Source organism: Panicum virgatum, chromosome 3K, assembly GCF_016808335.1.
Source record: "Panicum virgatum strain AP13 chromosome 3K, P.virgatum_v5, whole genome shotgun sequence".
Taxonomy (NCBI): domain Eukaryota; kingdom Viridiplantae; phylum Streptophyta; class Magnoliopsida; order Poales; family Poaceae; genus Panicum; species Panicum virgatum.
In genome coordinates this window covers 44,382,249-44,523,953 of record NC_053138.1, presented here as the reverse complement: position 1 = coordinate 44,523,953, position 141,705 = coordinate 44,382,249, and the positions used below count along the sequence as shown (strand labels likewise).

The 141,705-nt window shown below is 46.2% G+C and overlaps 7 protein-coding genes and 3 long non-coding RNA genes across 16 annotated transcripts; 6 read left to right on the top strand and 4 right to left on the bottom strand.

Annotated features, from left to right (window-relative positions):
* The first annotated feature begins 10,406 nt into the window (after nt 1-10,406).
* LOC120699285 (ribulose bisphosphate carboxylase small chain A, chloroplastic-like) lies at nt 10,407-11,489 on the top strand. Its single transcript, XM_039983240.1, has 2 exons — nt 10,407-10,729; nt 10,869-11,489. The coding sequence occupies exons 1-2, from the start codon at nt 10,583-10,585 to the stop codon at nt 11,223-11,225; spliced, it is 504 nt and encodes a 167-aa protein (XP_039839174.1). The 5' UTR covers nt 10,407-10,582; the 3' UTR covers nt 11,226-11,489.
* An 11,230-nt stretch (nt 11,490-22,719) lies between these two features.
* On the top strand, nt 22,720-24,042 carry LOC120701489. The gene is made up of 2 exons (XR_005686125.1): nt 22,720-23,056; nt 23,172-24,042. It is a non-coding gene; the product is annotated as an uncharacterized LOC120701489 (long non-coding RNA).
* A 150-nt stretch (nt 24,043-24,192) lies between these two features.
* On the top strand, nt 24,193-25,850 carry LOC120701488. 2 transcript variants are annotated; one of them, XR_005686124.1, is made up of 5 exons: nt 24,193-24,441; nt 24,534-24,593; nt 24,922-24,972; nt 25,063-25,321; nt 25,420-25,850. It is a non-coding gene; the product is annotated as an uncharacterized LOC120701488 (long non-coding RNA). The 2 variants fall into 2 exon arrangements; XR_005686123.1 differs by having other exon boundaries at nt 24,922-25,321.
* Nucleotides 25,851-33,335: 7,485 nt separating this feature from the next.
* LOC120699283 (telomerase reverse transcriptase-like) lies at nt 33,336-55,444 on the top strand. 2 transcript variants are annotated; one of them, XM_039983238.1, is made up of 12 exons: nt 33,336-33,671; nt 33,825-33,905; nt 34,742-34,807; nt 34,891-35,070; nt 40,909-41,472; nt 42,204-42,330; nt 43,398-43,527; nt 44,246-44,345; nt 50,896-51,978; nt 53,239-53,741; nt 54,563-54,829; nt 54,974-55,444. In XM_039983238.1, the coding sequence occupies exons 1-12, from the start codon at nt 33,351-33,353 to the stop codon at nt 55,245-55,247; spliced, it is 3,696 nt and encodes a 1,231-aa protein (XP_039839172.1). In that variant the 5' UTR covers nt 33,336-33,350; the 3' UTR covers nt 55,248-55,444. The 2 variants fall into 2 exon arrangements, 1 of the variants encoding a protein (XP_039839172.1); XR_005685356.1 differs by lacking the exons at nt 54,563-54,829; nt 54,974-55,444 and adding an exon at nt 52,887-53,079 and having other exon boundaries at nt 53,239-53,384.
* Nucleotides 55,445-56,351: 907 nt separating this feature from the next.
* Nucleotides 56,352-71,042, bottom strand: LOC120699284 (chloroplast sensor kinase, chloroplastic-like). Its single transcript, XM_039983239.1, has 10 exons — nt 70,496-71,042; nt 69,993-70,163; nt 68,334-68,648; nt 67,422-67,487; nt 67,273-67,341; nt 67,079-67,171; nt 66,319-66,524; nt 63,629-63,902; nt 57,400-57,668; nt 56,352-57,279 (listed from the first exon to the last, which is right to left on the bottom strand). The coding sequence occupies exons 1-9, from the start codon at nt 70,919-70,921 to the stop codon at nt 57,420-57,422; spliced, it is 1,869 nt and encodes a 622-aa protein (XP_039839173.1). The 5' UTR covers nt 70,922-71,042; the 3' UTR covers nt 56,352-57,279; nt 57,400-57,419.
* A 14,496-nt stretch (nt 71,043-85,538) lies between these two features.
* On the top strand, nt 85,539-86,259 carry LOC120701487. The gene is made up of 3 exons (XM_039985509.1): nt 85,539-85,726; nt 85,801-86,022; nt 86,127-86,259. Exons 1-3 carry the CDS (start codon nt 85,577-85,579, stop codon nt 86,205-86,207), a joined length of 453 nt encoding a protein of 150 aa, XP_039841443.1. The 5' UTR covers nt 85,539-85,576; the 3' UTR covers nt 86,208-86,259.
* A 2,378-nt stretch (nt 86,260-88,637) lies between these two features.
* Nucleotides 88,638-89,578, bottom strand: LOC120701486. The gene is made up of 3 exons (XM_039985508.1): nt 89,488-89,578; nt 89,020-89,400; nt 88,638-88,898 (listed from the first exon to the last, which is right to left on the bottom strand). The coding sequence occupies exons 1-3, from the start codon at nt 89,542-89,544 to the stop codon at nt 88,854-88,856; spliced, it is 483 nt and encodes a 160-aa protein (XP_039841442.1). The 5' UTR covers nt 89,545-89,578; the 3' UTR covers nt 88,638-88,853.
* A 95-nt stretch (nt 89,579-89,673) lies between these two features.
* Nucleotides 89,674-90,981, bottom strand: LOC120701485 (serine/threonine-protein phosphatase 7 long form homolog). Its single transcript, XM_039985507.1, has 4 exons — nt 90,543-90,981; nt 90,327-90,461; nt 90,045-90,253; nt 89,674-89,971 (listed from the first exon to the last, which is right to left on the bottom strand). The coding sequence occupies exons 1-4, from the start codon at nt 90,966-90,968 to the stop codon at nt 89,773-89,775; spliced, it is 969 nt and encodes a 322-aa protein (XP_039841441.1). The 5' UTR covers nt 90,969-90,981; the 3' UTR covers nt 89,674-89,772.
* Nucleotides 90,982-95,118: 4,137 nt separating this feature from the next.
* Nucleotides 95,119-96,128, top strand: LOC120701483. Its single transcript, XR_005686122.1, has 2 exons — nt 95,119-95,748; nt 95,855-96,128. It is a non-coding gene; the product is annotated as an uncharacterized LOC120701483 (long non-coding RNA).
* A 3,280-nt stretch (nt 96,129-99,408) lies between these two features.
* Nucleotides 99,409-135,681, bottom strand: LOC120699282 (helicase and polymerase-containing protein TEBICHI-like). Of its 5 annotated transcripts, none has more exons than XM_039983233.1 (29): nt 135,524-135,681; nt 135,127-135,440; nt 134,881-135,034; nt 134,722-134,790; nt 133,767-134,636; nt 133,300-133,364; nt 133,051-133,156; nt 132,781-132,981; nt 131,320-131,517; nt 123,914-124,075; nt 123,586-123,825; nt 123,023-123,235; nt 122,530-122,880; nt 121,969-122,121; nt 121,197-121,406; nt 115,152-115,370; nt 114,947-115,064; nt 113,728-114,707; nt 113,345-113,542; nt 112,744-113,003; nt 103,138-103,327; nt 102,937-103,050; nt 102,463-102,815; nt 100,935-101,043; nt 100,719-100,859; nt 100,516-100,612; nt 100,242-100,427; nt 99,985-100,159; nt 99,409-99,878 (listed from the first exon to the last, which is right to left on the bottom strand). In XM_039983233.1, exons 1-27 carry the CDS (start codon nt 135,557-135,559, stop codon nt 100,354-100,356), a joined length of 6,195 nt encoding a protein of 2,064 aa, XP_039839167.1. In that variant the 5' UTR covers nt 135,560-135,681; the 3' UTR covers nt 99,409-99,878; nt 99,985-100,159; nt 100,242-100,353. The 5 variants fall into 5 exon arrangements, with proteins under 5 accessions (XP_039839167.1, XP_039839168.1, XP_039839169.1 ...); XM_039983234.1 differs by having other exon boundaries at nt 99,409-99,875; XM_039983235.1 differs by having other exon boundaries at nt 100,287-100,427.
* Nucleotides 135,682-141,705: the final 6,024 nt, after the last annotated feature.

Sequence of the window (141,705 nt, the reverse complement as noted above, 5' to 3'; positions counted from 1 at the left end):
GCTACTGTGTTGAGGAAGAAGAAAGGCAGAAAGCTGAAAGGATGAAGGATGTTGTCAACATGGTCAGCGAGCGCTTTGGGCGTGTTAGCGACAGCAACACTCCCAAGCATCAGGCTGAGTCTGGCAGCAGCAGGCAGCATAAGAAGAAGTTTAATGGCCATAAGGGCAAGGCTGTGCAGCATAAGAAGACTTCTGAGAAGAAGCTGTGCAAGTTCTGCAAGTCACCTAACCATAAGCAGAAAGAGTGCCATGGTTTTAAGGACTGGCTGAAAAGCAAAGGCCCAATTATTGATTATGTATCTTTTGTTGATGAATCATTCTTAGTGAATTTTTCTCCTAATACTTGGTGGATTGACTCAGGTGCCACTGTGCACATTTCCAATTCATTACAGGTATTCAGTTCGATCCGAACTATAAGAGAGGGGGAGCGAAGCCTAAGAGTGGCTGATGGCAATGAGGTCAAGGTTGAAGGCATTGAGAGCTTCATCTTGGAGCTACCGAGCGGCTTCAACCTTCATTTAAATGATGTTCTTTATGTTCCCAGTTTGAAGAGAAACCTTATTTCTGTTTCACGTTTAGATAAGTCGGGATATATTTGTGAGTTTGGCAACTCTAAGTGCAACATTAAGTTTCATAATATAAGTGTTGGCCTTGGTCATTTGCAAGGCGATCTTTATTTGCTCTCTCTTGATGATTATTCTGTGATGAATGTGAATGATGTAACTCAAAAGCACAAGCGTGATGATGAGACTTCTTCGAAATTGTGGCAGTATCGCTTAGGCCACATTTCGAGGGGGGAGAATTTAGCATCTCATTAGAGAAGAGATACTCCATTCATTACCTTATGCTTCAGCTGTCAGAAGACTGATGTATGCACAAGTCTGTACACAACCTGACTTGGCATTTGCTACCGGAATGTTTGGAAGATATCAGAAAATCCCGGAAAGGTCCACTGGGTAGGTGTCAAAAAGGCATTACGTTACTGCCAAGGCACCAAAGACTTCATGCTCACATATAGAAGATCAGATAACCTTGAAGTTGTGGGTTATACTGATGCTGACTTTGCGGGCTGTGTGGATAGTAGAAAATCTACATCAGGATATATCTACACGTTAGCTAGTGGAGCAATATCATGGAAAACCTCTAAGCAAAGTTTGGTTGCAACGTCGACGATGCAAGCTGAATTTGTGGCATGCTATGAAGCAACAGGACAGGCTATGTGGCTTAAGAATTTTATTTCGGGCCTTAAGGTTATTGACAGCATTACGGAACCTATAACATTATACTGCGATAATCAGTCTGCAGTATTCTTTTTGAGTAACAATAAGTGAAGTGGCGCTTCCAAACACATTGACCTTAAGTATCGTGTTGTGAAAGAAAGATGCTAGGATCGAACCATTAAGATTGAGCACATAAGAACTAATGCTATGTTAGCGGATCCGCTCACTAAAGGCTTACCACCAAACGTGTTTAAGCAGCACGTTACTAATATGGGTTTAGTGGATAGTCTTTAGGTCCTAGTGGGCCATTATGAGCTCCCAACTAATGAATAAGTGTTCTACCGAGGTGTTTCAGTGAGGCTGTGGGTAATGGGTCCCCGTAGTGCATCAAGCTGCTGATGACGCATTGGTCCGGTACTTACTATTATACCGAGGATGAACTTTAAGTGTGATGCAAACATTTAGCTTAACCATTCGATCAATTGGGAGAATGTTGGAAATAAATTTCTATAAGATAATATGTGATCTTCACTGTTAAGGAAAGCATTTAAACCACCTAAACATGATTAAGGAAACTTAATGAAAAATACTAATGGGTTGTGATCAGCAGGCCCATTAGGCCTGTTTCCAGAGGCTGGCCCCCAGCCCCACAGTGCCTATAAATATGAGGTCGTGGATAGCATCCTTAATCACGTCATAAGCTAAACTCTAGCCACGAGAGTCTGATCGCTAAGGGCACTAGAGGGGTTCGGAAGGCCAATCCCTCAAGGGCAATGACGTTGGCGTCCGGAAGGCTGCCGCTCCCCTGCTCGTGCATCTTCATCAACAAGAACGCCTACTTCCTCTACGGCTCGGGCGTCATCAACTAAGGAGGCACTAATGGCTGCTTCAACTTCTAACGCTGGTATAACGTCTACTATTTTCTGCATTAAATTGATCTGTCATGAACTAGGTTGTATAAAGATCTTGGGTTATTAGCCTCTAATGTTAAATTTGGCTAAATCTAACAAAAAAAGCCTCGAATCCCAAACATTAGATTCATCAACATTAAACACATTGTTAACAATTAAGGCTGGACGAAAAACTCGTGGCTCGCTAGCACACTCGGCTCGGCTCGTTTGAAAATATTATCAAGACAAGCCAAGATTTTAACTCGATATTTTAACGAGCCAGCTCATGAGCAGCTCGCGAGCTGAAATGAGCCAAGGCTAGAGCCAAAGCCCAAAAGCAGCCTAATAAGCAACAATCAGCTAAAACCCTACCTCAACTCTGTTAGTCAGGCGCCACTGATCCCCGAACTCCCGATCCGCACCCCTCCCTTCCGATTTCTCCATCGCCGAGTCGCCTCTGGCCACTAGCCTCCTGATTCCCCCTTCTCACTCCCATTTTCCTCATCGGCTGCCACGCACCTGGCTGTTGGCCGTGCTGTGCTCGGCCCCCGGTCCTTGGCCGCTACTTGCCTGTGCCACACAGCTACTAGGGCACTCGGGTCCTGTGACACCCCGGCCCAGGGCTTAATAGGATTAATAGGATACTCATACCAATAAGTTGCAACTTCTTTTCCGGAAGCCAGTCTCCAAAGAACTCTGAGGTTAAGCGTGCTTGGCCTGGAGCAATTTGGGGATGGGTGACCGACTGGGAAGTTATTCCCTAGTGCGCACGAGTGAGGACAAAGTGTGCGGAAAAGACTGGTGTTGGTCTGTGAGGACAGTCTATGTTCTAGAAAGCAGCCAGATGTAAGCAGGCCCGGCCTCGGCGAGGCGGGACGTTATAGTCCTCGCTCCCCATCAGCTACGCACGGGCCGCAGGTCGCTTGCCTTCCACTAGGGCCGCACGGGCTGCCTGGGCGCCTGCCCCTTGTCGGCGCTGCACAATCACCTACTGACCTGCTCTCCCCAGCCAACTGACCTACCAATGCTGTGGTTCCTGCTGCGTGTCTCGGCGCCGCCTGCTCCGCACTCCTGCTTTCGGTGGCCATGGTTTGTTGTTAAGTGTTTGAGCCAGCTCACAAGGTAAATGAGCCAGCTCGAGTCCGCAAACGAGCCGAGCTTGACTTCTAGCACATAGTGAAAACGAGCCAAGCCAGCTCGTTATGTTATCGAGCTAGCTTGAGCTGAGCTGAGTCGAGCCGAGCTGGCTTGATATCTAGCCATATTAACAATATTATTATTACATTTATCTCATAAAGATAAGCAGAATAAGCCCACGTTATCATAACCTTTACCGACGAAGGATTCATACTTAGAAAGTACAAATTTATTGGATTCAAAGACTAATTTAAAACTATCTCTATAGAGTAGGGAGCCACTGACTAAGTTCTTCTTGATGATGGGAGCATGTTGAACATTCTTCAGTCACACAGTCTTTCCCGAAGTAAGCTTCAGATTGATCGTACCGTCATCAAGTCCACATGCATGTAATATCCGTTCTCCATTCACAGGTAGTCCCTCTGATCTGATAAGATGAAAACAAATAAATGCTAGCACACTCATAAATATTACACCTACATCAACCCACTATTAGTGCCTACCAACATCACCACTGACTGACCAGCGATGGCGCCCGTAGACGCCAAGGGGGTGGCAGGTATTTCATGAACCACGAATAAATCCGCAAGCGCACGAAATACTACTGTAGCATTTTACCCAGGAATATACCGGTGTATCATTTATATTTCCGCAGGGAAGGCGGCGAATTGAAGTACATAGGTGTTGTTGCCATTGAGATACATGGCTTCTTCTTGGGTTTCCAGGCAATTATCACCCAAATGTTCAATGTTCCCATAGACCTCGCACGTCATGCGAGCTTCCAAGGCTTGAAGTGTCTGTGTCTGAATCCTGTCTAGGGAATAATCCTCAAACTTCTTGAGGAGGAGATAGATTTTCATGGCGAGCATGTCAGTCTCATTGACAGAGTGCATGCCTAGCTGATGTGGCTAAAGATGATCATCGCTCCAACCGTGGTTGGACACCATCTTCTCAATTAATGTTGTAGCTCGTTCAATGGTCAGTGAAAAGAAAGGTCCACCCGCAACGGCATCCACATGATCACGGGATGATTGAGTCAACCCGTTGTAGAAGTTCTGGAGAATAAGCCAATTGTCCATCCCATGGTGCGGACACCCAAGGATGTACTCCTAAAGTCTCTCCCAAACTTCAGGAATTGACTCATTCGATGCCGGCTGGAAGCTCGAAATTCCTCCACGAAGAGCATTGGTCTTGCCCGTCGGAAAAAACTTCGCGAGGAACACCTTGACACATTTGTCCCAAGTGTCCACAACGATCTTGTTAGCATAGAACCACTGCTTCGCTCTCCCTAGAAGAGAGAACGGAAACAGACAGAGCTGGATCGCATCCTGAGATACTCCCATGATAACAAAAGTACTGCAGAGCTCCAAGAGCTGTTGGAGATGAGCATTGGCATCCTCATTGGCCTTGCCACATAAAGGGCTGGCCTGCACCATCTTGATAAGACCCGTCTTGATCTCAAAATAATCTCCTCTGGTGTTGACCTCAGTCCGGTGGGAACCTGGTTAGCAGATGGAGCGGAGTAATCACAGAGTGTCTTCTGGGCCATAGCTTGAGAAGCTGATGACGGTGCTTGAATGACTGGTTCGGCTGCCGAGAGTAAGATTGAGGAGGTACGACACGAGGACGAACTCTTCTCAAAAGTGACTTTGGATTAGGCATGAAATTTTGCGGTAAGTCGAAACTGGTCATACACTACCATGTTTTCATATCAACAAAAGACAAAACAAAGCCAAGTTAGCCTGTTTAGCAAGCGAATACCAATTTCGATTTTGTTCATAACATTTGCCTATGTAATTTCAATCTATGCCTTCCCCGACAACGATGCTAAAAATGCTCGTTGGTGCCTACCAACGTCACCACTGAGCGAGCAGCGATGACGCCCGCAGACGCCAAGGGGGTGGCAGGTATTTCGTGAACCACGAATAAATATGCAAGCGCATGGAATACCGCTGTAGCATTTTACCCTAGAGTATACCGGGGTGTCATTTATAATTCCGCAGGGAAGGCGGCAAATGGAAGTACATAGGCTAGTTAATGAACTTATCTAGATTGGATATTCAATTGCATAAACAGGGATAAGATAGATAATATGGTAGGAGGTAGTGTGACACACACAAACTACCCTCAGAGATAAATAAACAAAATATGCTATAGACAGGGAGAAAGGCAGAAGTTCGAGCTTGAGTCAGATTTGCTAGACTAGCTATATCTATGCTATCTTATGGTTAGATCGCCAAATATTAAACAAGTACAATAGGGAGACTGCTCCTATAGCTGACAGGAGAAGCCTGTTCACCTATGCGGCTTTATGTACCTCCTACCCCCCCAATCCGAATGTGGAGGATTACTAAGTCTCGAACAGGGTTATCACCACCTGCCGGCTACCTCTCAATCTATGGAAAAGGGTGACATCCAGCAACACTTATCTAGCCTAGACTCCATGTCTACATTAGTAAGTGATACTCTAGCATCCCGCACGGTGCCCCCACCCTCCAGATGGATAGACATCACACCATAGCAAACATACGAAATACTGGAGCAATTGACAGAGTTCTAAGGCCAATATGTTAACCATTGCAACCACAGGGCGATCATGTAAATCGAATGATAACGCAACCAGATCACGAAGCATATATCCGGTAACTTAGAACATACTTCAAGCAGATATCGGTAACCATAGTCTAATTCAATTACAAATAACCGAGAATTACAAGAGAGGACTAGAGATGAACCCATACCATAACTCTCGAGCAACTCCAGGGACTCGATGGCTCCAAGACTTCTCCTAAACTCCACTAAACCTGTAGACTAAGCAAGAAAGCTCTTGAGGTAAGTGAGAGGTGTGGTATGTGTATGTTCTATTCTCATCCTCTCCCCTCATATTTATAGGAGAGAGCCACAGCCAGCAGGGGTGTCTTCTGCAGCTATTCCTCCAAGAACCGATGTCTAGGACCAATGAGAGGCTGCCACGTCGAAGAAGTAAGGCGGTGGGGCCCATGGGCTGGTCGGCTGACCAGGGTGGTCAGTCGGCCACCCCATGGCACCAACCGCCCCCAACCTTCTTCTGGTGGGCTTGTTTGGGGCTCCTCTTATCCAAATGCTGAGGTATGGCTAGTCCTAAATTGGTCTGGCTTGGTTCCTGGGCTACACTTGGTCGAATTAAGCCTGAATCTGCGCTTTGATATTTTCTTTGATTTTCTGTCGGGCCAAAGTGTGCTTGCGACCTGCATATTAGCTCAAAAATACATCTTGCATTTTTCTAAAGGTGAAGTGTGGTTTAGGGGGTTTATTTGAATAAAGATGCGTGTAGAAAATGCAAACTGTCACTATTTTCTGATCAAGTTAACGCCTAGAAATGATCGTTAGTGAGCGTCAACAATCGGTCGGACCGGTCCACTCCGGGCTTCGTCGATGTTGATTGTTTTGACGATCATTCGTGCATTCGAGTGTGTTAGGTGCGATTATGTGTCAACATACTTTTTGGCAACTCCGCTGGAGAACATGTAACATCTTACGGAATGTTAAATTCTTCAAAAATATGGATTTTCAAAAAAAAAATTGTGTGGAAGTGCAAATAGCTAGGATCACATAAGGACTAATGCTATCTTTCCCAAATTCTTAGAATTTAAAAACCTAAATTAAATGCAAGGACCTAAATTTTAGTGTGAAACATTTGGTTTTATTTGGAGTTTATTTGCCCTACCTTGTTTCAAAATTGTTTGAATGGTTTTTGTTGAATTGAATGGTATTTAATTTGAATAGGCCATTCAAATTAAAATATAAAAGCTAACCAAACCTCTAACTCATCCCGGGCCCAAACCTCCTAACCCTACTGGCCCAGAACCCCTAACCGTGGCCCAACCCACGAGCTCAGACGTGCTGCACGGCCCAGCCGGCTCGCTACCGCCACCTCCCCTTCCCTTTTTTTGAAAGGGTCACTGACAGGCGGGCCTCGCCTGTCAGCTTTCCCTTCCTCCTCTCTCCGCCTCTCTCTGCTTTTCCCCGCCTCACCGCTCCTCTCTGCGACAGCACGAAGAGCACGTCTTCTGCTGGCCATGCCTGCCCCGCTGACGCCACCACCTAGCACCGTGGTCGGCCACAACCCCCGCAACGCACGCGCGAAACACCCCGCACCCAAAACCCTGGCCCGCGGAGCTCCTCGATGCATGCCACATGCCCCTGCTTCATGGTCGTCCCATCACCGACCGCCACTACCTCGACGTCCGAGCCCATTGCACCCCCAGAACCCAGCGCCTCGCCCATAAAACGCCCACAACCGTAGCCTCGCAAGCCTAGAGCCAGCAGGGGTCCTTTTTCCCTTCCGCTACCACCAAGAGGACAAGAAAGAAAGGAAGGAGAGGAGGAGGAGAAGGAGGAGTGGAGGAGGAGCTGCCGCCAGAGGACGACACCGAGCTGACTCTCGTACCTCTACACCGCCGTCACCGCATAGAGCCCGTTGTCCACGAGCCCGATGGGTGAGCGCCACCAAGTGACCTCGCCGCCTCCCTCCGCTGCCGGCGATGCCTCTGGCCGCCGATGAGCCCACCGTAGGAAGCCCTAGGACCTTTCCTTCCCTTTTGTGTGCACCTATAGGAGCCGACGTTGCCTAGCCGCCGTGAACCGAAGCCTGCCATTGCCTCCCCTTGCACCGTCGTGCCAAGCCCACTTGGCCAGACCACGCCACGGCCCAGGGAGCCTGGTGCCCGCGCGTGTGCATGCGCAACCCACGCCAAGATGTCGCCTTTGCGTGTTGTGGTGAGTCACCACCGGAGCCCGCCGCCGCAGCCCTGTCACAGCCGCCAATGCCTTCCGCCGTCGCCGTGGCCACGCCATGCGCATGCCATGCATGGATGTGTGCCATGGCAATCAAGGCGGGTCATCTTCCCACCTTGCTGCCCACCATTTGCCTCTGCTGCCTTGCAGAGGAGAGCTGTGTTGCCGCCGGCCCACCATGGCCTCGCCATGGTCACGCCGGCGGGCACCACACGAACGTCGGCCAAAGGCCGTGCCTTGGCCCTTCTCGTGTCATGTGTGCTCGCCAGCGCCCCAAGGCCGGGCCTTTGCCCGCTTGGACGTCGGAGCCAAGCTACCGCTGCCGTAGGACGCCGCCGCCGCCGTGACGTTGCCTCGCCCACACCGCGCCGTCGTGTTCGCGGCGTGGCGCGCCCACTGGGGCATTTCAACGAGCACTTTGCACGCAAGCTAGACACACAGGCTTGACTGCACACACGCACACACAAGCACAAATCAGCACCGGATCTGAGCCGAGTCACATTAGATCCCGTGGAGACCAACAAGTGGGGCCAAGTTGTCTGTCGGAGAAGGAAAAAGAAAAGAGAAGAATAGAAGATGGGTCGAGTTGGCCCAAGCGGCCCAAGATCAGAGAAGACCCGGTTCGTCTTTGAGCCCGCTAACCCTTTTTCTTTTTCTTTTTGCCACACCGTACTAACACGTGGGTCCACCTATCGGTGATACCTAGAGACTGACCTATGGACCCTTTGACCCTTGACTGTTGACCCGTTAACCGATCAACGTTGACGTCTGCATGGGTCATGCTAACGTTAGCACTGGCCGACCCCCTGGATGATGTCATGCTAATGTCAACATGCCACGTGGCACGTCCAAAGGCCGCCTCGTGTCATTGACTTGATTTTTCATTTTCCAAAATTCTTTTATTAATTTTAGAAATGCTTTAAACCACTTATTTTGGAGCCCTCACAAAGGCTTCTTAGTGAATCCGTGCCACTCACCTCGGAAGTGTTGGGCCTTGCGAACCTAGGCATCAAGGAAATATACTTGTGGGTAAAGTGTACAACCTCTGTAGCGTGTAAAACTAATATATTGATTGTGCTCACGGTCAAAAGCAACCTGGACCCTCACATGACTTTTCAATTGAATCTGTGATATAATTCAATTATTTAATGTTCCAAGCTTTGTTTATTACTCAGTTGTCTCTTTATTTCAAAAATGTGGGAAATATTTATTCATGGCTCAGTAAATAAGTTTTTAATGTTTAGTTGTTTGTTAAAATGATTACCGTAAACTCTTTATTCAGCCAACCTTTATTATCCATGTTTAAACCTTGCATGCATATCATTTATTTCTTAATATACTTGCTGAGTACCAGCCATAAGTGTACTCACACTTGCTAAATCAACGCTACTCAAAAGAAAAAGTTACTATGAAGTTATGTGAAGATGTTGTTGAGTTTTAGGTGTACGCAACCCCGAATTGATTGTCTGTGAAGTGTGAAGTCTTTTAAAAGCTGCATATCTCTGATTGACTTTTAGTCGTTTTTTTGTGACACTGTTGTAGTGTTGATCATTATTTCATTATGATGTCGCTATATGTATGGTACTTGATTCTAACATGATATGTATAAAATTTAATCCTAGCATACATATAGTTATGCATTCGGTTTTATTTTAAAAACTCTGTGTGACATATTTTCATGCATACAGCATCCCTGGTTGTGTGTGGCTGCATAGGCCGGAGGCATTTTTTTTTTCTAAAAAAAATGCATACAACATCCAGGTCTAATTATCTCCCGTAATAATTCAGCTGCCTTATCTTGTGTCAATAGCCTCCACCAATCTTCTTTTGTTGTACTTTCAGCTTTTGAGAATGTATCCTGGGGTCTTTATTTTGACCCGATCAGTGTACACTGTTCTTGGTATATAGCATATAAGAAGTACTTATCGAAAAAAGTCTAACTATATGAGACCTACTGGATTGCCTCCAAAGTTGAAGACGACGTTTGAACGCTGCAAAACTTAGGGTGCAAGCACCATTGACAATTCAAATATGAGATTTACTTATAAGAAAGACTGTTCATTGTTGACAATGCATAAGGTCCCGAAGGAAGTGGCGGGGTACTGATGAGGCATATTATTCCAACCTGTCCCATGTTCTTGCAAAACCCTAAAGGAAAGGAACCCATCACATCAAGGAATCAGCAAATGGGAAAAGGTTGGCGTAGGACCTTCGTATGTGCATTCTTCTCCTTGGATCCATGCATTCACCATTCTAGCATTAATTGTTGTCCTTTCTTGCTGGTACCTTGTGCTTGCATGGCTTTTGCACTTGGAGCTGCTGCAAACAATTAGATACTTTCGCCGCGTACCAGAGCAGCCACCCGTGGCTCTACCGGCGAACGGCAGCCACTCTTTGCACATCCCCGGATCAGCCACCCGCCGCCTTCCAGTTCCCCGCCGGCCTGCCTATTTATGCCCCGCTCCGGACCAGCGCTCAGGGCCTCAAGCCACACTGCTGCTGCGCGCTGCATCCTAGCTCACTAGTACTACTACTACTAGCTAGCTAGTAAATTAAGCCATGGCTCCCACCGTGATGGCCGCCTCGGCCACCTCCGTGGCTCCGTTCCAGGGCCTCAAGTCCACTGCCAGGCTCCCCATCAGCCGCCGCTCCAGCAGCAAGGGCTTCCGCAACGTCAGCAACGGCGGAAGGATCAGGTGCATGCAGGTAATTAACAATCTATATACATAGTAGCTGCAATTGGATTCTTGATCGATGGTGTTCAAAAGTGATGAGCTGATCGACCAACGCAACTCAATAACAAAGTTTTGGAACTGATGGTATGGTAATGGGTGTCGTTGTTCAGGTGTGGCCGACTGAGAACAACAAGAAGTTCGAGACCCTGTCGTACCTGCCGCCGCTCTCCACGGAGGACCTCTTGAAGCAGATCGACTACCTGATCCGGAACAACTGGGTCCCTTGCCTCGAGTTCAGCAAGCTCGGCTTCGTCTTCCGTGAGAACGCCACTTCCCCCGGGTACTACGATGGCCGCTACTGGACCATGTGGAAGCTGCCCATGTTCGGCTGCACCGACGCCACTCAGGTGTACGCCGAGCTCGAGGAGTGTAAGAAGGCCTACCCCGACAACTACATCCGCATCCTCGGATTCGACAACGCCAGGCAGGTGCAGTGCGTCATGTTCATCGCCTACAAGCCCGAGTAGACCGGCGGCGCCTAAGCTTACCGATCGCGCGCGCGGACAGCAGGCCCGGCAGCTCGCTCGTGAGCGGCCGTGAAGTGTCTACTCGGTTTTGGCGAACTTGAAGCTCTATGTCTCGTCTTCCTCCTTTGTTTGTTTCCTTTCTTGATACTCATCATTGTTTGTTTCCTTTCTTGATACGTCATTGTTGACACCAAGTTTGGCTTATTCCAAAATATGGGAAATACTCTAATATACCATATCAAATATACCATATCAAATAAAATATGCTGATGGCTAGATATATTTTATATCCAAATCAAAATACAAAAATTAAAAAAAAACAAATTGATGTAAAACTTTATGATCATCCGGCGGTTGATGTGTGAATACGGGCGATAGATAAAACTATTATAGATGGAAGTGTATCTATATATACTCCACATGCAAATACTGTTCCGTTCGGACGAGTACGCTGCTGACCAGCCGACTACTCTGGCAATACGGAGAATATACAAAGAATAATCTCCCAGTTCATCATTAATTAATAACTAAATAACTAATTAATTGGCTCACGTAATCTACCATATGTCGTGTTGATCAATGTAAAAATAAAAAGAAAGCAAGTAATAATGAGAAGGAAATGAATAATAAACTCGTACTCCCTCCGTCCTGAAACGTAGATGTGCCTTTGTGGTTAATCGAACCACGGGTTAAATTCTCATGTCGAGAGTTTGCTTCTTCTCATCCCCTCTTTATGTTTCCGTATTTATTATTGCAACTTGTGTGCCTTTACTTTCTAGATAGTATATTTTAGATTAAGTTTTGTGCAAACTGGTTGGAGCCATAAACTAAGATTTTAAATTGCCTAATTCACCCCCTCCTCCTCTTAGAGTAGAGCACCTGATCACTTTCACCGCCTCCTATATCTTTATAAACCTCAACCGCTTATTTATTTTAGCTTCATTCCTATTGCAATAGGTTCTTATCGCCTTAAACTATGATGCTATGGTACATATTTTAGCTATATTCCTATTGCAATATATTCCGATCGACCTAAGCTACGAGACAGTAGTGACGTCTATTGTGGTACATATTTTTAAAATTTAATATGAACTTTAATTTAATTAATACATATTTTAATGTATTTTTAGTAAAAGCTAATTATTTTTTTAAAAAAATATGTGTGGTCTATGCTAGTTTGAAATAAAGAACCAATCCAGTCTCTCAGGAAGGAGGGGACAATTGCTTATTCTCGTCGAAGTAAATTGTCCACCAACTAGACCAAGGGAACTAATGGTCTCACTATAGAGAAACATCTATGCTAGATCACCACATGGCTTACTTCTATTTCCAGGATCCCTTGACAGGTTAGAATCTCCATGTAACAACCACTCTACATCATCTGGCATCTGAATGTGTTTCAACCAAAGGGTAAACTTTCTTTTTATCTCAAAAGTGCAGGGGCCATAAACATTTGTAAGAATCCACTCACCATTATTGTGGAGGGACCTGAACTCTACAGAAAGCAAACTCATTTTGGAAGACAAGGTGCCCCTCAGACAAAGGATATTTCCATATTGTGATTAAACTACAAGAGTTACCAACAAAAGGCAGAAATTCAAACTTATCAAATGATGGAGGACAGAAATTTCGTATGAACTAGGCATCTGTTGCCGCAAATTTTGGTGCGATGAATCTTACAGATCGGAGAACGACACGCTAAAGCCTTGGGGTTCTGCTTAACTCCAGTGCATGTCCTGCTCTATAGGTTCACGGCATGCCATTCAATTTGACCTGCAATTGACAAGAAAAAGAAATTTAATAAGGAAACCTATCGACTGGTGTTCTGAATAGTTCCATGAAAGTGATATCGGCCATGTAGTCCGATACACCAGTAGGATCATCGGCTAAAGAGCCGATTCTCATATGACAAAATAAAACCAATTATAAAGAATTTCACCTAGGTTATTAAACTCAATTTACTGTCACCATTAGTCGGATCGGACCTAACCGAGATAGAACTAACAGCCAAGCGGTAAATTAAATATAACTTGCCGATGAATCTAATTATGAAAAGGTTTGTTCTTAACTCATGACCGTGATCAACTGACATAGCTGATTAACAACTCAAGCCATAACAGATCAAACCTAACCAATAAATTTAGCTTGACCATGCCACTCAAAGATCGAATCTAACCGAGACAGTCTGAGATGACAAGACCAAACTAAACGAATCGGCATATGAGACTGAATATGACAAGGTATAGGATTCGATCAATTTAATAAAAAAAAATGAGGATCACTAAACCTATCAGCTATTGAGATTCTACATGGAAAGTGTTAGAGAACAGCCGATAGATCCTTGATGGGGTAAGTTGTGAAATCTAATAAAGAAACATAAAAGATCGGATCTAACCGAGACAATCTTATGCGTAATTAAAAGAAATTGATAACTTGTGAACTCGAATAAATTAAACAAGAGATTGAAACAATGGCAGCCTTGCTTAAGTTATAAGAGATCGGATAACTGGTAAATAAACTAAACAAAATTATAGCAATGCGCCTGCATAACTAAAGCTTAGCAAATCTGATAAAGACAATACCTACGAGCAAACCAGAGGTTGGACCTAACTAATGTAGCCCTGCCCACCGAAGAATATGTTGAGTTCTACTCTACTCCTACTCCTAGGGCTTGGCGTGATGCCGAAAAAGAAGTTGTATTGATGTGATGATTGTTGTTCTTTACAAAAAACCCTAAGGTCTGATATTTATAATATGATACTATATATGACTCCTAACCTCACACGACTTAACAAACTTGACCGAAAAGACATTCCAAAAGTACCGGATTGCTAGATCTTCTGATGATGTCATCCTCTCGTCTGAGTCGTAGCCTGTTGCTGGGCCGCCTTTGACCATCCCGTGACTGCGCCTTGACCGTGTTAACACCAGTTTTGACCAGGCCTCTAAACAATCCTGGGCCAAATGGACCATCGGCCTCTCTAGAAAAATCCTCATCGGCTCAATTTTCCTACCAAAATTATACTTGCAAAATTTTAGCGTCCACAGAATCAAAATGATCTCTTTTGGTTTCCTAAATACAAACAATATAACAAAGTCGCAAAAAAAATACAAACAATATAACAATGAGTTTCCACAATTTTATGCTGATAGAATTTCACTTTTTATCTGAGTTTATGCCCCTGACATTCCAGCATATTACTTTCCAACTTCTGATAGAGGAGATATTATCCATAAAGTAAACAGGAGAAAAACAAAAGAAAGGTGTCATGGTCACCATGAGCACCAAGTACCACACAGAAAAGAGAGTCAGCGTGACAATAACGGATAGATAAATACAAATATTTAAGCAAACGAAAGGGAACTCCAAAATAAAGCTGAACCATCCAGCTGAGACATTCGAGTGGGACACCACAAAAGACCGGGGACCTCCTTCACTTCTTTGACTTCTTCTTGTTTGTATCGGCATCTTTATCGTGGGGCTTTTTCTTAGAAACTGGCTTCTTGCTCCCAGGACCGGTCACCTTCTTTTTCTTGAGTACACAGCTGCATCTGAAAGTTTATGAGGCTCTATCTTGCAGAAGGTTTCACCCAGATTCTTAATCACAGAGGGTGAGATGGCTGTGGGGATAGATTTACATGCAATATAATGCAGTCTTTGTCAACAGAATGGATTTTTGTAATCCTTTACTAGGTCTTTCCTTCTAATGCTCCTTCTAAGTTCAGGATCATCCTCTGTCAGCTTCAGTTTACCAGCTTCTGCAAGGAGAGATTTGGACCAAGGACATGTGTTTGGTGAGATCTTTTTTTTTAGGGACTGGTGAGATCTTAATTGTGTGTGTCTGTATGTGTGCAGGGCCAGCTCTGGGGCCATGCGCAGCAGAGGCGATCGCCGGAGGCCCAAGTAATAATGGGCCCAACAGCTCATATATGAAACATGCCTCCCAGAATGCCAATCGTGGCATCTTTTGCTTTCAGAGCTCGCGGCGGCATCAGAAAAATGGAGGTGACGCACCTTCTGCCTTTGGAGACCGCGGAGTTATAAACTCGTAGGCTTCGTCATCGATTGAACACGAACGGCTAAAACTAAAGTCATGCTTGGTTGGCTAACAAAATGTGGGTATGCCAATCTTTTTCACCAAAATCTTACCAATTTTAGAATAACACTTAGGTGGACTTCCGTTTGAAATCCAACCAAATAAGTGACAAAATTTATAGATTTATCCACGTTTTGGCATACCCGTATTTTCGTAGCTAACCAAGCATGCTCTAAACCAGCAATCAGAGAGAGAACAAGTCGTCGACCGCCAACCGCCGAACATTGCAGTGTTGCGTGCAGCATGAGTACAGATGTCCTTCTGTCCGCGCTCAATCTAATTTGCTTGGGGTACTTGGAGTAGAGGTCCAATTGCCCACCGTATCCCTCGCACCTCCATCTTGAATTCATTAAGTTATTTCATTAATTGTTTGTTTAGCATATGTTAGATCTTCAATTTTAAACTTTAAAACTAATTTTATTTTGTGTCGGTTTTGATTCTAAAACCGACCCTTGTGTAATACTTCTCTTTTCTTCTTAATGAAAAACGTGCTCATTCACGGTCGCAAAAAAAAAACTAATTTTATTTTGCCGCTCTTTTAGTTTATTGGTCTTTTTTACTTCAAAAGTAAAGATATATTATTAGCATTACATCTCTTTCGTCGTGTTATTAAAAATATTTAGACTAAAGGATCTATAATTTTTTGTTCACTCGAGGGCCCTTGAAATCGTAGAGCCGGCCCTGTATGCATGTGTATCAAAACGTACGATGAGGAGCATGCACATGTGAATGCTAGCGTATGCGAAATAAAAAAACAATTTTTCAAAAAACATGTGCAGAAAATCATTGGACTTTGATGGATGCGTCTTCGACATAATTTATGGCGTTCGTTGCAACAGCTTCAGTTTTGCAAACATCTGACAAAAGATTACTAACCGAAAATGTATGTACCGTGGTGGCATCGTTGATGTTGTTGTTCTGTTAGTTGTCGTGCATTCATGACCTGATGCAGCAACCTGCATGCTCGAGATGACATTCTTTCCCTTGAAAATTCTTTTGGAATTTCTACAATGTCCTATAGTACTTTCCCAGATTCTATCTTGTTTTGGCCGAACAGGGGAAAGGTTTTCTGTGTGTCTACTATTCAGGGATAGTGATCCTAATTTAGACCACAAGTGTCCAGTATTAAGGATAGGTTCACAAAACTAGACCACAAGTGTCCCAGCTACAGGATTAGGTTTGGGATCAACTTGCATTATACAGAGCGAGTGACACTACACTTGATGAGTTGACTAAGCATGATAATGACGTAGCTAAGTGTAGTACAGTTATATGAAAGTTTTAGGTGTAGAAATATCGGGATCATAATGGATTGGCTCTGGCATGGTCAGCACTACTAAGCGAACGGTCAGTCCAGCAATATCATGATCAACACGCATGCGAATGAAAATGATAGGAGTGTCTCGGGAAATATTGCAAATAAAGAAAGAAAGTAATTCTATTTCATCAACAATTTTCTATGTCTGAGTTGCATCCCGGATACCATGTGTCAACACCCAATAAATTGCACCTTTTAACGAAACAGAGTATAGTTGCCAGACCAGCTTTTCTCACTACCATTGTAAGTTTCACAGGCCTTTGTTTTCAATTCAATTATAAGCGGACTATCGGCGAAAATAAGCAAAAAGCCCGCCTAAACGGGCTACTTAAATTTCGCTTATGCAGTAGTAAGCCGCTCACCGGAGAAGCTCTCAGGAGCAACATGCATCGTACACAATCCCGCGTACCAGGTAAGTGGATAAATCTTGCAGTCAAGAATATATGTCTTCTCAGCAAATAGCTTTATAGGCTACTTGACGAAGATAGGGTTTGGCTTTACTTTGAAACAAATATTTGGGTGGTAAATCTTTTACACAAGTACAAGGCGACTCTGGAGATTCTTAATACTGGTCTGGTCTTATGAAAGTCAAGAATGAATTTTTAAAAGGGGGGGTCATTTAAAATTTTTAAAAGGGGGTCATTTATATTAAAGTTAAAGGATGGTTGTCAAATCATATTGGCTAAAGTCATGAACAATATCATTTATTATGTAATGAGTTAAATACACCAACGGCCCTCGAACTTGTCCTCAGGTGTCACTTAAGTCCACGAACTTGCAAAATCGAAATCTGGCACCCCGAACTTGTTAAGTTGTGCCGCATAGGTCCATAACCCTTCAAAGGATATGAATATATGCAAAAAAGCTCTTGACTTTTATCATCTTCTATATCTACATCCTTTTCGTCTCTTTCACCTCTCTCTCAATCCCACAGGCGGCGCTTGCCAACGGATTGAGAGAGAGGTGAAAGGGATGGGGAGGATGTAGATATAGAAGATGATAAAATTTAAGGGTTTTTTTCGTATATTCATACCCTTTGAAGGGTTATGGACCTAGATGGCATAACTTAACAAGTTTGGGGTGCCAGATTTCAATTTTGCAAGTTCGTGTACCTAAATGACATCTGAGGACAAGTTCAAGGGCCGCTGGTGTATTTAACTTTTATATAATATTGTTAGAAGGAAACCAGACACAGTGGCTGAAGTCATTGTTGGGATAAATTAATTGTCTGGCAATACATTATAACTCATTTGCTTAGGCTCTGTTTAGTTGGTGAAAAGTTATTGGTTTTGGTACTGTAGCACATTTAATGCTCCATGTATGTGTCTGAACATTCGATGTGATGGGCACCATAGAAAATTTTTTGTGCCTTAATGTTCAACTTTGTCAGGAAAGAGGTGTTTTCACATGGGTCCTACAAAGGAATGGACAATTCTCCGTTCAATCTATGTACAAACAATTAATGATTGTACTTATCCCGGTCCTAGGAAATTGGGTATATGGAATTAAAACTTCCTCTTAAAATAAAAATATTCTTTTGGTATCTTGGAAGAGGGGTTACCTTAACTAATAAAGATAACTTAATCAAAAGAAACTGTCACTACTGGAAAAAGGCCCTTAGGCACCGGTTGAATAGAGCCTTAGATACCGGTTTTTCCAATCGGCACCCCGAAACCGAGACCAAAGGCTCTTGGCTTTAACACCGGGTAACACAACCGGTACCAATGGCATTCATTTTTGTCAAAAATATGCATGCGGTGGTGGCTAGGATTCGAACTTGGGACTTCTTGCGTCATGTGCACATTTCTTACCATCTCACCTACACATCACTTGTGATGGGAAGAGAGACATTTTCCTTTTGAAGTAACCCTTGGATGAGCCTTAGGTACCGGTTGGTAACACCAACCAGTATCTAAGGCTCATCCATATGTACCGGTTGATGGTACCACCCGGTACTAATGTAAAAGTTACCACCCGGTACCTATGGTGAGCCTTAGGTACCGGTTGGTGTTACTAACCGGTACCTAAGGCTCATCCATAGATTCCATCAACCCCAAAAATATCGGTATGAAGATGAACCGGTACCTATGCTAGCATAGGTACCGGTTCATCTTCATACCGGTACTTTTAGGGTGGACCTTTGGCTTGTTTTCTACTAGTGTGTAATGGTAATTCAAAATGTGACTTTTGCAATCATAATGAAACAATACAAACATGTTTTCTTTGACTATCATTTTGCTATATCAGTTTGGCAAATTATAATATTGCTCTACAGATCAAAACACCTAATAGCATTGATCGATATCATATTATGCAGCAACGGCAAAGTGACAAAGATGCTACCACTAAGCGCAAAATCTTAGTGGGCTATATAGCAATGATATTATTTTTAACAAGAAACCTTTAACATCTTTTATGCAGGTAATATTCCGTGGAGCGTACTGGTTCAGATTCTGGAAGCTATTGCAAAAGGAGGTGGAAAGGGACGATATCCAAATAGCCTGCCATGCTGTGGCAGTGGTGGCTATGAAGGTCTACAAAAAGAATGGCCGGTGATTTCTCTTGAGATTATGTGAATGATATGAGTATCATATAATCTAGAGAAATTTACTTTTATAGTTTTCCAAATATGTCATCGACGTGCAATAATCGACAATGACAGTATGCATTGAATGATGCAAAAGGTCAGATTTTTATCCATTTTCTAAAAGGGGTAAACATACACTTTTTTCGCTCCGTGCCCTTCCTCTCGTGCTCGTCCTCCCTCTGATGGTCCAATCCGGGGCTTGTGCCGCCGTCAAGCGTGCCTGCGCGACACCACTTGACTAGGAATGAACCTTGCCATACTTCGTAATTAAAAAAGGTTGTGGAAAATGAATCTGTTTATGTTTTTACCAAGTGGCGATGCAGATTTTATATGCAATGGTCTAATGACCTTGGAAACATATATTCCCGTGATTTACACATAATAGTCGGTTAAGAATGCATGCCTTCAACATGTTTGAACTTTGACCATTAGTATCTCTTTGAATATTTCAAATTAGCCTTTTGAAATAGTATGTTTAGATTGTCTTCATAAGTAGTTTAAAAATAGAGTATATGTTTAGATTCTCTTCATAAGTAGTTTAAACATAGAGTTGAATATTTCAAATTAGCTTTTGAAACAGTATATTTAGATTGTAGTTTAAAAATAGAGTATATTTTTAGATTCTCTTCATAACTAGTTTATAAATTGAATTGTATACATACTATTAATTCATGGTCAGACTAATATATTGGTAATAACTATGTCTTCTCTGAAACAACTGTTGAAACTGTACTACCACCCTCTGTAACGCATGGATCAATGCTCCCTCTGTGCAGTTCTGGTTGAAGTGTTTTCTTGTCCAGACATGTAAAGACAGGGCATAACAGTATAGAGCAAAATTTCTTTGGTGGATTTACTACAATACAAGTACCTAAAAGTTGAGAGGTGGAAGATAATGGGAATAATGGACAATGTTGCAAATCAGAGGTTGATTGTTATTTGGTTACAGCGAGCTAGTAATTCCTGAGAAAAAACTCTTGTAGTGAACAATGTTGTCCTGAGGGAGGGGAGGGCGGCCGTCTATATGTAGCGCGAGCGATTCTGTGGGAACATATCGCAGAAGCCAATTAATGATTCACCAGCTTCACATAACACCTGTCGGCATCAAGTCTGGCCTTCAGCAAGTAGGCCGGGAATGAGTAAATGGAGGCTTGTAAATGCGTAATTGCCAAATGGTTGATTAGCTGTTCAATGGGTCGCCACGTTTTATTTGTTCGAAACAATCAATTTTATTTAAAATTTTGCAAAAAGAAGTTCAGAATGTTAGAAGCATATTATTTTTCTACGAAACATTCAATCTTGTTTCGAACTTTACAAAGAAGTTCTTTAATCTTTTCAGAATGTTCGAAACATTTTATTTTGTTCAAAATATTCAGTTTTGTTTCAAAATTTGCCAAAAAAATCTTTAATCTTTCCGGTGCTCGAACATTCAATTTTGTTCGAACTTTGCTAAAAAGTTCTTTAATCTTTTAAGATTGTTCAAAATATTTATTTTGTTCAAACAATTAAAGTTGTTTGAAATTTTTCAAGGATTTCTTTAATCTCTTAAGATTGTTTGAAACATTTTATTTTGTTCGAAACTATTAGGCAGAAAGAAATGAACGGTGGAGAGACAAAAGGGAAGAACATGGGTAAAGAGTTTGATGGGCCTCGACGGAAATAGACAAGAAATAGGCATGTAGCAGTGGTTACAAGAGTCTCGGTAGCATTTGAGGTTCTGAGTTCGACTCTCTATGGGAGTGAATATTCTGCGATTTAACGGCGCTGTGCATTCAATGATAGACGACATTTTCGTCGACAGCGAGGCGTCTATGGTGACTTCATCGATCTCAAGGATTTGCCAGTTCAATCTTCGAAGATGCTCATAGAGGTAGGGTTTGTGTACGTGTATTCATAGAGTTCATAGAGGTATGAGTGGGCATGCGTTATGAATGTCTGGGTCATACTGTGTAATCTCAAAAATAAAAGTTGTGTGCGATAAATAGAAATCTTGGAACGGAGGGGTGGTAGCCGGTATCAACTATTTGGCCCTTTCATAAAAATGAAGTGAGATAGAAGGTAGATATTTGACTAGCTATTTGTTTGAAAAAGACTATACAGGTAAGTGTAAGGAAGTATATTCTCCCTATAATCTACTAAAAGTAATCAAATCTATTTAATTCTTTATATCACTACAAGAAATATGTTGATATATGACGAATAAATTTTATTATAGATCACTGAAACACCATCATAAATCAGTATTTATGATGATCTTAAATTTCATCATGTATTGAGCATCATAGATTGCAACACATGACGTTTTTAACAAAATCATCACATTTTGCTTAATCCATGACATTTTGAAACTGTCACAAAATATCCCAGGCCCCTGTAGCCCAATCCAAACACATTTTTTAGGGCAAAAATAAGCATCACAAATAGTATAATATTTATCACAATGGCCACATCACATATTAATGACATGGAGGATGACATGGCTGATGAAATGGCGATGACGTGGAAGGCGATGATGATGTGTACATTAACGTGGCTGATGACATGGCAATGATGTGGTAAGTGGTGCTGACGTGACAGGTGACATCAGCACCACATCCTATTTGTGGATGGGCAAAAATCAGATTGGGCCACTAAGTTGGGCCTAATTTCAACCAAATATTAATTATCAGCTAACCAGATTCAGCTTTATACACATCTCATTTACCAAAATAAAAGTCCAGGCCAGAAAATCATAATAAGCAATTCTAGCCAAATTATAACATCAAATGAATAGTTTAGGACTACGGCGCGCATAGGGATGGCAACATGTGCGTACCGATGGGTAGTGACCATCCATACCGGTGCCCGCCAAAACTAAATCTTACCCATCAGGTTATCCGTACCCGCACACGAGTAGAAAAATGCTTCCATATCTATACCCGAGAGGTAACCCGCACCTGTTCAGTATACCTGAAAATTACATACAAATATCATATATTCACGTAAAAAATAATAGAAAGTATACCTAAGAATTACATATAAAATATCGTATATTCACGTCAAACTTCATTGCAATAAACAAATAGAAATACAGCAGGTGGCTCATTAGCTCATCCCAGCAAGCTAATAGAAAGAATGACATTAAAACCTACCCCTGTTTGAGCTGCTCTCCGCGTCCCACGGGAAAAATGGGACGTGTGTCGCGTCTCGGCAAGCTCTGGACATTTTGCAAAAAAGCTTATACTTTTTGAAAATCGCATACGAACCCATCTCGTCCGGTCAGCACAGTAACCGTGTTCGTTAATTTTTCACTCAGGTCCTCTAACTAATGTTTATTTCAATACAAAGAAGAAGAAATTCGACAATCCTGTCATTTTTGCGGAAACCCCCCGCATGGCACTTTTCCATTTGCACCCTCCCGCCGCACCCGAACCCTACCCCCCCTCTCCCTCCCGCACGCCGCCACGCACACTCTCCCTCCCTCTCCTGCTCCCTGACGCCGCCTCTCCTCTCCTCCCCGGCTCCTCGGCACCGCCTCCCCTCGCCTACTCACCTCCTCGCCGCCGCCTTCCTCCCTTTCCTGCTCCCCGCCGTCGCCCTCTCTCTACATCGAACACCACCCGACCGACTCCCCCACCGTGCTCCTCATCCCCATCCGCCACCGCCGCCGCCGCTTGTGCCATGGGGGCCGCTACCTCGCCGCCCTCTTCCTCCTTGCGCTCGCTGGCTTCCTCCTCAGGCCCGCTGACCCGGATGTCAGCCTGGGGCAGGGGCGGCGCAAGGTGGCCGAGCAGCACGGGGCGGGATCAGCTCAGTAGCGGCGGCGCAAAGGGCACAAGAACTCAAACTTGTACATCCACGTGATTGTGGCCCTGTGATCTCTCTGTTTACCCCTTTCTTTTTCTCTCGTCCTGATCTCATTGCTTCTCCAATCTCCTTTTTCTTTCTCTCTCTCTCTTCCTCAGATCCAAGCTGCGGGGTGAGCAAGAATACGAGGGAAGATGATGGTGGCGCGGCCCCTCTCAGCTCTCTCCTCAGATCTGTTAAGGTGGCAAGGAACCACGACAAGCCCACGCTCGAGCAGGCCCAGGTGCTTCCCCATGACAACTCTGCTGCGAGCGGCAGTTTCCTTCCCTCCCACCTTAGACTTGGTGAGATATTCGTCCTGCACTCTGTCACTCTCTCTTATTCCTTTTTAATTCTTTTCATCCTTCCATTTTGTTTAGATTAGATTCGTCCATGTTTCTTTTTTGGATGTAGCGAACCATTCAAATAAGACATGAGATCAGATGACAAAGAGCATAATACAAGTTGCTGCTCCAAGAAGAACAAGGGGAGAGAACACAAATTTCTCTCACGGGTCTTGATTTCACCCATCAATTGCGTCCTGTGAGAGGAATATTGATAACCGAGGCTGCTTGTTTCGATTTCCTCCTCTATGACCTGATCTGATTGCTTGATGATTTAATTTTCAATCTTACAGTTCATACTTCAAAGTTCATGATTTTGGTTAAGCGATTTAATGCCAGGTTTTTGCAATGCTTGAATAGGGTTCCATGTTAGCTACCTTTGTAGGGATAATCCTATAGGTTTAGTTTGTAGAACTTCTACATGTGACCTTTACTTCCATTACGCTCAAGTCACATATTGTAAACCGAAAGCGTAACTGTTTTTTTTTGTCAGGCTCAAAACCATACTAGTAGCCTTTTGTTCCAAACCTCAAAATGTGTTCTTGCTACATGGATTTAAAATGAAGGGAACAACTAGGACATAGAATTCAAATTATCAAATGTTTCTTTGTACAATCAGAGTAATAAAAGTATAAAATTGATCTCATGTTGTCATGAGCTAAGCCAAGATTTCTGTACTTTGTAGAATGAATAAAACACATACTACAGAGGTGAATAATGTTTTCTTTTGTATTTCTATTTCTTCCTCTTGCTTCAAAGCTACGAGTTCCGATTGGGCAGTACATGTTTAACTGTTTTAGCTGTGGGTTCTTATTTCCGCTTTCACTAAATCTTGAATGATTGTGCCTCAAGTATTCAATTTGTTCTGCATGTACATTAGTTAAATTAGCCATACAAGGAAGGTTTGTTATTTTGGGTGCTCCTGCCCTCTCTAAATTCCCCCTGCATATATAGTAGTTGGGTACCCTGGAGCTCCTCAAACTAAGCCCCAAGCATCGCCGCCTGGGATCTCCAGGATCGACACGCGTCCATCCTTACCCAGACCGTACGATCGATACCTGCGTCTTTGTCCATTCCTACTGCTTCGGATTTGAAGTGGCTTGATCTAATATGCGGTTCTCTGGTGTTCTTATGCAGGTGCATAGCTGGCCATGGCGTTCGTGATGTAGCCGTAGTAGCAGCCATCCATACAGGAAGGTGAGTTGTCTGATTTTGGTTGGGATCAGCCTCTTATGTTCCATCTCCTGCAGTGGATATTGATTGACTGCAACTTTTACTCTTTCTTGTGCCAGAAGCTAGGCTCTTGGATTTAGAGCAATATGATTAGGATTGTTTTAGTCTGCTTTTTTTTGGCTAATTATGCTTCTTTAACTTGTCTGGAGTGTGTGTCCTCCTTTTCTGAATTAATAGTTCTGTAGTGATTCTTTTTCCTTTCATAGTGCTGCTTGCTTGATGCATTTTACTCTTGTTTCTTTACATGTGCTAATTGGTTGATTGACTGCAACTTTTACTCTTTCTCATCCAGGCTCCATCCTAGGTTCAGGCTACATATTTATTTAGTCGCTTGCCTAGAAAGGTTGGATCTTAGTTTGCTTCCCACATAATTTGCTCAGTATTTAATACATAGTCCTAGGTTTACTAAAATCTGCATAGTATTTTTCTGCAGATAGTTATGGATGTGAACTTTGCAAAACTTTTGTACAAGATTTGCGGCCCTCTGATGAATCATGAAAATTGTTTATAGGCTTGACACACACTCATGTTTGTGTTTTAATTAATGTGTTGTAAAGTTGGTCGTAAAATATTAATTATTGTGTTCATAGGCTAATTAAAGTTATTTGGGGCAGTACTAATGTGGTTCTGTTTGGCTCAATGTGCGGACTACGCTTCATTTGGATGGGGCGCGTTCTACACATCAACATCAGGTGATACTAATGAAGACAATTGGTTAAAGGTGTTAGTTACAGCTATAAGAGAAATGATATAGTTCCTCTAAAAGATCTCTTTTTCTATTCATTGTCAGAGGTGGTGTTCAGATGAGCAAAATTCATTAGCTGGTATATTGGGCTTCAAGATTAGGTGACTTTTGATTTAACTGTGAGTTTTCCTGTCCATGGATCAGTAGCATGCCAACAAGGTGAAGACCTTTGCCTGACACAAACTACAAATAAGAACGAGCTGATGCTCTACAAGAAAGCAATTGTTGGCTGTACCAACACCAATTTGGATTACTCTTTTAATAATCTTTGAAATTATTGTTAGCTTCAAAATTTTCCACCATGGAAAAATAGCTTGATGGGATACTAATGCAGGGCTATTTGAGTCTTTTGGTGTACTTTATTATTTAGTTGTGTCTACTTGTATGAGTAATTCTTTTTGTAATGTATATGTTTGTGCTATAATCATCCTATTAGACCGCACTACAGAAATGGTCATTGATCTTCCTACACTAAATGGTTATCTCTTGGCAATTAGTAATGAAATCTGCAAGAAGTGGTTGGTCTTGCCAATGTGCAGGAGAGGAGATGAATTGGTTCTTTTAGAGTAGACATTTGGAGTTTAGGTACATGAAATTTGTAATTACATGGTACTTAATGTTAACCTGCTCTGAAATAATTTCTATCTGTTCAACTAAAACCAAATGTTTATGTTATGATAGGGTGCGCGTTAATGTTCTAGTGACATTAAAACACGACCCGTTGCGCGGAGAGCGCGCAACACCTCTCCTTGTGTTTTTGCCTCCCACGTGCAATTCTGCATCTTCTCCCTGCACTTTTGCCTTCCACGTGCCGTAATCGACATCTAGTTTTCCACATGGGCTCTTGGGGATGTCATTTTCAACCTAGCTTTTAAAAAAATATTTTATATCCTTCATACGAGCTCTGTTTTGAATACCGATTACACCATTGTGTTTTACATGATGAGACGGTCAAAACTAGATCTCACTTGTATATATTTTAAAAATGTTTTAAACTGGTAGCAAGTTACTATACGTTATATAAATAAGTTACCACAAAAATAGAAGGTTCATGCACATAAGTTGCCAGATATGTAAGGTAAAAGTTGTCTGAGAAAATATTTATAAATTATCGTATAAACAAAGTTTCCACAAAAGCTTAATATGTTTTAAACATAAGTTGCTATAAACAAAATCTATCATATACATAAGTTGTCACGAACACAAAATATCATACATATAAGTAGTAAAAAAAGAGTAAACATCAAACTCATGAGTTTATATATAAATTGTAATAAGAGTTGTCACATACATAAAACAAAGTTGCCAAAAGATAAAATTTATGATACACATGAGTTGTGAGTTGCCACACATATAAAATATAAGTTACCAGACATATAAGATAGTAGCTGTAAAAATATTTATAAGTTATTAAAAATAACGTTGGCACAAAATTATATTTTGTTAAGAACATAAGTTGTCACAAAAATAGAATCGATCATGTACATAAGTTGTCATAAACATAAAATGTCATATACATGAGTAGTATTCTTTAAACTAAAAAATACACATGAGAAGTAAAAAAAAGTTGTCATGCACACAAATTTATATACAAAATGTATATAAAAAAGATTTTTCGCACATATAAAATAAAAGTTACAAAAAAACATCATCTATTATATGCCACACATACAAGATATAAGTTATTGCAAATGAAATCGATTATACACTCGTACACATGAGTTGCTACAAAAGAATAGTCATGTACACATGAGTTGTTATTCTAAAGTAATATGATATGCACATAAGTTGTTAGAGAAAAGAGAGCAGGTCAGCAAATAAGTTGTTACTAGTGTAAAACATCGTTAAAATATATGCAAATGAGATCTAGTTTTGTTCATCTCGTCCCGTAGAACCCATTGGTGCAGTCAGTTCTCAAAATAGAAGTAATATGAAGTAGTTAAAACATTTTTTGGAATATGTTCATATAAGAAAAAGTTCATTTCTCCTCACGCTTGCTGTGCATGAGTACGAAGGTTGCAGGATCTGTGCACATGCATATAGGGTCGGTGGGCCGTAGGCGCTAAGCGCAAAGCAGAGAAAAATCTAGCACATGGGCTTATTGGGCCGTGGATACAAATAGGCCAGAGATGAGCCGGCGCGCACTCGCGCGTCAGCTCAACATGTCGTGGGTTAGTTTTTTCCTAATAGAAATTGGATTTGGGCCAAATTCATAGACCATACGGGCTAAAATGAGTTAATCACTTAGGCTAGCCTATTTTTTTCGAGTATTTCTTAGGCGGGTATGAGTAGTATACATTCATATCCGTACCTGTCATATCTGATGGGTACAAGATTTTGTTCAATAACATACCAACTAGTAGAAAACTCATTCTATATTCGTCTTCTTGTCGGATAAACACGTCGGGTACTCGGATTTCAGATACCCGTTGCCATCTTGAGGCATGCGTGCAGCTGCAGGTGCTGTGGGGGCGGGAGGCGGGGGGCACACCATCTTTTTTTAAATTACACAATACAACTCAGACACTCACAACGCACGCACACTGACACTCCTATGAACACACGTACGCAAACCCTACCGCTATGAGCATTTTCGAAGACTGGATCGACAAATCCTCGAGATTGACGAAGTCACCACAAGCGCCTCACTGTCGATAGGAACGTCGCCTACCACTTAATGCACAACACCGTTAAATTCCAGAGTATTCGCTCTTATGAGGAGTCGGACCCAGGATCTCAGATGCTACCGAGACTTTTGTAACTACTAGACTAAATGCCCTTTCGCGGGGCACGCTGTCTAGCAAGAAGACAGGCGTGAACACAAGCTGCGCCATGGATACACGGGCCAAGACGAGCAGTAGGCGAGCGCTTTAGAAGTTAGCGTGAGAGATAACTGAAATGGTAGATATCAATAACGAATCAATCTTTTAGTGATATTTTTTAAAATCACAATCTTTTAATGGTATGATCTAATTTTCGAGAATAAAACTCTCCAATGTATAGTCCTGCCTCAAAAAAAATCCATTCTTATCGTTGTTTTTTAAAAAAATATCCATTCTTATTGTTGTAGCAGCGAAGACTCCATGCCCGCGTCGCTCTCCTCCCGGGGGCGACACGGGCGGCACCAAGCCACCAGCGCCGCCGCCTCTCCCCACCTTCGCTCGCGCCTCGCCGCAGCCTGAGCAGGGCTTCGGAAGCCCGCGTCCCTACTAGGACGGCGGCGGCGGGGCTCTTACGTCGCGAGAGGGCGCGGTTTGCGCGGATCTGGGAGGACGCGGGGCGAGTGCTAGCGCCGGTTGCCGGCGCCTGGGACGACGGCGCGTGGTACTGGTGGTCCGCGAAGTGGAGGCGTTAGGTGGGGTCGTGGGCAGCGGCCGCAGACGGTGGCGTGCGGCTACGGCCGCGGGCAGCGCCAGGCCCTTCCTGTGAGGCCACAGATCCGGCACGGCGTCTGCTGGATCCGGTGGCCGCGGGTCCACATCGCGCGCGTGGCGGTGGGGCGTCGGCCTGCGGCGGAGGTGGCGATGGCGCACGGCGGCGGCGGCTCGTGGCGGTACATCTGGTGTCCGGGAGACCGGATCCGGCCCTCCTACGGTCGTGGGATGGCGGGGCGACAGCGGCTTCGGCGGCGCGGTCGCGTGCGGGGTGTCTGCTGCTGGGAGAGAGCTTCGGCAGCGGGCTTGGTGGAGCTGGGACAGTGGCGTTTCTCGGTTGGGGCGGCCGCAGTGATGGTGCCGGCTTGAGGCGACGAACGCGTGCAGTGGGGTGCCGGCACTCCGGGCGAAATCCCTCGCCAGATTCATTCTCGTGAAATGACGGCGGCGCCTCCGGGTGTCGCTCTCCCTGTTGAGGGCGTCATTTTGGAGTTGTAACCCTCCTGCACGAGGTATCTGGGTGAAAACCCGGTCCAACTCCTGAACGAGCGACGGCGGCGCCTCTGGGCGTCGTGACCTCCTTGGAGGCGTCGTCTCTAGAGACACCGTTCGGCGACTTGGCCGGCCTGCTGCTCGCGATTTGTTTCGGCCGGTGGTGACAAATCTGTCGGAGGGCGTGCGGAGAAGGGGGTTGCCTACCTCACGCCAAGACGCCTGCTCTTCTGTTGGTGGCCGGGGGTCATCACTCGGCTATTGTTCGTCTGCTTGCAGCGTTCCGCGGCGCCTGGAGCTGCGTGGCAGTCTCCAGTGCGGTACGGGACAACGTTTGAAGGACGGCGCTAGCGGCAACGACAATTAGTGACGGCTTGGCCTGCAGCGGATCGCGGCGGGGGTTTCAACACGGTTGAACCCTTCCGATTCGGTACAACGTCGGAAGACAGCGCGGGCGACATCTTCGGTCTTCTGGCTCGAGGTCGGTGTCTTCGTGCGAGGGGGAAAGCAACGTGATGATTTCGAACCACGGCGGTGGTCTGGCGGCTTGGTTCAGTTCCCGGCGGGGCGGGGCACCTCTTCTTGCTGCCTCGACGATAATCCCTGAAACGAGTACGGAGCGTGGTGCCGTGTGGCGGGTTGGAAGCCCCCGCACACGAGAGAGGCGTGCTGAGTTGCGGGTTGGAGGTCCCCACGCACGCGAGAGAGGTGTCCAATGGCGGAAGTGGCGAGGCCCCCGCACGTTGGGTTGCTCTGGACTTGGTGTTTTTCATGCCGTCGGGCGGTCGGTTTGGGTGCAGCAGCACTGCGGCGTTGGGTCCTGCACGGCAGCGGCCTCTTGGTGTGGTGGTGTCTACCCCTTCTGCTCCTCTATCAATGCTGGAACACTTCAGATGTTTCAATAGCCACAAGAGTGCGATGGTGGGTGGAAGCTGCGGTTGTGTCTTTTCTCCTCTGTCGTCGTTGTGAATAGAGTTTGACCGTGTTGATGTTCCAATCCAACCGGCCAGTGAGTATAGTTGAGCGGTAATCCGTGTTGACATCCCAATCCAACCGGGCGAGTTTGTTGTTTTCTTTTCTTTTTGTTTCCTGCCTATGGCCTCCCAGGGCCGTAGTCTTGTATTTTTCTGCTATATTAATAGAAACGCACTCGTCGAGTGCCATTTGTTAAAAAAAATTTCTTATCGTTGTCTCTACCGTTTCCTTCCCCCCGATCCGCTCCCTCTCTTCCTCGTTGCTACAATCGTTGGCGACCAACTGAGAACGGAGGTGGGAGGTGGAGTAGCTGCAGTAGCTGCAGAACAACACCGGCTGAGATCCTGTCGCCAAGATCCGTTTGGGGGAAAGGGTCGAACTTGGACACCACTCCGAGCTGTGTAGGAAAGATGTGCGCTACCGCTGCGGAGGCAACAAATGGATCCACAGGACCGGCGACGATGCTCCCCAGGGAGAATGCGCCGCCTAGCACCGCTGAAATATTGGTGGCATCGTGCTTTCCATCATGGAGCTATCTGAGCGCCAAAGCGGTCCACGGTGGCACGCCACATCGTTAGGAGGATAAAATTAACCTATTTAGCATAGTTTAGGGATCAAAGTGGGTGTTTTTAAAGTTCAGAAACGAAATTGAGCTTTAAGCGATAGTTGAGAGACGATTTGGGCTATTTCACCTTTTTTTCGAGCACTACTAGCGCTCGGACATTTGATCATTTTATCGAATGGTGCATCACAACATTGATAAATAACAATTGCAATCACAAGATCAGAAATCAACACTTGGAACATCAAATAAATATATATACAAATAACTTTGATATCCTATTCACGGGTAGAAAATTCCCACAGCAACATTAATATCATATTTATGCAACATCCACTGCACAATATAAAAAAAATAATTGCAACAACTATACTTAACTCTTTCGCAAAAATATAACGATTCTTAACTCTTCAATATGGATCATAAGGTCCGATTTTTTCTACGCACCCACGATCGTTCTAATTCTAGCATTCACTATTTTTTATGCTTTTCCTCTATAGTGTATAGTCGCAGCTTTTACGACTGCGGGTGGTAATGGACCATGACTTTAATAGGCTCTTCACAATTCAAATTAGACCTTATATATTTTAGCTCAAAATTATAATTCCTCCATTTTAAATTATAGGTCATTTGACACCCTAAGTTCGACCACTCGTCATATTCAAAAATTTGTACAAAATATCATTTCTTTTGTTATGGATTGCTTTACCAATACAAGATCCCCAAAATGACTTGAATTTGAGAATGTTTGTGCATTTTTTTGAATAAGATGAATGGTCAAACTTAGGATAAAAAATGTCAAACGAACTATAATTTGAAATGGAGGTAGTACAAGATTAGAGCCCAACCCGACCTTTAGATAATCTAAGACCCTGTTTGGTTAATGTGACTTTTGAATAAGTCCCTATAACTTTAGGGTTAAAGAACCAAACAGAAAGATTTTTTTTAGGCTAAAAGGAGATTAAGGGCTAAAGAATGAGAAATTTCTCTTGAGGACTTTTTAGAACTTTTAACCTACATCTCCCTATGATTCCCCCTACCCCGTGGTCCCCCTCCTCTCACTCTGTTCTGCTACGATCAATTAATAGTGTTTTTCTCTCACACTAAATCAGCACCAGCCACCAACACCAGCCAGACAGCAATACTTTTTTCTCACAACAAATCAGTATCAGCCACCAGCCACAGCCAGCTGAACAGAGTGTCTGTCTTCTCTGTGCATGCATATAGAATAGGGGTAGTAGAATACTTTGTTCATTTTTTATTTAATGACCTTTAATCCTTCTAGTCCATGGAACCAAATAGATACTCCCTTCATACCTAAAATAATTGACATTTTGGACAAGGTTTGAGTCAAACCTTGAGAATATAAATAATGAATAACTCTCAAATTGTTGAGTTTGAAAATGTAAAAATTATATGAATAGATTTATTTTGAAAAATACCTTTATGAAGGTTGTCCTAAACATTAATTATTTTGAGTATGGAGGGAGTAGGAACTAAAAGTTTTAGCATAGAGACTAAAAATAGTGCACATACCTTTTTTAACCAAACAGGACCTTAAGTCAAATTTTAAAATCCTTTAGAGCGTGGTTTATAGATGCACCCGCAGCGGGCTGCAACGCATGCTAATATGCCGCATTATAGTGATGGACTCTACAAACATTTAATGCAATGCAGGAACTCCAATCAATAGTAGCCCGTGCATTTCTCTCCACCGGCTTGAGGCGGGCGCGTCGCCAGGCGCTCGTTTCACTATCTCTTCGTTTCTCTCTATACCATATTACCATGTCACATCTGGCAGGCTCTTAGTCAGTTCCTATACCTACTCTTACCACATTTATTTACTGCTCACCTAAACAAAAAAATACAAATAAATCTGCATTGATAGCGCAGGCCGCAGCACGACCATGGCCATGTTTGGATGACACCGTAAAAAACTTTTCAAAAAAACGAATGCATGTATGGAGTATTAAAAAAATTTTATTTGCAAAACTTTTTCACGGATGCGTGTAATTTTTTGAGACGAATCTAATGAGCCAAGTTTCATCATGATTGGCTACAGTGATGCTACAGTAACTACGCTTACTTATCTGTTGATTGTACGGTCAAATACCTCATTAGCTACAGTAGCTGATATAGTATAATAGTTGTGGAGATGGTTCGGTAATTAAAATTTATTTAATATCTCTAATTAGTGGTTAAAATTATAAAAAAATTTATAAAAACTTTTTCACCCATAACCAAACATGTCCCGCCCATAATGGCCGCCGCCCGCTGCACCAACTCCCGCGCACGCCAAGCGAGCATCCGACTAGTCGTGAGCGGTAGCAGCACCGCCGCACCAGTGCGCCGCCCAGGCAACCAATCCGTGGAAACCAGACGACAAAACCGATTTTTTTTTGTACAAAAAAATTTCACTCCCGGCGCACGCGCCGCTTCACTTCAAAATCCCGCCTTCTGCCACTGCCCACCTTCTCTTTCCTTTCCCCTCCGAGCCCACCGCCCGGCGAATCGCCCCCTCCTCGCGCTCTCCGCCGCGGCGGGCTCCGGCGCTCGCCCCCCCCTCCCCACGAATGGCGCGGCGGCGCCGCCGCGCCAATGCCGGCCGCGCTCCCCCGGAGCTCCGCCTGGCCTACGGCGCGCGGGCGCGCACCCTCGGCCGCGCCGTCCTCTCGCTCCTCCCGCCGCCGCCGCCGCCGGGCGTGCCCTGCCCCGCCTGCCGCGGCGGCGCCGGCTGCCTCGCGTGCCGCCGCTGGGCGCACCTCCTCCGCGCCGACGACCCGGTCGCGTACCGCAGCCTCGTCACCCGCGCCGTCTGCGCGGTCGCGCCAGCCGGGGCCGCGCCCGCGCCACCGCGGTACACGCCGGGGAATGCCGGGCACTCGCAGGCCAAGGTTACGCCCCCACTGCCCTCCTCGGTCGTCGCGTCGTTCTCTTTCCTCGCGTGCGTTGTGCCCGCAGCGCGTGGTTTTCTTGTTATCTTGCTTGTTTCCGCTGCCTGTCTGAGGTTTTGCCGGTTCTTTGCCTGCATGTCGCTCGACGAGCAGCTCGTTCGGGAGACGATCAAGTCCATCATGGCGGACCGGGCATGTACAACGAAGAACGTCCTCTGCACTGGTTGCCGTGAGGTATCAATGGCTTCTAGATTCTATAGAATGGTTCTTGCCGTTCGATTAATATTTTATGACTTCCATAACCTTCTGCATATGTTTAACCCATACACATGCAGTTCTATCTGAGTCGCACTATTTCATAACTTTTTTTGTGTGTGGAATCCCCTATAATGATTATGTGCGGATCGAGTTAATCTTAACTAGTGAACCCAACCCCCCCTCCCCCCCCACCCAAAAAAAATGTTTGTTTCAGGATCACGCAGGTGCATGTTCTTCATTTGCAGTGCCTGATCAAAAGGATGTGTTGCGCTGTGAAATCCAGTTTTTAGAGTTTTAGCCAAATACATTAAGCATCTTAGGAACCACCTTTATATCAATTACCAATTCATAAAAGGGTGCACCAAAGACAACCCATAAATTCTGACAAACCACTATATGCCATAGGTAACTTACTGTTTGTAGGTTGAAAGTTGACGTGGAGTTCAGTATTATCAGATACAAACAAAATAAAAATTTGGCACCGGGACTTCATTTAAGCTTGTCTAATTGGGTTGTGGATATGTTAAGAAAGCCATAATTTATGTTTGATTAGGTTTGTCTTGTTTACATCCGATGATGCAAATGTCAGGAGACATTCTATCATTGTCTAAAAAGAATGCTTCATTAGGCTGCTTGCATGCAAATGGTAATGCTTTAGACAAATATAAACCAGTTCTTTCTTCAGTTAACTGTTATCTCTTAACCTATTCTCTGATTAATCGAATGACATGATTCTTTGACATGCCTATTGTGCTGTCTTTTTCTCTATCTTCATTTCTTCTATTTACAATTGAAATCCTTATTTGTATCAGATTGGCCAGACTGGATGTGTCAGTGAGCTTGTTTCTTCTTCATCTTGGGATATTCTATTGCATAGGGTAAGTAACTCAGTATAAAAGGAAGTCCTTTATGATGAATAAAGTTTTTGATGTATTTTCCTGACATTTATTGCTGTTTTCAGATTGGAGATCTACTCATGTGCTATATTCTCAGGCATTCGTCAATATTTTTGCCTGTCAAGAAGAGTACTTTTTTTCAAGTCACTGGCCTCCCGCTCAATGTTCTTTTGCAAAAGCCAATATCCACGAGTACCATGGGAAAAAATCAACGACCCCAATCCACAGAACAAAGGTGTCCAATGGTAAGAAATTATTGGTTTGTTTGGCACAGCTTTAGCTTTGAGATCCATGCATGGTGATTTAGACACGTGTCTAATACAAAAAGTAATAATTGTTCAACCATGTACCTTCAATATGGCTGTTCCAAGAATCTGGAGCTAGTAATGACCAACTCTAGAAATTCTTGGTGCTGGAGCTGTGCCAAACAAGTCCTGTGTTCATGTATAGTTTGATAATTATTCAATTCACAGCCCTAAAGAAACCTGTTAGAGTATATTAGGGATATCTCTATATTAGGTAGATTAGGATTGTATCCGTATCCTACCAGATCTGTAGGAGAGGCTTCTTGCCCTCCAAGTTATGTACTCCTATATATTCAGCCCCAAGGCTCAGGCTAATATAACCCATCCATTACACCAATTCTATCCTTCTACATGGTATCAGAGTTTAGGGTTTGAGATCCTAGGCAACCTTCCGCTGCCCTAACCCTAGCGCCGCCGGCGCCCCTCCTCTCGCGCCGCCGCCTTCCCCCTGTTTCCCACGGCGCCCCTCCAGGGCGCCCCCTCGCCGGCCTTCTAGCGCGCCCCCGGGGAGGTTGCCCATGACCTCCACCGGGGGCAGCGCCCTCCATCGCGGCGGATCAAGTTAATCCACCGCCTTTAGAATCTCCGGCAGCAGCACATCGTCACGTACCTCGCCATCCGCCGTGGAAACCGTCCTCGGCGACCTCGACCAGCGCTGCCATGGTGGTAGCTGCGGTCAACCGCGGCGCACGCGTCCTTCCCTGCACTGCCGTGGTGGCAGATCGGGCTTCCGCGTGCCCCCTCCACCAGTCGTCGACAGGTCCCGTGGCGGCGCCGACCCTCCATCCCGTCGATCCCGGCGGGGATCCGCCCGCCTCGGCATCCGCGGCCCCTCCGGGCGTGGAGCCACCCGGCACCAACCTGGCGGACTCCGCTTGCGCCCGGCGGGCACCGTGCCGCCCGCCACCGTCGCCGGCCGGGACCCGCGATCCCGGACGCCTCCGCCGCCCCGGTGCAAATCCCCGCCACCCAATCCATCGCCGTCGCTGGGCGCCTACCCATCGAGCCTCTGCCTTCTCTCTTCTGTTTCGGTCCCTCTGTCCGACGGGTGAGAAAAGAAAAGAGATAGGAGGGGTGAGGTGCCTGTGCTACGCGCACCTGGAGGTCCTACACGAGATGCTGCTGCTGATTTTTTTTTAGTAATTTCTCTGAATTTTTACTCGATCACTGATCGAGATTGCGTCGCCCACCGCCCGTCGACTTCGCGCCTCTACCTCGACGACAGCGTCGACTTCACCGGCCTCTTCTTCCTCTCCGACCCTGCGGCATGGCGAGATGGCCGGCACCCTAGGGGGTGCTTGTTTGCGCCACCGCCTACATCGCCGCCTCGTCCGCACGTCGACCTTCGCCGGCTCGTCGTCGCCTTCACTGACTTCGCCCACCGTCGTCTCGCCTCACGCTACTCGGTCTGATCAGCCGATGTGCGTGATCCACCTGGCTTCCGTGACGTCCGTCCTCGTCGAGCGCGCCCTTCACCGAGCACGGAGGGCTGTCGCTGCGTCGCCTCTTCGGGCAGCAGTGGCGTCACCCCCGTGGTCTTCTCCGCCGTTACTTCCTCACCGCCGTCGACCACGTCCCCGACCTCATCGTGGACTCGTCGCTGCGCGCCCCGCGCATGGTCTTCGTCAAGCTGTATGAGTTCTTCGCCGTCTCTTTCAAGCGCCGCCGTCGCGTCAACCGGATCATTCGGCCTTGTGCTGGAAAATCTGGGTTCCCCTCCTCGCTTCGTCTAGCACAACCACGTCGCCAGCGTCGCCATCTCGTCCCCGACTACTTCGTCTACTCCAGCAACAGCAGGCGTTGGCATCTTCTACCTCGCCTTCTTCTGCGCCTGCGACTGCCATGGAGGCCTTCTCTGCTGGTCCCCCTCGGTGACGGCATCTGGTTGTGCATCCTCCCTTGCACGTTCGGTATTGGCAACACCGGTGCGTGCCCATCGTCCCCGATGCGTTCCCGAGCCTGGCAAGCTCGGGCATGTGTCGCCCGATGGCCTGACTGCTTCGACTTCGGCATCGCTCCCTCTACGACTGCCTCGACGCGTCGCCATCTTCGTCTCCGGCGTCTTCTCCATTACGCCACCACCATGGCGCCTCCTCCTGCGCCCGCGGCTTTATGTGCGGCTACCTTGTCTTCGGCAACCTCGACATAGCTACGTCGACCACGGCTACTCTACGTACGACATCATCGACCATGGCTACTCGTCCTCACCTCGGCTACCTCGACATCGGCACAAAGGGCTATCGTCTGCTTGAGCAACCTTGTGGTTTTCCACTCCAGCCACAGCATCTGCGGCGCACTGACCGTTGTGACTGCGGGGGGTTGTCAGTTTATCGACTTCTCTCCAGTCTCACCGTCTGCGACGCTCCCGCTGTGACTGCGGGGGGATGTTAGAGTATATTAGGGATATCTCTATATTAGGTAGATTATGATTGTATCCGTATTCTACCAGATCTGTAGGAGAGGCTTCTTGCCCTCCAAGTCATGTACTACTATATATTCAGCCCCAAGGCTCAGGCTAATATAACCCATCCATTACACCAATTCTATCCTTCTACAAAACCATCCAAATCTTTGTTTCCAAAGCATAAGGATCTTAAGGTGGCAATTAATTTCAGTTAGCTATCAAGCATGCGAATCTTGCCAGTGAGGATTTTAGTTTATGTTAGAGTATATTAGGCAACTCCAGATATGGTTAGTTTAGGATTGATTGTAATTCTGGGATAACCTTCTTTATCTCTAGGAGAGGCTACTTGCCCTCCAAGCCATGTACTCTATATATACCGCCCAAGGGGCTCAAGCAATACATCGACCACATTATACACATCCTATTTTCCTACATGGTGTCAGAGGGTCACGATCCTGTGACCTAACTAGGCTTCCGCTGCCACCGCCGCGCCGCCCCCAGGGAGATTGATCTCCGCCGGGGGCAGCGCCCTCGTAGGATGCCCGGCAGATCTCTCTAATCCGCCGTGCCTGTCGTTGTCCAGCACAGCAAGGGGACCTACCTCGCTGCCAGGATTCGTCGCCGGCGCCGGCGCCGCAAGATCGGGGGCGTCCGACGGCAGTGCGCCGCCCTTTTCCCACAGGTCCAGTACCCATGGTCCTCCTGTTGTCGTTTTTTTTTCGATCTAAGATCGGTTTGCGTCGCCCTGCCGTTCGTCGCCGCATCGTTGTCGACGCTCCCGAGAACGAGGTTGCTAGCTATTGCGCGCCCTCACAGGCTGCAGCATCGACGCTCGTGGTCAAGCCATCATCGCCGGTGTCGCCGCCTTTTCAGGCGGTGACGCCACCCGCTGCCGGTCCTCGTCAAGCTGGTGCCCGATCCGACTCCACGCCTCCTGTCGTTCTCGCGCGGACACCGCCGTCGATGTTGCTGAAGGAAGACCCCCGTGCGCTTTTCAGCTGCCTGGTCTACCATCGCCATCCGCCGCTCACCGTCCTGCTGCTGCCCTCGGCTAGAAGCTGCTAAGCTTGTCTACTCAGGCACCTCGACGACGCTTTGGACCCGCGCCCTCCTCCATGGCTTCGACCACGTCCACCTCGACCTCGGCTACTTCGGCACTAAGTGGCTATCATCTGCATGAGCTGCTCCAGTCGAAGCATTCGCACCGACGTTCCGATTGCGGGGGGATATCTACATTGTTCTCCAGTCTGTCCGTTCGTGTTGCTACCGCTACGACTGCGGGGGGATGTTAGAGTATATTAGGCAATTCCAGATATGGTTAGTTTAGGATTGATTGTAATCCTGGGATAACCTTCCTTATCTCTAGGAGAGGCTACTTGCCCTCCAAGCCATGTACTCTATATATACCGCCCAAGGGGCTCAAGCAATACATCGATCACATTATACACATCCTATTTTCCTACAGTTTATAATGAAGAGCATGCAGGATTTGCTAGGATACAAAAGCGGTTTGTTTATAACGATTAGCATCGTGATATCCTTTTGTTAGATATATAGAGTTGTATATGTGCTTGTATTTGTATTACTTGCACCTCAAGCCTACACGGCCTATATAATGAAAGGTCACCCCTCCTAGGGTGTGTGGTCTTTTCCCAACTCTCTACATGGTATCACGAGTCCGGGACCTCTCCTCGGTCTGACTGCCCCCGCCCCCCCTCTGCTGCCCTAGTGCGCCACCGCCTTCCCTGGCCGCGCGCAACCTCTCCTACTCCAATCACACGCCGCCCACCACACCCACCGTGCGCTGCCCCTTCTTTGGCAGCTGCACGCCATCCCCTCCAACAGCTCCAATATGTCGATGACCTCGGGCGCCATTACCCACAACCAGGATATCTATGGAAGTATGCCTTGTATGTGGGTCTGTAATTCTGTATACAATTTTACCAATTGAAAATTAGAACAGATGTGTACATCTATATAGTTGTAAAATCGTTTTTCATGCATATATACTAGAAAATTTTAAACAATCATAATTTGCCAATTGTATCTAACTATCTATTTATGTAAAAGGGTCAGCTTGTCAATAAGTCAAAGCCTTGTAAGAAGTATTAACCTTTATTATCTGCTTAACCATGCCTTTACTCAGCTACATGCATATATTTAGCCAAAGGGTGCTTAGCTTAGCGGTTAAGACACTCGAGCGGCACTCCACAGGTCCTGAGTTCGAATCCCCGTGGGAGCGAATTTCAGGCTGTGGTTAAAAAAATCCTCTCGCCGGTCCCGTGTGCCAAAGCACTGGTTAAGAGCCGGCCCAGGTCGGCCTGAGGACCGTGTATGGCCCAGGCAATTCCCAGGGGTTACGGTTCCCAGTGTCAGGGCGGGGCTGGGGTTCGGGGATTTTCTCGGTCGGGGAAGCCGATGCTTCTTCTTAACTTAATACCGGTGGGGCGGTCTTTCCCCACCCGGCCGAGTTTTTTTTTACATGCATATATTTAATTGTTCTGCAATAGCTGGAATGGGAAAAGCACAGTTGCAGCACATTATTTGCAAAAGTCAAAGTTGATAAGCTATGCAAATTTGTAAAAGTTAAAATTGATAAGCTAGAGATAGTTTAGATAGAGCCTGTACGACATGATTGAATGCATCATTCCATTTCAGCTATTCTGTCTCTAAATTGCAAAACTGATTTAATTTTTAGCTGATAAGAATCCAGTGTGGACATGTCCGCCATTTATTGTTATAGCTGATCTAATTCACAAGTTAAAGTGGCCCTGAATTAATCACACAACAGCGTATCTTTATAAAATTTGACTTCAGAAAATAATAGTCTGAGCCTTGAGGTATGTTGGTTGATTTTGAAAGATTGATTGGATACTGTAAGGTCCATTATAATATCGGGGCTTTGCTTGTCCTTCACTTCTGCAGCTGGAAATATTAGGCATTGTCAATGGAATTAATTTATAACATTGTTTGATAATGGAGTTGAATGGATATCTCATCCTAGGAATTTGAGCCTTTTGTATCATTTGATTTGCTTTCATGGAATAGAGTTCTTCCATGAGTTAAGGATTTATAGGGGCTCATAATGTAATAATTATTGGTGAATGAGACCTTTCCACGAGCTCTATAAATGTGCATTTTTAGCTACGGCTTTGGAACAAAATTACCTTGTTCACAAGGTGCAAACTGTTGCTAAGCAATATAAATTATACATCTTAGCAATGTTGTAGCACTTCGAAAATAAACCAATCAAGTTTTCTTCTCTCAACAACACCGGCTTTATTGTAGGATTCTAATGTATTCTATGTTTTTCTTGTCGATTCCTTGGAATGCTATTATAACTTTTAGCTGATTTCTTGTATTTGTGGCCTCAGTTAAATCTGTGCCGTAACCCAGACATTGGCTGTGTCAGCAATTCAAACGTTGCACCCGCTTCTCCAGATACTAGTGCATGGAAATTCGATACTCTACAAAGCTCTGGAAGTTATGGTACTGCAAAATTTACAGAGCCCAGTTGTTTAAGTGAAGGATGCAATCGTTCTGAATATCCTCTGACTAATGGATCAATAAAGTGTTCCAATTTAGATAATCAGAATCCTAGGAAAAGGAAAAGGCTGTACAGTTGGCAACGCCACAGCAAACAGAAGCAGATTTGTTCTGAGGACAGGTTGTCAACACGTTGGAGTAAAAGAAACAACAGTGATCTCATGGTCCAAGATGTTTTATTGAAGGACTCGTGTGCTACAGTGTTTGATGAAGTGCACCCTTCGCAATTGACAGTAGATAAAAATTCTTTACCAATGAGCAGCGATGTAAATAGTTCACTTACTAAAGAGCCATGTGGTGCATTGTTCTATGAAAAGCCACCAAGTTCCATGTTTGGTATTAGACCTTCCCAGGGTCACAGTACATCAAGAATCAAATCTACATGCACACAGGTTGGACTTCCCAATTTCTTCCATATGACTGTCAGTAAATTCCCAATCTTGTTATAAATTATTATTTAATCCAATAGTTTTGATCTTTGAGTATTATTTCTGTAACTTTCTGGTTTATGTTTAGACAAATGAGCAGTGACTATGTTTTTAATCAGAAGTAATAGTTTCATGCATATTCAACCATCATCTGGGAGAAAACAAGAGTATGCAAGAAACAGGCCTATGTGTTGTGACTAACACTTCCAAAATGGGTCCCAAAAACATGTCTTTCTTGAATATTTTTCAGTATTAGTCATCCACAAATTGGGAATGTCTTATCCTATTTTTTTCCTTGTTGGATCAGTTTACTTCTACCTTTTACCTGAGGATATGGCAACACATTTTTGGAATCACTACATATTTTTTTCCTGTTCCTCTGTAGAAACTTCCCTAAGAAGAGGGTGGTGGCTATCTTATAATCCAGAAGTAATTGATGAAGCTCATTGTTTTGGTTCTTCAGTAGGCCCTGGCCTGCTGGAAACAAGTCACCATTCAATCTTTTAGTGAATGTGCACAGTACTTCTGTAAATAATTCTTTTCACAATCTATTGCAGTTCCATATCAATTTTTTCAATGCATAGTCTTTACTTTGAGTATTCTGATAACTGAGAGCGCCAGCGATCAAATTATCATTCATAATATCATGATTTAATAAAATGAATTAATGTTTCTGTTATATTTTTGACTTGCAGAGTGGTCCCATCTGCTTTGATTGCTTAATACTGAATTCTTCCAAAAGTGTATCAGTAGATTCTTTGATATCAAGACATGCTGTCTTCTATAACCAAAGGACTTCATATAACACCTTCCATGGCAACCGTATCCTTTTGCTGTTTTCTGTACTGGCTTACATTTCTAGTGTATGTTGTTATTGTCTCTTTGAAGGCAATCGTTTGAATAGCTTTAAATGAAAAAAAAATCCAAGTTACTCCTACAAAACGGCTGGGATGCTGCAAAATCAGGGAAGGAGAATTGTGATATGGTTCCACTGCTTTCTAGGTAACATTCTGTAACACCTAGCCCTTTAGCAGCTCATTAATAGTCGTATTGTTGGGTGTTGGCCCATGTGGCCTAGGTTGTATAGGTGTACAGTGGTTTAATACCAACTTGGAAGTTTAGGTGGTTGAGGGTCAGCTTATAATCCTTTTTCACTCCAAATATAGTATCTCCGAGTTAACCCTTTTACATGATATGAGGACAAAAGTGTAAGCAAGCTGCTATACACGGGTTCGCCCCGAAGGTGGGTTGGGCTGTATAAGCGGATTTTGGATGCAGGTGTTGCACATTCATTAGAGCTGTTGCATTGTCCAGAGATATGGCATTCATAAACTAGATTTTTGTGACCACATAACAATAACTTTGACTAAAACATAGTTTATGACCGTCGTACTGAAACATAACTCAATAAAAAGTATAGCTAAGAATTGCTTTTCCATGATATCTAGAATAGCTTTTCCACCTTAAAAAAAGTTCATCCAACTAATGGATTGAAAGAGTAAATTTTATGTAACTACACTTATATGGTCAAAATCATCATATAACTACACTTTTTGGATCCTTTGTCTCAAAACTACACACTCTACGCATAATATCACAAGTATACACTTTTCGCATCGTAAGTCTTGTGATAATTTTGATCACACAAGTATAATTTCCATAAATTTACTCAATCTTAAAGCGAGTAAAGGGTGTGATTTTGGTCCATCCAATTCACCAATGCTAGCAACGCAGATTTTGGTTTTGTGCAATACCTTTAGGAGCATATAGGCACTAATCATGTATTCATGTTACCATGATATGTTTTTCCACCATTAATTTTGTTTGGCAATCATTGTGTTTATGATTTTCCATACAGCAGGTATCTGAATTTTTCTTAATGCTGTTAGACATATTAAATAAAAAGAAAAGACCAGATGCGTTATCTCTTATAAGACATATATTTGGAATCAAAGGATGCTGTGCAAAGTTCATGAGATGTGACTGCCATGGGTCTACTACAACAAATTCTAATTTCTTGTGAGTCAAGTATTTAACTAAATTAGTAAATTGTATTGCTACTATGGTCTACTAAGTGAAGCAGCTTTTTCAAATTTCACGTAACTTGGGTTTACATGCTTTAGACTGAATGTGAAAGGTACATAGTTCCATAGATGATTACACTCATCACCATATGCAGCTCTATGGATATATAGTGTAGGTTGAGTACTGAAAACAGATGATTGTTGCAAGCTGATGCATGTTTCATCATTTTGTTTGCTATAGTCCCTTTCTGTATTTTTTATCCATGCAAGGCAATTGCCAATACATGTTTTGTTAGACCCCGGGCTGAGCTAGTTAAAACATGATGCAAATCATCTTTGGTCTAACATTTCTGCAATATTTTAAGTTAGCTACCATAGTACCATGGAGATTTTGATCTAGGGCAGCCCAAGCAGCCCGGATCACAGATCTGCCCGGATCATCTTTGATTGCAGCCTTTGGTTGCCAAGGTGCATAATTCAATAACTTTCAAAAAAAGGTGGACAATTCAACAGTTTTTTCTTCTATTTATATCTTCAGCATCAAGTTTTTCTAATTACACATATTTACGTAACTAATAGAAACTATTCATGTTTACATGCTACATATTCATGATTGCTCATCTCTCTTTCTCTCTTAATGGTTCCTTGAGTCTACTATTTTTACTTATTGACTTTGTTTCCGTAAATTGCTAATGGTTTTTGTTGTTAGGCAGGCGTCTTTGGTTACCTGAACTAATGAATAAGCTCATCAGGAATTCTAAACGCTGCCAATATAAGAAACTACTTCTGAAGCATTGTTCTGTCAATTCTAAGGTACATATGAACAGATGGACCTATTTAACTGTTTTCAATAATATAAGAAGCGCCCAGCAGACTAGCAGAGTAGGAGGTGCTGGTTTCCGTGCTGGCCACCTAGGGCAGCAGACACGACGAGGTGAGGGCGCGGCGCGGCAGGGAGGCGGCGTGGAGTGGCCTGAAGGCGACACGGAGCGGCTGGTGGCGGCGCAGCCGTGAAGGCAGCCCGTGCAAGGGTGCAGTGGCGTGCGGACGTAGGGGTGTGTCGGCACTGGCGTTGGTGGCGCGATGGGAAGGTGGGAAGTTAGGGCAGCGGAAGAAGAGGAAACCCTGATCGGGCCTGGAGTCTTGATACCATGTAGAGTAATAGCGAGATTGGGAAAATACCGCACACCCTATTGGGGGGGGGGCTTTCATATATATAGCCGAGACGGCTTGGTGTACAAGTAAGCTGAGTACAATACAAGTTAGGCTATACATATCTCTAATACTCTGCTTCGAGCAGTGGTAGTCGTGCACCTTCCATAGCAGGCCAGCGGTGCACCCACGCTACCTGTTAGAGTATATTAGGCAACTCCGGATATGGTTAGTTTATGATTGATTGTAATCTCGGGATAATCTTCCTTATCTCTAGGAGAGGCTACTTGTCCTCCAAACCATGTACTCTATATATACCGCCCTAGGGGCACAATGCAATACATCGACCGCATTACGCGCATCCTACCTTCCTACATGGCATTAGACGCATAGGTTACGAGATCCTAACCCTAGCCGTGTTGCCGCTTCCGCTGCACCCGCGCGCCCCCGGGGAGATCGAGATTGATCTCCGCCGGGGGCAGCACCCTCCTAGGATGCGCCGCGGATCCCTCTGGTGGTCCGCGACGCCGTCGTCGTCCACAAGCAGCAGGAGGGCTGACCTCTACCATCGCCGTGGCCGCGTCGCTCGTCGGCATCGCCATGGCCCCGCCTTGGGTCGCCGCCGCCTCTGCGTCGTCGTCCCCGGCCCCGCTCACGGCTTCCCCGCCCTTTCAGTGCCTCAGGCTAGCCCCCCTCCCAGCGCCGCCGCACGACAGCGCGCGTGCGCGGCTGCCGAGGGGGAGGAGCCCCTCCCAGTGCCGCCACACGGCCTGCGCACCGTGCGCGTGTGCGGCTGGAGGGGAGGAGCCAAGACCGCGCCGTCGGGCGGACGTGCCGCAGCATCGCCGGTCGACGTCGCTATCGGGCCGCCGCGTCGTGGGCTCCGCCCCACCTCCCTTCCCTCGCCGGCTACCTCCCCTGCGCCATCGGCCGCTGCCCTTCCTCCCCCAGCGCCACCTCTGCTTCTCGAGAAGACGCGGCTGCGGGGGCGGATCTTGGCCTGACGATCGGAGGAGAGCCGCTCCGGTTTTCCAATCTCCTCTGTTTTCTCTGTCCCGTGTTGACCATGCGGGGAAGAGACAAGGAGGAGAGAGGAATTCGCTACGGCACCCGAGATTGTACCCGGAGGTCACTCTGCTGCTGCTGTGTGTTTTTCTTAGGTTTTTCCCGATTCGTTATCGGGTTTGCGTCGCCCTGCCGTTCGTCTTCGATCCATCGTCGACCCTCTCGAAGGACGAGGTTGTTGCTGCGCCCTCCAGGCTGCAGCAACGACGTTCGTGATCAAGCCACCCTACCGGTGTCGTTGCCTTTTTAGGCGGTGGCGCCACTCGTCGCCGGTCTTCGTCAAGCAGGCGCTCGATCCACCTCCGCGCCTCCAGTCGTTCTCGCGCGGACATCGCCGCCGATGTTCCTGAAGGAAGACGTCGTCGCCACCCCTGATCTGAGCGCAACACTTGCTGCAACCTGCGCCGTCGCCACCCCTGTCCTGAGCATGACCTAAGTCGCAAACCGCGCCGTCTACCTTCGTCATCCGCTGCACCGTCTGGCTGCTGTTTTCGGCAAGAAGCTGCTGAGTTTGCGTACTCAAGCACCTCGACGACGCTTCGACCCGCGCCCCCTCCACGGCTTCGACCACGTCCACCTCGACTTCGGCTACTACGATGCTAAAGGGCTTTTATCTGCATGAGTCTCTAGTCAAAGCTTTCGCACCGGCGTTCCGACTGCAGGGGGATGTTAGAGTATATTAGGCAACTCCGGATATGGTTCGTTTATGATTGATTGTAACTCCGGGATAACCTTACTTATCTCTAGGAGAGGCTACTTTCCCTCCAAGCCATGTACTCTATATATACCGCCCTAGGGGCTCAATGCAATACATCGACCGCATTATGCACATCCTACCTTCCTACACTACCGAGCCTCCTTCGGTCCTCCCTTCCATGGCGTTTCTCTCCTGCCTCCCATGCCTCCTAACTCCTAGTTTGGATCTGTTCGACCAAGCACTGGATCCTGGAGGCTCCATGTAGAGTCTAGCGATGGATCCTGGTGGCTTCCAAAGCAGTGAATCCCAACAGCTCCATGGAGAGGCTGTCGATATATTCTAGCGGCTGTTCAAGAGGCGGCCTCGGTTGGGTGGCGGAGTGGTAAGAGGACGCATCAGAAGGGCTGTAGAGTGGCCCTAGCGACCATGTGTTTTGTTTTCTCTTTGCCTCTCTTTTTCTTTATTATGATTGTGTAATCCCACTGTGGTAGTTCGGCCATGACTGAGACCGAACCAACCTACCCAAGACCAAATTTTCTTGGTCTTGGCATTTCTAAGTATTCAGATTCAGTTATTCTCTGGTTTGAATCAATGCACGGTATTCAGATTTAAAATACTGCGACAGCTGGCTTATTCAAAGTTGCGACATGGGGAAATATCGCTTAATGTTGAGAAAATAAATATATCAAACTATTTGTAAATTTTGACTTCTATTGAGTATCAAGGCCGTCAGGTACTGTTGCCCAGATAACTCGCAATCACTTGGTAAAGGCCAGAGGTAACTCGCAATCACTTGGTAAAGGCCAGAGGTCAGCTTGACCTTGGCCGCTTGATTGAATTGGAATTGCAAGAAGTAGAATTCAGTTACAAGAAAGGAGGGGATGCTGTGCTATATAGTCACCAGCTCACCCACTAAAGTGAATAAAGCAAAAAGTAGCCGAGGACCTTCAACTTGGAAGCCAAGGCAAGTCTAATTGCTAAGCTAAATGCATAATTAAGATACAAACACTAGGCTTATATGGCCATCAGGTACAAATAAGAAAGAACATGTTGGTTGCTATAGCATTACATATTAGTTCTACTACAATGTTTGTTTAACAAACCAACACAAATTGTTGAACTTAGTGCGTGCAGTGTTCTGCCTCGAGTAGCTATATCATTTGACAATGTTGGAGTATATTGAGCCCGTGTGTATAGAGGCCCATCTAGAGGCCCATGTATAGGCATTATATATACCCACCCTTCTAGGGTTGGAGGAATACAATAATTATTATCCTCCTACATGGTATCAGGCTAGATTTTTCCTCCCTACCCTGCAGCCGCCGCCGCCGGCCTCCATGGCTAGCCGCCGGCCGCCGGCGCCGCCCCTCCCTTCCCTCTCCTCCTTCCCTCCCCTCTCTTCCTTTCCTTCTGCTCTGACCTGGGCCGCCACATTTGCTCCGAGCGCCGCCTGGACCGCAGCCGCCCCTCCTCTGCTCCTGAGCGTCGGGGGCCCCTGCCTGCCCCTACTACCGCCTCCGCCGCCGCTGGCGTGCGCACGGGGGGCGCGGGGGCGTGGCGGGCGCAGGGCCCCCGGATCCACCCGCCGCCGCCGCCGCCGCCGCTGGCATGCGCGCGGGCGCGGATCCAGCCGCTGCCGCCGCTGGCGTGCGTGCGGGCGCGGCTGGCGCGGGGGTGCGGCCCGGACGCCCAGGAAGCGGGAGGCGCGGCCCCTGTTCCTGCAGCCGCCACCAGCGCGGGGATCTTCGCCCGATCCGGCGCCCAGGGAAGGCAGGGCGCTCCCGACGCGCCTGCCCCCGACGGCGCCCTCCAGCAGCAGGCCGCGGGCGTGGGCCTGGGCGCCGCGGGGGGCCCTCTGTCCCGCACTCCTGGGCCGCCGCGGCCGGAGCTGCTGTCCCTCCGCCACCGCTCCTCACAAGCTGGCGCCCCGCTCGACTTGTTGTGTGTTCCTCGGTTACTCCCCTGACCACAAGGGGTACCGATGCTTTGACCTCACCACTCGCCGCGTCCTGATCTCCCGACACGTCGTCTTCGACGAGTCGGATTTCCCCTACTCCTCCTCTACACCTTCTCCTGACCCCGAGCCGGAGTCTCTGTTTCCGACTGACCCGGTGGTTCAGCCACCGTTACCTGTCTGTCTTTTTCCTGCAGGTTTTCCCGGCACACCGGCACCGTTTCCGGTGATCCCTGCTGCGCCGAGCGCGGCCCCGGAGCTCGCGGTCGTGCCACGCGCGGTCCCCGGACCTCCGGTCGTGCCGCGCGCGGACCCGGTGTCACCCGCTGCGCCACGCGCGGCCCTGGTATCTTCCCCTGCACCTGCGCGGTACGCTCAGCCGGTGCAGGTGTACCGACGCCGCTCGGCGCCGACCCCGACACCGCAGCGGTATGCTGAGCCGGTGCAGGTGTACCGGCGTCGTTCGGCGTCGACACCGGCGCCGCCTCCTGCTCCGGAGGCTCCTGCGACGCCGACACCGGAGCTGTCGCCGCCGCCACCACCTCCGGCCCCCTCTCGAGCCGAGCCGGAGGTGTACCACCCGACGGTCATCCATCGGGATCCTCGGCATATCCATCCCATGGTGACTCGGCGGATGGCGTCCCAAGCCGCAACTCTCCGCCACCGAGGGAGAGCCGCGGGTCTCTCCGGTACCCTCTTCTGTCCGCGACGCCTTGGCGGATCCTCACTGGTGTCGCGCGATGGAAGAGGAGTACACGGCTCTTCTTGCCAACCAGACGTGGGACCTCGTGCCGCGTCTGTCTGGTTGCAATGTGGTGACTGGCAAGTGGATCTGGACGCACAAGCGTCGGGCTGACGGCACACTGGAGTGCTACAAGGCTCGCTGGGTTCTCCGGGGGTTCACTCAGCGGCCTGGTGTGGACTATGATGAGACCTTCAGCCCGGTCGTGAAGCCCGCTACGGTGCGCACGGTCCTCTCGCTTGCGCTCTCGCGCACTTGGCCTGTGCACCAGCTGGACGTGAAGAATGCGTTTCTTCACGGCACCTTGTCAGAGACTGTCTATTGCTCTCAGCCAGTGGGATTTGTGGACTCGAGTCATCCGGATATGGTCTGCCGGCTCAACAAGTCTCTCTATGGACTGAAGCAGGCTCCTCGGGCTTGGTACTTTCGGTTCGCCACGTTCTTGATGACACTGGGATTCACCGAGGCCAAGTCTGACACGTCTCTCTTTATCTACCGCCGTGGGGATGAGACTGTCTATCTGCTGCTATATGTCGACGACATTGTGCTCACAGCTTCCAGTCAGCAGTTGCTTCAGAGTGTCATCTCCTCTCTGCAGCGGGAGTTCGCTATGAAGGATCTCGGTCAGCTCCACCACTTCTTGGGCGTCACTGTTGAGCCTCGCCCGTCTGGTCTTCTCCTTCACCAGCGGCAGTACGCCCTCGATATTCTGGAGCGGGCTGGGATGACTGATTGCAAGCCCTGCTCCACTCCAGTCGACACTCAGGCGAAGCTGTCTGCTGATCTGGGTGCTCCGGTGGATGATCCTACTGCCTACCGGAGTCTGGCCGGCGCTTTGCAGTATCTCACCTTCACCAGGCCGGATCTCACCTACGCTGTTCAGCAGGTCTGTCTCCATATGTATGATCCCCGGGAGTCACACCTTGCTGCGCTGAAGCGTCTCCTCCGGTACGTCTGTGGCACTGTGGACCTCGGCCTGGTACTTCAACGCTCCTCCTCTGCTGAGCTGGTGGTCTACACCGACGCTGACTGGGCTGGCTGCCCGAACACTCGTCGCTCCACTTCCGGCTACGCCGTCTTTCTGGGTGGCAACCTGGTCTCCTGGTTGTCCAAGCGGCAGCCGGTTGTCTCCCGCTCCAGTGCCGAGGCGGAGTACCGTGCTGTCGCTAACGGTGTGGCGGAGGTGTCCTGGCTACGACAGCTCTTGGCGGAGCTCCACAGCCCGCTCGCCAAGAGCACGCTCGTCTACACTTCGTGCGCGACAGAGTCGCAATCGGCGATGTTCGGGTACTCCATGTCCCGACTATCTCCCAGTTTGCTAACATCTTCACCAAGGGGCTGCCCTCGTCGACCTTCTCCGAGTTTCGATCCAGCCTCAACGTAGCCGGTGGCTAGTTGTGGCTGCGGGGGGTATTAGCCCTTTGTACTCTACTTGTACTTTCTTCTTGTCCAGTTTTGAACACCGCTGCGCCGGTTGTTCAAACTGCGAGGGGGTGTTGGCTTTCTTGTTGTCCAATCTTGAACATCGCTGCGCCGGTAGTTCAGACTGCGGGGGGGGGGGGGGGGGGGGGTGTTGGAGTATATTGAGCCCGTGTGTATAGAGGCTCATGTATAGGCATTATATATACCCACCCTTCTAGGGTTGGAGGAATACAACAATTATTATCCTCCTACAGACAATATGACTATAGGTTGGCTAAAATGATAGAATGTATAATGACAAACAAAATAATTGAAGTTATCTTCTTAACAGGTCGCACCTAATGTTCCCAAGAATCATATCAAGGCACAATATTCATATGGAGGAAAATCAGCTTATGATGATCAATCTTATGTTCAATTGGAGGCTTATAGTACACATCAGCAAGTAGTTTCCTTTGTCTGGGCAGTGTTGACACGAATTATACCAGAGCCGCTACTTGGGAACTCTTACAGCAAGAGATTGTTAAGGATAAACATCTGGAAGTTCATAAAGTTACGTAGGTTTGAAACCTTTCACTTGAGCGATTGTATTGGGGAGCTGAAAGTATCACATTATTCTTGGATATCAAATATTGGATTATCTGATTGCTTTTGTTCTGCACTAATCGAGAAAGAAATTGGGTTATCAAATGGATCAGAGGAGCAGAAACGTCAGAATCTTCTACATTGTTGGATCTGTTGGATATTTTCTGATATTGTGATACCATTAGTCCAGGCATACTTTTATGTTACAGAAAGGGAATCAAGGCGATATGATGCTTTCTATTACTTAAAGACAGTTTGGAGACACTTAACAAGCAGTGCTATTGCTTCCCTAAACAGACAAAACCTCAAGGTTCTGCATGGTACTTCCAAGAAAGCAATAAGGAAGTTATGCTGTCCTTCAAGAGTGAGGTTTGTTCCAAAAGCAAAAGATATGAGACCATTAGTAAATCTCAAAGCTCAGTCAAAGAATGGACTCCTCAATAAGTGTCACCTGATTATTAAAAAAGTGAGGGACGAGAATCCTGAGATGTTTGGTTCTTCTGTTTTTGACTACAATAATGTACATCAAAAACTCTACCATTTTCTTTCTTCAGTCAGAAGTCACCTGAAGGAAAAACTCAAGATATATGTTGTTGTTGCTGATGTATCGAAGGCATTTGATTGTATTAATCATGATATGGTACTGAAAGTTGTGGATGATGTACTGAAATGTGATAACTATGTTCTGAGGAAATGTAAGAAAGTAGTTTGCAACAGGTCTAAGAATGCTGTCTACCGCTTTGATTCAAATGTCTCTATCAGCAACAGTAACGATGTCTGTGATTTCTCGGTTCAGTTATCATCAAGCGGTGGTATTTTAGTTGACCAGGTACTATATTATAACTCGTTTCAAATTTCTATACAGGGGTTAAATAACTAGGGAAGATGATTGTTATTTGCTACATATAGCTATTAGTAAAGTTTTATTCAAATCTTTATCGTGGAAACTGCCAAAATGAAATTGAAATATGCACGGCAATGCTATTTATTCTTATCTGAGAAGAATTCCAGAAATAATGGAGGTCACCATCACCAAAGAAGCACAAAGTATTAGAAGTGAAGGGGAGAACATGATACTTTTTGGGCCCTTTGTATAGCTTAGTGATTGGCTAATTGCAACATACTCCCTCTGTACCAAAAAATAAGCCACTCTAGGATTCAAAATGTTTCCCAGAAAACAAGTCATTTTACTCTATTTAGAAAGTGCATGTGCATGTAAGAACCAATTACTGCCAAATATGGGTAGTAATTAGGGGCAAACTTGGTCATTTAACCTTCTTGTTAATCTGTCCTAGAATTTCTAGAATGACTTGTATTTTAGGACCGGGGGGGGAGTAGTCTCTTTGATTGTGTCAAGTGTTTTTTTTTTTGCTATTGAGTTTGTTGAGTTTTTCTAGGTTTGAATCACTCTCAGCTAGATGAGTGAACAATTTCTTACAAATTATAGAAGGCCTTCATGTAAAACATGTTTGTTTGCATTAATTAATTTTGTTCATGTAGACATGACTGGTTCATCTGTTGTCATAAGCAGAGCATCTTCATTCTTGGATTTTGACAATCTACAGTATATAAGGTTCAGTAAGTTAATACACAGCTGAGATGACACGGGTTGCAAACCAAAATAGATTCTTAACTTGCATAGTCAACATTCATGCCATGTAAACATGCAATCTATCTGGTCAGTAAAGTCATTACCATACAACTTTCTGGTTGCTAAAGTAGGTTTCACATTGCTAGACTCGGGAAGCAACTCCAGAACCATTGGGCCAATGAGGATTCTAGTGGCGTGCACCCAGCTATGGCAAAAAGAAGATTTTACGGCTTTACATTAATTTTGGCTGGCCTCAAATAATCCTAATAAAGTCACTCAGAAAAAAACTCCTGATGTAGGAAGTGCCAACGGAATTTTTCCTACGCTTCTTAGTAAAAGGTACTAGAATGACACTACAGTTGACCACATAACAAGTCTACCCTTTCATGCTATAGCTGTATCTTTCCTTGGCAATTTGTTCACTAATTAATGTTGTGTCCTATGATCAACTATCAATCAGCATTATGTCAAAGAACCTTTTCTTTTTCTGAAAATCAGGGGAAAATTAGCAGCATACGGAAGAAAGAGATTCTGCGTCTTCTTTCTGAGCAAGTGAAGTGCAATATTTTTAAGATGGGGAAAAACTTGTACTTACAACAAGTAGGCATTGCGCAAGGAAGCAAGCTATCTCCCAACCTTTGTTCCCTGTACTATGGTCACCTTGAAAATTCTGTGCTATTAAAATTTCTTCATGATTGCAAGATTAATTCAGATGAGGATGTTTTAGCATCTAAAAGTTTATTGATGAGGTTCATTGATGATTTTATATTCATATCGTTCTCCAAGGAAGATGCTCTAAATTTTATCGATAGGATCAGAAGAGGCTTTGTCTACTACAATTGCTACATGAACGAGAGCAAATATGGTTTCAACTTTGAGGTTCCAAATAGTGAGAATTGCTGTAATAGGATCTACAGGGGGGATGATGGATTCTCATTCATACCATGGAGTGGTTTGCTTATAAATTGTGAAACTCTGGAAATTCAAGCTGATTATACAAGGTATGCCTATCGGTTTCTGATTTTCGTTGGTGAACTCAATTTCATTTATAATAATGGAGATGAACTTCACTAGTCCTTCCTTTTTTTTTGTCAAGATACATCATGAATTGAATATAATTACTAGCTATTTTCTCTAATCCATGTGAAAACCAATCTAATCTTAAAACATACTGGTTTTTGCCATATTTCTGTTGAAATCTTGGAATTTTCTATTTGTGATTTTGTTTTCAATTTGTGAACAAAACCACTCCAATATGGATATTGCTCATCATGCACATATGAGCAATATCCTGTCCTGTCCAAGGATATTTCTCATCATTCACATATTGTATATTGAAACTAGTGTGCAAGTTTCTTTTCAAAAAAAAAAAAAATTGTGTGCAAGAAAAAAAAAATCTTTTTTTCTTTTTCTCGAACACGTGGCTCTGCAGCGTATCATTGCATTAAAGAAGTCATGAAAAGAATTCTGTTGGCACTATTTTCACATATTAGTCGTAGTATATTGCAAATACTAGCAGTCTGTTCAGAAAGTTTGTCTGCTCAAATCATAAAACATCACATATTTATCTAAATTGGGCAGTGTTTTCCCCAATGTATTTTGGAAACCGTACAATAGATCTGTGCAGTCCAACCAACGTCAACAGGTTGCTGGTCATTTCTCCTAACCTTTCCTTTGTAACGAAAGACTTTTTTTTTCCATTAGAGCATATTTATTTTTCCTTTCTTGTCAGGCATTTTGTTCTCTTTGACAAAGTATCAGAACCTATTTTTTATCAATCAAATCAAACTGTTTTGAAGTAATGGAGTGCATTTTAAAACAGGTATCTGGGCATCCTTATTTCCTCCACCATTACTGTTAAGATGCAGTCTTCAGCAAAGTACCTTCAGGGCAAGCTATGTCACTACATGCGTCCAAAATGTCACCCCATTTTCTATGACTCCATGATCAACTCACCGGGCACAGTAAGACTGAATATATATCAATCTTTCCTGTTATGCGCAATGAAGTTTCATTGTTATCTTCGGAGCATGGCTGGTGTCAATATTAGCAAACTGGAGCTACTCTATATAATTAAGAGAACTCTCAGGTACCAAATAATCTTGACACCTATAGTAATGTATTAATGTGCCAGTTTTCATATTTTATTAACTGTAAACTAATAAAGTCTCAGTATCAAATTATTGTAAATTGTTAAGTCTTTCCTTGTGATTTCAATTGTTTGGTTAAGCAGATACATGCACAGTCTCATCATTAGGCGGACCCAAGATGTGGAGCCACACTATAATGTGCGTCCAGTTCTGAAGCTTAGGCGAAAAGAAACCATGTGGCTTGGCATATCAGCATTCCTTCGAGCGCTTCAGAGAAAGCAATCACGTTACAAGGATTTGCTGGCATTGTTGAGAGAAGAAATTGGGAGATATGGCCGCCTAGACCGTCACAATGACGGTTTGCGCTATGCTGTGGATGACCTTCACTCATCAATGTTCTGGAAATTTAAATTTTAGAAGGAAACTGAGGGGGCTAGAAGGTTGCCGAAGCTACTTTTTTTTTGGCATAATTTTCAGTGGATAAACAGCACTTGTGGCCAGTTGACAGATGTGTGGTGCCAATCATGATTGTGGTTTTTTTTATTTGCTACTCACTGTTTCGTAATGTACGTTCATGGCGTGGACCAAAGTTCAATCCTTCATCCTTGGGTGTAGGTGCAGGTGGCATCTCTGAAGGGGATACATTCAGATCTTGTCCACTTGATTGTGATATCGTAAGATGTTGGTGATGCTTATTAGACATAGCTAGAAGGATGTCAAAGGCCTGCTTGCGCCAGGGCATAGTTGAACGGACACTACGAATCAGGGTATCAGGATATGGACTCGCTGCTGCCGTCGCTCTCCTAGTTGCTTCCACTCCCGCGACGCAGCCTCTCCCATGAATGTGGCTCTGAAGCGGTTCGATGGTGTGGAGAACCGCTGGCGCTGCCGCCTTTCTGTCCGCTCGGATGGACGCTGGTTTCTCTCCATCGATATCTCCCTCTCAACGAAACGAGGCGCAACCCTCTTATGGCATGGTTGAGAGAAAGTTGGATGTTCACAGACATAGATCTCATATCAACTAATATTCCATTCCCGAGTGACATGCTCTTTTGCTGCCCCTTTGTGAACCAATATATCACCAGACCCTTCATAAAGAATTAGACAATAGTTCTTAGGTGCTAAAGATATATCTTCCTCAACATGATGTTATAACTTTAATTTACCGAGTTCAGTTCAAGATAGACAGGATTGCATATGAGCTGGTCTCTATTTGGGCGTGGGTAGGGCCAGGCTCGAATATGCCCAAGACAGAATAATTAAAATTAATTACTCCATTACTTTACAATTTGTGCCGTAGAGCTCACATCCGGGATTAAAAAACCCTGCGCCTGTCTACCAAAGATCTTGGGGGCTATATGTTGGACGGTCCAGGTAACTTCTATCGGGATACCAAGGAGTACTCGAATATTGTAGTTCCTTAGAGCACCAAAGAATGTCACACTTAGGAGGGATTCTATTGTGGAGAATATCTAATGGCATTTTGTTTGGTGCATGTAACTGAATATAGAATCCACATACTTCAACTAGAACTGGAATTCCTATATATATATATATATATAAAACTAGAACTGGACTCTTATCCCTTTCTTATACTGAACATACAACATTTTCCAATCTGCTCGATCAAAAACTCCCAAACATGTGCGAAAGGTCAATTGGGCAAGCCGCAAGCCTCCCCGCAGGGGGGGTGTAAACATGTCATAGTAGACAAGTTAATGCGACCAGCAAGAGTCCGAAACACGCACACACAAAAGTAGAGAAATCTGGGAAAAAAAAATTACACACTGACCAACATGTACATCTCCCCAAGCAACGGAACATCACCAAGCGATTGCAGTGCAGAAGTTATGCACTCTATGTTCCGACATATTCTCTTGTAAGCATCAGAATGTCGATGAATCATTACTTAGTACCATGTTTCCCAAGCCCTCTTGGCACCGTATGATGTACTTATCAACGTAGTATTGAACTTGTGGGACTTGAAAGACCTTTGCCTGCCCTGAATCTTAGCACAGAATATTCTGTTGAGTCTTTATGCAAAATATCAATTCTCCAACACATATACTCCACCTTGATCATGTCTTCTTTCACACCAGATATTTTGCCAACCTCCTTATTGTACAATATCAGATATACTCCACCTTGTTGGAATATTAAGATCCAAGTTTTGCCCGCCTCATGAACATCGTACTGGATGGTGTGGTGAACTGGTGATGACTTGTTCACATCGAAATATCTCCGGACAGGTACGCGGAAGCGAAATCTTCAAGTCCCCTAAAGTCTTCTATCCACTGGATGGATCTGGCGGTGAAGCAGTGAAGCCTGAGCCACACTCGATAATATCTAAAGTTCACAAACAACGTGGGCTGAGCCACTGTTGACTGTCAACAACATATTCACAGAAGATAAGGCACAATAATACAACACCAGCATCATATCAAGCGACCTGTAATTTTGCAAGTTTGAACATATGAGATGTTATGGCACAATAAGATTTTGGTAGGAAAAATCATAGATTTCAAAACATCAAAACTTCAATGGAAACTGCATGGTCTTCTAAGCATACCTAAGTTCCTGAAATTTAAATTACGCTTCTTCAGTAATATTAGCTACTTCTATCTGAAAAGATGGTAACCATATCTCAATACGACTCCCTCCAGTGCCTATAACTGCATCAGGCCTTCGAGGTGATATCACACGCAAAACACATCCATAATTCTCAAGTATCTCACGCGCAACAGTTAATCCTGCAATGAAGTTCCACGTCATGTTATCTTCAAGCATATCATCCGCAAGAAGGTCTGATCCAAATGGGGCCAGGGAGCGCATCTGAGTCTGCAAGGGACAAATAAAAAGAATTAGGAAAATTAATCAACTTCACCAAGGAACCAGACATACTGTGAAATGTGAAGGTCATTACGTAGTTTGAAATTGAAGCAATACAATTTTCACTGTGATTCACAGTTTAATCAAAGTAGCGTTACCAGTGTCAGGCAAGCATGCATGCGAGAAAGATGCAGAGGAAGCAGAAACAGCATAAGCAGTGATTCCAGCGATAGTACAATGATTAATTATCACACTGAAGCTTTCCTTAACTAAGATATCAAATTGTTGCTTTCCTTTTCTGCAAATATTATGGGGTCCTTACTTACGAGTCAAAGCATGTAAAGGAATTAGAAAGCCTCTCTTATGTATCTATCCTCTAGGGTCATCGCTCACTTGGACAGCAGCACTCTTCCAATTCCATGCGCACCCTCCTATTGTAGTGCTGCACTTCTACAAGTTGTTATATATTTACTTATGTGAACATGATTTCCAACTAATGGACATAGTCGCTGTAACTGTTGTACGTAATTAAATATGACTCAACTCCGTTACGTTTGCACATGAAACTACAGATTTCCACATGCTAAGTTAAAAACAGTACAGATTCACCTAAAATTGAAACCAACACTCCTTTGCTAAGCAAGGAATTTCATATTAGATGGCACACTCTGTATTGATAAATCAAATGACTAACTATGCCACACAACATAAGTCAGCCAGTTGCTAGAAGTTTAGAACATGTTTTTTATAAGTTTAGAACAGGCAGACTAATGCTGTAGTAGTATCGGACTGACAATCAAGCGGGTGAATTGTTTCTTTACGAGTTTTAGGTTTACAAAGGAAAAACAAATTGTACTACTGCTAATTCAACCCTATCAGTTGGTGTATATGTGAGCCCATGTATAGAGGCCCATCTATAGGAATTATATATCCGACCCTTCTAGGGTTTGGAGGAATACAAGCCATTATTCTCTCCTATTCTCTATCTTACATGGTATCAGCCTAGATCATGGCCGCCGCTGCCGCCACCATGGCCGGCCGGCCGCCGGCCTTCTCCTCCTTCCCTCCCCTCCCCTCCTACCTTCCTCTTGCTGGCGCCCCTGGCGCACCACGCGTCCCTGCTTCTGGCGCCCCTGGTGTCGCCGCCGCGCTGGTCGCCCAGGCTGGCCCTGGCGCGGGCGCGGGCGCAGGCTGGGCTGCCGGCGCCGCCGCCGCGGGCCCCCTGCAGGGGCGGCAGCTGCGCCCCCTTAGCCCGCGGGACTGCAGTCCAGCAGCGCCGCCGCGCCCTTCTGCACCAGCGCGCCCACTTCCTCTGGTTAGGGCGTCGCCGCCGCGTGGATCTCCTCTGGTGGACCCGCCCTGGCTGCGCCCCTGGCACCTGCCGTGCCCCTGCCGCTTTGGCCGCCCAGGCCGCCCGCCGCCGCGCCCCCTAGAGCGCCGCCCGTGGCCGCGGCCCTGCCCAGGCAGCCTGGCGCCGAGGCCGGCCGCCGCCACGCCCCCTGCAACGCCCTGGCCCGAGGCTGCCGCCGCTGCCGCCTATGAGCGCGCACAGGAGGTGCTGCGGGACCTCGAGGCCAAGCTCATCCAGGCCGCGCGTACGCACGCCGTGCAGGCCGTCGCGCCTGCCGCGTAGGACGCCGCCGCGCCCACCGCGCGGGCGCAGGCCGTCGCGCCCGCCGCGCATGCCGCGCGGGCCGCCGCCTCCCTCGCCGCCGCGCACACCGTGCAGTCCGCCACCGGCGTCCCCCCTGTTGCCGCCGGCCTCTTTTCTGCAGGCGCGCAGGCCCTGGGCGCGGCCTCCTGCGCCGCCGCCGCGCACCTGTAGCCGCGCCTTCCTTCCCTGGGCGCGTCGCCGCTGCGGGGCGGCCTACTCCCCTCCTACGGGCTGGGCATGCCCCCCGCGGATGCGCCACACGCTGCCGCAACATGGGCCACTGCCATCACCGCCGCGAGCGTCGCGGGCGTGCCGGCACAGGTCGTCCCCGCCGCAGCTCCGCCGGCTCTGGGTGCGCCGGCCATGGGCGCTTCTCCCCTCGCGGCCGCGGCTCCTCCCTGGGCCGAGCGGGGGTGGTGGCGGCCGCCGTGGTCGCCGTCGGCGGAGGGGGCGTGGTCGTCGGACCGCACCTACATCTCCCCATGCTCCTGCCGGTGTGCCCTGGCCATCCTACCGCGACCCATGGTCAGGGCACCTCCCGATGTGGCCGGTTCCGGCCCCAGGGGGTCCTCGTCCTCCGGCCCAGCCAGCGGCCATGTTCGCTGGCACCGCTCCTACGTTCCCACCGCCCTGGATTCCACCGGCACAGGCATTCAGTACCATGGGGTTGACACCGCCAGTCAGCCCCGACTGGATTGCCGACTCGGGCGCCTCGTTCCACACCACATCTCATGCTGGCATCCTTTCTTCCGTCCGACCCCCCCATCCCTCTTGTCCTTCCTCTATCATGGTCGGCAATGGCTCTTGTCTTCCGGTCACCTCTGTGGGTACCGCTTCCGGTCCTTTCCGTCTCCCTAATGTGCTTGTTGCTCCCAACATTGTTCACAATCTTCTTTTCATTCGCCAATTCACCACTGATAATTCCTGTTCTGTCGATTTTGACCCCTCTGGACTTACTGTGAAGGATTTGGCTTCCCACCGTCCTCTTCTCCGATGTGACAGCACGGGGCCCCTTTACACCCTCCGTTTTCCTACTCCCGCATCTCCACCTCCAGCTCCTTCGTCTCCTTTGTCCGCTGCTTTCGCCACGACTCCTTCCACCACCTGGCACCGCCGGCTTGGTCACCCCGGCCTTGACGCTTTGGTTCAGCTTAGTCGTAGTGCACACATTCCTTGCACTAGGGCTCCTGCTGAGCATCTTTGCCACGCGTGCCAGTTGGGTCGCCATGTTCGCCTTCTTTTTTCCTCTTCTTCTTTGCATGCGATGCATGCCTTTGATCTTGTTCACTGTGACCTGTGGACTTCTCCCGTTCTCAACCTTTCTGGCTTTCCTTTGCGCGCCAAGTCTAAGACCTTCCCCACATTCCTCCACTTCTTTGTCTGGGTGTCCACTCAGTTCGGCCTCACAATTAAGGCCGTCCAGTGTGACAACGGGCGTGAGTTCGATAACTCCACCTCCCATTCCTTCTTCCTCTCTCGGGGTGTTCAGCTGCGTATGTCTTATCCGTATACCTCTCCTCAGAACAGCAAGGCTGAGCGGATGATTCGCACGACGAACGACGTCGTGCGCACCCTTCTGATCCAGGCCTCTCTGCCCCCGCGCTTCTGGGCTGAGAGCCTCCACACCGCCACCTACTTGCTCAACCGTCTTCCGACCACTGCTTCTCCTGCTCCCACTCCACACCATGCTCTTTTCGGCACCCCTCCTCGCTACGACCACCTTCAGGCCTTCGGGTGTGCATGTTACCCTAACACCTCCGCCACCGCTTCTCACAAGCTGGCGCCCCACTCAACTCGGTGTGTGTTCCTTGGGTACTCCGCTGACCACAAGGGGTACCGATACTTTGACCTCACCTCTCGCCGCGTCCTGATCTCCCGACACGTCGTCTTTGACGAGTCGGATTTCACCTACTCTACCTCCTCCACACCTTCTCCTGACCCCGAGCCGGAGTTCCTTTTTCCAACTGACCCGGTGGTTCCGCCACCGTTACCTCTCTGTCCTTTCCCTGCAGGTTTTCTCGGCACACCGGCACCGCTTCCGGTGATCCCTGCTGCGCCGAGCGCGGCCCCGGTGCCTTCCCCTGCACCTGCGCGGTATGCTGAGCCGGTGCAGGTGTACCAGTGTCGTTCGGCGCTGACACCGGCGCCGCCGCGGTACGCTCAGCTGGTGCAGGTGTACCGGCGTCGTTCGGCGCCGGCAGCGGCGCCGCCTCCGACTCCGGAGGCTCCTGCGGCGCCTACACCGGAGCCATCGCCGCCGCCGCCCCCGCCGACTCGCTCTCGAGTCGAGCCGGCGGTGTACCACCCGCATGTCATCCATCGGGATCCTCGGCATATCCATCCCATGGTGACTCGGCGGATAGCGTCTCAGGCCGCGACTCTCTCCGCCACCGAGGGCGAGTCGCGGGTCTCTCCGGTACCCTCCTCTATCCGTGACGCCCTGGCGGATCCTCATTGGCGTCGCGCGATGGAAGAGGAGTACGCGGCTCTCCTTGCCAACCAGACATGGGACCTCGTGCCGCGTCCGTCTGGTTGCAATGTGGTCACCGGCAAGTGGATCTGGATGCATAAGCGTCGGGCTGATGGCACACTGGAGCGCTACAAGGCTCGCTGGGTTCTCCGGGGGTTCACCCAGCGGCCTGGTGTGGACTACGATGAGACCTGATGAGACCTTCAGTCCAGTGGTGAAGCCTGCTACTGTGCGCACGGTCCTCTCGCTCACACTCTCTCGCTCCTGGCCTGTGCACCAGCTGGATGTGAAGAATGCCTTTCTTCATGGCACTCCGTCAGAGACAGTGTACTGCTCTCAGCCAGCGGGATTTGTGGACTCGAGTCGTCCGGATATGGTCTGCCGGCTCAACAAGTCCCTCTATGGTCTGAAGCAGGCTCCTCGGGCTTGGTACTCTCGGTTCGCCACGTTCTTGCTGACTTTGGGATTCATCGAGGCCAAAGTTGACACTTCTCTGTTCATCTACCGCCGTGAGGATGAGACTGCCTACCTGCTGCTCTATGTCGATGATATTGTACTCACCGCCTCCAGTCAGCAGTTGCTTGAGCTCGTCATCTCCTCTTTGCAGCAGGAGTTTGCTATAAAGGATCTTGGTCAGCTCCACCACTTCTTGGGCGTTACTGTTGAGACTCGCCCGCCTGGCCTGTTCCTTCACCAGCGGCAGTATGCACTCGACATTCTGGAGCGGGCTGGGATGACTGATTGCAAGTCATGCTCCACTCCTATCGATACTCAGGCGAAGCTGTCTGCTGATCTGGGTGATCCCGTGGCTGATCCTACTGCCTACTGGAGCCTTGTCGGTGCCTTGTAGTACCTGACCTTCACCCGGCCGGATCTCACCTATGCCGTTCAGCAGGTCTGTCTTCACATGCATGATCCCCGAAGTCTCACCTTGCTGCACTGAACCGTCTCCTCCGCTACGTCCGTGGCACCGTTGGCTTCGGCTTGGTTCTTCACCGCTCTCCCACCTCTGAGCTCGTGGTCTACACCGACGCTGACTGGGCTGGCTGCCCGGACACTCGGCGCTCCACTTCCGGCTACGCCGTCTTTTTGGGCGGCAACCTTGTCTCCTTGTCGTCCAAGCGGCAGCCGGTTGTCTCCCGCTCCAGTGCTGAGGCGGAGTACTGGGCTGTCGCTAACGGCGTGGCGGAGGCGTCCTGACTCCGACAGCTCTTGGCGGAGCTCCACAGCCCGCTCGCCAAGAGCACGCTCGTCTACTGCGACAACGTCAGCGCCGTGTACTTCTTCACCAACCCCGTTCAGCATCAGCGGACAAAGCACGTGGAGATTGACCTGCACTTCGTGCGCGACAGGGTCGCCGTCGGCGATGTTCGGATACTCCATGTCCCGACCAACTCCCAGTTTGCCGACATCTTCACCAAGGGACTGCCCTCTTCGACCTTCTCGGAATTTCGCTCCAGTCTCAATGTAGCAGGTGGCTAGTTGTGGCTGCGGGGGGGGGGGGGGGGGGTATTTGCTATTTATACTTTCTTCTTGTCCAGTCTTGAACACCGCTGCGATGGTAGTTCAGACTGCGGGGAGGTGTTGGCTTTCTTATTGTCCAGTCTTGAACACCGCTGCGCCGGTAGTTCAGACTGCGGGGGGGGGGGGGGGGGGGGGGGGGGGGAGGGGGGGAGGTGGTGTTGGTGTATATGTGAGCCCATGTATAGAGGCCCATATATAGGAACTATATATCCCACCCTTCTAGGGTTTTGAGGAATACAAGCCATTATTCTCTCCTATTCTCTATCTTACACTATCAAATCAAACGGTGAAAGTTCATGGAAAATTTGCATCTTCTCTTACCATGTATTGCATGTCAGGCCCATCATCATCAATGACCACGAGAGTACCTCCTGCAGGTGCTTCACCTGCATATATTTGAACTCTTCCACCATGCTGTGTCCGTAGAAGAGCTCCCTCTATCAGATTACTCAAGGCTTGTCTTAAAGCAGATTCCTCAACAGCAACATGAAGTGGATTTGAAATTCCAGTTATATCTAATGTGCGTTGCTGCTTATAAGCAAGTGGTAATGCTCCTGCAACTAAGTCTTTCAGCACATCGCAGAGGTCACATGGTCTGCTTGACAACAAAAAGATAATAATAACTGACACATGATATAACATTGAACTCAGATAAAGCATCTTGGAATTTCAGGTGTCAACAAGCAAATTTTAGGTGCAAACAGAGAGAAAGAGGAAATGTAGAAAATATAATATTAGCCTTACGCCCAAATAAAAGCATTTTATGCAAAGCAACCATGCAGAGGGAAGTGTAATACCATGAAAATTGGTGGGACGATTGCATACTTTTTCAATTTATTTTTCTCCAAACGACAAAGTTGAAGCACACAATTCATTACCCTATCATTTAAGATTCATGAAGGAAAAAATACTAAACCTTAGGTTCCATTTGGAAGAAGAGAACTATCCTGCAAAATTGTAATATAGTGATCCTATAACTGTATGTGTGCGCCAAAGGGCCTCTACCTGAGATGGTTAGAGGAACCCAGCGGCACTCCTCAGGTCCTGGGTTCGACTCCCCGTGGGAGCGAATTTCAGGCTGAGGTTAAAAAAATCCCCTCGCTGGCCCTGTGTGCCAAAGCACTGGTTGTGAGCCGGCCCCAGGTCGGCCTGAGGACCCTTACATGGCCCAGGCAGGTAGTCCCCAGGGGTTACGTCTCCCAGTGTCAGGGCGGGGCCAGGGTTTGGGGATTTTCTCGGTCGGGGAAGCCGAGTCTTCTCTTAGATAATACCGGTGGGGCGGTCTTTCCCCACCCGGCCGAGTTTTTTTTATAACTGTATGTGTGCATGCCCAGGCCCCAATTCCAAATTTACATCAAGTCCATCTGATTCCATACTGCAGCACATTAACCCCACCAAAAAATATACTCAACCATTAACAAGCCTACGCAAACTTCCGAAGCCTAAATTTTTACTCAGCTGTATGTCTTACATCGCCACCTAAAAACTTAGCATGTGCCATGGCCTGATTAGCGGGTCCTATTAGCAGCAACCCGCGTGACTGGGAGGCGAGACATAGAAGGCCCACGACGTGCTCGCCTCCTCCTTCGCCCACCCGCCCGCCCACTGCTGTGCTGCCGGCCTTCAACCCGGTCTTCTTCTTGCCCCCGAGGCCGGCCACCGCCCACCGGGTGTCCAGCCCAGCCGGCCGGCGGCTACCGCGCTGCCTTGTCTCCACCGCCGGCCCGCCACCACCGACAGGCCGCCTCCGCCCCTGACCTCCCCTTCTATAGCCGCTGGCCATGGAAGCCCTAAAACTGCCACCTCGACCACCACCCCGGCCGGCAGCGACCTCGCCGCCGGCCGCTCCCCCCACCTCCCACCCCTCGCCGGTCCCCCCACCGCCCACCTCCCACCCCATCGCGAGGAGGAAGAACAGTACCCGGGCCCACTTGCAAGGAGAGAACGCGGACCTTGTGCGACACCTTCACTCACATCCGCGCGCGTGACTCTGAACATTTGCGCTGCTTAGCTCCTTCCATGCATCTTATCCCTACCTCCTCCAGTCCCACATCTCTAGCTCTCCCAAAGTTTCTTGCCTTTTCAACTATTTAACTCGGTCCATTGTTCTGGAGCTAGTCTGAGCGTTGATCTAACTTTTGGTGATTTCTTTAGGCATCAGTTGGTTACTGGATGTGAATTGGAACCTGTGCCTTCGTTCAAGGCAATGTTTTCTTAATGTCTATTGGTTGGCCTTGATTCAGCAGTGTCTAAGTATGCCATTGATTGTGCTGGAAAGTGATCAGCCAAGAGATCATCAGGAGGGGCTGGGTGGACTCGTATTGCTGACCTGGTAAAAAGAAAATTGCCATTAATGTGGCAGTGGAGAGTTGGGATCTTCGTTTTGCTGGTTGTCTGGTCAACCATGCACAGTGATTACCTCACATTTGTGTGCATAACCACTGACAGCAAATAGTAGCTTATTATTTCGACCTATTTGAACCACTTACAAGTTTGTAAGAAAACATAGTAGTTCCACCGATTACAAATGTAAGTCCATCTAGGTTTATCCTAAGTCAACATTTTTTGAACTTTTAACATCACAACGTCTTATTAGATTGACGACACAAGATTGACACCACTAGATTCATCATAAGAAACACTTTCATGATACATAACTTTTCGCTTTTGAGAAAATAATACATAACTTTTCATTTAAGATAATATATTTTATAGATATTGCTAATCAAATAAAAAAAATTTGGCTTGGGACAAACCTAGATGGACTTGCATTGTCATAGGAGGAAGTAGCATACAAAAAGACCTACATGTACTAACCTCAGTGGCTGTGCAATTTTTTCTAAAATTATAGATTCGATAATGGGAAAGGAGCATGATGCATTGAATGCAGGTTTGTAATCTGCATCGGTCATTACTACCATTTTAATATGAACAATATAATAAAAATGAAAGTTAAAACAGAATCAAAGGCTCAGAAACAACTTGCAGGATACAACGAAAAAAAGTATTACCTAGCATCTTGATGTTCAAGAGGTGCCAACAATAGAGGTGGCATAGGCATCACCATGTCGTCCTCATCAGAATTCAGTGCCAACACTGGATCTACCTCTTGTGAATCATTGCAATGTACTGATCCATAATCTGATAAAGCTCTTGAAGGATGTGGTGACCCCTGAATTTTCTTTGAAGTCTCCTCACTGCTTCTGACTATGTTTGCCTATTCAGATGAAATATGATACTTTAGGTGAGTAGGCGATTTATGAGACAAGGAATCTATGATACTGTAACACCCAAGGAAAATCAAAGAAATATCCTTTGACCGGACGCCTTGAAGAGAGGTCAAAAGTTGACTTTTGACCTTAGTTCGGATTGATGAATAGAAACCATAGACGCGTAGAGCTAGCTGAGGCGAATCCATTTTACTACCCATATGCTTCATTCAAGCATTGCATGAACACATGACAAGTGGATGAAGTTTGGCTCAGTTTGAAAAAAAAATATAAGGTACCTAACCTTTGACTACCGTGTCAAGACAGACTACTGGAGAGATGCTGTCTTTTGATCTGTCCTTAATGTGAGGTGGAGGGAATACGACACAGAAACATCTAGCTCCATTATTGGGGATTCTCTTACATTGTACTTGCCAGTTTGTAGATTAGAATTCCAACTCAAAGGAAAAAGGAGAATTAAAACAAAAGTAAAGAAACAAAGAAAAATACATAAGCAGAACCACAAGATTTTGCTAGTAAAAAAATAAACTTTAGACATCACCTTAGTCAGATACACAGCATCTTGAATTTGTTGCAGAGCATCTTTCAAGTGATCACCTTGGATGAGAATATCTTCAATAATATCATAAGGAATCTATAAAGCAAGAAAATATTAGACTAAGCAGAAAAATACATGTGACGAGCTAAAAATGCCTTTTGTAAGAAGAAACAACTTAAAGAAAATCATTTAGAGACCTCAGTTCTCTTCATATGAACAGATAACATCTTTGCAAGAGCTCGTATATTAGAGAGGGGGCCTCGAATCTGCAAATGATTTTTCTTTCAAGGATAAATATATATATGTAAACTTTTCTATCAATATTTTTTTAGGATATGTAACTTACCTGTTCTACTAAGCCACTCATTCTGATATTGTTTTGCCAGGAAGTTTGTTGAAGCAGATATGCTTTCTGCAGAGGATGGTGAGAATATGTAAGAAAAAAGAATTCTTTTCACACTTGAGGATATGAAGAAAAGCAATCAAGATCTGAAATTGCCATCGATAGCTCAGTTTTATCAATAGCAAATCTGATGAAAACATGATTTACATGAATAGAAAATAGACATCTGATATATGTCCATGATATAAAGAAGGTGATATAAACATGATTTATCAACGTTCAAGCTCCATGATATAAATGGAATTATTCCCAAACTGTCTACTGCAGAGCGCAGCCTCCCTGGATGCAGATCATTGTCCTCTCATCTTGGGGCTGCATGACCATTTGCCAGGGAAGGGAAGGTTCCACTTCGAATCCTTTTGGCCTCAGTTGGATGGATTCCAGGATGTGGTCGCCCAGGCCTGGGGTTCAGTGGAAATACGATTCTGCCCGTTAGAAACTCTGTCACTGAAGTTTAAATCCCTGACCCGAGCACTACAAAGCTGGAGCCAGAAGCGCATTGGACAAATTAGAAGTCAGTTTGCCCTCGCCAAGGAAATCATTCACCAACTCGAAATTGCACAAGACAGCTCTCTGACTGGGAATTATGGTTGCTGCATTCTCTGAAGAAACACTCTCTGGCCCTTAGCTCGCTGCAAAAAACAATCACTCGGACCAGATCGAGGATTGGGTGGCTAAAAGATGGAGATGCTAATACTGCACTCTTTCATATGATTTTGAGAAATATATCTAATCCTATCTCTAACCCTACCCCTAACAGAACTGGACGAATAGGCCCTCAGTCCAGCCGACTGCTCATGATAGTATCACTAGTGGTAATGGTTAAATATTATCTGACAAAAATGAATAAAGTACCTGATCCATAACATAAGCCATTGCCAAAGTTCGAGAAATCATAAGAGCGGTATTCTTCCATTCATTAACAAGCTGACAATAACTATTTGACTGACCACCAGAAGTTTGAACATCCCATGCTTTAAATTTAGTATGTGCAGTTATCTCAGGTGACTTCTCCATGAATGCACTTGATGGTAACTGAATATCAGCAGCATGAGAATTAATGGCACGCCCACCATGTAGTTCTGGAAGCTCTGCAACAAGGAAGCCAACAACAAAGGGATGTTTCACCATTGGAAGAACTATAGCTCCAAATTCTGTTATGACTTCCATCTGCAGTATATGTGTGACACAATTACGATGATAATATGATGAGTAGAAACAAGGGCACCTACTAACAATGGTTTCTATAACTGGATGGGTAAGCAAAACAGCGTCAAGGTAGGTTCATAGGGTCAATTGGTGGCTTAGGGGAATGTGCAGTGTGTCTCATCAAAGCTAGAAAATCTGATTTTTATGAATTAAGAAGGGCAATAATTAATGACCTACTATGGGCGTGTTTGGAGAACTAGCTTTTGGCTATTTGGGCTAGAGCTATTTAGCCCAAGAAAATAGCCCTCCAATAAAATGGCCCTTCACATATTTGGATCCAAAGGCTATTTGGCCTTTAATGCTCTTTCCCAATCATTTGGCTGCCACTTTTTTAGGAGAGAGAGTGAGAGAATCAGTGGTGCCCACCTGAAATAGCCCAAACAATCACCCCTAGGGTGGGATAGTTTTTTGAGGTGCAAGAACTAGCCCTCATGTTTGGGAATTTTGGGCTGTTTTAGGCTAAAAAGGGGTGGGCTAGAAATAATCCCTGGGATCCAAACATGCCTATGAAAGGTATTGATATATTATAGAGGAAAAGCCCCAGAACCCAAGTTTCTATTTTATTCACTTACCGACATTTGTCGCTTTTTGTTTATTGTGCTAAACTCCCAATGAATATTTTTCTCATTTGCTCTTCACCATTGTGAATCTATATCAATAGGTTAAAAACAGATTTCTAAGCATCCGATCTCTGGGCACTCTAAACATAGATCCAAAGCAATGGCTAAGAATTTAATATGGTTGGTGGGGGTTTTACATGAAGATACAAATTTTCAATGAAATAAAATGAGATTGCATAGCTAAATAAAAGGATGATAGTTAAATTGGAAGAAACAAAAAATTGTGCCTACTCTGGAATTGTCCAACAAAAATATGTGCAACTGAACATTACAAATCCGTCTAAACTTAGTTGATAGGGCCGGTTTTAGACCGAACCACACTAAGCCAATACTTGTTGAAATGGAAGGCAGGTAGCAGGTAAAAAATAATATGTAATAATACCATAAGATGTTATGCTACATAAAAATAATACTTAATAATTTCTATATGAACCACCAGCTGAAACAGTGAACTACACTGTTTAACTTTTTACACCTTGGATATAAGAAGCAAACATCAAAGGAGAGCTAGTATAAATGGTTTGTTTGGGGTTTTGGACCCATTGCCTGTCCACTAAAGGGAAACGGCAACATCTCAAACCAGAGCTGTGCTGCTGCGAGTCGCGATTACAAGTAATTGAACCAGCAAACTGGTGATGTAGTTAAAACTATGATACTATTACATGAAAGACAATGGACCAAGTACCTGTTGTTTTACTAGGAAAGCTTCTGCCGCTCTTAGTCCAGCTGATATAGAAAAATTACCAACTAGGACAATGGCATCTCTTTCAGGAGCATTATTAATTCCAGGATATAAAGCAACTCGGCGTAGTTCCAGCTGATCCATAATATAACTGCCAGCAGGTCTCACATATACCTTTATAGTACGTGACACAGATAAATATTAATCATTTTCAGAAAAAGAAATAAACTAGATCAAATATTAATCATGGGTGCTTAAACAAGCTCAGGGATAGCCCGACATAGCCAAAGGTGACATTTTTCAGAATCAACTGGAAATTAACAATTTCAGTTATGGTTTTACCTATTAACCAATCCACAACAATTCAATTAGCAGTCCAAAGTCAAATTTGGCATTCATTACAGGTCGTTCATTAAATAGGCTCCAGTAGTTGGCAGCCAATGTTGTGTAAACTGCACGCATATCTTTTGAATTACGAGTTAAATTGCGCACAAGTCGGGGCTTACAGAGAGTACAGCATCGCGTGACACGACCGCTCGGAACATCTCGAGCTGCTCCGCGCAGAGCCGTCGGAAGTCCGAGCTCGGTGCCGCCACGCCGCCGTCCTCGCCGCGCGGCGCCTCCCCGGACTCCCCAAGCCGCATGCGCCTGAACCGCACGGGCGACGCGTTCGAAGCCCGGCGGATGGCGGCCGCCACTGCCGCCGCCGACGCGGGGCCCAGGTCCTCATCCTCCTCGCCGCACTCCGCCTCCCCTGGCCTTTCTTCCTCCGGGGGTGACGCGACGTGCCGCAGAGGTGAGTGGGCGCAGGCGCGGCGAGCAAGCAGCCCGCGTGGGAGGGCGATGAGGGTCGGGCAGGAAACGAACGGTTTGGGGTGGCGGGAAGCCGGGGGGCACGGGCGGCGAAGGTGGAGTGGGGCGTTAAGGATCATGGTCGGCCGGCCGGCCGGCGGCGGTTTGGAGGGAGCGCCACTGCTGAAGTTTAGCTTCGGCTCACAGCTTGTAGTGTGGCTGACTGGCTGTGGGGAGTCATGTGGTCTTCGCGGACGCACGCCGGCGGGGCATTATCCTTACTTACTGTTAGTGAAGTACTAAAATAAATCATTACGTTGAAACAGAAAGCTTCTTTTGTTAGCCAATTAATTTCTCATACGTGTATTTAATAAAAATAATTGAATTCATGCCATTATAATTTTTCAAATTCAATGATCTACCATTACAATTTACCTACATATTTCAAACCGTGTCATTACAATTTTGCATCTCTTCCAAATATATCACTACATAACTCTTCGATGTGTTTCTTCTAAGAATTTATGCACCAAAATATCCTAGTCTTCTTCCTCCTCTCCTCTCCTCTCCTCTCATCTCATCTCATCTCATCTCTCCTTCCTGCCTCCCTCTCCATGGCGCAGGCAGATCCACCGCCATCCCATGGCCGACCCGCAACCCTAGGCCGCTTGGTGATGGATGTCGCTTCCTCGGCTGTTGCTCTCGTCGATGCGCCTCTCTCACGCGCGGAGACACGACGCCGCTGTCCGCCGATGCCCTTCTCCCGATGGACGTCGTCCCGTCCTCTGCTCGCCCCGGCGGCCGCGTCGTTGCCCCCGCACCTCCTGCAGCGGCATAGGTGGAGGGCAGAGCGGCGACGCGCACCGGGGAGGGGAGGAGGGCGCTACCGGTGAGCGATGGTGGGGGCTCGCGGGGTCCGATGACGGCGAGCACGGATGGCGCTATCCTAGCCCTGCCGTGGCCAAAGGCGAGCGTCGAGTGCTGGCCAGGGGCGCAGGTTCCGGGGGGCACGGAGCCGTGGATGGCGGTGGCGGCTCCCACGTTGCCTGGGGGGAGGCGGCAGATCTACATGGGCCATGGAGAGGGAGGCAGGAAGTAGAAGAGAAGGGATGAGAGGAAGAAGACGAGGATATTTTGGATCACAAATTCTCAGAAACACATCAAGGGTTACGTAGTGGTATGTCTGCAAGAGATGTGAAATTGTAATGACACGATTCGAAATAGGTGAATTATAATGGCAGATAAGTGAATTTAAAAAATTGTAATGACATGGATCTAATTAGTGCAATATACCAATTTTATTACCTGCAAAAAATATACCAATTTATTAAATAAATAAATTCAATTCATTTTATTTACTAACTCGCATAGCAAAATTTTTCTCAATTTATTTCCTTATATTTTAATTGATCCAACGTACATCTTAATTGATTTTGTCTTTTTTTTATTCTCCTTGTACAAGTTGAGTTTTAAAGATGCTAGATACAGTTGGAACAACATGCTTGCGAGGAAACACATGACCCTATGCGATCACAACAGATCTCACCAAGCAAAATCTAGGCAAAACAATATTACGCAAAAAGTGATATGTGACCTAGCAATCCCATAACAAGTTAGTCACTTTTCGTTCAACAGTAAATGGTGTAGAGCATCTCCAGAAAACTCTTTATATCTTTAGAAATAGAGATTTTTATTAAAAATTATCCTTCAACAGTCTCCTCAATTGGATATTTAAATATAGATATTCTATTTTCGGATTTCTCGTTAGCCAAACCTGGAGAGTGAGAATTACTCTCTAGACTACTTACAAGATATAAAAAATTTGTTGAAGAATACAAAGATATAAAAAATAAATTTTACTCAAATAACTCTCCATATAATAATTTAAAGAGTAAATTTTAGAAAGACTCTCGGAGACGGCATGACTATGCATCACTTGGGCTATATATTCACAATCCATCGTCTGAAGAAATTGTTGATGGACTACTAGCGTGAATTCGGCCCGATATCACATTTCAGCATATTACCGCATGTTTTTTCAGTTCGACCTTAAGATTTTCACGGCCGTAGAAGTCGCTGGCTCGGTCGAGCAAGCCCTGCGTGATCATGCTTGCTGTTGGAAATGAAAGTGAACCGTAGTTCTCTCTATTGATTGATTGTGCTTATATACAAGACCAAAAGACATCTCCCAAAGGACATGTCCCTTTAGGATGACCCCTTCGGGGCACCCTTCGGGGTGGCAGTTCCCCAAATAGGGAATATCCATTAATTATAGAATTAACTAAATATTACACTAATTGATCACTAATTAACTATTTCTCTTCTAACACTCCCCCTTGATCAATTTGTCCTTCTTGTAGTCTTGTAATCAATTTGATCTTCTTGTATTCTTGTAATTAATTTGATCTTCTTGTGATCTTGTAATCAATCGAAAAATTCATTGAAACCCCTATGAGAAAAATCAGGAGATGCAATACAATATATAACTCCCCCAAAAACCTTTCAGGAAAAATCTGAGGAGAATCTTTGGAAAACCCTGTGGAAAAAACCAAAGTAATACCGATATACTAGACAAAATTTCTTAAAACCCAGTGGGAAAAATAAGGAGAAACACCATAATATACAATTACCAATGTTAGTAGACCCTTGAGATAAACCCAAAGTCTTAGTCTAATAGCACCTTGATTCTATGGTCTATATGCTTCAAATATCATCTTCGAAAAACTCCGGTGGGGAAAACTAGATGAAATAGCATATAACTTTATGTTGACATTGCCTCATCAAAAATTTTATATGAGAAACCTCAAAAGGAAAAACTCATATAAAGAAAAGGGTACAATGTATCATATGTCCCAATATCATCCACCAAAAACCCCTTCGGGAAGATATGACATAGTCTTGTGTCAATATTGTCTCATTAAAAACTTTATATGAGAAACCCAAAGAGAAAAACTCATACAAAGAAAAGAGTGCAATATGATATATTCAACAAGTTATTAATCAGAGAGACGAGAGACTTTCCCCCTGAAACTTGCAAACTTTTTGTACCAATGTGTTCTACACATATGAAATGTGGAGTATAGTAGACCTTTGTGAATATCTCTATCAGATTATCACAAGTACTTAGTTTGCAAATGTTCATTTGCCCATATGACCTATGAAACAGAATCATCTTAATGCAAAATATTGTATTAAGTATAACTTGTCTCCATCTAAACAACACAAGCTGCATTACCTATATAAATAATGACCTTTGATTTAATAGAATAAGAACCACATAACTTCAGTATGTGACATATCATTTTGTCAAGCTATACACATTCATGTGTAGTCTTGTACAATACAATATCAGAATGATTAGTGGAACTAACCATTAAATGTCTACTTAAAGACTATTACAGAATGATCTTTCCATATTACTGTAAAGCTTATTTTAATGATCTGGAATTTGGGGATCTTATAGGTAACCAGAATCATGATATCCACGTAATCGGATCATGGATTATACCAAGTTGTAAGGATCACCGGGATGTCCGACCCTAGAGGGGGAGGGGGTGAATAGGGTCGCTAATTCGCTTTCTAATCCTAGGGCTCAAACTACTTGCATAAGATAAACCTAATACGTCTTACACATGCTAGTTATGACTAAGGTTTATCTATGCTACTCTCTACTTACCCCAAAAGACTTGCAACCTATAGCCAATCCTAATCAAACTAACTAGGAAAGTAAAGGCACGCAAGATAGAGTAAATGGGGAAACGTAATATGGTAAGTAAAGAGGTAAGGGAAAGAATATGCAAACTCCCGTGAAGACACCAAGACATACGATTTAACGTGGTTCGGTTAGGACACCAAATCCCTCCCTACGTCCACGGCCACTTGTCCAACAAGAACAAGTGTGAATTGGTATCAGAGCTTGGTCTCACACCTCTTACGAGGATTAACCAATTCCATTGGAAAATTTGTGAGAAAGCTTGTAGGAGACCCGTCGACTTCACCGTCGAGTGAGTATCATGTCCGGGGAAGGGATGAGTACCGATAGGGCTCTGTTTTTCGATGGCACGAGATTTCCTCGATGGAAAGTGCTTATGCAAGCACATCTCCAAGCCCGTGGGTTTGATGTTTGGCGTGTCACCGAATTAGAGAAGAAAAATGAGACTAAGGCCGAGAGACAATATGATGCCATTGCAAAATCAATTCTATTGTCTTCTCTATGTGATACTGTGTCTAATCGTGTATTTGCTAATGAAAATGGTCATAAGCTATGGAAGCAAATTGTCGAGAATCATGAGGGCACAAAGGATATTGCCAATCAAAAATATCATGTTCTCGGCGAGGAGCTAAGTAGCTTTAAGCAACTTCCCAATGAAAATGCTCATGACATGTATTCATGATTAAATACTCTTGTCAATAAAATCAATGCCTTAGGTCTCAATCAAGTTAAAGATGAAGAAATTAACTGCAAGATCCTCCGAAGCCTTCGCAAGCCCGACTACGACATCATCAACACACTCTTGCAAAAGGAAGACTTGGTCAAGCTTACACCCAACCAAGTCATCAATCAAATCATTGCTCATGAGTATAGTATGGGAATGACAAAGAAGGAGCAAGAGTCCACCTCTTCTTCAAGCCGCAAAAGTCTTGCCGCCAAGCATTCATGCAAATATCAACCAAGGCGACAAGACTCGTCAAACTCAAGTGAAGTAGAAGAAGAGGATGAGAGTGATGATGAATCAAGTTCAAGCGATGAAGAATATCCAAGGGCCGTGCTATACCATCACCACAAGATTGACGAGCATGTACATGAGCTCTATGAGCTTGGTTACAAAACTCTCATCAGAGGGAGTGCGGTTGGGATGGAGAAGATGGCGAAGAAAAAGAACAAATCAAGATCTCAAGCTCTCTCCGCCATCTATAAGCCCAAGAAAAGTGGTGAAAGCTCAAGTCACAAGAAAAAATCCAAGAGCTCCACCACCCATCGCCCTCGGAGATCATCACCACCTCCCATGTGTCTCATGGTACAAGGTAATAACGATGTAAGTGATGACTCCTCCTCCAATGATGAATCCGATGTTGAAACTGATGAAATTAGTGAGATGATGGCACTTCTCCATAATCAACAAGAACATCTCACTAAACAAAATAAAGAAATCAAAGCTCTCAAGGCTAAAGAAAAACTTCATGCCTCATTTGTCTCAAGATATGAGAACTTGCTAAACAAGTACAATTTGTTAGATAATGAGCATGAAGAGTTTAAAATGAAATATAAGAGTCTTGAATCTAAAAGTGAATCATCATCAGATAAATCATTTACTTGCAATATTCCTTGTGCTATTCCCATTGTCAAGGTAAATGCGTCTACCTCTTGTGATCTAACCCCTTGCAATGAGTATGTGATTGTAGAAACATGTGATGATCTCATTGCCAAGGAGAATGATGAGCTCAAGCAAGAGGTAGAAAGGCTATATACGGACTTGAGGCGGCTCAAAGGAAAGTACACTCAAGAGCAAGCCCAACCTTCTCAAGATAACACCTCCGCGGGCGTGAAGAAGCTTGAGAAGGGAGAAATCGTGGCTTGCTTCAAGTGTTGTAAAGAAGGCCACAAGTCCTACCAATGCAAGGAGAAAGAGTGCAAAGCAAAGGGCAAAGAAAATGGCAAGCCCAAGAACTTGAACAAGAGCAAGAAGGAACACAAGAAGGCTAAGGAGATCAAGAAAAATACATCTCCAAACTTGAAGGCGTCATACATGTACACCAAGCCCACCCACAAGAACAAGCAAAAGAGCAACCACTACATACTTGAAAAGAAGAAGAATGTCAAGGTGGTAGCTCATGTCATGGGGTGGAGAACATATGGATGGAACCGGCCTATTTGGGTGCCCAAGGATATTATTCATACCATGGATGGCTCTCAAAAGGTTTGGATCCCTAAAACTTAGGCGCCAAACAAGCACTACGGGGAATTTGGAAGCTTGGCAAGGTTTGGGATGCATGAGTAGGGATGCATCATGCAAAATTGAATTAAAGCCAAGTTGTGGATTAAAGATTAGTGACCCAAATTCTCCTCCCCTACATATGAGGTAATGAGCAAGGTAAAAGGATGATCTCAATTTCATTTGATATCCTTCATGCATCATTGTAGCTCAATGCCTCTCTAGGAATGCATGATCTTATCTTTACTATTGATATCTTTCATTTGATATGTTTTCCTAGAAATTTCATATGGTAGGTTGTCTATGCTTTATCATATCTTGTTGCAATCTACATGAGCTTAATTGTTTCTCTCACATGGCATATGTCTTTCATAGCACATCTTGCAATTTGATATCTCTCATATTCATGGTAAAAATGCTTTTGATATCAATTGCTTGCTTATGATGCCATGATTAGCAAGTTATAAAGTTAAATCCCCACTATGTGTAATACAAGTGCATACATTTGTGAGTGATTCAAACACTAATGCACACATTTAGGGGGAGCTAACTCTATAGCTTGTGTTTGTGTGACTAATATGCTTTACAAGTGCTATTTGTTGTAGTCACCTAGAGCTATCTCCATGGGTTCAAATTTCTTTTGAACACTACACCTATAAGTCACAATTGGCATCACAATTGGTGTTAAGATGAGAAGTGCCACAAGCTTTGAAAAAGGTGGAACTTGTTCAAACAAAGGGAGATATGCCAAACTTAGTGGGTATAACACTCTATCATTAGTAAATTCTTTTTGCTACTAATGCTCCTTGCTGTTAGTGGTTATGAAGCTTTTAGGTGTTTGATGACAAAGGGGGGGGGGGAAATGTACCCTAAAATCAAGCAAATAGTTTGGAGTAAATGATGCCATTAGCAAGGGGAGGAATGGAAAATGCAATGCAAAAGAATGCACGGTGATAGGGGGAGGTACTTAGTCAATATGGACGAGAAGTGCAATTTGATGATCCCATGGACTAAGGTACAAATTTTTTTTCATTGCTCATATGGTTCAAACCACACAATTGTCTTACATTGGCCACAAGCCATTGTTTCACAATTGCTATCAAGCCGGAAGCATCTCGTCCTATGGACTAATCAAATGCCGGTAGCTTTTAAAATGAGCATTGAAATGTCATCCGAGCAAGCTAAGTAGTTTCTAACTTTTCAAATTGGTATCAATTTCATATCCTTGAAATTTATCTTGCTTGCTTTGGTTGTGTTGTCATCAATCACCAAAAAGGGGGAGATTGTAGCGAAAATGGCCTCTCATGCCATATTTCAATACAATGTTTTGGCGATTGATGATACACACAACACTTGGACTAAAATATGTGTTAAGATGATCATTATCAGGATTATAGGTCCAAGAGATGAAAAGATACAAAACCCCGAAGAAATCAGGTCGAAAGGACCAAGACAGAGGTAATTTGCACTCACCGGTTAAACCGACGTGAGGCAAATTACATACACTGGTGCAATGAGCTCAGAGAAGACTCAGTCAGCAGAGTGCACCGGATGAACCGACGATGGGAAAAATGATGGTGTCGGTGCAATGGACCCAGAAGCTGAGGCTAGGGTTTGGCGTCGGTTGAACCGACGATGCCTGAAGACAAGCGTCGGTGCAGTTGTCCAGAGACTCCGTTTTTGGGAGTTTCTAAGCTTACATACACCGGTTAAACTGACGGTGCTTTTCAAGAGCATCGGTGCAATTGATCAAGTAGCCGTTGGAGCAGTAACGGCTAGTTACTTGGAAAAAGCATTCACCGGTTGAACCGGTGATGACAAAAACTGAGCGTCGGATCAACCGGCATCAAGGAATTTCGTCAGCCTTTTCCCAACGGCTAGTTTGAGGGGGTTGGGCTATATATATGCCACCCCACACCTCATTTGTGAGTGCTGGAGACTAAGGATGTATAAAAGAGTTGAAGATCCTCTCCAACCTCCTTAGAGCTTCATTGTATATCATATAGGCTTAAGCACACTTGTGAGAGTGCTTAGTGCTTGATTAGACTTAGTTCTTGAAAGAACTAGGTTGAGTGAAAGCCTTGCTGCGGCAAGCATCTTGTGTACTCGTCGTGTGACCCTCCGACTTGGTGTGGAGAGGCAACGACACTTTGTGCGGAGAAGGAGACCCCTCTTGGTGAGAAGCTCCGATAGTGAAGACGGTGCCGTTGGTGACGCTTCGAGAGAGACGGTGGCGGTGGCCTTGTCTTGGTGACTTGGGGTCACTTAGCCTTTGCTTGCCAGAAGCCTTGGTGGCGAACACAAGACGGTGATCAAGCGAAGAGACTCCCAAAAACGGAGTCTCTGAACAACTGCACCGACGCTTGTCTTCAGGCTTCGTCGGTTCAACCGACGCCAAACCCTAGCCTCAGCTTCTGGGTCCATTGCACCGACGCCATCATTTTTCCCATCGTCGGTTCATCCGGTGTACTCTGCTGACTGAGTCTTCTCTGAGCTCATTGCACCGGTGTATGTAATTTGCCTCACGTAGGTTTAACCGGTGAGTGCAAATTACCTCTGTCTTGGTCCTTTCGACCTGATTTCTTCGGGGTTTTGTATCTTTTCATCCCTTGGACCTATAAGCCTGATAATGATCATCTTAATACATATTTTAGTCCAAGTGTTGTGTGTGTCATCAATCGCCAAAACATTATATTGAAATATGGCATGAGAGGTCATTTTCGCTACACAAGTCCGTATGTGCTATTTTAAGATATCAAAGATATTCTTAACTTCAATCTACCAACCTTAGGTAGGAATAGCGTTGCTATTAGATAGCAAATTATTGCAAAGACAATATCCGGCCTCGTACTTTTGCAATATATATATTAGCGCATAAATAGCACAGGGATAATGGACCACATGTCCCATTATCTTAATTCAATCATTATGGCATAAAACAATCTCCACTCATACCTTTCTCTATTATGAGGTAGAACCACCATAGGATTTCCTTTCATATTGAATGACTAAATATGATGTGGATATAGGTAGCTTTACTATAAAAACCTGGAAGAAGATACTTGGATTCTAAACACAAAATAAAATTTTGGTTTAGACCGTTATCTTCAATCTCTAAACTCCGTCTTTAGATTACAATGTGTTCTTAACAAGTGCTCATTACCAATGATGTCAAGATTATTGACAATCATATAATACTAGAAAATCTAACCAAGGACTCCGAAATGAACACCACGTGTAATCAATCTTGTATCCTTCAATATAAGGAATACATACAAAGTTGATTGTTCCAAAATCAACTTAACTGCTTTAAGCCATATATTGACTTAAGCGATATACGATATATGTTGCGATTTTATATATAAATAAGTATTGGATGTGTGAACTCCTTCCCGGAATTTTCACAATATACCAAATCAAGTGATCATATGTAATCACTATATCTATCAACTATAAACTGCAAAGATAGATGCTTTTGTACTGCCATTCAAAAGTTTGTATCGGAAATTTATAACTTACTATGGAGAATAACCTACATTAAAAATCAATACTCTGGGCTTTGCGTAAACCCCTTGTGCTACTAGTCTTGCTTTAATCTCACCACCTCATTGTTCTCAATCCATTCTAGGATGAAAACACTTTTGTACCCATAGTAAAGGTACATCTAGGTGTTGGCTTCTCTCTTCTGGTGAGCAAGACTATCTCTATATGTATAATTTTACTCAACAAACTCCAGTAAGGGTGACAAAGCACTCTACCATGGTCTTATTAACTGGATAACTTTGAACAATGTATACAATTTATTCAGAGAAGTTTGTATCAATACATGTAGTCTTTATATGAAATAATTCTCCGGTTATCAAAACTTAAAAATGAACCCTGAATGACTCATCGTGACTTCCTTAAACGAGAGTCGGGGCTTTTCGATATCCCAGTATCAGTATTTTGGTGCACCTCTGAGCTGGGTTGTGGATTATAAATATCCACAGGACATAAAATGTCCTCTAAGTATCTTTCAACCAAAGGTTGAGCTGCATTTATTACTTTTGAAGAAAAGTCTTCTATTGCTAGCATGAATAATCCTGCTTTATGACCATATTTCTCCCCCTCTTATTTTCAATTTGGAGTTGAGTGGTTTTACTTAGTACCACTACTCTTTCTGGCACATACTAGTATCAGATTAATGATTAGTAAATGCATGTGGCAGTTTATTTGCAATACTATGCAAATCAATAATTATTTGATCTTAAAGTTCAGTTAATTTAGTACGTGATCCTGAGCTTGAAATGCTTTATGCATTCAAATATTTTTCCGGGCATTTTGTATGGTACTATTAATCTCCCCCTAATGCCTGGAAAAACTCATTTGTACTAAAACTAGCATACGGGTTGTAAATAGATCATCTCTACTAGATCTAGATACTGAACAATCGACAGAGATTTAAAATCTCAGATTGATCCCCAATTTCCTGTGTGAACCCATCAATGTATGCTGCGGTGGTGAGAGTGGTACGTATACAACGTAACTCAATCTTATGCAAATAGGAAATCTTCATGTATTTCCACGTACTATATGCATATGGGAGATATGCAATTAATCATAAGTCAGGAGTGTGTAAATCTACCTGACTTCAATACGAAGTTGATGATAGCAATCCAATAATGATGATCCTGTTATGACTTTAATGTTATACTTATAGATTCCAATTTATGTTTTTGGATATGTAACTAAACTCTTGTTATACCAAGCAATCGTCATTGAAGATATAAAAGTTTAGTAATGTTCAGAATAATGCTCATAACAAGAGCTATTATCTACCAAATGCATGGTTAAGTGTGTAAATTTTACACACTCTAGATCATCTCATAGATGTATCTATACAACCATGAAATACATGAACTATCCATACAATCTTTGTATCGGACCCATACATATTCTTTTGAATATGATCAAGGAATCTAACAAAGTCAACCTGATTTTAAGATAAGAGGGTCTTAAAATCCGTATCCCTGTGGTACTTACAGTATCCACACTTTGGAAAAATCAGGACCAAAAGAATTGCCAATAATTTTTCACGCATCCCTTTGGATGGCCAAGTTGATCATTTAAATCTTGAATGGATCAACAATGTAAAAAATTCTTATATGCAACATGTTGTACGGGAATGGTTGTATGTATAATACAACAAAGATGAGTCCTATCTCATTTCTTATATGCAATATCCAATGTTGTCTTCTTGTGTTTCCATATGAAAACACATTTGGATATATATCTCTATGATTTGTTTAGATACGAGTTTAATTAAGATATAATTAAATATCTCAGTATCCATAGGAAGAATGATAGTGGCAGAATTGACCAAACTATCAATGCATCGCATCAGCGATGAATAAAATTATTTCTTCTTCTTATCATAATAACCAGGAATATTTTGTTTCCGTTATTATAGAGTTTGTGGTACAAATTAATGTCCACTAGGCATCTATCATTCCACATTGGAATGATTCCCGTACTATCTATATATGACAATAAATTAATGAAATTCTTGTCAAATATATAGAAAACCATAAATATTGTCGATTATCAAATCCATCAATATGACACTCACAATAGTTATGCATTGACAACAACTGTTATAACATATTTCGATGAACTGTATTAAATAATATCAATGGACTGTGAGATTATTCCAAATCTCGAAGCAAGTCATTCAAATTATATTTGATGAGCTTCTTGTCCTTAAATTTAGGTTCTCTTATGATAGAAATGGAAGTCTTTGTTATGCGATCTTAGAAAATTCGGCAAAAACAATCAACTTCCTAGAGAGATTAAAATTTAAGATTGAAAACCTTTCAAATCGTATGTCCTAGCTCCTGTTATATCCCTTATTGATGTTTAATATAGATCAATTTTTCCTTTCCATATGATATTCTTATCGATAATCTTTATGGATCTTGTTCCTTAACAATATTAAGGCACAATTTTCTTTGATCTATAATAAATGACCCCAATCAAGGGTCATTGAACTCTTTTATTAGTTTATGGGATAAAACCAATATTAATGTTCATTGTCTATGTGGGATATTGATGTCATCGAGAGCAAGTTCAACAGACTCCTCTGAAGTCAATATCCACAACATTTGACAAATCATTGATTTAATAAATTTACAACTAAGGTAAACTCAAATCACTATGGTGATGTTGTAATATCAAATGCAATATTTTATAATTGTATATCTTATCATAGTTTTGGATCATTGTAGATAACTATATAAATGTGTAGACCATACAACGAATCATCATAGATTTTGTTGATACACAAGATAAATAATTTGCTGCCAATGTAAATTAAACGCAGCCTTTGCTTAGCACTCTACTATCTTGTGTAATAATAAAACAATATGATGACAAAGAGCAATCCAAAATCTTTATTTTGATTAAAAAAACATCGTATGTAATCATCAAGTTTCAGAAAAACAAGATGTAGACCTCTCAGTAACAGGTGATTAGATCACTGCTATGGCACGGTCTCAAGGCAGGATAATTCACAAGAAATTATACGCGGCCTATGCCATAGTCTCCATTACGTTGTGTTAATTAATCAAAATAATCAAGATATGTATATTGCAAATTTTTAATCTATCAAAGATTAATAATCTTTAATGATGTTCATATCTTAGTAAAATTGCAACTAAGTCAATAGCAAATTTAACTTGTATGTGGTGCAAAAATGTGATTTGGGGGAACCGACATACTCAATTCTATTATATAATTACAAATGCAACCTAGTGTTGGTGCAAAAATAGGGGTTTTGGGTGCACTTACTCTAAAAATATAATAGAACTAAAATGACATTATAATATAATATAATCAAACCACAAAATATATTACAATGGCAATATCCAAACAACAACAAAACACAAAGTGCTATAGTTGGGTAGTGGCATAATTTATGCAAAATCACGTAGGATAAAAGTAAAACCATTTCCTGTGTTAGCCCTTCTAGCAAAAATGGTTCGATTGCCATTTTGGCTTTTTGGATTAGGCTCACATGAGCCTAAAATTATCCAATCTTAATTAACTAACAATTAATTAAGATGTTTCAGTTTTGTTGCAACTAAAATATTTGCCAATCAAAATCAATAAATTATGTATATTTAGACAAACAATTTTCTGGTCTTTAGAGCAAAACAATATAGAGCAGTAAAACTCTATCGTTCAAATACTGTTAGAGTGATTAAACAGGAATCATGACACAGAAAAATATATTTAAACGGTTAGAAAAAAACTCCGCAATATAATGTATTATGATGCAATTTATAAAGACTCATAGGTCTCAAAAACTATTTATTTACTCTAGGTAAATAATTTGCATCATAAGGTATTTAAACACAAGGTTTAAAACAAGCATTTATTTATCAATTATAAATGCAATATATTGGAGTGTATATTGAGGGCTAAACAGAATAATCTAGGTCTTAAATATGAATATGTAGTATTGAATATACTAAAAACATATAAATATATAGATATTTGGGGCCTTATTGCAATTTTGTGAAGGAAAGGAGGGAGGCTCGGCCTGCAGCGGCCTTGCGGGCGAGGCCCGTTGGTGGCCGGTTAGGCACGCCGGCCTACCAACGGCCTGGGGGCCCATGTGGCTCGTTCGGCCCGACTAAAGGAGGGAGGGGGCGGTTAGGATTGAATTTTTTTTATTTTTAACGTTTTTTAATAATATTTTAATTTTAACCCGTATTGGTTTTTATTTGCAGGGAGTAGCCCGTTTGGTCGCGCCATTTGCCCTGGCGCGATAGATAGCCTCTATCGCGCCAGTGCATGTGGCGCAACAGGGTGGCCACGCTGGCGGCCCTAGCCAGCGCTGCGCCGCGTCGGCGATGACGTGGCCCTCCCTGTCGCGTCACATGCACTGGCGCGACAAGCCTGTCGCGCCATGCGGGCTCGCGCGACAAAGCCAATGTCCTGGGCCCACACTGGCCCCTTCTCCCCCACCCTCCCTTTCTTTCCCTCCTCCTCCCCGACCAGTGCTGCAGGCAGGGCGACGGCGCCAGCCGCCGCCCCCCAAGATCCCCCCCCCCAATTCGGATTTTTTGGAGGGGAAAAAGTGGGGGGAATCGTTCCCCATCCTTGTCCGAAGGTATTGCCCCTAATATCTCATCGTTTAACCATGTGCATTAGAAGTTATTGGTGGTTTTTTTTATTAGGGTTAGGTTCTTGATACGAGAAACAGTGGTGTTGTTGATAGTTTTCTCATAATTAGGGCTTTAGATGATACGTAGATGGTACTCTGCTCTCGATTTGGACGTGAGGTAGTACGTGCATGCATCGATTAATATGGTTTCTAGGATTGAGTAGTGGGGATGTTAATATGAGTTACATGTAATTTTGTTCCATAGTTTTACGAACGTACATATTATATTTTGAACGCTGGTATATTGTGCTTAATTAGTATATACTTTGTTTCCATAAGTATTTTGTTTTTGTTTCCATAAGTATTTTGTTTATTTCACATGGCAATGGAATTTATGTATCTACAGTACACATGGCAATGAGCGATGCCCGGTACAAGCTGCTTGGTGGTGGACAGTACCCATCCGAGTGTGATGAGGATGCCCCAGTCCCTCCTGCCCTTCCAGTTCCATTCTGTCGTTGTGAACCGAGCAATCAGCTGGCAGTAGTGAAGCAATCGAGGCATCCCAAGACGGCCGGTAGAGCATTCTACATATGCAAGTGGAATGATTCATTGAATCCTTGCCACTGCTTTTTCTTTCAGTGGATCGATGGTCAGAGTCGTGGGCATACAATGAGTTTAGATGATGGGTCCCTCCCCCACCAAATCCACCACCTATGACAGAGGAAGAGAAGCAAGAAGCTGCTATATATCGTGTGAACAATCCTCCCAAATATCATTGCGGTGTTCGTGCCAAACTTCAAAGGCCTAATGTTGGTGTCCCTCCAAAGTTCACTCCCTTTTTTAGATGCTCGCTAAAGACTAGAGTAAGTGTCATGTAACATAGCATCGATTCTTTAATTTTGCTGTAATTATGTGGCTAATGTTATGTGTCATGCAGGATGGATGGCCGGCATGTGACTTCAATGAGTATATTTATGGTCCTAGATCTCATTGGCCGACAGAAGAGGAAGTGCGAGAATTTGAGAGTGGGAAGAAGCCATGGCCATGTACAACTACTCCTAGTCTTCGATGCAAGTGTGGTATTTTGCCCACAAAAGGCGTAGTTCCTTCTGAGCTTGGCTACGGATATTACTGTGGCAATAGCTACGGAGAGTATTGGGTTCGTATATTAACCACAAAGTTGAAACTCCTTATGATTCTGTCATTGTGCTAGTACTTGGTACATTAACATTTATGAATGTTTGGCTCTCAATAATTTTTCAGGAGGGAAGGACATGTGATTGGGAGTGGTTCGAAGGCCGGTATGAGCTAATGTTGCAATTGGGCAGAACAAAAGAGCCTTGAAAATCTGGAGACACTTTAAATAGAAAACTGAAGATAAGGAAGGATTACCAAGATACTTTGCCCCTTGAGTCATTTCTGTCAGGGCCTGTACTCCAAGAACTACGGCGTGAGTATGGAAAGAAGGCAGCAGAAAAGGCAACTCTTGAGGATTGCATTGTTTATTGGAGGCGGAACCGAAGCAAGTACCCACGGCCCCTCACAGATAGGGAGCTTTTGGCAAATTATGAGAAGAAGAAGGAGGAGGAGGAGATGGAGAGGTAGAGGTTAAGGGAGGAAAGAGCAAAGAAAGGTTTTACTGTTGATCCGGAAGCTAAATAACCAAAGGGTTCATGGGAAGAATATTTTCAGAAATTGGAGGCTAACAAGAGGATGGAAGAAATGGAAAAGATGGAGGATTTAGCTCAGGAGGCTCAGATGGAGGCAATGCAGGCCCTATTTGCCGATCTGCCACACAAGGTGCCCAACGTTGAGAAGGATATGTCATCCGCGAGCACGGAGGTTTTGGGTGTTGGAGCTACTCAAATGGATGCAATGAAGGCACTTGTAGGAGACTTACCTGCCCAGGATCACCCGTCTGACAGGAAAGGAAAAGCAGTCGACACACCTGTAGTCGATAACCAAGGGAATAGTGCAGTGGAGGACAAAGGGAAGAGTGGTTCAAGGGAAGAGTGGTTCTGAGCATGACCACGTTCCTGATGATGGAGACGATGACGAGTGGTGGGCAATGAATGCAACGGAAGTAGAGGTCACAGTGTCCCAAATTGAGGCAAGAAAGGGGAAAGCTGTAGTCCAAGATGATGGAGATGATGATGGTTGGGGAGAGCTTTTGATTAAAGGTGACTCCGATTAGCTTGTTTTATTTATAGTTGTATGGACTCTATATATGATTGGCTTCAGTTATCTGTACCTCTCTTCCTCAGCTTAAGAAGATCGAGATACCAAATTCAGATATGCCTGCCTCTGCTATAATAATGTTCCTTGATTGCCTAGAGGAGCTTGAGTACCTGGACATATCAGGTTATGAAACATCCACGATCTCAAGCGTTGTGTTAGTGAAAGAGCTTCACGTCTCAAGGTGTTTCTTTGGAACTCCAAGTTTGAGCTCGGTGAGTTTGTAGACTGCTCGAACTGTGGGGAGCACAACATTAACCCTGGAGAGCCCTGTAAGTGCATGATGGAGAACAAGGTGATGGACTGGCTGGCTGGACCAGGATAGGCTTCCTGAACCAAGGGCGTCTGTGCTTTTTTGTTGTTAAATTATGATGTTTCTCTGTTTGTAAAATTTCAACCCTTGTTATATTTGGTGTTTGAGCCATGTAACAGCAAATCCAGCACCTTGGAACTTTAAACTGCACTACCATTAGTGCCTTATCTGAGGTGAAAAGGGTCGATCGATGTCCATCATTGTTCTTCAGTTATGCATTAGAGTAACAGTTCTTTTTTATGTTAACTTGTGCCAATTGTTAATGGATCTGGTATTTTGGTGCACAAATGAATTGAGTTTCTGCCCCTGATAGCAGAGTTACTCGTTTAACCGTGTCGTGCAATGGCTACCGGTTCCTGAACACGGTTTCGTGGCGCGCACGGGTGAGCACCATGGATTTCTCGTTAGACTGCTCCCTCTAGTTATTTTTACATATCACATTAGATTTGTCTCAAATCAGATTTGTTAAACTTTGATTAAATTTATAGAAACTATAGCAACATTTATACTATCAAATATATATGCATTATCAAAACATATATCATGACGGATTCAATGAAACAAATTTGAAACAGGCAGCAGGTAGCAAGTGCCTTGTCGTGCCAGTATGGGTGGCGCGACAGAACAGCCGTGCTGCGCCAACGACTGCCCAAGACCAGAAAGGGCTGCAAATCGCGCACGAACCCACTCCCAACGGCGCGACAGAGTAGGCTGGTCGCGCCAGTGTTGTTGGCGCGACAGAGCCACACTGCCGCGCCATGTAGTGTCAAAGTCCAGAAAGGACTGCATTTTTGACTTGGTGGCGTGGCAGATTCCTTTGGTCGCGCCATTCCCAATGGTGCGACAGAGAAGGATTGTCGCGCCATCCTTGTTGGCGCGGCAGACCCTTTCTGCCGCGCCATGTTTTCCCACAGCCCAGAAAGGGCTGCATTTCACCTGCGGTGGCGCGAGGGCACAGTTTTGTCGCGCCACCCGGAATGGCGCGACAAGCACAGAATTCGGCCACCTAACTACCTTGGTGCTCTGCTTTGCTGCTCCCTCTCGCTGCTGCTTGCTTCTGCTGCTGCTCGCCGCTGCTTGCTTCTCCTGCTGCTACATGCTTTTGCTGCTTGCTTCTGCTGCTGCTCAATGCTATTCTTGCTGCATGGAATTCATTATGAAAGGGTCGGTGGGGCGCCGTTACAAGCTACAGTGTATCATTACAAGCATCTTGTCCATCACAACCTAAAGTGGTCCATGACAAACACAAAGAGTTCATGACAAGCACAAATAGGTTCTAGGTAGCATTTTTACAATACATCTAGGAACAAAGTGTCGGTGCTCCTTCATCTACGGCGCCGTCCACGCTCCAGGGCTGAAAGGGTCGGTGGGGCGCCGTTGCCTTCCAGGACTGTTGGGAGCACGTTCGTGCTACCAACGTCGGTGTGCTCACGAGAACGCCTTTATCGGCGACGCGGAGGAGAGTCTGGGGGTGCATCCTGAGGTGCCTGCACAAAAATATATAATATGGAGGCATGTTGAAGACCAAAAATGTGTACAAAATCACGTTTTCTTTATAATGATGCAGTATCACCTCTAAGTTAAAACATTTCAATTACACATGCTTACCTGGCTCGATTCGCCCTGAGTCTGCGTTCCTGGGGGAGCATCAAATAACTGAGACATCCTGAGTACCTGAAAGGTTGGGTCTTCATCTTTTGAGTTGTCCTGGCGGTCGGACTCTTCACTGGTTTCTGGTGACTGGATTGCTTTCCCCCTAGACACGGCACATGATGCCGTCCTCGAAGTGGACCGCGAACGACTTCTGGAACCGGAGGGCAAAGGAGTTGTAGCGCTCACATCACCGTAGTGAATCGGTGTACGGTTGCTTGAGGTGGGGCCACATGCACTAGAAGCTCCCGCACCAGGGGCCAGTGGACCAAAGTCCTCGTCAGGGCGAGCCATGCAATTAAGCTTCGCGGCCATCCGCCTGCAACTTCTGCGTACCCTCTGTGTGCAGCCATAAAATGTTAGGCAAATACCGTAAGAAAGCATTACAAAGATGGTGACAGTATAACTAAACATAAATATGGTTACCTCGACAAATGCCCTAAAGTGGCCCCCTCCATTATCTCCTTCACTTGCATGGGCCATTGCCACGCCTGCCTCGTTAGCGAGACGGCCGAGTTGTTGTGCTTGATAAGATTGAGTTAGTCCTAACATAATTCAAATTGTCAGTTTATTTCTAAAGACACAACATTCAAAAAGCGTTGTTTACCATGTAGTTCTGTAAAGGGCCCCTCTCGGGCTGCACTCCTCCGCGTGTGATGTCATCGTACTCGTCGGCGATGTCATCATCATCATCCGTGTCCGCATGGTCTTCTATAGGCTCAGTTGACCTGGCGGCTTGATTGAAACTCTAGTGACTGAATGGAACCAACGAAGGTATTCCTTGTAATGGTTGTGCCTATGTGCTGGTCCAAGTTCCGGATCCATCCTTTGCCTCTGGTCCCACTGTGCTAGAGGCAGTGCGTGTTTGACACGCCAATCATTCTCAGTGTAGCGTTTCTTCCTGTCAATTCTGACATATGAGCGTTATGTTAGTGACATTATATTCGCGAGGACTAATAAAATTCAAATTAAATACAATGTACCGATGCAATGCTTGGGAAGTAGAAATAGCCTCCGGAGGGAAGTCATGCAGTCTTGAGAACTGTCTCTTAACACGGTGCGGTAAGTGGAGCTCGACTACGAAGTAGAAAATCAAAGGAACACACGTCCTCCACAGTTCTGCATCTCTTCTACAAATGTGACTAACTCCCAACTCCTCCAGCTCGTCTCGACTATACGGTGTCCAAAAAATCTATGTAACGCGCAATCATTAGTTATTGTGAGGACAGAAACATTTATTTAAAAATCCCGGATGCATATAGTACCTGATTTTGTGTGAGGCAGTCTAGGTCGTCCATGTAACGCATGTACCGGCGCAAAGGATCCCCTCTGACAGCTCCAATGTTCTTCCAGTAGTAACCAACGGTGGGCCACGACTCAGGATCATGGTGCGGCCACGCCTGCAAAAGGAGGCATATTAGGGTTAACAACAACAAATAATGTGCACTAAACTCAAAATTTAATTGTAAGCCAAGAATTACCTCTAGTTCACCACGGTATGGCCAGCCGACTGGAAACCGCTCCCAAATCCAGATTTGCAAGAGGTATGCACAACCTCCTAGGTTCGAGTCATTGCCAGCACGCCGACATGCGTCACAAAGCAGCCGGTAAAGCCACCCTAGTGCTGCCGACCCCCAGCTATACTGAGCGATGTTCTCCCACTGCTGTCCCAGAATTGGAAGGACCATCCATGAGATGATGTTTCCAGAACCATCGGGAAACAGGAAGCCCCCTAATAGGTGCCACAACCACACGCGAGCATACCGCTCTATAGCCTCCTGAGGTGCTCCCTGAGGACAATGGTTGAAATTCTGCTTCAACCAAGCCGAGCTAACCCTTGAGGTCTTCCTGTCCTTGACTCCCTCAGGTGGTTCTGGAGGTCGAATCCCAATGTGTGCCTCCACCATATCCCTCCATCCATGAGTCTGAATCATGCCATCACTGCATTGCCCTCTAAAGGTAGCCCGAGAATCATCGCCACATCTTGCATACTGATGCTAACCTCCCCGCAAGTTAAATGGAATGAATGTGTCTCCAGCCTCCATCGGTCCACAAAAGCAGTCAAAAGAGGTGCATCCATAACTGGGAGCCCCGCACAGACAACACGCGCCAGAGGAAGCATCCCGGCCCGGCGAAGGTACGGCACGTACCGCTCATCCCACCGAAGTGGGGAGTGGGTACGTGCGCGGAGGGGCTGCAGTGCCTGATATCATAGCAAACGAGTCGTTAGAGGGCAGGAAAAAATTATATAAATGGAGGTGTGCTCGGTAAAACAAATACAAACCTCGCCACGGTCAACTAGGATGTGTGCTCGGTGGTTGGAGTCGTAGAACGTCTCCAGTAAGGGGAACCTGGGGTGCGCCATCCTGCAGTGACAAATCAAAACATGATCAGTTAGAACCAACAGAAAAATGAACCAAAAAAGTATTTAGAATGATCACGGTAATTAAAACAATAAATATAGACGATCAATAAATAATATTGCAACAACGATTGCTGAGTAATAATGAACTCTATTTAAACTTGTATTGCTAATTATTTTTCATAATAAGCACAAAGCTGTGTGCTATGCCTTTTTCTCTTTCTCGGGTTAGGTTGGGCCCTTCTTTTTCGTTTAGATTTCTTTTTCTTCTTACATTTGCACTGAGAACAAAATCTATGGCACTTGGAGCAATGGTTTTGGCTCTTGTCCTCATCAAAGTCACCGGTTCCGTAGTCTGCACTAGCCCGACCTTGCGCCTCATCCATATCACCTTTGAGCCTTTTCTTTCGCCTCCTTCCTTTCTTAGGTTTCAACAGTGACGCATCCGGCACGTACTCTACTCCCTTGTACTCCGGCCATTGAGATGGATCCAGGTAAGGTTCAAAACTAGCCTCCCATATTTTGATTGTGTTCGACCGAGCGTAGTACGGACTCAAGTAAGTGGGGCTTTTGAAACAAAAACCGCGGGCCCTACATGCCGTTATTAGGTGCGAGCATGGAAGGTGTAACAATTGTGGAGTCATGCAAGTACAGTCTCCAGATCTGAGGTCCACTTTGTAATGGCTCCTCCATGACTCTCACCTCCTATATTTGTACCACCTGCTCCTCTAACACCATAAATCATTCTTTCAAGTCCATAAGGCGCTGCAAGTTGGTTCACCGATCTATTCTCGGCATCCCCAAGGTGTTCATGCGTTATTAGTCCCCACTGTTGACCCTTGTCCAACAAACTCCGAGCTTTCCCCCATCTATCGACGAAGTACTCGTTCAACTTTTCGAAAGAGAACTCTACAATGCCAGCAACAGGTCTTGATCGAATACCTGTGAATATATTGTTCACTGACTCAGCGTTGTTTGTGGTCATGATACCGTACTGCCACCCCCCGTCATCATAAGCAAGAGCCCATTTGTCCTTGTCCACCATTTCACCTTTCAACCACTCCTTGGCCCTCTCATTCATGTCCTTTTCTAAATCAGCAAGTTTTTCTTCAAAAGCTTTCTCCGTGCGCACTAAACACAACAACTTTAGTTTCCCAATTAGTTCTTTCTTTTTCTGACGCCTCCACATATTTGCTGCAAAATGTCGCATGCACCAGCTATGCACAAGAGGTGGAAATCCATCCATGTGCTCTTTAACGCAGTTTAGGAGACCATGGTGCCGGTCAGATATCATACAAACTTGCCTCGAGGGACCCAACACATACAGCCGCACCAGCTTCATAAACCAAGACCAGCTGCCGTTGTTTTCTCCTTCGGTCAAAGCAAATGCGAGAGGGACTAGTTGCCTATCAGGGTCCACGGCAACGGCCATCATTAGTGCCCCCTTATATTTACCCGTCAGGAATTTGGCGTCCACGAGAATCACAGGTCAGCAATGCTGGAATGCTTCAGCACATTGGGAAAAACACCAGAACACCCTTTGTAAAACATGCTTGTACACTCCGTTATGAGGGAGCATCATGTTTCCCGTGTACGTGAACCATCTTATGCCTGGATTGAAGAGGGACATGCCCGTCAACACCCTGGGCACCCTAGAATACGACTCTAACCAATCTCCCCACAACAGAGCTACAACATGTTGCTTTGCACGCCACGCTTTGGAGTACTTCACCCGGTAAGAACTTAAAGTGAAAATAGACTCCATAAGCGATGGAACTGTGGTGTCGCTGTCCTTCCGAACAAAACCAAGGATCCGATGAGCAAGGTTACGTGCAGTGCACTGTGCATGAACTTGCTTCGGCTTCGACGATGCACATGTGTGAGGCTATCTTACATTGGTGATCTTCCACTGACCAGTGCCACTAACAATACGTGCCCAAACACCCCAAAGGCATCCCTGCTTGCATAGCACATCGTAGCGTACCCTCTTGTCTGAATGAACCACATAAAATGGTCGGTGGTGACGCACTGCATAATCAGCCAAGAAAAACTGCAACTCTGGAAGGGAATTGAACTTCATGCCCTTTCGAATCTCCGGACAGTCACTATCAATTACACACTCACTTTCAAAAATAGTTGAGTCACAAATGGCTCTATCGATCCTGCTAAGGTCCTTAGCATTTGATACCATAGGGACTTCAACGTGGGCTAACTTCAACATGCGCAACTCCTCGGCGGTATAAATAAATTGTTGATCATCATCAATTGCGTTGGCTCCATCGCCGGCATCATTTTCCTGCTCTACTTGGGCCTCTACACCATTACCCTCCCGTTCTTCTACCCCGGTGTCTTCATTGTCGTCGTCCTCATCACTACTATCGTATTCACCGTCCTCCAAACCTAAAGAAATATCATCATCATCTGCAGCATCCGTGTCATCTTGTGTCTCGAAGCTATCTGGCCCCAAATGATCGGAAGCGACTGCCATATCGTAATCCGAAGCACAAGTGGGATTTGGGACATCTTCTACAAAGGTTGACTCTTGAGTCATATTCTCAATAGGAAATGGAATTTCATCTACTCTCCCAACTGGTTCTTCTAATCTTGTTCTACGGGTTATTTCAACAACCACCTCCAAACAAATCACATTTGCACGAGCTACTATATCCTTGTACTTTCTTCAAAGCATCTCAGATTCCAATGTCATCAAAACATAATGTGCCCTAGCTTTACCACAATCAAATCTACCCCTCAGAGATATTTCATCAATTCCACATGAATGTTTTGAAACCACCCGGTCTACCAAATCCTTTAACAATGGAGGACTATCGAACAGTTCGATATCCTCTACCATATTCTCAAACTCTCCATTTTCCTTAACCATACCACCATGAAAAACCCGAACTAATTCGTCCATCTACAACAAGAAAAAAATCAGAGTACCTTCATCACTTATACAAAGAAATCAACTACAAAAACAATTCTTCACGGTGCCTAGTATCCATGAGTGAAACTCATATTAACATCACCACTACTCAATCCTAGAAATTATATTAATCGATGCATGCACGTACTACCTCACGTCCAAATCGAGAGCAGAGTACCATTTACGCATCATCTAAAGCACTAATCATGACAAAACTATCAACTACGAAATTATTTTTCAAATCAAGAACTAAACCTTAATCACCAAGAATCGCTAATATCTACAAATATGCATGGTTAAAGGAGGAAAAAAATAGAAGCAATACCTTCGGAGAAGGGTGGGGAACGTTTCCCCCCACTCCCCCCCAAAACGCAGGATTTGGGGGGGCGCCGGCGGCGACCCCCTGGACGAGCTCTGGTCGGGAAGGAGTGAGGGAAAGAAAGGGAGGGTGGGGGAGAAGAGGCCGGCGCGGGCTCAGGACATTGGCTTTGTCGCACCAGTGCATGTGGCGCGACAGGGAGGGCCACGTCATCGCCGACGCAGCGCAGCGCTGGCTCGAGCCGCCAGCGTGGCCACACTGTCGCGCCACATGCACTGGCGCGACAGAGCAAGTGGCGCGACCAAACGGGCTAACGGGCTATTCCCTGCAAATAAAAATCAATACGGGTTGAAATTAAAATATTATTAAAAAAGGTTAAAAATAAAAAAATTCGTTAGGATTGCTGCCACCCCCCTTACCCCCGATCCCTTTCGCTGCCGCCGCCAGCCCTCTGGGCATGGCCCGCCGCCGCCTCCTGCCCCTGTGGGTCGCGCCGCCGCCGGTTTGCGCCGCCGCTGGCGTGCCTTGCCGGCGTCGTCGACGTCTTGTGCCGCGGCCGAGGACCGCCGTTGCTCCGGTGCGCCGGCCCGAAGCGCCACCGCCGCCTGGGCCGTGCGCCGCAGCCTCCTGTGCGGATGCGCCGCCGCCTCCTGTGCGTCGGTCAGCCCCTGTTGGGCACCTCTGATGCCCCTGTGTGCATGCGCCGCCGCCTCCTGTGCATCGACGCGAAGCGGTGCCGTGCGCCGCGCCTTGCGTCGCGGCCGAGGGCTGCCGCCGTCGCTTCGTGGGGCGCCTCCTGTGTTCCTTCTTCCATGGATTCCGCCCCTCCCCCTAGTGCGCGGCCATGGCCGGCCACAGATGGCGGGGATGTGCTGCGCCGGCGAGGCCGTCGCGTGGGGCCCCTGTGGGTGCACCGCCGCCACTCCTGTGTGCCGGTGCACCGCCGGCGGGGTGCGCTGCCGAGCGCAGTGCCATGGAGGGTGAAGCAGTGGCGTCCTTTCCTCTGGAAGTGGCGACATCGACGACCAGTGCAACGGCGAGGAGAACGAGGAATCCATTTTCCAATGCAAAGAATTGAAGGTGCGTAGGATCCATTCTTACTCAAAGATTGAGAGGCCCTCTGTTTCTGTTCTCGCCAAGAACTCGGCGAGTTCACCGACGAGACTTGCCTTCTTCCATTGCCCAGGGACCTCGACAAGTTGCCTGGAGTGGCCTTCTCTTGCGCTCAGTGCAGAGGCGTGCGTGATAACGCGAGATCAAGAGACATCTCGAAAGGACATGTCCTTTTGTGACTCCTTAGGGCACCCTTTGGGGTGTCCCAAATGGGGAATATCCAATAATTATAAAATTAACTAAATATTACACTAATTGATCATTAATTAACTATTTCTCTTTTAACACTATGCCTGCTTGCAGCATAGCCTCCCGCCATGTTATTTATTGGTCTCTTTATTTTTGTTTATTCCGTTTCAAGTTTTTTTCTTTTTCCTCCATTATTAATTTTTCTTCTTTTTTCTATTCATTTATTTATATGCTTACTTCCTTTTCTTTTCCGAATATGTATCAAACCATTTATTTACTCTCTTTTTTTTGAACAACATTTTTCTTCCATTATTTTTTGGGTAAAGTCTATTTTTGGCCATCCAACTCTTGCCCGAGTTTGACTTTGACCATCCAACTCTCAAAACCGGTCACATTTAGCCATCCTAATGGTTTTGATTGGGGTTTTGCTGATGTTGACGCCACATGGCGATGGGGCCCACCTGTCAGCCCTTCTTTCCCCCTTCTCTCTCTTTCTTCTCTCCTCTCCCCCTCCTCTCACCCTGCATCAGCCGCAGCCCTGCCCCCGCGCGCCTCTCCAGCTCGCCAGCCGGCGGTGCGGGCCCGCGGCGAAGCTCGAGCGATGCTGGCAGGGCAGGCCGGGCAGGCCGCCGCCACACGCCGAGCCCCGGCCATGGCCTGAGCTCGAGGCTGCCCCGTCGCCGCCGCCCGCACTCGCCGCCGCCGCTCGGAGGGGCCGCCCGCTCGCCTTCCCGCGCGTTCCTCGAGGACCTCGGGGTGCCGTCCATGCGTCCCTGCCCCTGCTCGACCCGCGGGCCACCCTGCTCCTCTATGCCGCCGTCGATCCCGGGAGAGCAGGGTGCGGTGGCGGCGCAACCTTCTCCCCCACCGCCGGCCTCCCTCAATTCGTCGTCTCCGGTGAGGTTCCCTTCAATTTCTTGCGCAGGGAGCTTCCACGTCCTCTCCTCGCCCGATTCCAGTCCTCACCCGATCGATTCCCCTACCGCAGGTCGTCCTCAGCGGAGCTCCATCGCCACCGCCGCCGGACGTCGTCGACCCGCCTCCTCACCGCCGCTCCCCACGCTGAGCTTGGCCGGTGAGCTTCACCGTGCCCTTGGCCAGCTCCACTAGCCTCTTGGCCGCCTACCCCCGCCGACCGTCGCGCCAAGCCGTCGCGGCGTCGCGCCGCGCGTGCGCCGCGAGCGTGGGCGCTGCGCCACGGGCCGCGCTCACTCGTTGGCCGGACACTACTCCCGCAGCAGCCTAGCGGGCAGCGGCGCCGTTCTGGGCTCCGAGAGGAGCTCGGCTTGGCTCTGGGAGGAAAGAGGGAAGCGGGAGGCGTCGACGCGAAGCAAGTGAGGGAGGGGGAGAGTTGGGTAGGGGAGGGCGCGGGGTGAAGGGCGCAACGCTCGTCGTGGTGGCCGGCAAGGCCGCGTGCGGCGTGCCGGGAGGGCTCGCGCATGGCCGAGATGTGGCCGAGGTGATGGGACGCGGGTGCAGGCTGGTCGGGGCGTCGTCCTTGGCGTGGCCTGGCCGTCAGGCATCGCCGGCCACCTGTGCCGGCGGCCTCTGCCGCGGCACAGAACAGGGGAGGGTGAGTGTAACGAACATGGCACCATTGATGCCATTTCGAGTGATTTTGGTGATCGAATGACAACACAACACTTGGACTAATATGATTGTTAAGATGATCATTCTCAGACTTTTAGGTTCAAGTGATGACAAAGAGAAAGAGAAGATAGGCGTAGCAAGGCCCGATGGACTGCCCCTACGTGGGTTCCGCTACCCGGTTAGCGGACGGGGGTCGAGGGGGAGCCGCCCCTCGCGGGTCTCAGGGCAGCGCCCTGAAAGCTCTTCGATTCAGGAGCACCGGAAGAACCGACGCCAGGGCATCGGAGCATCCGATGGTAGTCGGAAGAACCGACGCCTTGATACTTTGGTGCAGAAGGGAATCGAAGCCAAGTCAGCCTATAGGCACCGGTTGAACCGACGGTCCAAAATAGGGCATCGGTGCAATGGCCGTCCTTTGTACCAGAGACGATGTCAAGTGTCCAGAAGAAGTTTCTTCAGCACCGGTTCAACCGACGGTGCATCGGTGCATACCACCGGTGTAATGACGTCAGCATCCAGGAGAAGATTCTTTCAGCACCGGTTGAACCGGTGAGGCATCGGTGCATTGCATCGGTTCAACCGGTGGTCTCTGCGTCAGCTGTCCGGACTTCAACGGCTACTTCATGTTGTGAGTGACCGGATGAACCGACGCTACCCTGCCAAGAGGCATCGGTTCTTCCGGTGGTAGCAGATTTTCAAGCTGACCGTTGGAGCAACGGCTACAAGACTTGGTGGCCTATATATACGCCTCACCCCGGCCATTTGGGTCTTGGGTGTGTGTGGGATGTCCAGCAACTCCAGCAATCTTCAAATGGCCGGGGTGAGGCGTATATATAGGCCACCAAGTCTTGTAGCCGTTGCTCCAACGGTTAGCTGAAAATCTGCGTACCACCGGAAGAACCGATGCCTCTTGGCAGGGTAGCATCGGTTCATCCGGTCACTCATAACACGAAGTAGCCGTTGGACTCCTGATGGCTGACGCAGAGACCACCGGTTGAACCGATGCTTTGCACCGATGCCTCACCGGTTCAACCGGTGCTGAAGGAATCTTCTCCTGGACGCTGATGTCATTACACCGGTGGTATGCACCGATGCCCCATCGGTTTAACCGGTGCTGAAGACACTTCTACTGGGCACTTGACATCGTCTCTGGTACAAAGGACGCCCAATGCACCGATGCCCTATTTTGGACCGTCGGTTCAACCGGTGCCTATAGGCTGACTTGGCTTCGATTCCCTTCTGCACCAAGGTATTATGGCGTCGGTTCTTCCGACTACCACCGGATGCTCCGATGCCCTGGCGTCGGTTCTTCCGGTGCTCCTGAATCGAAGAGCTTTCAGGGCGCTGCCCTGAGACCCGCGAGGGGCGGCTCCCCCTCGACCCCCGTCCGCTAACCGGGTAGCGGAACCCCCGTAGGGGCTGCCCTTCGGGCCTTGCTACGCCTATTTTCTCTTTCTCTTTGTCATCACTTGAACCTAAAAGTCTGAGAATGATCATCTTAACAATCATATTAGTCCAAGTGTTGTGTTGTCATTCGATCACCAAAATCACTCGAAATGGCATAAATGGTGCCATGTTCGTTACAGGGGGTCAATAGGGGGGTCAGCTACTCGGTTTCATAGATGGAGGTTATTCTAGACTTTTGGAAGAGTTGAGGGGGTAATATCTTATTCCAACATCAAATATGTGGTTTCATCAATATGGCAGAGAAATTTCTTTGGACAGGATCAAATCATAGAAATTTCTTTGGACAGGATCAAATCATAGAAATTTCATGCATTGTCTCTGCAGTTTAAACTTTCTAGGGACTGCCCAGTTTTCAGAAACCCAACATGATAGCACTCAAAATTTACAAGGAAGCAAACATCCTCTTGCATGCATGCATGCAAACCAAAAACTTTACAAATTTGCAGTTATATACAATGTAGATAACCCCGAAAGAAAAAAAAATGTACACCAGAGAAATTTGAAGCAAGCATACTCTTGCATGCTTGCATGGTAACCAAACCTTTACAAAATTTGCAGTTATATACAATGTAGACAGCCTGGGAAGGAAATAGACACCAGAGAAATTTGCCCTTCTCTTCCAGTAATTCCAATACAAAATCCACGAACCTTGAAGGGATTTCACTATACAAATTTACAGACGATATATGATAACCCAATAATGGCTGGCATGCAACACGTACCATCAATCACTATCACTGGTCTTTCATGCCTTATCCTCAATGAGCTGGTCACTGTACACTTGATTTCACATACAATCAATGATGACAAGAGCGCGCAACCATAGCAATAGAAATGGCTCAACCCAACTGCTGGAACGACAGAAAGGATCACCTCAATCAGTTGAAGTTTCAAAAAGATTGTGAGAACAAAAAAACAAACGAATTTCTAAAAACAAACCTAACAAAAGGTACGCACCAATATACAGTTCAGTGACTTGGTCCAATCATGCAACGTCAAGTTCAAAGCTGAAGGCACCGACGGACCACAGCAACAGCCATGCTTCTTGTTGAATGCATGGATAATGCAGAACAAGATGCCACGATGTTAAAAGGCAGGCTCCATGAGATTGGTAGTGCAGGAGGTGAATTTTCTGGAAACAAGAAAATAAGTTGGAGATTTAGAGAAGTTGATTTCAGAAACAGACAAATTCTGTAGACAAAGAAGAGTCAAACCCATGGCCTCAGTGGGGCATGTTGGAACTTGCTCAGCTTTCTTACAGAATCATTCATCTTGGCCCTTGAATTGCATGCCATGTAAAACTGACTTCCAAGTTACAACATTGTATCAACAAGGCTCGGGATAGAAGGGTTCTAGAGAACCCCAAGTTTTTCCCACCTTTACTTTTGCACGCAAAGGTACTAAAACAAGAACAAACAGCAATTCAGTTTTAGCTTGGTTATTAAGAACTGAACACAACCCAACCATCAAAGTTCAGGTTAGTCATACCCAAGAGTGAAGCCGCTTCCTCCATACATATCTGTAACAGCCTTCCAGCCTGTTGTACCATACATGGATCAACTTCCAATACCAACTCGTCATGCACCTACAAAACAAAACCAAAAGAATAGATATATTATCCATATGTAGGAGCCAAACAGACAAAAAAAAAAGTCAAGGAAAATCAGTATCATGTCAGCATCGTAAAATACCTGCAAAATAAGGTGACATTTGCCACCTATTTCTGAAAAAATCCTCGTAACTTCATCAGTTGAATCAACTTCACTAGTTCTGTTGGTAATTACCGAATGAACTCTAATCATAGCCACCTTGATTATATCAGCAGCAGAACCCTGGAAACAAGTGCATATTAATCATTAACATAACAAGATCAAGCATATAAAATATGTGAGACAATTCTCAATTACCTGGCAAATAGAATTTACTGCTTGTCTCTGAGCTTTAGCTTTCTCTTTGCTATTGCCAGCCATTATTTTTGTAAGAAAACGTCGCCGGCCCATCAAGGTCTCCACATATCTGAAAAGTGATATTAAAAAGAAACTACTTTGATGTGTGCTTAGTTGAGATCTATATTGATGTTTCCTGTGTGTGTTTTTCATAATTTAATGATGTCTCTTGTTGGGTTCCATAACAAGCCTACCACTTGTTCAGGACTATAAGGCTTTGTTGTTTATCGTCATTAGAGACAAAACCAATAGGGACACATTCTTCTATCTCCACAGTACAAGTGAACGAAATGATTATGTACATGGTGACCATATACAAAGATGACTCTGCGAATTCGAACAGTTTATTTGCTATCTAATTTTCTTATACATGAGGTTTAAGAACCAGCAACCCTTTGAAATGATAAGCAAATTCCCTATTGACGCTCATATAACGAGTGGTTCCTTCTTTGGCCTTCAAAATTTTTTATTCCCTATTTGACTCTAAGTTAAACTTTCGTTCCTTTTTCGACCGCCGTTCATTCCGTCAGTTAAGTGACGTGAACAGTAACCCATGGATGCTTCTAATCGCTTTTCTTAACCAAAACGACATACAAATTACCTCCAAAAATCATGAAACTTTGCAGGTATACAAGAGATGGAAATGAACCTATATTGCATAAAAACAAATAGTGATCAATTTAAATGTTTAAACAAAAATTCACCAAATTAGGCTACTTTTGAAGATTATCTGAATTTTATGGCACAAAATACTTTAAAAAATGTTTAAAAATACCTGACATTCCTATTGCATTATGAAGTAATTTATAAAATAATTATCCATCATCAATCTTAAAGAGAATTTTTTAGTATTTAATAAAACGCCATTTCTATTACTTCAAAACTTCTCTTTTGCAAATTATGATGGATAATAATTTTATAAATTACTTCATCATGCAACAGGAATATCAGATATTTTTGCATATTTCATGAACAAGATGGCCATTGGAATTATCATAGCACTGAACTGATGAATTCCCTAGTTTAGAATAACCAGATCTTGGACATAATCCAGAAGATTACAGTTCTGATAGAACTGAAATATGAGTCATATATAGTTTTTCTCTTTGAAGAAAAGATGAGTCATATGTGATGCATAGGCTATATGGAAAGGATGGTTCATAAAATCCTGTTATCTCTGGTAGCTCTCAAGAGCAGTGAGGATGCACATGTCAACTCTCCATCTTTCCTAGTGATAATGGAAGTGATCTTAACTAGTTGTCATGTAAATAACAGATGCACCTTCTTAATGAAATGACACACAGCTCTCCTGCGTGTTCGAGAAAAATAAATAAATGCAGTAATCCTAAAGGTTATACTCTATGATCACTATGGGTCAGACTCAATAGAATTAGAGTATTTATCATAGAACTGATTCTACACTAGCATCAAAGGGATGGTATCATATATAAAAAGACTAAGAACAGATATTACTATGAGGTAGACTAACCCTTTTTGGCGGCAAGATGCTACAGCTTCATGTAGCCATGATGAAACACCAGGAAAAAATCTCTTAAAGCTTTGGATTTTCTGTGCAGCTTCCTCAGTGCTGCACTCAAGTTGTTCTGCAAGGGAGTTTGCACCCATTCCATAAAGGATGCCATATATGAATCTTTTAGTGGTCTCTCTCTCTTTGGAAGAGATCAAGGCCTCTTCTTTGCCAACCCATCTCGAAGCGATCATAGTAAAAACATCACCATCAGGTTTACTTAGAAGCTCAATCAAAGTAGGATCTTTAGAAAAGTGAGCCATTAAACGCAGCTCAATCTGTGAGTAATCAGCAGTTACCAATAACCAGTTCTCCTACCAAAAGAAAAACACATCATGACATTACCTAAAGTATTGTTACAGGAAAACATATTCAACTATCCTAATTACAGGTAAAACTTATTCAATCGGTACATAAAAGCCAAATGAATAAAACCTGTGTGGGAATGAAAAATTCACGGGCATTGATTTGATGACGATCAACCTCTGACACAATTGAGTAATCTTTATCACTTTTCCCTGTATTGAATTCCACCAAGTGCTCAACACACTACAAAGTAACAAGGTAAATCAGTAAGTTATTCTTCATAGTGAAATCCAAACATAACACACAAAGCATTTACTAAAGTTAAATAACCTGCAGATTTGGCTCCTCCATAGATAAGCGGCCAGTGGCAGTTGATGTCTGAAGCCAATTTCCATGGATGATGTACCTTTGTGATCGAGTGCACAATTGAGCTCGTGAACAAATGGACCCTAGTGTGCCATTCAACAGTTTGGCCAATGTTCTGTGCTCCTTAATTACTGGGACAATTGGGTGTAGGTCCCTGAGCAAAGAGAAGAATGGAAAGTTTTTTATTAAAAATGAATGCTCCCACATTACTGGGGATAATTGATAGAAGCTTCAAGAGAGCACTTTTTTTTCTTGAAAGCGCATGAGAACTGTAAAAAAAAAAAGGGCGTACCCAGTGCCGTAGGCTTCCCGCACTTATATTTAAGAAGAAAGAAAGGGTACCACAGATATAAAGGGACTGTAACACTCCCTAAAATACACAAAGTCTCTCTCTCTCCCTCTCTCTCTCTCTCTCTCTCTCTCTCTCTGCTGAACAAAACCAGGACTAGACCAAACAACCTAAAATTAGGTGGTCACAGGGGCCAGGGTGAGGAGGAAGGAAACTCCTTTAGTCCCAGCGATAGACCAAAGCTGCAGATCCTCCCTGGTGGTTGACAGGATACTATTCAAGTCAGGAACAACTCCATCGAAAACACACCAGTTTCGGTGATTCCACAGATTCCAAGCTCCCAAAATGACTAGAGAATTAGCTCCTTTTCTGACCTTACCAGACACCCTGCTGATCAAATTGTACCACCAATCATCGAAGATCTCATCATCCAATCCTGGGGCAAGTGCTTGCGGTCCATGGCCCTGCAACAAGCTGAACCAAAACTGACGAAGACACAAGAGACCAGTAGACCAGTAGGTGGTCTAAAGTTTCTTCAACCTGATCACAAAGAGGGCAAACTGCAGGGTGGGGAAGTCCTTTTCTTGCAAGGCGATCATCAGCTCTAAAACATTTTTTGTGTGCCGCCGTCCACATGAAGAATTTCCACTTGCCAGGTACACAGCTCTTCCATATTCTTTCCCAGGGCTGGATGCGAATAGCTCCAATAAAAAAAGCTTCATATGCCGATTCTGTAGAGTATTGGCCAGATGGGGAAAAGCATCTCCACATGTACATGCATCCACATGATTTATCTCAACCATCTATTCAACTCACATGATATCCATCCAACCGTTGAATTTTTCACCTACCCATGATTTCCACACCTACTCTTGATTCATCTCACCGTTGATTTCAAGATGAACGACCAGGACAGATCATGTGGTCACAAGTATATGTGAAAAATCCATGTCCTGGCCAGATGCAGAAAACAGCCAAATATGAGTATCATCCACATCAGGTTGCAGCTCAACACCTGAGAGGTTCTCCGATAGGTGAAGATAATCAATCAGGACATTAACTGTAAGAGCACCCCTTATGTCAGAAATCAATCTGTTATCCTCAAGAGCATCATGCACTGTTCTTTTCTTTGCTCTGGCTGCCACAGCCCCAATCAAGTGAGGGAAAGTCTGATCCAGTCATTGTCCTAGAAGCCACCTGTCAGTCCAAAAAAAATGTATTTTTTCTATTTCCAACTACGGAGGTAATGGCTAGAGCAAAGAAAGCTTTAACTTGTGGAAGAGCCTGGACTGGAAGAAAGGCCCATGGTTTGTCAGGTTCAGTTTTCTGGAACCAAAGCCACCTTGACCTTAGAGCCCAACCTAAAAACTAGAGATTGGAAATGCCCAAGCCGCCTAAGTTAGGTGGTCTTGCAACTTTCGGACAGGCTATTAAACAGTGTCCTCCCCTCACATCTTTTCTTCCTTTCCAAAGAAAACCTCTTCTAATTTTATCAATTCCTACCAGCTTTTGTTAGTAGATCAACCTTCGAACCAGGTAGCCTATCAGCAATTTTTTCAATAATGGGCTGAACCTGAGTTTTGGTTAACTTGTGAGGTGAGAGAGGCACTCCAAGATATGTTCAAGGAAAGTCAGAAATCTGACAAGGGAGATGTGTTTGATGGTGTATATTGAGCACATGTATAGAGGCCCATCTAGAGGCTCATCTATAGGAACTATATATCCCACCCTTCTAGGGTTTGGAGGAATACAAGCCATTATTCTCTCCATCATGGTATCATTAGCCTAGGGTTAGGGATCCCTCCTCTCTCTCCTCCCTCCCCTCCTACCAGCCGCCGGCGCCCCCTCCGCTCTCCTCCTTCCCTCCTCTTCCTCTGCTTCAGCCTCCTCTGCGCTGGGCGTGCCCAGATATGCGCCGCCACCGTCTGCTCTGCTCCAGGCTGCCGCCGCCAACCCCTGGCGCGGCCCGGCCGCCGCCCTGGTGGCCGTGCAGCCGGCGCCTGACGGTGCTGCGGCTGCCGCCGCCGCGGGGGCCGCGGGATCCGCCGTCGCGGGCGCTGCCGGCGCTACAAACGCCATCGCCGGCCCCCTGCTGCTCGAGCAAGGGCCTCCCGTGCCGCCACAACAACTGCTCGACAACACCACCACCTCTTCTAATTTTATCAATCCGGCCGCCCTGCCAGCCGCGGCGCAGCTGCCGCAGGATCCCGTCGCCGCCGCTGTGGCCCACCGCGCCGCTGTCGCTGCGGGCAAGCAGCCCGTCGCTGACGCCGCGCCTGATGCCGCGTGGACCGGACTCGGGATGTCGCCCGCGGATGTGCCGCTCTCCGCCGCCGCCCTCTGCGGGAAGCAGGCCGACGCCGCTCTCGCCGCGGCCCTCCTCACCGCCAAGTCGGAGGCTTCGACGGCCCAGGAGCGGGTCCGTGTGGCTGCCCTCGCCAAGGAGCGCGAGCGCACCGCGGCCGAAGCCTCCGCTCTCCGGGTCGCCGAGGCGGAGCACTTCCTCCGTGTCTCCTCCGGCCGGCCCATCGTCCCCGAGCCCGGCATCTCTTCCTCCGACCAGGCCCCGCCCGCTGGATCTGGAGCCCGGTACGACCCAACCGACCCCATGGTCGCCCAGCTCCACCTCCAGGCCACCGGCATCCAGAACATCAAGGCCCTGGTCACCGTCCTCCTACGGACGCTGGCAGGACCAGGTCCTGCTCACCCTCCGCCGCTACGCCCTCGACAACCACGTCCTCCTCGACACGCCGATCGAGGCGCAGGACGTGGCGTGGCTGCGCCTCAACATGTCCTGGATCTTCGGGACCATCTCCCTAGATCTTCAGGACATCGTCAGGACCCACGGCGGCACAGCGCGACAGGCCCGCGCCCTCCAGCTCGACGCCACTTTCTGTACCTTCGAGCAGGGGGACCTCTCCGTTGGTGAGTACTGCCGGCGGATGAAGGGCATGGCCGATGCTCTTCATGACCTCGGGGATCCGGTGTCCGATCGGGTCTTGGTGCTCAATGTCCTGCGGGGCCTGAGCAGCACCTATGACCACCTGAAGACCTGGATCACCCGCTAGAGGCCCTTCCCCTCCTTCCTGCAGGTCCGGGACGACCTCGCCCTCGAGGAGATTACCAGGGATCTTGCACCCGGATCGTCCTCGTCGACCCCCACCGCGCTCGTCGTTGCTCCACCGGCTTCCTCCGCCGCTCCTGCCACCTCTCTCTTTGGTGCTGCTCCCGCCGGGCAAATCGGAGGTGGGGGGGCGTGGACGTCGGCGGCGGGGAGGGGGGACGTGGTGGTGGTGGCACTGGTGGCCCTGCTTCTGCGAGTACCGGTACCGATGGGGGCCGTCGGGGCACGCCGACTCCGGCTCCTGCTCCTGCCTCTGTAGGTACGCCCTGACCATCCTTCAGCAACCCATGGTCTGGGCGCATCTCGATGTGGCCTTTACAGGGTCCGGCGGGGGGCCTCGTCCTCCACTCCAGCCAGCGGCCATGGTCATCGGCGCTGCTCCCCTTTTCGCGCCGTCCTGGACTCTGTCCGCTCAGCCCAGCCAGCAGCCGACCTAGCTTGGGGGGTGGAACCAGACCGCACTGGCGCAGTCCTTCAATACCATGGGGCTGACGTCGCCGGTCAGCACCGAGTGGATCGCCGACTCGGGTGCCTCCTTCCACACCACCCCAGACGTCAGTATACTCTCTTCTGTCCGACCCCCACACCCCTCTTGTCCTTCTTCCATCATGGTGATGGGTCTTGCCTTTCTGTCACCGCCGTGGGTTCTGCTCCCCGTCTTCCTAATGTACTTGTTTCTCCTCAGATGGTTTACAACCTTCTTTCCATTCGCCAGTTTACTGCTGACAACTCTTGTTCTATCGAATTTGACTCTTCTGGTATTACTGTGAAGGATTCGACTTCCCGGCGTCCGCTCCTCCGATGTGACAACCCGAGGCCTCTTTACACTCTTCGGCTTCATGCTTCCGCTGCTCCGCCTTCGGATTCTTCTTCGTCTGCTTGGTCACCCCGGCCGCAACGTTTTGGCTCAGCTCAGTCGTAGTACCAATGTTCCATGTACTAGGGCTCCTGCTGAGCACCTCTGTCATGCGTGCCAGTTAGGTGTCATGTTAGACTTCCGTTTTCTTCTTCTTCGCATGCTACGCATGCTTTTGATCTTATTCACTGTGACCTATGGACATCTCCTGTACTCAGCATGTCTGGCTATAAATATTATCTGGTCGTGATGGATGATCTCATTACTCTTGGACTTTCTCTTTGCGCGCCAAGTCTGAGACCTTCCCTACTCTCCTCCACTTCTTTGGCTGGGTGTCCACTCAGTTCGGCCTCACCGTTAAGGCTGTCCAGTGTGACAACGAGCGGGAGTTCGATAACTCCACCTCCAGTTCCTTCTTCCTCTCTCGGGGTGTTCAGCTGCGTATGTCTTGTCCGTATACCTCTCCTCAGAACGGCAAGGCTGAGCGGATGATTCGCACGACAAACGACATCGTGCGCATCCTTCTGATCCCACTCCACACACGCTCTCTTCGGTACCCCTCCTCGCTACGACCACCTTCGGGTCTTCGGGTGTGCGTGCTACCCTAACACCTCTGCCACCGCTTCTCACAAGCTGGCGCCCCGCTCGACTCGTTGTGTGTTCATCGGTTACTCCCTTGACCACAAGGGGTACCGATACTATGACATCACCTCTCGCCGCATCCTGATCTCCCGACACGTCGTCTTTGACGAGCCGGATTTCCCCTACTCCACCTTCTCCACTCCTCCGCCTAACCCCGAGCTGGAGTCTCTGTTTCCGACTGACTCGGTGGTTCAGACATCGTTATCTGTTTGTCCTTTCCCTGCACCTGCGCGGTACGCTCAGCCGGTGCAGGTGTACCGGCATATCAGGCCATATCCATCACATGGTGACTCAGCGGATGGCGTCTCAGGCCGCGACTCTCTCCGCCACCGAGGGAGAGTCGCGGGTCTCACCGGTGTCCTCTGTCCGCGACACCTTGGCGGATCCTCACTGGCGTCGCGCGATGGAAGAGGAGTACGCGACTCTTCTTGCCAACCAGACATGGGATCTCGTGCCGCGTCCATCAGGTTGCAATGTGGTGACTGGCAAGTGGATCTGGACGCATAAGCGTCGGGCTGATGGCACACTGGAGCGCTACAAGGCTCGCTGGGTTCTCCGGGGGTTCACACAGCGGCCTGGTGTGGACTATGACGAGACCTTCAGTCCGGTCGTAAAGCCCGCTACGGTGCGCACGGTCCTCTCACTAGCGCTCTCGCGCTCTTGACCTGTGCACCAGCTGGACGTGAAGAATGCGTTTCTTCACGGCACTCTGTCAGAAACTGTCTACTGCTCTCAGCCAGCGGGATTTGTGGACTCGAGTCGTCCGGATATGGTATGCCGGCTCAACAAATCTTTCTATGGTCTGAAGCAGTCTCCTCGGACTTGGTACTCTCGGTTCGCCACGTTCTTGCTGACATTGGGGTTCATCGAGGACAAGTCTGACACGTCTCTCTTCATCTACCGCCGTGGGGATGAGACTGCTTATCTGCTGCTATATGTCGATGACATTGTGCTCACAGCCTCCAGTCAGCGATTGCTTCCGAATGTCATCTCCTCTCTGCAGCAGGAGTTTGCTATAAAGGATCTGGGTCAGCTCCACCACTTCTTGGGCATCTGGTCTTCTCCTTCACCAGCAGCATTACGCACTTGATATTCTGGAGCGGGCTGGGATGACTGATTGCAAGCCCTGCTCCACTCCTATCGACACTCAGGCGAAGCTGTCTGCTGATCTGGGTGATCCGGTGGCTGATCCTACTGCCTACCGGAGTCTGGCCGGCGCCTTGCAGGCCGAACCTCACCTACGCGGCTCAGCAGGTCTATCTCCATATGCATGATCTCCGGGAGTCACACCTTGCTGCACTGAAGCGTCACCTCCGCTACGTCCGTGGCACTGTGGACCTCGGCCTGGTTCTTCACCGCTCGTCCACTGCTGAGCTGGTTGTCTACACCGACGCTGACTGGGCTGGCTGTCCGGACACTCGTCACTCCACTTCCGGCTACGTCGTCTTCCTCGCTAACGGCGTGGCGGAGGCGTCCTGGCTACAACAGCTCTTGGCGGAGCTCCATAGCCCGCTCGCTAAGAGCACGCTCGTCTACTGCGACAACGTCAGCGCCGTGTATCTGTCCACCAACCCCGTCCAGCATCAGCGGACGAAGCACGTGGAGATTGACTTGCACTTCGTGCGCGACAGGGACTCCACCGGGTCAGTCGAAAACAGGGACTCCAACTCGAGGTCAGGAGAACGTGTGGAGGAGGTGGAGTAGGGGAAATCCGACTCGTCAAACACGACGTGTCGGGAGATGAGGACTCGGCGAGAGGTAGGTCAAAGCATCGGTACCCCTTGTGGTCAGGAGAGTAACTAAGAAACACACGAGTCGAGCGGGACGCCAGCTTGTGAGGAGCAGTGGCGGAGATGTTAGGATAACATGCACACCCGAAGACTCGAAGCTGGTCGTAGCTTGGAGGGGTACCGAAAAGAGCGTGGTGTGGAGTGGGAACAGGAGAAGCAGTGGACGGAAATCGGTTAAGCAAGTAGGTGGCGGTGTTGAGGCCCTCAGCCCAGAAGCGCGGGGACAGAGAGGCCTGGATCAGACGGGTGCGCATAGCGTCGTTCGTCGTGTGAATCATCCGCTCAGCCTTGCCGTCCTGGGGAGAGGTATACAGACAGACATACGCAGCTGAATACCCCGAGAGAGGAAGAAAGAACGGGAGGTGGAGTTATCGAACTCACGCCCATTGTCACACTGGACGGCCTTAACGGTGAGGCCGAACTGAGTGGACACCCAGACAAAGAAGTGGAGGAGGGTGGGGAAGGTCTCAGACTTAGCGCGCAAAGGAAAAGTCCAAGAGTAGTGTGAGAAATCATCAACTACCACCAGATAGTATTTGTAGCCAGAAAGGCTGAAAACAGGAGAGGTCCACAGGTCACAGTGAACAATATCAAAGACATGCATCGCATGCGAAGAAGAAGAAAAAGGAAGTCGAACATGACGACCAAGCTGGCACACATGGCAGAGGTACTCAGCAGGAGTCCTAGTTCAAGAAACATCGGTACTACGACTGAGCTGAGCCAGAACGTCGCGGCCAGGGTGACCAAGGCGGCGGTGACAGGTGGTGGAAGACGGCGTCGCGGCAAAAGCTGGTGCAGCGGAAGAAGGAAGGCGAAGGATGTAAAGAGGCCCCGTGCTGTCACACCCATAGTCAGAATTCGAGGTCGATGCCTCGTCCCACGACCCGGGAACGCCGTTCCCATTCAAGATTGGATCGCGTCCCGGTTTGAGAGGGGTCGCAGTCCCATTGCTAGCAGATTTAATCGGGATAAAAAGATTAAGAACAATGAATTGGTGTGGTTTTTGTTAGATAATGAGCTGAGTACGTGTAGTATGGTCTAAATGTACTCTTTTATACATTTCTTATATGTTTGTGCAGATTAGTTTCTTCATTAGTAGCACATATATATAGTTTTTGTCTTTTTAAAGACGCATCGACCCGAAGATATCAACCTGGATGAATTATGGTCACGTTCCACATAATAATTTATCATTCCATAGAGATATACCCCCTTCGTACCACAATTTTTTGAAGTGACGACCCTCGACCCCGTTCCTCGACTCGGTTGACCCAGGAACTTTGTGACTATGGTCACACCGGAGGAGCGGACGCCGGGAGGCCGAATCCTTTACAGTAAGGCCAGAAGAGTCAAATTCGATGGAATAAAAACTGTCAACTGTAAACTTACAAATGGAAAGAATGTTATAAACCATCTGAGGAGCAACAAGGACATTGGGAAGACGAAAAGAACCAGGAGCAGAACCCACGGCGGTGACAGGAAGGCAAGACCCATCACCAACCATGATGGAAGAAGGACAAGAGGGGTGTGGGGGCCGGACAGAAGAGAGGATACCGGCATCTGGGGTGGTGTGGAAGGAAGCACCCGAGGCGGCGTCAGCCCCTTGGCGCTGAAGGACTGCGCCAGTGCGGCCTGGTCCCACCCCCAGGCCAGGTCGGCTGCTGGTTGGGCTGAGCGGGCGGGGTCCAGAACGGCACGAACAAAGGAGCAGCACCGGTGAACATGGCCGTTATGTAGGAAAGAATAATTGTGTCTATTCCCCCAAACCCTAGAAGGGTGGGCAATATAGTAGCTATACATGGGCCTCTAGATGGGCCTCTATACATGGGCTCAATATACACCAACAAGGCCAGAGGAAGAGGTGAGTAGGAAGGTCGAAGGTAAAGGTTGAACTTCTCTTCTCTGTGGTGTGTAGCTTCAATTAACTGAGAGATAGCACAAAGAGCTTTTCCAAATACAATATCTGTTGGACCAAGGATAAAGGCCCCCGCCCCTCCCACTATAACACCTGGGTTTTATGGTCGGGTTGGCTAGGTGGGGCGCGCTAACATGATACCAGAGCCGAGGTCCTGGGTTCGAACCCACCCGGCCACGCATTTCCGCTGCGCGATTTCCCCTGCGCCTCTCGTGTGCTGAGACCTGCTGCGGGCTACGCCGGGCTCGCACGCCGTAGGGGGAATGTTGGACCAAGGATAAAGGCCCCCGCCCCTCCCACTATAACACCTGGGTTTTATGGTCGGGTTGGCTAGGTGGGGCGCGCTAACAATATCTTCTATGAACGAGTATTGAAACTATTGCAAATAGGAGTTTGTCCCTTAATGTGACTAAAAAAAACAGAAAAATAGTGACTATTAACACAATAACTGTCTTCAAGCATGTCCAGAAGATGATCAAATGCCAGTAATATCACTGCCCACAAGCACTTTCCAAGCTTTCATCAAGACAACATAATAATATACCTCAACTCTTAATCTGTTTAGGTGATGTAGTTGTTAAAACTTTGTGTGTGACGTGTATCTAACTGCATTCAGTGGGAATGATTGCGGGTGTGTTTTGGGGATGGGATCCTTGTGACCCCTTCTTTGTGTTATTCTCTCTTCATAAGTTGAAATGCAGGTCTCCTGCGTTTTTGACAATAGAAATATAAAACTTCACTCATAAATTACCACTGGACTATCATTAACACTTGACACACCAGACATATCGGTACATATATTTTATATTAGAACATATATGGCAAAAAAGTATAAGGTTTTTGCACAAATAATGTCCTGCCATGAAAAAAAATACACGTGTAGTTCCAAAGAACCAAAAAAGTCAAGTTTGACATCAGAACTAACAACTGGAAACTGGAAATAAATGAAAATACCTTAGATGGTCTAGAGACTGCTTGTCAGTGCTAGGATGCAGCTTCCCTCTCTCACAACCTTTTGGAACTGGCAATTTTAAGTGTGTGTATAGAATGTCTGCGATATCAGCAGTTGCATTTAGTGAGAAACTCTTGCCAGCTAATCTGTAAGCTTCTTTCTCTAGTTCCTTTAGCTTTTTTATTATAATATGCCTTGCCTGGAGACAAGCATCGATGTCAGCACCAATTCCCCAAAGCTCCATATCAGCAAGAACATTTACCTATCAAAATGAATGCATAAAAGAAATTAAAGCAATAATATGAGGAACAATCTTGTAGTCCAGTAACCAAAACAGTGTCGTTGTGGATATCAACGCAAACAGTAATACACTAATTTGACTGCTAATTTCTAGTATAAAATGTATGCAAAATACAGCAAAGTAATTTAATTGTTTTGAAACTACCTTTCGGAAAAAATCTAGCTAAAGAATTTTCAATTGTTCAATCAAAGTATTCAAAAAATATTATCGATGGTCAAAGTTTCAGCAAGTTAACTGCATGCAACCCAAAATGGTACTCTTTTGTGACTGTAGGGAGTATTAGGCTAGGATAAGAATTATACCAATGGACCCTCAATTGTGTCAACCAAATCATTGAGATTTTGAGAAACAAGTAATTTCTTCAGGACAGCATACAAAGCCCGAGTCTGGGCAGCACGTCTGCAGCAGCCATTGTGTGCTGCCTTGTGCATCTGATTTCTCCATCTTCCATCCCGATTTGCAGCAGCAGCAGCTTCACTATGAAGTCGTCTCTTGACTAACTGTTTAACACAAAAGGGGTGAATACTGAATACACATAAGCACTACAGTGTCAGATATAACTCGATTTCAAATTAACTACTGTGTATTGCCAAGATCAGAAGAAACCAGCCAAAAAAATTCAATTGAAGAGAATGTATCAGCAATGAAAAGCTAGAGGTATTGCAGAACACAATATATGATGTACCTTCTCAAGATTAGGCACTGTTCTGCTTTCTTCATCAGGCCAAAGAACCCATGCCACCAGGCATAAATCCAATCCATTATAAACAGAGATTGGTGATAGCAACACATACGAGTTGTCAAGTACTTCAATATTGTCCAGCATTTTATGGTCAAGATGAAACCTTGCAAGCCGTTGGCAAGAGATATAAGCTGATTTAAGTGCCTGAATCTGGATCTTCAAGTTCCATGTCATTTTCTTGACACTCTTACATTGCATAATGTCAGCTATTTTTCTCCATCTTCTCTGGAAATGACCCCACATTTCACTTGAATCATTGATACCAGTAGTGACTAGATCCTTTGGGAAGTTGCAGTAATATATGGGGGAATTTTCCCAACAGACCGCCAACCCAAAGACTTCGAAAAGGGTGGAAGATGGTTTCACTGATTTCTTGATAAAATGAACATCAAAGGAAAATTCACTAACTGCAGACCATTGATCAAGAAAACACTCAAATCCCCCTGGGAAGTTATACGCATTGACAGGACCTTTGTCAGCCACATTTGTACTACTCGATCCAGCAACAATTTCTGTTGATGAAGGTGATGCTGCTTCCTGTGTGGTAATTTTTGCACTGTTAGCTATTCCTAGATTCTCTTTTATTTGAATGGAAGAACCAGGGTGTTCCACTCTTAGACTGTATGTAGTTCTTGAAGCACCACAAATAGATGAGTTATTTTTATCATCTACAGCATCAGTCTCGAAAGCTAGCTTATTGGACTTAATTTGATCTCCACAAGGAGGAACTATCATATCTTGAGTTGGGGAGTCCTCAATAGCTGGGAGTGAAGGTGTGAACTGAGGAACTTCTACACCAAGTGACTTGAAAGCTGAGAATGCTGCTACTCTGGCAGCTTCTGCCTCCTCAAGGACAATCTTGCGAGCTCCATTTTTTATCTTCTTGGCTATACCAAATTGCATTCGTCGTAAACCAGAATCATCTAGTCAATTGAACAGATTGCCATTAGAGTAAGCTTTAAAATAAACAAGAAATAGGTTGAGTAACTGTGCATCATAAAAGAAGAGTATGTGCAAGCTCACTGGACACATCTAGAAGCAAATGAAAAAAAATGTGCATCTGTAATGCTACCACCACACGTCAACGACAACTAGATTCTAAGTAAAGAAGTACATCAAAAAGAGTAGCAAAGAAAGGATCAAGCATGAATAGAGAATGTACCTTGCCCAGACCAAGTATAAGATTCAAAAAGAGCTTTTGCAATTTCGGGAATAGATGCTTCAGCAATGGCAACAGGAGTACGCAGACCAGACTTATATAAAGCCCTTGCACGTGAGCCCTATTCATATTTTGCATAACCGAGCGTAAGAAAATGAAATGTGGCACACTTGGATAACTCATATATGAATGATAATTGGAAGCACACCTTGACAAATGGAATTGATGTAAGTTCAGCAATCTCTGCCCTAACTCCAAAAGAGACACGATTTTGGAACTTCGCGACAAGACCTTCTAAATCATTCCAACCAAGTCTCTGACAAAATGCAGAAACCATTGAAGCAAACCTGCCAGCATTTTCCTGCAGCGCCTGAACCATGCCTCTGGCAACCTTAAATGCCTCACAAACATCAGCAACAGGAATCTCCTGAAAGAAAATATTAAATGAGAACAGATAACACAAACTTTTCAGGGAAAAAAGATCAAAACGCACAGAACACTATAAACATGGAACAAACATCAACAAAATCAAGAGACCAAAAATATGACAACTACCTGTAATCTGTATTACAAAATTTACATAGAGTAAGACCAGTACAACTTACAAAGCATAATCTTCTGCTTGTGCAGAACAAAAAAAAATAGAGAACAGATATATATCAACTGGGACATTCGAAAGTAAAATGGTCAACCAGTCAATTGCATTGATGTGGACGCCATATGCAGAAATCAATGTTCAAGACAATATGACAAGAACCTGGTATTGTTTGTTATAATAATAGGAGAAAAGTAAGAAAACGAAACAAAGAACAGATGTAGGGTCAAAATAACAAAGAAGATACTACCAGATACTGAAGAAAAGGTAACAACGTAAGACAGCTAAACATCAAGAATCAAATTTTTATAATTTAATACACATTTTTCACATGCAAAGCCCTTAGGCCTGGGCTATGGGCTAGCCTTGCCCCTCAAGAACAGCAAGTCAGCTTAGATTCGTTCAGTATGTTAGTTTTCTTGCTTAGAGGCTAAGTTAGATTAGTTTGATGGCGCCTGCTCTATAATGGTAACCAATTCTGGTAGGAGTTAGCAGGCAAGAAATATATCAAATAGAATTCTTATCTCCTTCTATCCCTGCCCTTGTGTTGCAGCTCCCAACCTCCGGCGAGGTCGTGATCTTGGGTTCAGGGCCACTCAGCTATGCTACACGGTCACATCCAGGAAGGCACATATCATGTGTCTGGTACGTATCGGAAATGGATACAGCCTTGATACGTGTCCATCGAGTATCTGAAAAAATAAATCCAGTAATATTTACGTGGGCTGACACATATCTTCTCTGTTTTATGATACGACACAGCCACCAGCTTTATCCTTCCCGTTCCCAACTGGCTTGCCCCTGGTGCAGACACACGCTGCCGCCGCCAGCCTAACCGCACACGTGCTGCCACTCGCCGGCGACAAGCTGCTGGCATGGAGTGCTGGCAGACTGCTGGTGGATCGCAGCACATGTTCGCGACGCAGATCCGCAAGGAGCCCGGCAAGCATGGATGCCCGACACATAGCACACACGAGTGCTGCCGCTGACCGCCCTCAAACGAGCTCATGTTTGATTTTTTTACAATTTTAGACTTTGGAGTTGGAGAATTGGTGGATGGAGATGCTTCGCTTGCCTGTTGATTAATTGGAAAATTGCAAAACTGCAATTGCATGTTTAGAGTTTTAGTATGCATTATTATTTATTAATTTTAATAATTTTAAAAATAATAAATCGTACTCGAGTAAAGTTTTTTTGAGAAAATGCCATCTCCAAGTATGCATATCATGTATCCGTGACTGTGTTACATAACTACTCAGATCAAGGTTCACACCAGTTGAGATGATGGAAACCATCTTCCCCTCAGCATTCATTCCCAGATGCATCCCACCATCCTCTCAGCAATTCAGGCAGGTGGATGAGAAAAAGATAAGTAGGTGGAATTTGTGGAGATGAGGGGAAGAAGGGTAAAGGCAGAGGACAAATGAAAGCATGTTAGCTGTCACAGATACTGAACTCATAAAACTAATCATATTTTAACAATAACTTAACAAAATAGAGTCAGCCAACGGATTGTCATACACTCAATATAAAACATGACCTAATATTTCAAGTTGCATCAACATAATGCGTCAATGTTCAACTTTTGTTTCTCCACCAACTCATTTTTACACTTTGCAACTTAGATTTTCTGCCTACTTGAAGCACTATGCATTGACACATGTGATGGAGAGAATAATGGCTTGTATTCCTCCAAACCCTAGAAGGGTGGGATATATAGATCCTATACATGGGCCTCTAAATGGGCCTCTATACATGGGCTCACATATACACCAACACCCCCCCGCAGTCTGAACTACCGGCGCAGCGGTGTTTAAGACTAGACAACAAGAAAGCCAACACCCCCCCGCAGTCTGAACTACCGGCGCAGCGGTGTTCAAAACTGGACAAAAAGAGAGTACAAATAGAGTACAAAAGGCAAATACCCCCCGCAGCCACAACAAGCCGCAGCCACAACAAGCCACCGGCTACGTTGAGGCTGAAGCGAAACTCCGAGAAGGTCAAGGAGGGCAATCTCTTGGTGAAGATGTCAGCAAACTGGGAGGTAGTCGGGACATGGAGTACCTGAACATCGCCGATGGCAACTCTGTCGCGCACGAAGTGTAGGTCGATCTCCCCATGCTTCGTCCGTTGATGCTGGACGGGGTTGGTGGAGAGATACACGGCGCTGACGTTGTCGCAGTAGACGAGCGTGCTCTTGGCGAGCGGACTGTGGAGCTCCGCCAAGAGCTGTCGTAGCCAGGACGCCTCTGCCACGCTGTTAGCGACAGCCCGGTACTCCGCCTCAGCACTGGAGCGAGAGACAACCGGCTGCCGCTTGAACGACAAGGAGACCAGGTTGCCGCCCAGGAAGACGGCGTAGCAGGAAGTGGAGCGACGAGTGTCCGGGCAGCCAGCCCAGTCAGCGTCGGTGTAGACCACCAGCTCAGCAGAGGACGAGCGGTGAAGCACCAGGCCGAGGTCCACAGTGCCACAGACGTAGCGGAGGAGACGCTTCAGCGCAGCAAGGTGTGACTCCCGGGGATCATGCATATGGAGACAGACCTGCTGAACCGCATATGTGAGGTCCAGTCTGGTGAAGGTGAGGTACTGCAAGGCGCCAGCCAGACTCCGGTAGGCAGTACGATCAGCCACCGGATCACCCAAATCAGCAGACAGCTTCGCCTAAGTGTCGACAGGAGTGGAGCAGGGCTTGCAATCAGTCATCCCAGCCCGCTCTAGGATATCAAGTGCGTACTGCCGCTGGTGAAGGAGAAGACCAGACGGGCGGGGCACAATAGTGACGCCCAAGAAGTGGTGGAGCTGACCCAGATCCTTCATAGCAAACTCCTGCTGCAGAGAGGAGATGACACTCTGAAGCAACCGCTGACTGGTGGCTGTGAGCACAATGTTATCGACATAGAGCAGCAGATATGCAGTCTCATCCCCACGGCGGTAGATGAAGAGAGACGTGTCAGACTTGGCCTCGATGAACCCCAATGTCAGCAAGAACGTGGCGAACCGAGAGTACCAAGTCCAAGGAGCCTGCTTCAGACCATAGAGAGACTTGTTAAGCCGACAGACCATATCCGGACGACTCGAGTCCACAAATCCCGCTGGCTGAGAGCAGTAGACAGTCTCTAACAGTGCCGTGAAGAAACGCATTCTTCGCGTCCAACTGGTGCACAGGCCAAGAGCGCGATAGCACAAGCGAGGATCGTGCGCACCGTAGCGGGCTTCACGACTGGGCTGAAGGTCTCATCATAGTTCACACCAGGCCGCTGAGTGAACCCCCGGAGAACCCAGAGAGCCTTGTAGCTCTCCAGTGTGCCATCAGCCCGACGCTTATGCGTCCAAATCCACTTGCCAGTCACCACATTGCAACCAGATGGACGCGGCACGAGGTCCCATGTCTGGTTGGCAAGAAGAGCCACGTACTCCTCTTCCATCGCGCGACGACGGTGAGGATCCGACAAGGCATCGCGGACAGAGGAGGGTACCGGAGAGACCCACGACTCTCCCTCGGTGGCGGAGAGAGTCGCGGCCTGAGACGCCATCCGCCGAGTCACCATGGGATGGATATGCCGAGGATCCCGATGGATGACTAGCGGGTGGTACACCTCCGGCTCGGCTCGAGAGGGAGCCGGATGAGGCGGCAGCGGCGACGGCTCCGGTGTAGGCGTCACAGGAGCCTCCGAAGCAGGAGGCGGCGCCGGTGTCGACGCCGAATGACGTCGGTACACCCGCACCGGCTCAGCGTACCGCTACGGCGCCGGGGTCGGCGCCGAACTACGCCGGTACACCTGCACCGGCTCAGCGTACCGCGCAGGTGCTGGGGAAGGCACCGGGGCCGCGCGTGGTGCAGCAGGAGACAGGAGACACCGGGTCCGCGCGCGGCACGACTGGAGGTCCGGGGGCCGCGCGTAACGGTGGATGAACCACCGGGTCAGTCGGAAACAGAGACTCCAGCTCAGGGTCAGGAGAAGGAGTGGAGGAGGTGGAGTAGGGGAAATCCGACTCGTCAAAGACGACGTGTCGGGAGATCAGGACGCGGCGAGAGGTGAGGTCAAAGCATCGGTACCCCTTTTGGTCAGGGGAGTAACCGAGGAACACACAACGAGTCGAGCAGGGCGTCAGCTTGTGAGAAGCGGTGGCGGAGGTGTTAGGGTAACGCACACCCGAAGACCCGAAGGTGGTCGTAGCGAGGAGGGGTACCGAAGAGAGCGTGGTGTGGAGTGGGAGCAGGAGAAGCAGTGGACGAAAGGCGGTTGAGCAGGTAGGTGGCGTTGTGGAGGCTCTCAGCCCAGAAGCGCGGGGGCAGAGAAGCCTGGATCAGAAGGGCGACGCTGTCGAGGCGCAGCCACGCCACGTCCTGTGCCTCGATCGGCGTGTTGAGGAGGACGTGGTCGTCGAGGGCGTAGTGGCGGAGGGCGAGCAGGACCTGGTCCCGCCAGCGTCCGTAGGAGGAGGACGTCGGGTCGAGGATGACGGTGACCAGGGCCCTGATATTCTGGACGCCGGTGGCCTGGAGGTGGAGCTGGGCGACCATAGGGTCGGTCGGGTCGTACCGGGCTCCAGATCCAGCGGGCGGGGCCTGGCGTGAGGAGGCGCCGGGCTCGGGGTCGACGGGCTGGCCGGAGGAGACGCGGAGGTAGTGCTCCGCCTCGGCGACCCGAAGAGCGAGGGCGTCGGCCGTGGCACGCTCGCGCTTCCAGGCAAGGGCAGCCACGCGGACCCGCTCCTGGGCCGCCGAAGCCTCCGACTTGGCGGCGAGGAGGGCCGCGGCGAGAGCAGCATCGGCTTGTTGCCCACGGATTGCGGCGGCGGCGAGCGGCGCATCTGCGGGGGCCATTCCGAGGCCAAACCACGCGGGATTGGCAGCGGCGGCGTCGACGGCCCGCTTGCCCGCATCGATCGCGGCGCGGTGGGCTATAGCGGCGGCAGCAGCGGCGACGGGATCGGCGTCCGGATGCAGGGGGGCGGCTGCAGTGGACCATGCGCAGGCCCCGCGCCCCCAGCGCCTGCGGCGGTGGCCGGGTCGTGCCGCAAGTGCGGCAACGGCACCTGCAGGGCCCTGGCGGCGGCGTCAGAAGCCCCCGCGGCCCCTGCACCCCCGGCGTGCGCGGCCCGGGCGATCGATCGGAGCCGGGGGGGGCACGCTGGAGAAGGAGAGGGCGGCGACCCGGCATGGAGAGCGCGGCGGCCGGAGGCCGGGCGACCCTCGAACCTCAACCCTGCCCGAAAAGCCCCTGCAGCCCAGACGCGACGGCTGGCACCGTCGGGCGGGCTCGAGCAGGGCAAGGGCGACGGCAGGCCAGATCTGCGGCCAGGCCGTCTGCGGCCATGCGGCGGCGGCGGCCCAGGCAGAGGGCGCAGGGGAGGAGGAGGGAAGGGGAGGGAAGGAGGAGGAGGGGGGCGGCACCAGCGGCCGGCCATGGCGCCGGCGGCGGCTTGGGAGAAGAGAGAGGAGAGAGGGAAACTCTAGGCTAATGATACCATGATGGAGAGAATAATTGCTTGTATTCCTCCAAACCCTAAAAGGATGGGATATATAGATCCTCTAGATGGGCCTCTATACATGGGCTCACATATACACCAACAACATGACTAACAGGCAATGTCAAATTTGAGTACTTCTACATTAGCAGATAAAGCTGCCAAGTAGCTATAAGAAGATACCTGAGCAAGCCTTGATAACATCAAAGCCACATAAAAGCGTCTAGACACTCTGAGTGTTTGCTCATTAATAAGTGAATTTCCACCAGCTTGTGCGGGAGACTTGTTGCGTAAACCAGTGTTTCTCTGAGGCCTTCCACGAACAGGCATTGCTGCCCCATGAGCCATGTGCATCAAGAAGGGTTCAATTACTCCAACCCGATTGCCCACTGACTGCATTAAGACGTACCAACAAAAAAAAGGATTTTAAGAGAATAGGAGAGCGATTACTTATTCTAGGACCACCCCCCCCCCCCTCCTTTTCCCCTTGAGTTTGTGTATTCTATGAACTGAAATTAGCAAAGTAAGCAACAATTTGATTTTTCAACCAATAAAGTTGAGCAAGACACGATATATACATTTTATGACACTGCAATGGCAACACCACCAATAAAAGTTCGATGTTTGCAATTTTTCTGTGTGTCACATCCAGATTCTGAAAACTAATAATAAAAGTTCATTCCTAAATGAGTTGTATGCACCATGAAAAAGTAAACTGAAACCAGGTACAACACAAACAGTTCCAATTAACATACTACTGTCAGTTTCATATAGTTACATAAAACACTGATGTTGACTTATCATTTTCTTAATTCACTTTTGCATCGCATTTAGTTCAATATAAAAGTTTTTTTTCACAATTATAAATAGATAAAAGTTCAATTTTATGTGCATTTGAATTACAGTTCGATAATAAATTTTTCAAGTGCGACAGAACAACATAAGACTTGCATACCTGCTCAAGAGAAGAAAGTTGCATGAATCTCTCGTAATATAATTCCCAATCAGGTTCAAGATCCACATTTATTGGCGTGACCAAGTAAACCAAATGCAAATCAGATGCAAGAACAAAGCCTTCTCTTGCCCTTGAAAGATCATCAAGCACAACCTACAGGCAGCAACATGCAAGATTAAACAAAATGGAATGTGTTGGACCAAGGATAAAGGCCCCCACCCCTCCCACTATAACACCTGGGTTTTATGGTCGGGTTGGCTAGGTGGGGCGCGCTAACATGGTACCAGAGCCGAGGTCCCGGGTTCGATCCCTCCCGGCCACGCATTTCCGCTGCGCGATTTCCCCTGCGTCTCTCGTGTGCTGAGACCTGCTGCGGGCTACGCCGGGCACTAGAACCTGTTGCGGGCTACGCCGGGCTCGCACGCCGTAGGGGGAATGTTGGACCAAGGATAAAGGCCCCCACCCCTCCCACTATAACACCTGGGTTTTATGGTCGGGTTGGCTAGGTGGGGCGCGCTAACAGAATGAAATAAAGGAAAAAGGAAAGATAAAGTAAGCTACCAGTGATTCCTCGGGATTGAGTGAACTTCCGAAAGCCGCTCTACCAAGGGGGGTAGAGGAGTATATTTTTGTCTCATTGTTCCATTCAAGAAACCTTTTATGGCATAACCAGCGAAGGGAGTCTTGAGCTGACTTCACGACATCGTCAAAAGGTTTGGTGGAGTTAAGCAGCGTACACCGCACATATCGATGTATATCATTTGCAGTTTGCACAATCCCACCAGCAACAACCTCCATAATTGCATGAGTCATTCCATTTTTATCTTCAGAGAGACAGGACTCCAAGGGAGGGCAATTGCTTCTAATAATACCTGTAATCCTCTTGACCTCTTCAGGCCTGCATACAAGTATCTGCATGGATTTCAAATGTCAAAATAGCATACAAAAATAGAAACATTTAGAACATTCAAAATAAAAAAATGAAAACAAAGCTAGTAAATTATGAGAACCATTCTCTAAGTACAATAAAATGGAACAAAGACCGTGTACTTACACTTTCTCCTTTTGTGTCTATTCCAGTTCGACCAGCACGACCAGCCATCTGTCTATAGCGAGTCCCATCAATAAAATCACGACCTATCTTAGGTTGCCTAAATATAACCCGTCTAGCAGGCAAGTTAACACCAGCAGCTAAAGTTGAAGTGGCAGTCAGCACACGGACGAGGCCTTTACGGTAGCATGACTCCACAATCTCCCTCTCCTCAACCTGCCAACATAACAGGCTATAACTCTTATTGAATCAAACAGAACAGATCATATATGGTGAGCTCAATGATCTGGCTGCCATTATTGTCGAGAGTAGATAAAGTAGCCCTGAAAAAGCACCCAAAAATCTAGAATTGTTGATGATCATAAAAACTGAAAGCCTAACATTGTTGTGTGCGTGTGGTGGGTGGAGGCGGTTGATAGTTCCTCCTGACACCCTTGCCCAGTTGTGGATTAGCCGATTAGGTGAAATTGGATCGCTTTCACAGTTAGCAATATACGCTTAAAGAAAAAAAAAACATTGTTGGCATTTTTTGTATTTTATTAAGATAGAAATGGTAACTTCCATACCATAAGACCAGCATGATGATATGCAACACCAAAAGGAAGGGTTTCTTCCAATACAGGATCCAATCCAGAAGGGCACCTCCTCAAGGCTTCAATAGCTGATGCAGCATCTGAAAATTCTGAACTAACATCACTTGGTCCAACAGAGGTTACTTTCAAGAACTTGGCAACATGTCTTGCAGTTGACTCACAGCCTTTACGGCTGGAGCAAAACAAAAGAACAGAATGACCCTGAAGAACAACCTGGAAAAAAACAAGTACAGTATTCAATTTCCTTGGAAATGTGGTGGGAAACAGAAAAAAACTACCTGCAGATTACATATCAAATTACCTCGTTACACATTTCAACAATATGATCTGGATCCTTGCCACCGAGGTCAGCTACTTTTGGAAGGACACGAACAACATTCATGTCTTTATCAAATATTTGATTACCAACTTTGATAAATTCCTCCAGTGGAACTGGTCGAAAGTCAGTTTGGTAAAGAGCAGCCTAGAATTACAAAACAGCACAAGATAAACATCGATTACAAGTTGTAATGAGGTATAATAACATTTTAATATGGAAAATATATAATATACATTTGACTAGATATCATTCACATTACCCAGACAGATCAAAAGTCAGCACCATCACAAAATAGCATACTATAAAATAAAAAAAAACTTGACCTGCGGGGGACCGCCCCACAGTATTTTCTAAGAGAAGACCTCTCACACAGGCTAAGAAAACCCCCGAACCTCTGCCCCACCATTACACAGGGGTGTTAGCGCGCCCCACCTAGCCAACCCGACCATAAAACCCAGGTGTTATAGTGGGAGGGGTGGGGGCTTTTATCCATAGTCCATCATTCCCCCTACGGCGTGCGAGCCCGGCGTAGCCCGCAGCAGGTTCTAGTGCCCGGCATAGCCCGCAGCAGGTCTCATCACACGAGAGGCGCAGGGGAAATCGCACAGCGGAAATGCGTGGCCGGGTGGGTTCGAACCCGGGACCTCGGCTCTGGTACCATATTAGCGCGCCCCACCTAGCCAACCCGACCATAAAACCCAGGTGTTATAGTGGGAGGGGTGGGGGCTTTTATCCATAGTCCAACAAGGGGTGCCGTAACCCGTACCGAACCCCTGCCCCACCTTGACCTATTTTCCATGTGATTTGGCAAAGTAACTAGACAACTAAATATGCTAATAATAATGAAGAAAACCTAAATCCTCATAGACTTTTTTTCTCGAACACGCAGGAGAGCCGTGTATCAATATATTAAGAAGAAAAAGGGTTTAGAAACCCAGGGTACAACCAGGTTTTATTACGGAAAAAACCTGGACAAGAAAAACCATGCCTTACAAAAAGAGCCTAATCACCTGTTAAATAAAGGAAGAAAGGCCTGACCCTAACTAGCCCTAAGCTAGATCAACAAGGTGCCAAAGCGAGGAGATGAGAGACTCCTCTAGCTCCAGCATAACTCCATAAGTGCATCTCCTCTTCTACAGCTGATAGAACAATATTTAAGTTTGGAGAGATTCCATCAAAGACACAATGATTTCGGTGATTCCAAATTGACCAAGCACCAAGAATGATGATGGAATTCAGACCCTTTTGAACCTGTCCGTCGACTCTATTGCTTGTTGTTTCCCACCATTCATCAAAAGAAGCAGCTTCCACCTCCGGAGTTAGGGTCTGCAGGCCAAGTTTCTGTAATATCCTGAACCAAACTTGTCGGGTGAAGATACAAGAGACCAGTAAATGATCTATCGTTTCCTCAGCTTGGTCACATAGCGGGCAGCGTTCTGGATGTGGCAAATTTCTTCTAGTGAGGCGGTCAGCTGTCCAACATCTGTTATGTGCATCCAACCACATGAAGAATTTGCATTTATTTGGGGCCCAACTTTTCCAAATTCTTTCCCAAGGCCGGAAAGAAGTGGCTCCAATGAACAAGGACTCATAGGCAGATTTTGCTGAATACTTCCCTGAGGGGGAGAATTTCCACACATGAGTATCCTCAATATCTGGGTGCAGCACAATGTTTGAGAGGAGGTCCCAAAGGGCAAGATATTCTCTTAGGACAGCCAAAGATAGAGCCCCACGAATATCTCTATCCCATCTCTGATCAGTGAGAGCATCCTGGACAGTCCGCTTCCTTGCCCTTGATGAGGTTGCACCAAATAAATTCGGCACAAGATCATCGAGCCTCTGTCCATGGAGCCACCGATCTGTCCAGAACAAGGTATTCCTTCCATTACCTACCTCTGATTTTATGGCGATAGAGAAGAAGGAATGAACTGCAGGGTGGACTTGGATGGCAAAGGAAGCCCAAGGTTTGTCTGGTTCTGTCTTCTGCAGCCAGAGCCAACGCATTCTTAGAGCCCAGCCAAGTTGTTGTAAACTGGAAATGCCCAAACCTCCTAGCTCCTGTGGTCTTGCAACTTTGGGCCATGCCAACAGACAATGCCCGCCATTGACGTCCTTCCTCCCTTTCCAAAGAAACCCTCTTCGAATTTTGTCAATTGCTTTAAGTGCCCAAGGTGGAAGGTCCATGGCCATCACCAAATAAACTAGCATGGATGTAAGCACAAATTGAACCAAGACTTTTCTCCCTGCTCTTGTTAGCAGATCAGCCTTCCAACCTGGAAGTTGATCTGCTATTTTATCAATGATTGGCTCAATTTGGGCTTTGATAATTTGCGTAGAGACAAAGGCACTCCCAGATACTTACAAGGGAAATCAAGAATCTGACAGGGTAGCTGCTCTTGAATTATTGCCTTGTCATCCTCTAAACATTGTATGGGTAGCACGCTACTTTTCTGAACATTTGTCTTTAGCCCTGATGCTTCACCGAAGAGCTGTAGCAAATCCAACATGACTTCCAAATCACTAGCAGAGGGGTGGAGGAAGATAACTACGTCATCCGCATACAGGGAAATACGGTGTTGGAGAGCTCTTCGAGCTAGGGGCTGTAGCATGTCATCATCTGCTGCTTTCTTAACCATATAGCATAGTGCTGGTGTATATGTGAGCCCATGTATAGAGGCACATCTAGAGGCCCATGTATAGGATCTATATATCCCACCCTTCTAGGGTTTGGAGGAATACCAGCAATTATTCTCTCCCATCACATAGGACATCCATCACCAAAATAAATAACATCGGGGACAAAGGATCGCCCTGCCTAAGCCCACGCCGATGTGAAATTTTTTCCCCTGGAATGCCATTCAATAACACCTGAGTGGAGGAGGAAGCTAGCAGCCCACTTAAGATATCACACCAAATAGATCCAAAACCCAATTTCCTCAAAACTTCCAACAGAAAGGGCCAAGAAACAGAGTCAAAAGCCCTAGTGATATCCAGTTTTAGCAAAATACGAGGTTGTTTTTGTTGATGTAGGAACCGTGCAGTTTGTTGAACCAACATAAAGTTATCTTGTATGAAACGACCTTTTATGAAAGCACTTTGATTGGGGGAAACCATAGCATCCAGCCTGCCTGCCAATCTGTTGGCAAGAATTTTTGTGGTAAGTTTGGCAAAGGAGTGTACCAAGCTTATTGGCTTGAAATCTCTGATGGTTGTGGCTTCTTCTTTCTTTGGCAGGAGTGTGATATAAGCAGAATTCAGCATCTCAAGATGTCCCATTTTCCGGCTCCAAATTGCAGAAATGGCTGCCATGAGATCCACTTTGATAATCGGCCAACAAACTTTATAGAACTTTCCTGTGAAGCCATCAGGCCCAGGGGCTTTGTCAGATGGTAAGGAATTGATAGTTCTCCAAACTTCATCCTCAGAGAAAGGGGCATCTAACTCTGATAGATCAAAATTAGGGATGGTCAACTCATCAAGATTAATGGTGACTTCTCTGTCTAAGCTCTCCCCCAACAGGTTGCTGTAGAAATCAAAAACATTTTTTTCCTTCTCAACTTGACTTGTGAGGATATGGCCATCATCCGAGAGGAGTTTGCTAATGAAATTCTTCCTCTTTCTGTGTCTTGCATGTAGATGAAACAAAGCTGTGTTGGCGTCTCCTTCATTTAGCCAGTTAATCCTGGACCGGCTCCTTGCAATTGTTCTCTGCAGCGAGGATAAGGCCAGGGAGTGATGTTTAAGCCGGTTACGCAGCCAAGCCTCCAGGTTAGAGAGAGGACGTATATCCTGAGCAATCTCCAGCTGGTGCAATATTTCTCTAGCCAACTCCAATTGAGAATTGACGTGACCAATTTTTTTAGGGTCAGTTGGATCCATGCCACTACAATTTCACGAAGTTGGATTTCATGTTGAAATCCATGCCATTGAGTGGCATGATTTTCAACGTGAAACCCAATTTCACGGAGTTGTGGTGGCATGAATCGAATTTTCCCATTTTTTTATGGCTCCAACTTTGCAGGCTTTTAACTGTGGCTTGGAATTTCTTTGCAAGGGTGATAAAAGGACATGGTGTCGCTGGAACTGAGTTCCAAGCAGCATCCACCGTCTCTTGAAAACCATCCAACTTGGTCCAAAATGCTTCAAAATGGAAACGAGCTTTGCAGGGTTTGACATCATGCAGTCCCAACAGGAGCGGGCAATGATCTGAGCCTTCAGTTGCATTACTTTGTAGCAGGCAATTTGGGAAGAGCTGTTCCCAGTCAATTGAGCAAAGCACTCTATCTAACTTGACCAGAGTTGGTGAATCTTGTTGATTAGACCAAGTGAATTTTCTACCATGAAGGGGCAACTCTTTCAGGGATAAGTCACTGATAAGACGTCGAAACCTACCCATCATTGCTCGATTCAGATTGCTGTTATTTCTGTCTGCATCACTTGTTATGAGGTTGTAATCGCCTAGGGTGAGCCATGGGCCTTGACAAGCAAGCCTTATTTCTCTTAACTCTTGCAAGAATAAAACCTTGTTATCATCCCCTTGGGGCCCATAAACACAAGTGAGCCACCACGCCTGTCCATTGGTTGGACAAAACTGAACTGAGACACTAAAGTTGTCCACCCGAGTGGCAGTTGCAGGGCCAAGGGCATGGCGCCATGCAACTAAGATCCCTCCACTTGCTCCAACAGAAGGTAATTCCACGAAGTAGGAGAAATCAGAACCCAAGCTGGTCAGAATGGAACCATGGGAAATCTGCAACATTTTAGTTTCCTGTAAACAGACCACATCCACTTTCATTGAATTAATCAGTGTGCAAACTGAGTCTTGCCGGGCCCTAGAATTGAGGCCCCGCACATTCCAACATAATATGTTCGAAGGATTCATTGTAACGTTTAAACATAATCGACCAAACGGCAGCGGGAAACCACACAAATCACCAGCCACATTCATCTTCCACCTCCGCTGCACCCATGTCTTCATCTGGCGTCGCCCATCCAAAGAGAGCGGCCATAGCTTGAACATGAGAGGGTACAAGTGTGGACGATCGGGTGAACAGCTCACCATATTCCTTCAGAGTTTCCTCATCAATTCCTTCATTTTCACCAATTATATTCAGGACCCTCATAACCTTCTTTCTGGCTCTTGTGGGAGCTACCGTTGCTGGTAATTCCGGATCAGCTCCGGCAATCCGGCGACTGCAACGCAGAGGTGCTGACAGTGTACGGGCTCGTGTCCTACCTCTGCAGGCACGAGGTGTAGGGAGAACTTTTGCCGTCTTTTTGGTTAGCTTTGCCATGAAACGCTCTCGTTTATTAGATGGCGAAGACCGATTGCTTGAGGGGGTCTGTCGCGGAGGGGAGGTATTTGCCTGTGCCACTTGGGCAGCCGGCACAACACCATCACCCAGGGAGTCTTCAACTTGGGTCGGTCGGTGTCGTCGTGAATACACTTTTGGGAAGCTCGGGACCAGAGAAGAGGGACACACGATAGCTTGTGGTTGATCAGGTACAGGAACGACCCCTTCCTTGGTTGCTTTGGGCATGCCTGTTGAAGCAGACGTCCACACAGCTTGAAGCGTAGGAGACTACGCGCTGGTCTCGACGGGAAGAAGGTCGTCTTCTTGAGCGTCTTGTACCGGGGCGGCAGCCTCTGGCTCGACCTCGTTCAGCGAAGGAACTGCAGAGGTCACCCCGATCTTCATCGTTGGGCCATCATGTCTTGCTGGGCCGGTTGTTGCTGGCAGGCCTGAGCCCATTGTGGAGGCCAAAGCGACAGGCCCACTTGTGCAATGATAGAAATCATCTTCAACAAAAGGCAGCGTTAAGGCCGCAGGAACCCCGGGCGAGGCGGACAGCTCGACGGGCGAGTCATCAACGCCTCCAGCCAACGGGATTGCCGAATCTCAAGAGGACACTCCCCCATCGCCCGAGGGCAGATCAATGACGAGGGCCGCCAAGTGATCAATGACCTCCTCGGTAGTTGGCGAGTTGCATGGGGAAGCCGCTACGACCGCCGCCTCTGTGTCCCCGGAGCGCACCGCGCCGTCAAGCTCCTGGACTCCCGTGCCGCCGCCTTCACATCCCGGGCCCGCATGTCCCCGGAAACGAGGCGCGGCACCTCGGGGAAGGGATCCGTCCCCTGAGCTTCGAGGAGAGGCGCCCAGAGATCGAGAGTCACGTCACCGGCGACGGCCACCACCATGGCCGTCCGGAGGAGTCGGGGGTGCACCAGCACCTGCAGATCGCCCAACCTCCGGCACCACTGTGATTTGAACATCATAAGACAGAGCCCGCTTCACTGGAGGCCCAATCCTCATAGACTAACATTGTTGTGTGTTAATGATAAAAAAAAATAGTTGTGCAAAAGAAGACAACAGAGACACCCATGGTTTTACCTTAAGAGAGGTGAATACCTTTGTCCTTTGAGGTGATACTCACACAACCTGTGAGCACCCAGGTGGGCAGCCTCTCAACTGGAGGCTCTACCAACAGAACTATTGAAGATTTAGGTTTTCTTCATTATTAACTCTGGTTTATTGCCCATAATATGTAGATAGATAGCATTTTATTTGTCTAGTTCACTGAGCTTATTTTAAGTTGCGCAGGAAATTAGAGTCAAGTTGATTATTGTCTCCGGATCAAAAATCAATCAAATGATACAGCATGATCCAAATGTTTTTCCATTTGACCAGAACAAACAACTACGCACTGTTACTTGGTAGCAAGAAATTCAAGTTAGGCTTCAGAAATGAAGAAAGACAGTGGCATTATAATGCCTTAAAAAATGATGACAACATACAGTTGTTAAGTACAATTGCTCACATATATCCAATGTTCTTACGGCGTTAAGGTGAGTTGTGGCGAGTCACCACCGCCTAGCCGCCTAGGCGGGCTAAGGCGACGCCTAGGCGGGCTAAAACGCCTAGGCGGGCCAAAATAGGGGAGCGCCTTGTCGCCTAGGCGACGCCATAAGAACATTGCATATATCAGATAGTCACATTCGCTATGAACTAATTACTTTGTCAGAACATCTTAGTTAATCAGGCAGTGTTTTAAAAAACGTTTTTAAACGTCGTTTAATCTTGATTAAACGCTGAACGGTGGCCAAGCGTTGCGTTTAATCACAGTGTCGTTTAATCACAACACGTTTAATCATGTTCAATCTACGTTTAATCACAAAAAACTCTAAACCATAGGCAAGCGTTCGCCTAGCGTCTAGCGTTTTTTAAAACCTTGTAATCAGGTAACTTTACCTTTTCTTCAAAAATGGTAAATGAAGTACAACGCTAAGTTGAACTTCTGTGAGGTTAGTAATGTTCTTTCTACCACATATTACAGCATCACTTAAATAAGTATATAGAATTAGGAACATAAAAAAACGAATTTCTTACTTGAAGCCAATCAGCTACAGCAGCAACGTTGGGCATAGTAGCACTCATACCAATTATCTGCAATCCATGAGTTGCCATCTTCCCACTGCTAGAGCCTGAAGTTTCTCCACTAGATGACTCTGAATTCCCTTCACCAGCAGCATATCGAAGCTTTGTCAGCATCAGCTCTAAAAGGTACCCTCTGTGTTGGTCACCAACCTATAATGCAATTGCATAAGAGAAGACAACTTAACTAGCGTACATTATTACATACTGTTCAACAGAGAAAGTAGGAAAAGGGAAGAAAGAACCAACTCAGGGACATGGGGGAAAGTAAATAAAAACAGGTAAAGATGCATCATATGTGCTGCTTTAGGTAAGGGCTGGAGGTTCAGGGATTGTCATACTGTCAGAGTAGACCTGTAGCCCTTGAATGGCAAGATTGGATCCTGGGCCCTAGATATTACAAAGCTCTGAGGGAAGCTCAGAGGAAGAAAAAGCATGTTTCCTGTTCAACTTACATGTGTTAAGACTTACGACTAAGACTTAAGCATGCGACCATAAATCATCCAGAGCCAGGATAAATTGGTTCTTTTCTTTATTCTTTCTTGTCAAATGGCAATTGCCAAGGATGCAAGGCCTTTTGTTATTTACAAATTGCTCTTAATAATTATGATCTAATAATATGGAAACATAGGTAACAGGTAAAAGTAACAGTGTAACACATAAGATTAGATAAGATGGTTAGCAACCAAGGATTCCAAGCCTTGGACAAAGAAAGTTACCCAAAGAAAATGTAAACAACGATGCAGTAGTGTAAAAGTACATCACTTTGAACCAGAATTAATCAGAAGCATGATCTATACCTTGTTGTCTCACTTTTCAATTAGTTGGGTATGATAAAACTTCTATTTTTTATAGTGCTCAAATGCTAGTATGTTATAATTGTACATATACAGTAGTACATTAGTTCAATGTGCAGAGATCCCAGATAAATCTATACCAGAATTTGCAACGCTCCATATGTTCCACAATTCAAATCCAAACCCACAATGCACACTGACCAGATAAACCTAGTATATGTTATAATTGTACATATACAGTAGTACATTAGTTCAACTGTGCGGAGATCCCAGATACACCTATACCAGATTTTGCAACGCTCCATATGTTCCACAATTCAAATCCAACCCACAATGCACACCGATCAAGGAACTAAAGTTAATAACATGGGCCAATACATACCCTTATTAAATGTCAATAATGTCCTGTACTAAAGGAAGGGGAAGAATAGAAATATTAAAATAATTACGTTAGTTTTATCAATGTCACCACAAACTTATACTGCGAAGTGGCAGTTCCCAAGACAATGGGATTGCATTGCAAAATAGATTGAGTACAAATAACTCTGGAATTAATAAAAAAAGTAGGAAAGCAAAGAGGGTATTTTCTGAGTAGCAATTTGGCTTTAGATAACCTTACCATATGAAGTTCATCTATTACAATTACACCAAGTTCAGAGAGACGGCCATCCTCCAACAACTTATTTACCAAAGAATTTGCCTTCTCTATGGTACACACAGCAACTGCTGTATCTTTAGGAAGTGATCCTCCGCCCTGGTTTCCATAGAAGCTACGGACATGCCTACCCAGTGGCTCAAGAAGTTGTTCAAGATGTTGAGCCTGCAAAAGTAAATGAATAGTCAAACAGAAGTAAGTTTAAGAACATCAGAGCTGTAAATATCTAGAAACCTTTTCAGCACATATCGACACATAGGGAAGGACAAGAATTGCCATATTCCCACTTGACAGTATCCTCCTCAACATCAGAACTTCAGCAACAAAGCTTTTACCAGCACTGCAATATAAGAACAAAAAATATATACATAAGATTAAAGCAAGATAGAACAGAAACTTTGAAAACAAAAACAGAGGACAGCTGAGAACATGAAGCATCCAGGCAATGTCCAAGTATGAAAGACGTGGAAGATCTGCAAGTACCTCGTGGATGCACAATACACAAGATTCCTTTTCTCCAAGACACCTTCCACAAGTAAGCACTCAACCTGCAATGGACATGAGAACAAAGACCAAAGGATGATCAATACAATCAAAGAGTGGCGAACAAGGATTATATTTAAACAAAGGAATAGTATTGCTTTTCAACATAGCATACTTGATTACTTATTTATTCACCTGATACTTCATGACATAAAAGATGGTGGACTATACTGAACAAATTGAGAATATGCAATTCACTGCCAACAGATTGTTTCGGTTCAATCAAAGCAAAGCATATACCAACTCACTGAAATAAAGGTGAGTAACAGTTGTGGCATATGACTAACCAGAGTGTGCCACCACACAAATACAAAAATATTACACAACTTACACAGGAGAAAAAAGTTCAGGAAACAGAAAGCTACCTGCCAGGGATCAAAAAGATAATTAGGGAAAAGAAACTTAACCTGCCAAGGATACAGCTCCGAAATGCCTTTTTTCATGTATACAGAACAAATCTCTGGAGGGAGCCAACTTGATAACTTTGAGTGGCCCTTCAGAGGAACAGAGCTAGTAGGTGTGCTAGCTTCCACTTCTTGAGAAACAAATTTACTTTTGGTATCTTTCTTAGGCAAGCAGCCATTTGAATATGCAGCAAGTGGTTTATTTTGATGAGAATCTTTGTCACCCTCTCGAGTTGAGTGAACATTCCCTTCAGTTGCTGACTTGAATACCCCATGACATCGGATCATGGCTGCAGAATCCGCATGCAAATCAAGAGCACTTGTCTTCATCGCATTTACAACATGGTTTGTTTGTACATTATCAGCTTCATTTCTGCCTTTTTCTTCACATTTCAAACCTGAAACTTGGATGTCATCCTCATGAAAGAAGTCCAGGTGCTTCACAGGCAAAGGAGAGCTGTTTATATGCTGACTGTTTGCTGCCAGAAATTCAACTTTGTTTGACAACTTCTCCATCTGATGTGTATCATTGCTGCCAACTGTATTTAGACAGTCACGCTCATCATTTCCTGATCTAGGAAGAGTCTTAGAGCACACTGCGACTGCACAAGATGATTTATCCTCTGCTGTATCAAACCCAGGCTTTCCACGGACCTTGTCTGCCTGGGCAGATATTCCCTCAGCGAATTCAATTGCTGCATTCCAGAATTCTTCCCCGGGTGAAGTAAGGGAATTCCTTGATACAGATTTTGGGGCGTCCCCAGGGGCTAAAGAAAACCCAACTTTTTTCTGTGTAGTATTTGGGGTAAAGCTACATCTTTGCAAGGCTGAAAATCCCACACAACTCACCTTTACCCCCTCAACTGATTCCTGCTAAAAAGGGCAAAATAAAAATTTCAAAAAAAAATAGAGAAAAGGGTTTCCACTTTCTAGATTTGACTTGCTGACAGAACCAAACCTCCACAGCCTCCGAGCCACCATGGTGATTGATGCATTGCTTCTTGAAGGCCACACTATCATCTGATTCCTGCAAAAAACCAAACTATGAATTGAAGCTCATGAATCACCATTCGTACAAAGCTGCCCGGATTGGAGGAATCATGTATCCTGGCCCAACCTTTAGAGCTTCCAAGCCACTGCAATGAGCAATGCACTGCTTCTTGGCAGAGGCATTGTCGCAAGGAACCAAGATCGACTGACTCGCACTCCGCTTCTGCTTCTTCTCCAACTGCTCACGGTACTCAGAGTCAGCCCTCGAAGGGAGGATAGCACTGCAATAACAAGATTACACCCGTCATTTACAAAGGGACAGTTCTTGGAACCAGCACAGGATCCCCCCTCCCGCTTCACACTAATGGCTCACCTGCAGCAATGGGAAAGGAAGTCCGTCGTGAATCTCCTGAGCTCCAAATCGTCCCCGTCAACCGCCGGCACCGGAGCAGAGGAGGCGACATCGACGTCCATAGCGGTCGTGAGGCTCCGCCTGGCGCCCGCGTCCCCGCCCCTCGGCGAGCCCGCGGGGGCCGCCGAGGCCGCCACCGTGGCACGGGTGGAAGGCGACCGGACGAGGTACCCCTCCAGGGACCCCTTGGCGCCGCCGGGGCTCCCATGCTGCGGCCCGGGTCGCGGCGCGTCGTCCTTGCGCGACGAGGGCCTCTGCTTCTTGGCCTGGTAGAACTGCGGAGGGGGCAGATCGCGGAGGCGTCAGGGCTTGGAGGCAGGGAGGGGATTGCGGCCAGGAGCTAGGGTTAGGGTTTTACCTGGTCGATTTGGGAGTGAGAGGAGCCCGACGCCATGGCGGAGGCCGGAGGCGAAGGGGAAGGAAGGAATTCAGTTTCGTTTGAAATATACGGCGGAGGGAGCGGAGCCGCCGAGGGGAAGGGAACAGAAACTTTCTTCGCTCGCCGGGCCGGTGTTCACTTTTGAAAACCGGGGACCAGAAGGGACTCTCGGGAATACCCTACTCCATGGTTGTCGACTTGTCCGCATAATTGTAAAAAAAAAATCCAAGTCTAGAAAATACCCTAAAAATTAAATCTAGAAAGAATACTAGGTACAATTATTCTACTTAGATTTTGTAAGTTATCTAATGCACTTTTACATAAAATTTGTGAGGATATGGAGAAGAGAGAACGAAAAGATTGTTCGCCAAACATCCATCTCATCATAAGTTAAAATTAAACACTATAAGATTATTTTCTTGTTATTGTACGATATGTATTTAGTATTATGAAAATTTATATATCTTTTACAATAAGTTGGATAAAGTTAGAGACGTTTGGCTTGGCATAAAACTAAATGATAAGAAGTTGCAATACATGGAGTATCCAGTAAGGTCTTGTTTAGATGCATAAAATTTTTGGTGTAAACCACTGTAGTATTTTTGTTTGTATTTGATAATTATTGTCCCGCTATGAGTTAATTAGGCTCAAAAGATTCGTCTCGCAAATTATAGACAAACCGTGTAATTAGTTATTTTATTTAGCTACATTTAATATTTCATGTATGTGTTAAAAGATTCGATGTGATGGGAAATCTTATAAAGTTTTGAAATTTTGAAGGGAAGTAAATAAGGCCTAAGTCTAAATAGTGGGCTTAGGTCGTCTTGCCGCCGGTCGTTGGCTCTAGGTTCCGCTTCAACTAAATATTGTACAAAAAACTTTTGATACGCATAGTAAATTTTTGCTGACCCATGCGACATTATTTTTCCATTAGGGGAGGCGACCTTATAGTTAAGCTACTACCTCCATTTCAAATTGTAGTTCATTTGACTTTTTTAACCCTAAATTTGATAACTCGTATTATTAAAAAAATTGTGCAAATATTATCAAAATTAAGTTATTTTTTTAAGATCTTGTATTGATAAAGCAACACACAACAAGAGAAGTGATATTTTGCAGAAATTTTTGAATAAGATGATTGGTCAAACTTGGAGTCAAAAAAGTCAAATGACTTATAATTTGAAATGGAGAGAGGAGTTATAATTTTTGAAGATGTGGAGAAGTGAAGGACCAATAGAGAGGGGCGGTTGACTTTTATGCAAGAAAGAGCATGAACTCTTGTAAAAAAGGTCAGCCCAGATAGAAGGTGGATTGGGGGATGAATAGGAAATATAGAGTGTAAGGTTTCAGATAAAAATTAGATGAATAAGGGAATACTATATATCAAGAAAAAAAGCATTAAATCACACCATATATTCATGGTCATGATGCAACCATGTGAATGTGAAGCAAGTATCACGTATTTAGCTCTGCGTAAAAAATTTTGATTCCATGCACTGAATCCTTTATTCTATTCGATTCCTCTCTCTTATCGAGGGGCCGTGTGTTGCCACGGTGGCGAGAATAATTTTCATAACAATACACTAAGTATAGAAAACATGATATTATTAATGGCATATTGGCTGCACGTAGGATTAGGGGTGGTAATGGGCTATGACCCTAGTGGCATCTTCACAGCCCAACAAGGTCTTTAAATATTTTAGTTCAAAATTATATAAGATTAGATACCAGTCCTTTTAGAGCTCGGCCCTTAGATTTTCTAGTTCAAAATTTTGAACCATTTACCACCCGTAAGCAGGATACACCAGCATGTGAGGATTTACATCACATACAAAGTGAAAATGTGATAGCTTTTTATTTAAAAATATAGCATGTGAGAACCGAGTTAGGGCTCGGTTGGTTAGCTGAGCTGGGGCTCAGGCTGGCTCAGAGTGGCGCCTCATCTCCTTCTTAAATGATCTGCCAGAGCTCCTGACCTCTTTCAAAAAAAGATAGCTTTTTATTTAAAAATACAGCAAACAAAATAAATTTCTCATGGTGAATTCTCCACACTGGACTATTACAAGCAAATAACATTTCCAGAGAAGAGTTAAACACGTACAGTCAATGCAAGATATGTTAGGCAAGGATGCAAGCCGGGGGGGGGGGGGGGGTTGCCGCGAACCCACCGGCCCAGCCCGCGCCGCAAAACCGCATAGCCCACGCCGCGAACCCTCGTCGCTAAGGCCATGTTTGGGACGGTGGGTGAGAAACACGTGGCGCTTATACGCGTAAGCGGCTCGGAGGCCGCTTTTGCAATTCTGGCTCGCGTAGTTCTTTTGACCACGTTTTGCGTTGTGGGCGGCCGGCGGACGCGCGTTCGTCGCGAGGCGTTCGGCGGGATTTTTTCGCGTTTCTCGCTCATATGCGACGCGTCGCGGTCCCAAACAGAGCCTAAAGCGGACCATGCGGCTCTGCTCGCGGTGCCCAGTGGCGTCGCATCTTTCAATACCATCATCATGATCTCGACAGTAGACTGGGACATCATTCGACTTGCAGAATTTCTCTATGTTGTCATCTAATGCAACAACTAAATAGTTTGAAATCCCCACCCTTTTTTTGATGTTAGTGAACCACATCTCAAGCATCTCTTTCACAATAGAGTTTGCCAGGGCAACTATGAGTTCTTTCTTCATAGCAACTTTTTTTTTTGCAAGGCTTTCTTAGCAACTTGTTCCAATATCTTCGCCAATCTGCGATTGTCGGATAAATCAGGAGTAATTGTTGGATTTGTTCTCATAGCCTTCACCGTACCAAATGGACCAGACTTCGTTTCTTCCTTGTCCAGCCAACTGAACTTTCATTGATAATTCGTTGATATGCTTCCTACATTCAGCACTTTCCTTTTCCATTGATAGATTGTGACGCACATTTTACTTTCGTCATAGCTAAGCAGGGGCTAAGAGCTGCTCACGATGGACTTTGATGGGATTGAGATTTTCATCATAGATGTGGTTTGTTTGATGATAAAGTTTCGGAACGTCACGCACAAAACATCATGGAAGTTACTATCTCCACTAGTATTTGTACTTGGAAACAGATTGCAGCTCGTGCATTGCAATGCTGAAAGATCAAGGGAGAGATCGATCCAGACTGGCAGCGATGGTTGATACAGAAGCTTGGTCAGGTGAAGATACCCAAGGGAATGAGAGATTAAAACAAGGTCGCTCGTGAACTTGCACGAACAAATTCCCTGTATGACACTAGGAAATGTAACACATCCCTTATATACCATTAAAAATTAGCATATCCCCTCTATGTCATTGTTTAAAATTTTCCACCCCTCTATGCCATTGCCATAAAAAAATCAATAACAGAGTAGATAAACTGAATGGTAAAAAGACAATACTACCCTTGGCTCCTACCACTTATGTGTGGGGCCCACACATCAGATTCATCTTCAACCTTCACCCCATCGGATCCACGAGGGCTCCTCCGAGGGCCGGCAATGCATACCTCTCCTGGAGCGGATCCATGAGGGGCGACGGCTCGGCAGGGCTCCTCGCACAAGAGGCAGCGCAGCTTGGCTGTTCCGGCTCGGCGTCTCGCGAATCCAGGCGCGGGCTTGCGAGCTCGGCTTTAGCGAGCTGTGAGCGCGAGGAGTCCCGAGAGCTCCATTGGTGGCAAATCCCGTCGATTCCTGGGGAAGGGGCTCGGTGGCGCTAGAGATGGGCCAGGGGCGTGGCGGCGCGGGAGGCGAACCTAGGACACAACGGCAGCAAGAGTGTCTATTGGGCGCGTACGGGATTGGAATAGCGCGGCGACGCGCGGGCTCAGCAGCACACAGGCGAGGTCCAGCGTCGGCAGCAGTGCCGCTCCCAGTGAAGGTTGAAGATGAATCTGACGTGTGGGTCCCACGCGTCATGATAGGAGAGAGGGCAAGGGATAGAAGCCAGCAGGTGTAGTATTGTCTTTTTACCATTCAGTTTAACTACTCTGTTATTGGTTTTCAATAGCGCAGGGAGGCCGGCGGCGCCCCGATGGGCTTGGCGGACCTCGTTGGTGGGCTCAATGGGCCCCATCGGCGGGCTCGCTGGATTTTTTTTATTTTATTAACCGAGGCAGGTATTCAAAATGTCTCGAAAAAGATCCGGTTAACTGTGACCTTGGATCGGAGGCGTTTTGGATGCCCGCCTCGGTTAATCTAAAATGCTCGCCTCAGTTAAGATTATTGTAGTAGTGGTTCTTTTATGATGAAATATTGTTATAGTTAATGTAGCAGGGTGGCACATGGTATGGTTATAAATGTCTTCATGGAGCCAACCACTTTTGGGAGAATGGGGTTTGTGCTGAAGGATCATGAAGGATAATTACTGCTGCCTTGGGCAAGGAAACTGGGTGGGGGTGGGGTGGGGTGGGCGCGGGGGGGGGGGCGGGGGGGGTACATGATGCTTTGAGAAGAAGGCCAGGAGCGAGGATGAGATCTCAACGTAGGTGGTGGATAAGAACAACTAGGAATGAGGCGCGCTAAGCTGCGCCCGTCTAAACTAATTTTAAATAAGTAATATAGTAAATTTTTTTTCAAAATATAGGTCATTTTAATTTTATTTAGATTCATATATTTTACTATGCACGTAGATATATGTTATATATAAGTGCATAGCAAACACTATGAATCTCAAAAATCAAAACGATTTATATTTTTGAACGGAGGGAGTATGTGATAATAATGTATGAGTAATTAAGTGTTTGAATCAATTATCACTTTGTTCGCTGCAATTAGCCTATAGCGAAAATGGCCTCTCATGCCATATTTCAATATAATGTTTTGGCGATTGATGACACACACAACACTTGGACTAATATCCTTATTAAGATGACCATTCTCAGGCTTTTAGGTTCAAGTGATGACAAAGAGAAGGGCCACACCTCTTCGGTCCAAAGGACAAGAATTGAAGAGACCGTGAAGAAATCCAAGTCGAAAAGATCAAAACGAAGACAATTTGTTATCACCGATTAAACCGTTGATGATCAAATTGCACTCATCGGTGCAATGAACACAGAAGCTGCGAGCTAGGGTTTGGTACCGGATTAACCGGCGTTGGATGTTTTACACTCACCGGTATAATGGACTTGGAGAGCAAAGAAGCAGCAGGAGTTTTACAGGCACCGGTTAAACCGGCGTTCAAGGCAAAGTGAACGTCGGTGTAGTTGTCCAGAGAGTTGGTTTTCGGAAACTCTGGGACAGTTACATGCACCGGTTAAACCGGCGATGAAGATATATTTATCGGTTGATTACGTCGGTTGATTAAGGTAGCCGTTAAAGTATAACGGCTAGTTGGAAAAATGTGCTCACCGGTTTGTGTCATCACCGGTTTAACCGGTGATAGCGCTTTTTGTCATCCACTTTTCCAACGGCTCTTTTGGTGTGTGTGGGCTATATATACCCCCAAGGCCGGTTGCTGCATATGGTTGGACGCCAAAAAAGTTGAAGGAAGTGTTGCCCAAACAAACTAACATCTCCAACCATCCTAGTAAAGCTTAGTGTCATATCTAACTTGTGAGAAGCTTTTAGAGTGATTTGTGCACTTGTATAGGGATTAGTTCTTGCGAGAGCTCCCTTGAGCAAAGTCTTGCTGTGGCAAGCAATCGTGTACTCGTCGTGTGACCCTCCGACTTGGTGTGGAGAGGCAATGTCACTTTGTGCGGGGAAGGAGACCACTCTTGGTGAGAAGCTCCAATAGTGAAGACGGTGCCGTTGGTGCCGCTTTGAGAGAGACGGTGACGGTGGCCTTGTCTTGGTGACTTGGCGCCACTTAGCCTTTGCTTGCCGGAAGCCTTGGCGGCGAACGCAAGACGGTGATCAAGCGAAGAGACTTGGCATCACACTTGTTCTTGGTGGACAAGTGGCCGTGGACGTAGGGAGGGACTTAGTGTCCTAACTAAACCACGTTAAATCGTGTGTCTTGGTGTCTTCACAGGAGTTTGCATATTCTCTCCCTTACCTCTTTACTTACCGTATTACGTTTTCGTATTTACTCTATCTTGTGTGCCTTTACTTTTCTAATTAGTTTGATTATGATTGGATATAGGTTGCAAGTCTTTTAGGGATAAGTATAGAGTAGTATAGATAAATCTTAGTCATAACTAGCATGTGTAGGACATATTAGGTTTATCTCATG

What these genes read in the sequence shown, in the direction of transcription:
- LOC120699284 (XM_039983239.1), bottom strand. Translation starts at nt 70,921, where the DNA reads ATGATCCTTAACGCCCCACTCCACCTTCGCCGCCCGTGCCCCCCGGCT. An exon ending in TGGCTTATGTTATGGATCAG is followed by an intron (nt 67,488 to 68,333) that starts GTACTTTATTCA and finishes CATCCTCTGCAG; the next exon opens with AAAGCATATCTGCTTCAACA. An exon ending in TTCATATGAAGAGAACTGAG is followed by an intron (nt 67,172 to 67,272) that starts GTCTCTAAATGA and finishes CTTGCTTTATAG; the next exon opens with ATTCCTTATGATATTATTGA.
- LOC120701486 (XM_039985508.1), bottom strand. Translation starts at nt 89,544, where the DNA reads ATGGCCCATGCAAGTGAAGGAGATAATGGAGGGGGCCACTTTAGGGCA. An exon ending in ACTTTAGGGCATTTGTCGAG is followed by an intron (nt 89,401 to 89,487) that starts GTAACCATATTT and finishes GGCTGCACACAG; the next exon opens with AGGGTACGCAGAAGTTGCAG. An exon ending in CTCAGGGCGAATCGAGCCAG is followed by an intron (nt 88,899 to 89,019) that starts GTAAGCATGTGT and finishes ATTTTTGTGCAG; the next exon opens with GCACCTCAGGATGCACCCCC.
- LOC120701487 (XM_039985509.1), top strand. Translation starts at nt 85,577, where the DNA reads ATGACAGAGGAAGAGAAGCAAGAAGCTGCTATATATCGTGTGAACAAT. An exon ending in GATGCTCGCTAAAGACTAGA is followed by an intron (nt 85,727 to 85,800) that starts GTAAGTGTCATG and finishes TGTGTCATGCAG; the next exon opens with GATGGATGGCCGGCATGTGA. An exon ending in ATAGCTACGGAGAGTATTGG is followed by an intron (nt 86,023 to 86,126) that starts GTTCGTATATTA and finishes ATAATTTTTCAG; the next exon opens with GAGGGAAGGACATGTGATTG.
- LOC120701485 (XM_039985507.1), bottom strand. Translation starts at nt 90,968, where the DNA reads ATGGTGGAGGCACACATTGGGATTCGACCTCCAGAACCACCTGAGGGA. An exon ending in CATACCGTGGTGAACTAGAG is followed by an intron (nt 90,462 to 90,542) that starts GTAATTCTTGGC and finishes CTCCTTTTGCAG; the next exon opens with GCGTGGCCGCACCATGATCC. An exon ending in ACTGCCTCACACAAAATCAG is followed by an intron (nt 90,254 to 90,326) that starts GTACTATATGCA and finishes CGCGTTACATAG; the next exon opens with ATTTTTTGGACACCGTATAG.
- LOC120699283 (XM_039983238.1), top strand. Translation starts at nt 33,351, where the DNA reads ATGGCGCGGCGGCGCCGCCGCGCCAATGCCGGCCGCGCTCCCCCGGAG. An exon ending in ACAACAAATTCTAATTTCTT is followed by an intron (nt 43,528 to 44,245) that starts GTGAGTCAAGTA and finishes GTTGTTAGGCAG; the next exon opens with GCGTCTTTGGTTACCTGAAC. An exon ending in ATTCAAGCTGATTATACAAG is followed by an intron (nt 53,742 to 54,562) that starts GTATGCCTATCG and finishes ATTTTAAAACAG; the next exon opens with GTATCTGGGCATCCTTATTT.
- LOC120699285 (XM_039983240.1), top strand. Translation starts at nt 10,583, where the DNA reads ATGGCTCCCACCGTGATGGCCGCCTCGGCCACCTCCGTGGCTCCGTTC. An exon ending in GAAGGATCAGGTGCATGCAG is followed by an intron (nt 10,730 to 10,868) that starts GTAATTAACAAT and finishes GTCGTTGTTCAG; the next exon opens with GTGTGGCCGACTGAGAACAA.
- LOC120699282 (XM_039983233.1), bottom strand. Translation starts at nt 135,559, where the DNA reads ATGGCGTCGGGCTCCTCTCACTCCCAAATCGACCAG. An exon ending in TAATAGATGAACTTCATATG is followed by an intron (nt 131,518 to 132,780) that starts GTAAGGTTATCT and finishes ATTGCATTATAG; the next exon opens with GTTGGTGACCAACACAGAGG. An exon ending in CAGTGCCTAATCTTGAGAAG is followed by an intron (nt 113,543 to 113,727) that starts GTACATCATATA and finishes TGTGTTAAACAG; the next exon opens with TTAGTCAAGAGACGACTTCA.